Source organism: Poromitra crassiceps, assembly GCF_964638095.1.
Source record: "Poromitra crassiceps genome assembly, chromosome: 2".
NCBI lineage: Eukaryota > Metazoa > Chordata > Actinopteri > Beryciformes > Melamphaidae > Poromitra > Poromitra crassiceps.
Window position 1 is genome coordinate 95,668,044 of NC_139624.1, and position 144,179 is coordinate 95,812,222.

The 144,179-nt window shown below is 43.6% G+C and overlaps 4 protein-coding genes across 4 annotated transcripts in view; 2 read left to right on the forward strand and 2 right to left on the reverse strand.

Moving 5' to 3' along the window:
- phyh (phytanoyl-CoA 2-hydroxylase) overlaps positions 1-9,342 on the forward strand; it is a 26,912-nt gene extending 17,570 nt beyond the window's left edge. The window contains exons 6-9 of the mRNA XM_083652462.1: positions 641-822; positions 1,985-2,134; positions 2,357-2,491; positions 6,590-9,342. Of these exons, the coding sequence (XP_083508588.1) occupies positions 641-822; positions 1,985-2,134; positions 2,357-2,491; positions 6,590-6,643 (521 nt within the window). The 3' untranslated portion in view covers positions 6,644-9,342. The remainder of the gene's footprint in view (positions 1-640; positions 823-1,984; positions 2,135-2,356; positions 2,492-6,589) is intronic.
- A 12,641-nt stretch (positions 9,343-21,983) lies between these two features.
- On the forward strand, positions 21,984-41,496 carry ucmaa (upper zone of growth plate and cartilage matrix associated a). The gene is made up of 5 exons (XM_083656894.1): positions 21,984-22,102; positions 25,032-25,097; positions 25,412-25,507; positions 39,208-39,306; positions 40,104-41,496. Exons 1-5 carry the CDS (start codon positions 22,045-22,047, stop codon positions 40,190-40,192), a joined length of 408 nt encoding a protein of 135 aa, XP_083513020.1. The 5' UTR covers positions 21,984-22,044; the 3' UTR covers positions 40,193-41,496.
- Positions 41,497-43,860: 2,364 nt separating this feature from the next.
- On the reverse strand, positions 43,861-88,354 carry mcm10 (minichromosome maintenance 10 replication initiation factor). Its single transcript, XM_083631857.1, has 18 exons — positions 88,226-88,354; positions 75,877-75,923; positions 73,870-74,166; positions 69,945-70,373; positions 69,136-69,288; positions 67,676-67,865; positions 64,169-64,334; positions 63,335-63,502; positions 59,168-59,284; positions 55,590-55,789; positions 53,281-53,375; positions 51,389-51,502; positions 48,134-48,649; positions 47,141-47,271; positions 44,479-44,592; positions 44,207-44,352; positions 44,064-44,106; positions 43,861-43,956 (listed from the first exon to the last, which is right to left on the reverse strand). Exons 2-18 carry the CDS (start codon positions 75,881-75,883, stop codon positions 43,873-43,875), a joined length of 2,970 nt encoding a protein of 989 aa, XP_083487983.1. The 5' UTR covers positions 75,884-75,923; positions 88,226-88,354; the 3' UTR covers positions 43,861-43,872.
- Positions 88,355-90,007: 1,653 nt separating this feature from the next.
- On the reverse strand, positions 90,008-116,287 carry LOC310770848 (DNA (cytosine-5)-methyltransferase 3B-like; the record flags this gene model as incomplete). The annotated part of the gene is made up of 28 exons (XM_083631858.1): positions 90,008-90,234; positions 90,630-90,748; positions 91,568-91,637; positions 91,747-91,832; positions 95,083-95,231; positions 95,363-95,453; positions 96,733-96,878; positions 97,760-97,844; positions 98,125-98,308; positions 98,527-98,639; positions 98,849-98,928; positions 99,055-99,099; positions 99,210-99,323; positions 99,528-99,580; positions 100,363-100,408; positions 100,519-100,632; positions 101,515-101,559; positions 101,670-101,783; positions 102,365-102,506; positions 104,854-104,961; positions 105,101-105,250; positions 108,419-108,474; positions 109,013-109,072; positions 109,373-109,643; positions 114,907-114,969; positions 115,229-115,314; positions 115,467-115,754; positions 116,227-116,287. The coding sequence occupies 28 exons, from the start codon at positions 116,285-116,287 to the stop codon at positions 90,093-90,095; spliced, it is 3,081 nt and encodes a 1,026-aa protein (XP_083487984.1). The 3' UTR covers positions 90,008-90,092.
- Positions 116,288-144,179: the final 27,892 nt, after the last annotated feature.

Sequence of the window (144,179 nt, forward strand, 5' to 3'; positions counted from 1 at the left end):
ATTTAATTGTCTCTTCAGACCAAAGTTCCAGTTTGAATCACTTGAGCGTTGACTTGCTGCATGAAGAGGACTTGACACGTTTTCTAAAGTCTTGTCTTGAGATCTTAGTTAGCCCTGTTCCAAACCGTTCCCTATTACAGAAATAGTGGACTATACTGTATAGTGTGTTCGCCACCATTTTTTTTTACTAGTCTCCGAATTCTCAATTGTTAATTTATTAGCTATGCAGTCCACTATAAAATACCCACAATGCACTTTCAATGCAATTTCTAGTCAACAGTGAATGCACCCTACATTTTCTCCCATATACCACAATGCAATGCTGTAACACGGCTCTTGTGTTTGTGTAAATGACTTAGATTGAAAGTGATGAGATTTGTTCCAGCAGACGACTGAATTTAAATCCTGTTTTCTGATTTTATATGGAACTAGCAATCTCACGCGCTCAATTCCTAGGCTCGCCCTGCAGCTCGCCCGTTGGGTTCGGGTTAGGGTTAGTGCAACCTATGAGTGGAATCTGGATCACAACGTGGATCAGCGACGTCAGTCCGATATCTGATAAGTGAAGTACGTCTGTATCGGCACCCAATATATCCACATACAACACCTGTAATGATGGGATGTGTTCTGTGGTCGTCAGGTAAGCAGACGTCTCGTCACCCGCTGCACCAGGATCTGCACTACTTCCCGTTTCGGCCCGCGGACCGGATCATCTGTGCCTGGACCGCCATGGAGAGGGTCACCAGGCAGAACGGCTGCCTGGTGGTGCTGCCCGGGTCACACACACACACACTGCACCAGCACGACTACCCCGCCTGGGAGGTACACACACACACACACACACACACACACACACACACTGCACCAGCACCAGCACGACTACCCCGCCTGGGAGGTACACACGCACACACACACACACACACACACACACACTGCACCAGCATGACTACCCTGCCTGGGAGGTACACACGCACACACACACACACACACACACACACACACTGCACCAGCATGACTACCCTGCCTGGGAGGTACACACGCACGCACACACACACACACACACACACACACACACACACTGCACCAGCATGACTACCCCGCCTGGGAGGTACACACACACACACACACACACACACACACACACACACACACATATACACACACACACACACATAGACATATACACATACACATACACACACACATAGACATACACACACACATTCACTCATACACATATTATGTTTATGATTTCTTTATTTGATTAAATTCAGTCCCTCCAGGAAGTTGCGATTTTGCGATCGCAATAATTAATGCTAAAAACTGCATTGCATCTTTTTTTGAGAAAAGTAGTAGTAGTTAGAAAGAAAATCAGATCCCCCCATCTTGCAATTTTTTCCAGTTCCCACAATTTTCCCGCAAAAAAAATGAAAATAAATAACATCGCAAATCGCATTACAATTTTCAAGAAAAGCTGCTACAAAACCAGAAAAAAAATCCTGGAGGGACAGATTAAATGTCTCAGACTTCAAAGTTTGAGACTAGTTTGGAAACAGTCAAGACATCAAGGGGCGTATCTCACTCAATCTTTGGAGGATTTTGATATCAGCAGAACGCTGCTTACATTCTCCTCTTTCCAACAGTCAATTCAACTCAAAATGTTTTGAGGAGTCAATGTGACTGGAAATGATAGAGCAGGTCACAGTTATATATAGGGTTAGGGTATATCTACTACAAACATACAGATATACACACTGACACACACTCGGAATCAAATACACACATAAACATATACATGAATATAGACGCAAAAAGTACACGCAAAAAAGATACATAATTAGCATGTACAATCACAAATATGGTGCTCCGACACACACTCTCCCTCCCCCTATGTGTGTGTCTGTGTCTGTCTGTCTGTCTGTCTGTGTGTGTGTGTGTGTGTGTGTGTGTGTGTGTGTGTGTGTGTGTGTGCATGTGCGCGCAGGGTGGGGTGAACAAGATGTACCACGGTATTCAGGACTATGACGCGCAGCACCCGCGGGTGCACCTGGAGATGGAGCCGGGCGACACCGTGTTCTTTCACCCACTGCTGATCCACGGCTCCGGGGCCAACCACACGCCGGGCTTCAGGAAGGTACACACACACACACACACACACACACACACACACACACTCTCTCTCTCACACATACACACACACACACTCTCACACACACACACACACACACACACACACACATGCACACACAACAAAGTTCATAAAATCTATCAAATCCCAATCCTACTGTTTATCTGCCTTCCTGTGTGTGTGTGTGTGTGTGTGTGTGTGTGTGTGTGTGTGTGTGTGTGTGTGCAGGCCATCTCCTGTCACTACGCCAGCTGTGATTGTTATTACATCGATGTGAAGGGGACGTCTCAGGAGAAAATCGAGCAGGAAGTGAAGGAGATCGCCCACAGGAAGTACGGACTGGACGACTCCATCACCTTCCAGGTCAGCTGGTCATCACACAGACTACCACAGACCACAGGGAGGGATGACGTATTTTTGTAGGCTTACCCAGAAGTTTGCATGAAATAAGGTCTGTGGTTAACACAGTTTATGAAACTGTGAAGTTTGTGTTCAGCAAGATAATCTTCACAAATGAGGAACTGTTATGAATTTTGAAGCGTAAATGCATTCGTTATTTTACGCAATTTTCAGGAAACGTCAAAGGTCATAAAAGTGGTTGTGAAGATTATCGGACGGCCCGCGTGAAATGCTATAACAGAAGTGGAGTATTGGCCAGAATGACATGAACATTTGGACACTTATTCGGCCGGTATCTTGTATGTTGCATTCAGGTGCACTGTAAAAAAAAATATATATATATATATATATGAAAGAAAGTAATGCCCTGTGCACAGCTGTGCTGCTAGTCCCGGGTGCAGCTGGAGCAGGAACAGCAGAAATAGCAGTAGTAAGGAAATCCAGCGCACACCAGGTTGTCAGAATAGACTTCTTTTATTTAAGTTGCATAGATATGGCGAACAACGCGTTTCGCTGTTGCTTCATCAGGTTCGCTTTACAAATGAATGGCACAGGGGTGGGTTTAAAAAGGCTGTACCATCAATTATCAATTATCAACAGGTGAGTAACATTACAGATCATGTGACAGCATGATTTGCAGACCATGTGACAGCAAGAGAATGCAGTTCATACATATATATAGGGAGAGTGAGATGAGGCACTATATCTCCCTGGCACGGACCCCCCCCCCATATATATAAAAAGAGTTGAGGTATTGCACTAGATGCATAAGCTGTTCTGTGGTTTCATTGTGACCATTCTGGAGCCTGTCCTAGGTAAATAAATGTGTCTGACCATGTCCTTTTGAAATTCTTCCACATATTTTTTTAAAAAAATTCTATTTTCTAATCTATGTAATTGTGACACTTGATATTGCTATATTTAACTTGATGTACTTGTCTTTTGAAACATGTATGAACTGCATTCTCTTGCTGTCACATGGTCTGCAAATCATGCTGTCACATGATCTGTAATGTATATATATATATATATATATATATTTAGAACACGGCTCTCTCGAATACTCGATTCTGATTGGTCAATCAACAATATTCACCGGTCATTATTTCTCGACAACCGACCGCTGCTCTGCCACACCTGGATTAATCAGTTGGTAAGAGCATTTTGTCCGCAGACGCTACTAATTAGGCCAACCAGTTGCAGCTGTGGTGTCTTGTGTGCCAATTAGGCTACGAATGAAACCGCTTTGTGTTGAAAACGCTATTAAAAAATCAATTTGAATAATTATTTTTGTCAGATTATTGAATGATTTAGTTGTAGGCCGTGTTCTAAGCGGGATAATGTATACTGAGCCGGTGATTACTGGAAATAATGACCTTCAGGTGAATATTAAGCCCTCCGCTGCGCGTCGGGCTAAATCATTCACCTGTCGGTCATTATTTCCACAGTAATCACCTGCTCAGTATACATTATCCCTTACATATATATATATATATATATATGTATGTATAGCAATTCCAGCCCGGGCCGCACAGGGGGCGCTCGCGGGCCGTCCCTGATATACAGTGATATATATATATATATATATATATATATTTTTTTTTTACAGTGCACCTGAATGCAACATACAAGATACCGGCCGAATAAGTGTCCAAATGTTCATGTCATTCTGGCCAATACTCCACTTCTGTTATAGCATTTCAGTCTGGAATATGGAATATCTTTCAATAATCGTTATGACTAAAAGGCTAAAAGTAATCTCATGTGTAAGAAATGACTGTTCTACATTGAAGTAGAAATTTAAATAATTAACTTGTTGGTTTTGGATTTATTTAGCTTCAAGAGTGCAGTTCGTATGACCCTCAACACAGGCTTTGAGAATCCACTTACTGATACTTATGCTTAACTTAACCCACTCATATTCTGGTTTATTTCAAGAAAAACATTTTGGCTAGTGGAAATTCTAATTGGCTGGTAACTTTAAAATCTAGCAGCCATATTGGCAGGTGGTCAAATAAGTTAATTTCAAGCCCTGCAGGGAGAGCAGGTGGTGACATAGGAGTGAGTGAGAAAAGGATCAAATATTGGTGTTTAAGACTGAATAATGACATCACAACTGTTAATTTAAAATGAGTTATTCCTCTAAATCTGGCTTCAAATGCCCCACATTTTTCGCTCCGGTGCCGTTCGGCCCCCAGCTCTCAGCAAAATCTGGCCCTCTGGTAGCGAGGACATTTTTTTGTGGCCCTCTCTATCATCTCTGCTGTATACCATCAAAATGATTAAAAAGCTGTTCAAAGGCTCCTCCAGTCAGTTTTCCTACCTGTAGAAGCGTTAGTGTTCTATGAAAACCTTCTCTTGTATAGTCACACCTCATCCGATTTGATCAAAGATCTTACATTGAGAAGAACTGAAGGCTAATCACTTGTTCTACTTCAACATCATGGCTGCAGCGCTGTTTTCAAACAAGCAGAGCAGCTTCGTCTCTTGCCTTCATTATACTCTTTGTCTGTGGCTACAACGGATGTGACCGGAAACAGTATGCGGCCATAATGTTCCCCTGTATCTCCGTAAATATGTTAATAATAAACTATTATATTATTCAAAATACATACTACAGCATGCGCTGGGACGCGTCATCAGTGATGTTAGCTGGGGTCGTAAGGTGTTTCGGGTCTCTCAACATCATACACCCTCGCCCAGTAGACCCAGCCGAGGCCGATTAAGACCCCGACCCGCGTCCCAGAAGCAGCCGCTCATGGATCAGCCTTCCTACTCTGTCTGCAACGTTGCCCGCGGAAGGGTTGATCACACCCAATCTGCGGCAATAGAGTTAGTGCTACACCGCAGCATTGAAAGACCCTTCGGTGCATGGAGGCTCAGGCCCTGTGGTTTTCCCGGCCGCGCTCCTCCTTCGTCTCACCAGAACCTCCCTGGTAAAGAAGGCAATCCTGAAAAATTAGAGTGAACACACGCACATCTCTTCTTGTAGGTGCTGAGTCCAAAGTGGTTAATTCATCAAGATTAAAAAAGTCTCGCGACACTGATTAGCTCCCAATGTTTTGTTTAATTTTGCATTTTAAAAGACAACGTTTCGAGCCGTTGCAGGCTCTTCGTCAGGTCAGGCAGCAATGGCCAAAAAAAGAAGGCAATCCTACCATGCCATCATGGCGTACCATGGGCAGAGAGGATGCCTCAAGAGGGCCTGTGCGCTGCACGTCATTCGCCTGCGACGAGCACCTCGCTCTAGCTCTAGATGTTTACACAGATTTTCGGGAGGCTAATCCGTAGCGTTTGCGGATTTCTCCCTCACGAGAGAGCCAGGCTGGGGTGCTAAACCCATCCCGTACCGGGTGCCGTCTCTCCGACCGTCAACTGTCTCTCCAGCTCATCACCAAACTATACTTGGTTGTCACCTAGTCTATTCCTAAGTGTCACTGGCCAGGGGAGCTAGAATAATACAATTCAAAATACATACTTCGGCATACGCTGGGACGCGTCATCAGTGATGTTAGCTGGGGTCGTAAGGTGTTTCGGGATTATATTATTATAATAATATAATCATATATTATTATATTGTTATCATATCAACAACCGGCCTACAGATATCAAAGCTGGTGGGCGTTATGGAAAGACCGTGATTCAAACTGGTTTAACGGTTATATCGAATTGGTCATTCAGTGACGTTTTCACTTAGCTAACGAACGTGGCTAACAGCTAGCTTATGCCAGAGGCTAACACTAGCTATTTACTGTTATATTGTACTGTATTTACTGTATCAGTCATGGCATGACGTATCACTATAGCATCCTTTTGAGTCAAACGTCATCACCCCTTTTGAGCAACATCTTTATTTATTTTTAACTTTGAGCACAAAATTTGGTTATTTGTTAAAAATAAATAAATAAATAAATAAATACTGGCGAACAGTGTGGCTAATCAAAGGACCAGGGCGAGACTCAGCAACACATGAAGCAGCGTAAAAATGACAAACTGCACTGGAGGGGTCTTCAAGTGTTTGGTTTGTGTTTTTGGTGAACTGACCCTTTACCTGTTCTGCAGGACACCTGGGCTCTGAGAGGACGCCTGGTGCAGGGAGAGAGGACCACACTGTGAAGATACAGTACACACACACACACACACACACCTGGGCTCTGAGAGGACCACACTGTGAAGATAAACACATCTCACTACACACAAACACACACTTTTACTTTTAGCCTAGTCTTGTTTATATCGCTATTTTATCACACAAGCCTCAAAGGGCTTCACGATCTTAACCAGGACACACACACACACACACACACACACACACACACACACACACACACACACACACACACACACACACACACACTCACACACACACACACACACACACACACACACACACACACACACATACATACATACATACATACATACATAGATATATACTGTACATGCATAGGCTACATGTAACCTATGTTGTGTTGACAGTCTCCACAGCAACCCATGTTACGGGCTTGGCCAGGGGTGCAGGCGGGATTCCATCCCACCAGAGCAATCTAGTAAGAGAGTGGCGTCAGCGGAGGTCCAAAAATGACTCAGTAGCCAGTGGGCAGCCAGGAAGGACGCTCACGCTACGTTTGAATGCTAAAATAAAGCTGATAATTTACAATTTGATTCTTTAAATGTCGGACCCTTTCAAAGTACATCACAAACTGACCATTTTGCTGCAACTCAACAGTGCTGCTTAATCCAGGGCCTTACTTCCTGGAACTCTTAAGAGTAAAAAATTGGTCCATTGGAGTGAATGGAGATGTCGCAACTCTTCTATTATACGGCTCTGGATCCCACAACTCGCTACTACTCAGGACTCACATTCACTCTGTTACACACACACACACTGACACACCATCTATACATCATTAACCACACAAGCACACTGGTTTAGAGTCTTCAGTCCATCTCAGCTGCCCGTGTTTGGACGGTGGAGAACACACAAAGTCACACAGGATTCGAACCCTCAACCTTCCTGCTGTGAGGTTAAGATAACAGGAGGTGAGAGGGGATAGCACTTTAGTGATGCCCTTGGGGAAATGCAGGTGTCACAGCTGGTATTAAATAGGTACTACATCAAATAGGAATAAAATACAAGTCATATACAACGACAGAGTCAGTAGAAATAAATAAAAATAATAAATACTCATTTGTAGATTGGTATATAATATCTGTGTTTTTTTTGGGGGACAGAGTCGTTTTAAAGTTGAAATGAAAAATGGCTTCTTTTGACCTCGTTAGCTGATTCTGCACGTAACAAACACCTACTTCAACAATGAACCATTGCATACAGTGTTGCCAGATGGCAGCAATTACTTGATCTCAATTCTACTAAAAGGCAGTCATATAAAATCCATGTTTTACGGTTTAGTTGTAAAGGACAATTAATTGATCGCATCACATGACCAGGAAATCTTGTCTGCACTGCACTCATAAAGTAATTCCTTGCTGTGGCAACACCATACAATAGAGGGTCAATAAAGGGCAAAACACATTTGTATCTTGTATTCTACTGGGAGGGAAACTTTCATATTTAACTGTAATCCTAACCATTAGCCTACCCTTTAAACAACAAAGCCTGCAAAAACGTGTCATCCCTGCGGTTGCCTATAGAGATAGGCAGAGGTGGGGACTCAAATCTCATGACTTGGACTTGAGTCTCAGTTTGACTAGATTGAGACTTGACTTAACTTGTGTTCTGGTGACTTGGGACTTGAGAGTTCACTTTGTGTTCTGGTGACTTGGGACTTGAGAGTTCACTTGTGTTCTGTTGACTTGGGACTTGAGAGTTCACTTTGTGTTCTGGTGACTTGGGACTTGAGAGTTCACTTTGTGTTCTGGTGACTTGGGACTTGAGAGTTCACTTTGTGTTCTGGTGACTTGAGACTTGAGAGTTCACTTTGTGTTCTGGTGACTTGGGACTTGAGAGTTCACTTTGTGTTCTGGTGACTTGGGACTTGAGAGTTCACTTTGTGTTCTGGTGACTTGGGACTTGACTTGTACTTTGATGACTTGAAAAGGTTTCTAAAGTCTTGACTTGAGATCTTGTGTTTGCATAAATGACTTTGATTGAAAGTGATGAGATTTGTTCCACAGACGACTGAATATAAGTGTTGTGAATTTGAATGGAATGATTGATTTTATTGAAACTGATTACAGAAATCAACCTCATGATTCGCTTACCAAGTTGTTATCCTGTTAAAACCATATTGCATTGAAAATTCTTCGATCTTTAGATATTAAATTGATACTGGACTCTTAGTTCTGACTCGACTTGCTGTTCTATATTTAGACTTGACATTAATGACTACATTTAAACTTGGGACTTGATTGAGATTGACTTGGTCACACCTCTGTCAATAGGTAATGTACTGACAGTCTCGCCTCTAACAGTCAGATCTATGGATAAAAATGACTAGAAAGTGGTTAGCGTTGAATGGAGAGCTGAGTACAGTTTTTTTTGTTTTGTTTTTGTAATTTTTGCTACAGCGTTGATTAGGAACTTATGGTTATCTCTGTTAACGTTAATTAACTCTGAGACATTTGTAATTCTTTCATGTGGAAATAATGTGTTCATGTTATTTTTCTACTGCTAAAATGTAACAAATGCCTCCACTGCTGAAGCATCCGACTTGCCTTACTATAAATGTATCTACATGTAAATTAGTTCTTCTGTGTTTCTGTTTGAATGGTTCTGTGATTAACAGATTTGTTGTTTTCAATGATCTTTCTATGATGGATGATGTAATAAGATAAATAATAAACTCTGAACTGACTCCTATGATAACAAGGCTTTCTTTTGATTTATTCTCAAATGTATATAGTAAATACACCTCTCACACACACACTCTCACTCACACACACACACACACACACACACACACACACACACACACACACACATATAAGTTATCAAAACTATTGGGTAAATGAGCTGCTTGTGAGTCACATGACATGTTAACGAGTCCTGGCTCTCTTCTAACGAACCAAACACAAAAATACAACGTCTCGTTCAGACCAATGAAAAATCGCAGCCTAAGAGTGACTCGAGTCACATGACTTGGACTCAAGTCACAGTTTTTAATACTTGAGACTTGACTTGGGTTCTGGTGACTTGTTGGGACTTGACTCTGACTTGTACTTTGATGACTTGAAAAGGTTTCTAAAGTCTTGACTTGAGATCTTGTGTTTGTGTGAATGACTTAGATTGAAAGTGATGAGATTTATTCCAGCAGACGACTGAATTTAAATTCTGTTTTCTGAATTTGTATGGGACGATTGAATTCATTGAAGTTGAAACTGATGATAGAAATCAAACTCATTCTTAGCAAGTTTGTATGTTGTTAAAACCATATTGCATTGCAAAGTCCTAGACATTTAGTTTAGTTTAAGAAATTAAATTGATGCTGGACTCTTGATTTGTTCTGACTTGACCTGCTGTTCTACATTTAGACTTGGGACTTGACATTAATGACTTGGACTTGACTCAGATTGAGTTTCTTGTCTGTTTCCTGGCTGCCTCTCGCCCCAGACTGGGACCCCCAAAAAAACACAGGTCCAGGAGAGCCGTGTGTGTGCGTGTACACGTGTGTGTGTGTGTGTGTGTGTGTGTGTGTGTGTGTGTGTGTGTGTGTGTGTGAAGGGTGTCTTTGTCTGAACCCGTGGGGAGCCTCTCTGCTCAGGGCAGAAACAGGAAGTTGACCCACAGGAAGTGGAAACAGGGGAGTTAGAAAACAGACGGCCTTTCTCAATCTGCCTTCTTCTCTGTGTTTGTGTCCTTGTGAAATCAGTCGCAGCCCAAATCTATCCCAACACACAAGTTCACATTCCACAAGAACGGTTCAAATCCCCGCAAGTGTTTTTGACACGCCCATTTTACCCAGGATGCATTGGTTGATAATGTGTGTTCTGTGAACTCTTAAAGCATATTTTCTTTTAATACACCCATGGTATGGACTTTGGCATTGAAAGCAGCAGAGACAAAGGCCAACAACTGAAAGAATCTGAGAATTTTTCAGGCCAGAAATCAACGGTGTAATTTTAAATATTGGCAGTTTTATGGAAATTGATGGTGATTCAAAAATTTGCTCCAACATTTTCAGAGTTGAGAAGCTCCACAAGTTGGTGTCATTCCAATCGTGGTGCATTTAGGGTCGTTGGAAAGCTCGGAATTTCTAGTTTCCCCGAGAAGCAAGCTATTGTAGACTGTGAAAAGGGTCTATTATTATAAATAGACATGGCTATGTCACATGTCACATTGTGTATAGCTGTGGCTCTCTGTGCTGCGGGTATTGTGCAATACCAGGAAGAACACATCCCAGCATTAAAACCTCTTTGGGAGCAGGGCCAGAGCTAAAACCTCTTTGGGGTCAGGGCTAAAACCTCTTTTTAAGGGGCAGGGCTAAAACCTCTTTTTAAGGGGCTAAAAACCTCTTTTTAAGGGGCAGGGCTAAAACCTCTTTTTAAGGGGCAGGGCTAAAACCTCTTTTTAAGGGGCAGGGCTAAAACCTCTTTGGGGACAGGGGCAGGGCTTAAAACCTCTTTTTAAGGGGCAGGGCTAAAACCTATTTTTAAGGGGCAGGGCTAAAACCTATTTTTAAGGGGCAGGGCTAAAACCTCTTTTTAAGGGGCAGGGCTAAAACCTCTTTTTAAGGGGCAGGGCTAAAACCTCTTTTTAAGGGGCAGGGCTAAAAACCTCTTTTTAAGGGGCAGGGCTAAAAACCTCTTTTTAAGGGGCAGGGCTAAAACCTCTTTTTAAGGGGCAGGGCTAAAAACCTCTTTTTAAGGGGCAGGGCTAAAAACCTCTTTTTAAGGGGCAGGGCTAAAAACCTCTTTTTAAGGGGCAGGGCTAAAAACCTCTTTTTAAGGGGCAGGGCTAAAAACCTCTTTTTAAGGGGCAGGGCTAAAAACCTTTTTTTAAGGGGCAGGGCTAAAAACCTCTTTTTAAGGGGCAGGGCTTAAAACCTCTTTTTAAGGGGCAGGGCTAAAAACCTCTTTTTAAGGGGCAGGGCTAAAAACCTCTTTTTAAGGGGCAGGGCTAAAAACCTCTTTAAGGGGCAGGGCTAAAACCTCTTTTTAAGGGGCAGGGCTAAAACCTCTTTTTAAGGGGCAGGGCTAAAAACCTCTTTTTAAGGGGCAGGGCTAAAACCTCTTTTTAAGGGGCAGGGCTAAAACCTCTTTTTAAGGGGCAGGGCTAAAACCTCTTTTTAAGGGGCAGGGCTAAAACCTCTTTTTAAGGGGCAGGGCTAAAACCTCTTTTTAAGGGGCAGGGCTAAAAACCTCTTTAAGGGGCAGGGCTAAAACCTCTTTTTAAGGGGCAGGGCTAAAACCTCTTTTTAAGGGGCAGGGCTAAAAACCTCTTTTTAAGGGGAAGGGCTAAAAACCTCTTTTTAAGGGGCAGGGCTAAAACCTCTTTGGGGACAGGGGCAGGGCTAAAACCTCTTTGGGGACAGGGGCAGGGCTAAAACCTCTTTGGGGACAGGGGCAGGGCTAAAACCTCTTTTTAAGGGGCAGGGCTAAAACCTCTTTTTAAGGGGCAGGGCTAAAAACCTCTTTTTAAGGGGCAGGGCTAAAACCTCTTTTTAAGGGGCAGGGCTAAAACCTCTTTTTAAGGGGCAGGGCTAAAACCTCTTTGGGGACAGGGGCAGGGCTAAAACCTCTTTTTAAGGGGCAGGGCTAAAACCTCTTTTTAAGGGGCAGGGCTTAAAACCTCTTTTTAAGGGGCAGGGCTAAAAACCTCTTTTTAAGGGGCAGGGCTAAAAACCTCTTTTTAAAGGGCAGGGCTAAAAACCTATTTTTAAGGGGCAGGGCTAAAACCTCTTTTTAAGGGGCAGGGCTAAAACCTCTTTTTAAGGGGCAGGGCTAAAACCTCTTTTTAAGGGGCAGGGCTAAAACCTCTTTTTAAGGGGCAGGGCTAAAAACCTCTTTTTAAGGGGCAGGGCTAAAACCTCTTTGGGGACAGGGGCAGGGCTAAAACCTCTTTGGGGACAGGGGCAGGGCTAAAACCTCTTTGGGGACAGGGGCAGGGCTAAAACCTCTTTTTAAGGGGCAGGGCTAAAACCTCTTTTTAAGGGGCAGGGCTAAAAACCTCTTTTTAAGGGGCAGGGCTAAAACCTCTTTTTAAGGGGCAGGGCTAAAACCTCTTTTTAAGGGGCAGGGCTAAAACCTCTTTGGGGACAGGGGCAGGGCTAAAACCTCTTTTTAAGGGGCAGGGCTAAAAACCTCTTTTTAAGGGGCAGGGCTAAAACCTCTTTTTAAGGGGCAGGGCTAAAAACCTCTTTTTAACTCATTCATGGCCAGTTTAGGACTGCCAATATTTAGCACAGGGGCAGGGCTAAAACCTCTTTTTAAGGGGCAGGGCTAAACACCTCTTTTTAAGGGGCAGGGCTAAAAACCTCTTTTTAAGGGGCAGGGCTTAAAACCTCTTTAAGGGGCAGGGCTAAAAACCTCTTTAAGGGGCAGGGCTTAAAACCTCTTTTTAAGGGGCAGGGCTAAAACCTCTTTTTAAGGGGCAGGGCTAAAACCTCTTTTTAAGGGGCAGGGCTAAAAACCTCTTTTTAACTCATTCATGGCCAGTTTAGGACTGCCAATATTTAGCACAGGCCAAAGATTTTCATAATTGTTGGTCATCTTTCAAGACCCACAGTAAATTATCTATTAGCACCAAAGTGATTTGCAATACCTCAAAATGAAGATGTACGTCTCTGGGTTCACCAGGAAAAAAAAAGTGAGCTTTTAGCATGTTCTGTACTCTACTTATAGCCATTTATATACACCCTGTTTTCACCAAAAAGGTCTCTCTGAGAAGAGAAAGAAGAAGAATTTCTAGTTTCCCCGAGAAGCAAGCTATTGTAGACTGTGAAAAGGGTCTATTATTATAAATAGACATGGCTATGTCACATGTCACATTGTGTATAGCTGTGGCTCTCTGTGCTGCGGGTATTGTGCAATACCAGGAAGAACACATCCCAGCATTAAAACCTCTTTGGGAGCAGGGCCAGAGCTAAAACCTCTTTGGGGTCAGGGCTAAAACCTCTTTTTAAGGGGCAGGGCTAAAACCTCTTTTTAAGGGGCTAAAAACCTCTTTTTAAGGGGCAGGGCTAAAACCTCTTTTTAAGGGGCAGGGCTAAAACCTCTTTTTAAGGGGCAGGGCTAAAAACCTCTTTTTAAGGGGCAGGGCTAAAAACCTCTTTTTAAGGGGCAGGGCTAAAACCTCTTTTTAAGGGGCAGGGCTAAAAACCTCTTTTTAAGGGGCAGGGCTAAAAACCTCTTTTTAAGGGGCAGGGCTAAAAACCTCTTTTTAAGGGGCAGGGCTAAAAACCTCTTTTTAAGGGGCAGGGCTAAAAACCTCTTTTTAAGGGGCAGGGCTAAAAACCTTTTTTTAAGGGGCAGGGCTAAAAACCTCTTTTTAAGGGGCAGGGCTTAAAACCTCTTTTTAAGGGGCAGGGCTAAAAACCTCTTTTTAAGGGGCAGGGCTAAAAACCTCTTTTTAAGGGGCAGGGCTAAAAACCTCTTTTTAAGGGGCAGGGCTTAAAACCTCTTTTTAAGGGGCAGGGCTAAAAACCTCTTTAAGGGGCAGGGCTTAAAACCTCTTTTTAAGGGGCAGGGCTAAAAACCTCTTTTTAAGGGGCAGGGCTTAAAACCTCTTTTTAAGGGGCAGGGCTAAAAACCTCTTTTTAAGGGGCAGGGCTAAAAACCTCTTTTTAAGGGGCAGGGCTTAAAACCTCTTTTTAAGGGGCAGGGCTAAAAACCTCTTTAAGGGGCAGGGCTTAAAACCTCTTTTTAAGGGGCAGGGCTAAAACCTCTTTTTAAGGGGCAGGGCTAAAACCTCTTTTTAAGGGGCAGGGCTAAAAACCTCTTTTTAACTCATTCATGGCCAGTTTAGGACTGCCAATATTTAGCACAGGCCAAAGATTTTGATAATTGTTGGTCATCTTTCAAGACCCACAGTAAATTATCTATTAGCACCAAAGTGATTTGCAATACCTCAAAATGAAGATGTACGTCTCTGGGTTCACCAGGAAAAAAAAAGTGAGCTTTTAGCATGTTCTGTACTCTACTTATAGCCATTTATATACACCCTGTTTTCACCAAAAAGGTCTCTCTGAGAAGAGAAATGGCAGAAAATGGCATTTTTGTAAAGCATACAATCTCAGGCAGAACTCGCTCTCAATTCTTTTATTTTGAACTGTATTGACATCAGACATGTAAATATTATTCGTTATGACACAAATGACAAAAAAATAAATATATATATATATATATATATATATATATATATATACATGAAGTGCTTTTTTTACATTCAACAATACAGTTTACTCAGTGTGAGTGAGTGTGCAGACAGACAGACAGACAGACAGACAGACACACACACACACACACAGACAGACACACACACACACACACACACACACAGAGAGAGAGAGAGTTCTGTCCACAGCTGCTGCTGGATCGCACCTCTTCCCAGGGAACACTACTGATCGCCCCGCAAATTAGCATAGGAGGGGAACACCAAACTGGTCTGAGATCAGCGTCTAGCCTCCTCTGCCTCTGCATCGTTTTCCTCCTCTCGTTCGGGCTGGGACGAATGCTGCGACACAGGAACGGGGTCGACTTGGCTTTGGGACCAGGCGCTGGAACCGGATCGATCATGTTGGTTTGACTACCGCGAACAACTCAATCCAGGTTCGCCCTGCAGCAAGGCGGCCAGCGCAGCGCGCCGAGGGGTGTTTCAATGGCGTTTCTCCTCTATGCAACAGGCAGCGTTTCTCCGTTTTCTCCTCCTCTTCCATTTCAAAACAACAGCTGCGGTATGTGTTTGATAACGTGTTGTCGGCTTTGTCTTTGAGGCTAGGGACCTGATAACATGTCACAGGCTGGGGAAGTCTTTGAACTACGCGCTGCACTAATAAAAACAAAAACACGTCAAACACGTCATTGGCGGGGAGGGCTATTTCTGATAACACGTCAAAGACGTCTTTGGCGGTGAATGAGTTAAGGGGCAGGGCTAAAAACCTCTTTTTAAGGGGCAGGGCTAAAACCTCTTTGGGGACAGGGGCAGGGCTAAAACCTCTTTGGGGACAGGGGCAGGGCTAAAACCTCTTTTTAAGGGGCAGGGCTAAAACCTCTTTGGGGACAGGGGCAGGGCTAAAACCTCTTTTTAAGGGGCATGGCTAAAACCTCTTTGGGGACAGGGGCAGGGCTAAAACCTCTTTGGGGACAGGGGCAGGGCTAAAACCTCTTTGGGGACAGGGGCAGGGCTAAAACCTCTTTTTAAGGGGCAGGGCTAAAACCTATTTGGGGACAGGGGCAGGGCTAAAACCTCTTTGGGGACAGGGGCAGGGCTAAAACCTCTTTTTAAGGGGCAGGGCTAAAACCTCTTTGGGGACAGGGGCAGGGCTAAAACCTCTTTTTAAGGGGCAGGGCTAAAACCTCTTTGGGGACAGGGGCAGGGCTAAAACCTCTTTTTAAGGGGCAGGGCTAAAACCTCTTTGGGGACAGGGGCAGGGCTAAAACCTCTTTAGGCGGGGCTAAAACCTCTTTGGGGGGCGGAGTAGGGGTGTCAAAATCAATCGTTTTTAAGGTGCATCGCGATATGGACATGTGAATCGAATTGTTGCCAGATAAATCGTTGAATTGTTTTTTGTTTAAATTGATGTTGACATTCAGATTTTAAAGCACTTTCTAAAGAGAAAGGGGAGTTGATATGTATCAACTGACTGCTTGTATTAATTGATAAAAAAAATAGCCATGTGCATCGTAGAATTCAATCGTTGACAGATGAATCGTAATAGAATCGTGAGGCCAGTGAAGATTCACAAACCTAGGGCGGAGGGGACTTAAAACCTCTGTGGGGGGCTAAAACTTGTTTGGGAGGCGGGAGCTAAAACCTCTTTGGGGGGCTCAATAAATTTCTCTATCCAGGAAAAACTCTGCATATGCTATTTACTTATGCACACACACACACGCACACGCACACACACACACACACACACACACACACACACACACACACACACACACACACACACACACACACACACACACACACACACTCACAGGTCTGACTGCAGGCACTTGCTGTAAATGTTTCCCAGACAGCAGATGAGCTGCCAGCCGTCTCAGCCCAGTTTCCACTGGCCTCTGTTCAGCAGAGCCTCTCACATGTCTCCTGTACCCCTGGATCACATGACCTCTCACATGTCTCCTGTCCCCCTGGATCACATGACATCTCACATGTCTCCTGTCCCCCTGGATCACATGACCTCTCACATGTCTCCTGTCCCCCTGGATCACATGACCTCTCACATGTCTCCTGCCCCCCTGGATCACATGACCTCTCACATGTCTCCTGTCCTCCTGGATCACATGACCTCTCACATGTCTCCTGTCCCCCTGGATCACATGACCTCTCACATGTCTCCTGTCCTCCTGGATCACATGACCTCTCACATATCTCCTGTCCTCCTGGATCACATGACCTCTCACATGTCTCCTGTCCCCCTGGATCACATGACCTCTCACATGTCTCCTGTCCTCCTGGTTCACATGACCTCTCACATATCTCCTGTCCTCCTGGATCACATGACCTCTCACATGTCTCCTGTCCCCCTGGATCACATGACCTCTCACATATCTCCTGTCCTCCTGGATCACATGACCTCTCACATGTCTCCTGTCCTCCTGTATCATATGACCTCTCACATATCTCCTGTCCCCCTGGATCACATGACATCTCACATGTCTCCTGTCCCCCTGGATCACATGACCTCTCACATATCTCCTGTCCTCCTGGATCACATGACCTCTCACATATCTCCTGTCCCCCTGGATCACATGACCTCTCACATGTCTCCTGCCCCCCTGGATCACATGACCTCTCACATGTCTCCTGTCCCCCTGGATCACATGCCATCTCACATGTCTCCTGTCCCCCTGGATCACATGACCTCTCACATGTCTCCTGTCCCCCTGGATCACATGACATCTCACATGTCTCCTGTCCCCCTGGATCACATGCCATCTCACATGTCTCCTGTCCCCCTGGATCACATGACCTCTCACATATCTCCTGTCCCCCTGGATCACATGACATCTCACATGTCTCCTGTCCCCCTGGATCACATGACATCTCAAATGTCTCCTGTCCCCCTGGATCACATGACATCTCACATGTCTCCTGTCCCCCTGGATCACATGACCTCTCACATGTCTCCTGTCCCCCTGGATCACATGACCTCTCACATGTCTCCTGTCCCCCTGGATCACATGACCTCTCACATGTCTCCTGTCCCCCTGGATCACATGACCTCTCACATGTATCCTGTCCCCCTGGATCACATGACCTCTCACATGTCTCCTGTCCCCCTTGATCACATGGCCTCTCACATGCCCCTGGGTCACATGACCTTTCACGTCTCGTGTCCCCCTGGATCACATGATGCTCTTAATGGGAAAATACACCCCAAACACACACAAAAAGCAACTATTGGTCACGCATCTTACTGCATTTCTGACTCTATTCAGTAGTTTGTTGTTTTTCTCAGCCAGAATAAAGATGGTGGCAAGTTAGGTTTCTGAAACCAATGGATACGTTCGATCTCAATGTTTGTGAACCTGAGGACTTCTGGGTGTAGAGATAAAAGCACTCTCCTACCACCACTGAGACCCGGGTTCAATTCCCGGCAGCGCTACTTCCGACTTTGTCAGACGTTCCTACAGATGCCAAGTCTGTGGGTGGGAAGCCAGTGGGGTCTGAGTCCTGGTCACTGCACTGTTTGTGCAGGGTGCCTGCTATGGGGTAGATGGGGAGGGGGGATAGCATGATCCTCCCATGTGCTATGCCCTGCCGGTGAAATCCCTCGCTGTCAGGTGAAAAGAAGCGGCTGGCACATGTATCGGAGGAAGCATGTTCTAGTCTACAACTCGTTTAAGTGCAGTCAGTTTGCGTTTGAAGTTGTCTCTGGCTGCCTGCGTGTTGGCATCTGTGTAAATGTGTGTCAGTAACGAGCAGCAGAGCAGCCTCTCTGTGTCCGCCGCAGGTCATGTTCCACAGCGCCTCTCTGAATTACAAACAGCTTTACGGAAGTCTCCATTAGCTTAGCAAAGCTTTGCACAGTTGCACAAATTCACCTCAATTTTTCACCCTCATAAATTTTTTATACGTATAAAAAAATAAAAATTATTATATGTACACTAATCCATGTACAATGTTTTGCAAAATACGAGAAATATCTGCTGCAAGTTTAAGGTTTATTTGAACATGCTTTATACTATTATCAGACCATTTACTGACCTCACTGCACAGGGTTTCTGGATAATGTAATCTAGATAATAATGTGCAGGGTAGTCCAATAGACTTCTAGAGAGTATAATACACTTCTGTAGAACTCCCACAACTTGCAGCATAGTCCAATAGACTTCTAGAGAGTATAATACACTTCTGTAGAACTCCCACAACATGCAGCACAGTCCAATAGACTTCCATAGAACTCCCACAACATGCAGGGTAGTCTAATATACCACTATGTATTAGTGGTAGTCTAATATTAATATTAGACTACTACTATAGTCTAATATAGAATTCCCCCTTCCCCTGCTCCTTCCCCACCTCCTATACTCCCCAACATTTCCCATTCCCTCCCCACCTCATCACTTTCCTGCTCTCTCCTCTCTCACATTCCCCCTGCTCTCCCTCCCTTCTCCTGCTCTCTCCTCCACTCTATCCTATATTTCTATATTTTCTATATTTCTCTATCAATTGTTCAATGTGTTATCATTATTCTGTAATTTGCTACTGTTGTGTCAGCTAGAATTAGCTAGACATATTTTCTGTGAAGCCCTCTGAGACATTCTTGTGAATTAGGGCTATACAAATAAACTTGACTTGACTAATAGACTTCTATAGAACTCCCACAACATTCAGGGTACTCCAATAGCCTACACTTCTATACAACTCCCACAACAGGCAGGGTAGTCCAATACACTTCTATAGAACTCCCACAACGTGCAGGGTAGTCCAATACACTTCTATAGATCTCCCACAACATTCAGGGTACTCCAATAGCCTACACTTCTATACAACTCCCACAACAGGCAGGGTAGTCCAATACACTTATATAGAACTCCCACAATGTGCAGGCTAGTCCAATACACTTCTATACAACTCCCACAACGTCCAGGGTAGTTCAATACACTTCTATACAACTCCCACAACGTGCAGGGTAGTTCAATACACTTCTATAGAACTCCCACAACGTGCAAGGTACTCCAATAGCCTACACTTCTATACAATTCCCACAATGTGCAGGGTAGCCCAGTATACCTCTATAGAACTCCCACAACATGCAGGGTAGTTCAATACACTTATATAGAACTCCCACAATGTGCAGGGTAGTCCAAAAGATTTCTATAGAACTCCCACAACATGCAGGGTAGTCCAATAGACTTCTTTAGAACTCCCACAACGTGCAGTGTAGTCCAATACACATCTATAGAACTCCCACAACGTGCAGGCTAGTCCAATAGACTTCTATAGGGGTGGTTGTCAGGGGTGTAGTGGTAACAGAGGTGGGTAAACTATCATAGGTGAGTAGTTTACCCACCTTGTTTCCCCTCATTGATCGATACAGTTGATCTAAAGATATGTGTGTAAACTTTACCTCATTTCAAAGAGGTGGGTAAACTGTATTGATGCTCCACTACGTCCCTGATGGGCGTATATACCTTTGCCTTCGATGCCGACAACTGGGGTTCGATCCCCGAGCGTTTTCAAAGTACATTTCAACCGTAAGTCACACATTTAACATTTTTCTTATTTAAGCCTAACCCAAACCATTTCTCTCTAACCTTAGCCAAGTGTTGTAGTTTTAGTTGCCTAACGATAACCGTAACACAAGTTGTTGGCATACGGCATCGAAAAACGAGGAAAAAGGTAGCATCCAGCAACGCCAAGGGGTCGTGAGCAAATGTCAGTATTGACGAGTTAAGTCTGCAGTAAGATCTGCTGTGCAGCTCGTTTCTCATATAACTCTTGGTTGGGAAACGTACATCTGACAGGAATGAGTATCGTTTTGTATTTTTTCCGATACGGATACTAAAACGATACTTTTAAAACAGTACCGGTGCCTAAACTGTGCCTGGTTGAACCGATACTTTTTAAAATTGAAAGCGGAAAAAACATTAAAAAGTTTATTTTTTAATTTATTGCAAACACAAAGAAATTGAACAATATATAATATAATAAATATAATTTTACAGTAAATACCAGTTACGATAATGTTAGTGAAGGTGCGTGAGGCGGTTTGAGCACAAGAGGGCAGATCAATTAGCAGCTCAGGCATGGCACCTAAATGAGGTCCCGAACTCCGTTGCAATTTCGTACCGGTTGTAAAGGAAGCACGGTTCATAGTGATACCGGGTTTCGGTACCCAATTTCCTCATCTCTGATTAGAAGATCAGGGTTCCCATGGGCCCTTGAAATCCTTGAAAGTATGTGAATTTGAAAAATAAAATGGGCGTACCTTGAAATGTGGGCATACCCTGAAATGGTCACGTGACTTCCATTTTTAAATTTTAAAGTTTGTATTTTTAACTTTGAATTTTACTTTTCAATCTTAATTTTGCTTTTTTCCAATCCAAAATGTATAATGATAAAAAGGGAATGGCTAAAATGAAAAATGGGGTCAGACTTTGATTGTTTTTGTGTTTTTCGATTCTGTTTGAAAATTGATTTTCAGCTTCAATTTCCAATTTTTTTAAACTGTTTTTCATTCTTCAATTTCTATTTTTGACCATTTTCCAAGTCTCAATTAGAAAGGAAAAAATATACTTTAGTATCCCGATCACTTTATAAGGAGCATTGATGCATACAGAGAGCTGAGAGTTTAATAGTACAGTAAATTGTGGCAGAGATTACATTATGTGGGATGAAAACATCAGAGTGTGGACACAGTGGTATTGCTTGCTGATGACGACATGATAGATTAGGATTTCTGTGTTTAATGAGATTAAATGTGTGTGTGAATGTTGAGGAGAGTACAGTGTACATCTTATGTGTCTATTTAAATGAATAACTGAAAGGGGGAATACTGAACAATTAGTGTGTAAGTCTGATCAAATGTTGAATGAACAATGTTGAAGGAGGTGTGGGAACCCTGGAAGATATTTAGGGGAATGCATCTCATCTTCAGTCATTAGAGTGAGCAGAGATGTCTTTTTTTACCTGATTTCTTTTGTTTTTCTAAGTTGTGGTCTCTCTCTCTCTCTCCTCAACCCGACCTCCTCCTCCTTCTCCCTTGGGCGATTGAAATTCCAGCTGGCCTCCCCCCTCCTCCCTGAGAGACTCTCTCTCTCTCCTCCCATTGCCTCCCTCATCTCTCTCTCTCTCTCTCTCTCTCTCTCTCTCTCTCTGGGTTCAGTTCAGTTCATGTGGTGCGGTGAGATCCAGCAGGTTCTGAGTTTTGCTCTAAAAGATGTCCTGGACCCGAGTCTTCGTCCTGGCGCTGCTCGCCACCCTCCTCATCCTCACCAGTGAGTACTTGAGCGGGGCTGAGACTGGCACGAGGGGTGGGGTATTGGTGATCAGCAGGAGGGTAGATTTGTGGTCACATAGCTTCAAGATGTGCCATTGTCCTTTTAAGATACGTTTCATTGATTAGTTGTCTAATACATTAATCGACAGCTATCTTTTTATAGTTTTTTAAGGGGGGAAAAGTCAAAATTCTCTGATTTGAGCTTCTTCTTTTTTAGGATTTTTTTTGTTTGGGGGGGGGGGGATTTTCCCTTTGATTGGTGTGGCGGTGGGCGGGTGGGTGGGGGGGACCGGGGGTTGGGTGGGGGGAGGGTTGGGGGGGATAGCATGTGATGGGGGACCGCGGGTCAGATTTGAACCCGGGTCGGCCGTGCAAAGGACTAAGCCTTTGTGGTACCAGGTGAGCCACCAGGACGCTCCTGGTTCCAGCTTCTTAAATGTGAATATTTTCTGGTTTCTTTACTCCTCCATAACAGTAAACTGAACATCTTTGGGTTGTGGACAAAATAAGACAGACAAGGGGTTTTCAAAGTCTGAGACTGTGGGCCTCCCCTTAGACAAAGCCCCCCATAATTTGATCTTATTGCCACTCAACAAATTGAGCCAAGATAGTGTGATATTGCTGTTGACATGCTTCAGACTGCACCAAATACATCAAAAGGTCTGTCTGATGGCATTTATTTGTTTCACAGTAAACTTCCCCAAAACTATCTCTTTAACCATTCACACATTTAGGCTATTCTATGTGATCTCCTTTTGATAACCAATGTGATAACTTTCATTCACGGAGTCTCCCCTGAAACTGTTTGGAGCCCCCCTGGGGGAGGCCCGCCTCCCACAATCTGACCGTATTCCTACAATCCTCATCCGCAAAAATACACCATGAAGAAATTAACAAATTTACCACGAGAGGGAGGGGGTTGTGGCCACATTTACCACTGGTACAGGGTTGTGGCACGAGGCGAAGCCGAGTGCTATAAACCCTGTACCAGTGGTAAATGTGGCCACAATCCCCGACCTCGAGTGGTAAATTTGTTTTCTACAACAGCTACCAAATAATATAAAAAATACACAATTGTAACATCCAATTCATTTATTTATAATCATTACTGGTTTCAGAATACATTTATCCTTCCGCCACAGAATATAGTTCCATACACAAGATCAATGATTGCACTAAACATTTAGTTGCCTTTGAGCCAAAAAACAACTAACCTATTCCTTAACGGGATTCACAGTTATTGATACATTGCCTGTAAAAGTACAGTTATTTAAACAGTTATCTAAAGCAGCCCGTTTTGGTGGTGGTGTGTTGATATCTGGTGACGGCAGAGGGCGTTTGTTTGTTTGACAGTCCCAGGTTCGGGGTCCGGGCGCTAGTCCGACCTCCCGCTAGTCCGACCTCCCGCTAGTCCGAACTCGTGACAACTCAAGCTCAGCCAGTTCTCTCTCCCCAATTTCACCATGTCGTTCTTTGTTCACTTCACCTTCATCTTCATCTAACCACTGCTCAAAACTCAATCCACCCAGTAAATCAAACGTTACTACGAAATCGGACATTTCCTTGTTAGAGATCGGCCATTTCCTTGTTAAAGATTTGCAGACTGACAGGCTAACAGTGGGCGGAGTCAGCACAGGGAGCGGAGTCAGCATCAGGGAGCGGAGTGATACTGCGGTTGGAGCTGAACTGTAGATTGTTGGCGTATTTACCACTGTTGCTAGCCAATCAGAATCCAGTATTCACTCATGCTGTTGTAGAATTTATATTTTAATGAAATAAATGATGCTTCGTCGGTCACGTTCTTGCCAAATTTACCAATAAGCGAAGAAATGGTGTGAATTCACAGATGTTGACGAGCTACAAAGGGACAAGAGTCATGTGGCTACCGTGACCTGGAGACGTCCTCTTGTAATAATTGTGGAGATACATTCAGGCACCTCTTTCTGCCATTTTCCCCCACGGCTTTAAAAGGAAGTGGCGTGGCGTTCCCACACAGACTGACTGTAAATATTGAAGTGATTTTAATTTAAAAAAAACTCCAGTCCTAATATTGGCTTGCAAATTATTTGTCTTCTTCTAGACATGAGATTTCTATCTTCCTCCAGTCATGAAAGCTGGAGGCAGCAGTGGGAAAGGTTTTAGTTGCAATTTTTGGCACAAACATCAAATGCCATGAGACATATCTTGATGAAAGTCTTGTCCAGAAACATCCCTAGGCAATAAAATACAGAGCAGAAGAGAAGTTTATATAGGTGATTTGGGGGATCTGGATCTTTGTGGTGTGCATGATCCATGATTGGATTGCATTTTTGGGACAAACTTGACGTTTTGCTTTGCTAAATCAGAAATTATGGAATGAAATCCTTCACGAAACGCAGAGGTTTGGGGTAATTCATTAAATGAGGTCTCTATGTATACTAGCCTATTTCTGCGTGAATTCCGAGGACGTCTGTCTGTCCTTCACGTATGTCAAGAACCGCTAATGCGATCGACTTCAAACTGGGGGAGTGCGTTTAGGCGGACCTGACCTGAGTGCAGTGCTGAATTTCGTGCAATTCGGAGATGCGCAAAGTCATAGCGCCACCTACTGGCAACACACACAAAAAATCTTGAGAACCGATCTTGACCAATCAGAATACGGCTTACAAAACTTGAGAACCATTCGTCCGATTTACTTCAAACTTGGCGGGTGCACTGCTGGGGACCCGAGGAAGTGCAGTGTTGGATTTCATGAAATTCAACTAAATGTGTGTGTGTGTGGGGGGGGGGGGGGGGGGGGGGGGGTTGCAAGTAGGGAGAGGATGGGTGAAGAGTGGGAGAGGGGAATGGGGGAGTAGGGGAAGGAGGTGAACGGGCACTGCACTAGTATGGTTAAAGACAGAACACATGTATTGAGACAGCCAATCATCTCTCCTTTCCCACTCTAGTCTCCAGTGGGGCGGAGAGCGCTGCCGTCCGAGACGCCGCCGACCCCAAAGCAGACGAGCCGAAAGGTGAGAGACCTGCTCAACGCCGTCTAATGTTTCTGTTACATGTTCCCCTTATGACCAGAGACCTTATATAGACAGACACACCCCAACGTCACTTCCTGTATCTGTGCCACTGCCACGCCCACTTAGGAGACTGGTCGTTAGCCAATGAAGTTTCATACCATTGACAGACAGCCAATCACAAGCTGATGACACCGCCCATTTAGGAGACTGGAAGAAGTACCATTTCTTATCATTGGCAGAGCATGGAGTGTGGTGTCTCTATCTATATTAAAGGTCTCTGTTATGACTCCTTCCTTCCACCATCTGACCTCTAGGGGCAGCACGGCGAGTCTTCATGCCTGAGTCGGACGCCTCCAACTTCTTCAGACGGCGCAGTCGTCGCTCGGTCCACCACCAGGCGGAGCTCCAAGGTGGGTTTGTGTCATTTAACGGCAGAGAGGCGGAGCCAACGACAGACTGTATGTTTTCACCAGTCTGCTTGTAGTAACCATAGACTGTAGCCTATACAAATATGGACGTAGCCGCGTGACGTCACCCATTGGTTTCAAACTAGAGATTGAGACCATCAACTCATTAGGAAAGTGTTTACTGAGTTCATAAATCAAGTGAATCAGCCTCTGATTGGAAGCTAAGTGAAAACATGTACAAAAATGAAAATGTATAAACTGTACCTGTAATTCTAAAAGAAAATGGACAGTCATTTATAGGTTATTATTGATTTATTTTTCTTTGTCCGGCCTAGTTGGTTGTATGAGGTACTTGCAGACAGTCAGTGTGCTACATGCAGTAGAATGCAGCCGGCACGGTCCCAGTTTGGAGAACTGGAGACCGGCTGCATCAGGCAGGTAGAGCTGTCTGCTGAGTGTGAACAGGTTCACGAGCACAAAGCTAAAAAATTTAAAATAAAAAAGCATAAAAAGCTTCCATACTGCTCACCTGGCGTAATTCAAGTCTCCACAAGCCCTGAGATGCCAAGTTGACCTCATTTACACAATTTTTTGCTGGAATCTACAGTAGCCATGTGGAGCTGGAACCTCACTTCCTTCTTCCTCTTCTCATCTTTTCAAATCAACTTGGCATCTCAGGGCTTGTGGAGACTTGGATTATGCCAGCTGAGCAGTATGGAAGCATTTTGTGGTTTTTGTTTTTCCTGTTTCTGTTTCTTTCCTTTTTTTATTTTTACGTTTTTGCTCGTGACCCTGTTCATACTCGTCAGCAGACAGCTCTACTTGCCTGATGCGGCTGTGTAGTACACTGACTATTGGTAAGTACCTCATACACTCCCACATAAAAAAACCCAACTATCCCTTAACCAATGTCACTCATGCCAAAACCTAACCAACCCAGGCTCGTGCGAGCCTGGGCTCCTGGCCAATCCTAGTGCTTGAATGCTACGCAGGGCGGGTCTTGTCGGGAAAAGCAGTGGGCTCCATAATCACGCAAAACAGACATTTGCTGCATTTTTGGCTTCAGCGCAAAAAGGATTTGTCCATCTGAGAAGAAATAGCGGGAGATGGAAGGAGGTGCTGTGTGTCATCTCTATGCTGCAGGGAGGTGTGTGTGTCATCTCTATGCTGCAGGGAGGTGTGTGTGTCATCTCTATGCTGCAGGGAGGTGTGTGTGTCATCACTATGCTGCAGGGAGGTGTGTGTGTCATCTCTATGCTGCAGGGAGGTGTGTGTGTCATCTCTATGCTGCAGGGAGGTGTGTGTGTCATCTCTATGCTGCAGGGAGGTGTGTGTGTCATCTCTATGCTGCAGGGAGGTGTGTGTGAAGTGGCTGGTCAGAGGTTGAAGGAGGTGCTGTGTGTCGTCTCTATGCTGCAGGGAGGTGTGTGTGAAGTGGCTGGTCAGAGGTTGAAGGAGGTGCTATGTGTCATCTCTATGCTGCAGGGAGGTGTGTGTGAAGTGGCTGGTCAGAGGTTGAAGGAGGTGCTATGTGTCGTCTCTATGCTGCAGGGAGGTGTGTGTGAAGTGGTTGCTCAGAGGTTGAAGGAGGTGCTATGTGTCGTCTCTATGCTGCAGGGAGGTGTGTGTGAAGTGGCTGCTCAGAGGTTGAAGGAGGTGTGTGTGTCATCTCTATGCTGCAGGGAGGTGTGTGTGAAGTGGCTGGTCAGAGGTTGAAGGAGGTGCTATGTGTCGTCTCTATGCTGCAGGGAGGTGTGTGTGAAGTGGCTGGTCAGAGGTTGAAGGAGGTGCTATGTGTCGTCTCTATGCTGCAGGGAGGTGTGTGTGAAGTGGCTGGTCAGAGGTTGAAGGAGGTGCTATGTGTCGTCTCTATGCTGCAGGGAGGTGTGTGTGAAGTGGCTGCTCAGAGGGTTGTTTATGTTGATTTATGTGTGGTGTTACGAGCTGACCGGTGGGCTGTGCTTGTGTGGTCAATGTGGCCACAATGTGGATGCTTTTAAATACTGCAGGGCCTGGCCTCCTGGAGAAGAATGCTGGTGATGTGTGGTGATGTGTGTGTGTGTGTGTGTGTGTGTGTGTGTGTGTGTGTGTGTGTGTGTGTGTGTGTGTGTGTGTGTGTGTGTGTGTGTGTGTGTGTGTGTGTGTGTGTGTGTGTGTGTGTGTGTGTGTGTGTGTGTGTGTGTGTTTTCTTGCACATCTATTTTAGGGAGGACCAATTTGAGTTTTATAACTAAGTGAGGACATTTGAGGAAAGTGAGGACATTTTGGCCGGTCCTCACTTTGTCACACACCTTCAAAGGCCTGTTTGAAGGTTGAGACTTGGTTTGAAGGGTTAGGTTAGGGTAAGTGTTAGGTTAGGGTAAGTGTTAGGGTAAGTGTTAGGTTAGGGTAAGTGTTAGGCTTAGGCATTAGTTAATGATGGTGATGGTTAAGGTTAGGGGCTAGCTAGGGAATGCATGATGTCAATGAATGTCCTCACTAAGATGTACAAACGTGTGCGTGTGTGTGTGTGTGTGTGTGTGTGTTGGTTTATTGGTTTGTAGTTGAATGAGGGCGATATGATTTGAGTTTGTGACTGAAAACTGTGAAAGTTCAGAGAGAGGGAGAGAGAAAGAGAGAAAGAGAGAGAGAAAGAGAGAAAGAGAGAAAGAGAGAGAGAGAAAGAGAGAAAGAGAGAGAGAGAGAGAGAGAAAGAGAGAAAGAGAGAGAGAGAGAGAGAAAGAGAGAGAAAGAGAGAGAGAGAAAGAGAGAAAGAGAGAAAGAGAGAGAGAGAGAGAGAGAGAGAGAGAGAGAGAGAGGAGACTGGAAACTCAACCAGGTGTTCTATACAAGAGCAGCTCTTAAATCTGATTCCGACACACACACACACACACACACACGAGTTGGAGGCGGCAGGAGTCACAGGGTAGTATGGAGCACATTTTCTCCGTACAATAATAAGCTCATTCTTCCACTGCCAAAGCATCAGCACAGGACACATCTCAAACCAAAGCATCAGCACCGGACACATCTCAAACCAAAGCATCAGCACCGGACACATCTCAAACCAAAGCATCAGCACCGGACACATCTCAAAACAAAGCATCAGCACCGGACACATCTCAAAACAAAGCATCAGCACCGGACACATCTCAAAACAAAGCATCAGCACCGGACACATCTCAAACCAAAGCATCAGCACCGGACACATCTCAAACCAAAGCATCAGCACCGGACACATCTCAAAACAAAGCATCAGCACAGGACACATCTCAAACCAAAGCATCAGCACAGGACACATCTCAAAACAAAGCATCAGCACCGGACACATCTCAAACCAAAGCATCAGCACCGGACACATCTCAAAACAAAGCATCAGCACAGGACACATCTCAAACCAAAGCATCAGCACAGGACACATCTCAAACCAAAGCATCAGCACCGGACACATCTCAAACCAAAGCTTTAGCACAGGACACATCTCAAACCAAAGCATCAGCACAGGACACATCTCAAACCAAAGCATCAGCACCGGACACATCTCAAACCAAAGCATCAGCACAGGACACATCTCAAACCAAAGCATCAGCACAGGACACATCTCAAACCAAAGCATCAGCACAGGACACATCTCAAACCAAAGCTTTAGCACCAGACACATCTCAAACCAAAGCTTTAGCACAGGACACATCTCAAACCAAAGCTTTAGCACCAGACACATCTCAAACCAAAGCATCAGCACAGGACACATCTCAAACCAAAGCTTTAGCACCAGACACATCTCAAACCAAAGCATCAGCACAGGACACATCTCAAACCAAAGCATCAGCACCGGACACATCTCAAACCAAAGCATCAGCACAGGACACATCTCAAACCAAAGCATCAGCACAGGACACATCTCAAACCAAAGCATCAGCACCGGACACATCACAAACCAAAGCTTTAGCACAGGACACATCTCAAACCAAAGCATCAGCACAGGACACATCTCAAACCAAAGCATCAGCACCGGACACATCTCAAACCAAAGCATCAGCACAGGACACATCTCAAACCAAAGCATCAGCACAGGACACATCTCAAACCAAAGCATCAGCACAGGACACATCTCAAACCAAAGCATCAGCACAGGACACATCTCAAACCAAAGCATCAGCACCGGACACATCTCAAACCAAAGCATCAGCACCGGACACATCTCAAACCAAAGCATCAGCACAGGACACATCTCAAACCAAAGCATCAGCACAGGACACATCTCAAACCAAAGCTTTAGCACAGGACACATCTCAAACCAAAGCTTTAGCACCGGACACATCTCAAACCAAAGCATCAGCACCGGACACATCTCAAACCAAAGCATCAGCACAGGACACATCTCAAACCAAAGCATCAGCACAGGACACATCTCAAACCAAAGCATCAGCACAGGACACATCTCAAACCAAAGCTTTAGCACCGGACACATCTCAAACCAAAGCATCAGCACAGGACACATCTCAAACCAAAGCATCAGCACAGGACACATCTCAAACCAAAGCATCAGCACAGGACACATCTCAAACCAAAGCTTTAGCACCGGACACATCTCAAACCAAAGCTTTAGGGCCGGACACATCTCAAACCAAAGCTTTAGCACAGGACACATCTCAAAACAAAGCTTTAGGGCCGGACACATCTCAAACCAAAGCATCAGCACAGGACACATCTCAAACCAAAGCTTTAGCACCGGACACATCTCAAACCAAAGCTTTAGGGCCGGACACATCTCAAACCAAAGCTTTAGCACAGGACACATCTCAAAACAAAGCTTTAGGGCCGGACACATCTCAAACCAAAGCATCAGCACAGGACACATCTCAAACCAAAGCATCAGCACAGGACACATCTCAAACCAAAGCATCAGCACAGGACACATCTCAAACCAAAGCTTTAGCACCGGACACATCTCAAACCAAAGCTTTAGGGCCGGACACATCTCAAACCAAAGCTTTAGCACAGGACACATCTCAAAACAAAGCTTTAGGGCCGGACACATCTCAAACCAAAGCATCAGCACAGGACACATCTCAAACCAAAGCTTTAGCACCGGACACATCTCAAACCAAAGCTTTAGGGCCGGACACATCTCAAACCAAAGCTTTAGCACAGGACACATCTCAAAACAAAGCTTTAGGGCCGGACACATCTCAAACCAAAGCATCAGCACAGGACACATCTCAAACCAAAGCATCAGCACAGGACACATCTCAAACCAAAGCATCAGCACAGGACACATCTCAAACCAAAGCTTTAGCACCGGACACATCTCAAAACAAAGCATCAGCACCGGACACATCTCAAACCAAAGCTTTAGCACCGGACACATCTCAAACCAAAGCTTTAGCGCCGGACACATCTCAAACCAAAGCATCAGCAGCACTGGATGCACCTCAAAACAAATCATCAGCACTGGACACATTCTCTTTAGAATAGGGAACTAAGTGTCAAACTACTAGTGATGAGCAAGAGCTCACTTTAGAATGGGGGAAAACTGAATGAAGAGCCTAGTAGTGGTAGAATATGATCATGCAGAATAAGGCATTAATAAGTGCTTTATAATGAGTCATAAACAGCCAATATGCTACTAATATGCATGCTAATAAGGAACTAGTTACTGGTTAAAGGGATACACCAACATTTTGGGAGTTTACGCCATTTGTCAATTGAGTACACAAGTCACAGCATGTACATGTGAGTGTTTGTGACGCTGTTGCAATGTGTACTTTAAGCGACTGAACGAGAGTAGGCAGCTGCACCGGTCACATCATTGTAGCACTAGTTACAGTAAGTAGCAGCGATGGCTGTACCACTCTGTGTAGGGCACGCAGATTGAAAATAAAACCATGTGCATTCTAGTTTTGATATAGACAATATAACAAATGGCCTAAAGTCCCAAAATGTTGGCGTATCCCTTTAATATGTGTTCCTTAATATAAAGGAGCACAGCTCATTCAGAATGCTGCTGCTAGAGTTCTAACGAAGACTAAGAAAGCTGATCATCTCACTCCAGTTCTTAAGTCCTTACACTGGTTGCCAGTGTGTCATAGAATAGATTTTAAAATACTGTTATTAGTCTATAAATCACTTAATGGCCTAGGCCCAAAATACATCGCTGAATTGCTCCCACGCTACGAACCGTCTAGACCTCTTAGTCTTAGGTCAGCATGGTCCAGCTTATTAACTGTCCCTAGGATCAAATTAAATCATGGGAAGGCCGCATTTACCCACTATGCTTCTGCTAGCTGGAACAAATTGCCTGAAGACCTCAGATCTGCCCCAACTTTACTTACTTTTAAAAATAGACTGAAGACTTTTATGTTTACCGTCGCTTGGTTTTAAAACATAGATGATTGTAATTGCTGCCAAAATCTGCAGGTCTGGGGGATGGTTCCGTAATACGGATATACTCACAAGAGGGTGAGGTGATGCGTCAGGAGGGACGCACGCGTAAGGGGAGCTTACTTGAGCCGTACTCGTTTTAAGCAAGGTTTAGAGAAAAAAAACGACCTGTTTGTCGACGGGCAACAGATGACGCAAGGTACAAGCGGGGGTATGCTTGGCGTCCAAACTGCAGTATAGAGGAAAAGAGGACACCGTACCCAGACCTGAGTTTTATGTGTGTGTAGTCATGTTTCTTATATAGTCATGATGTCGAGGGACTCATTATAGATAAATTAATTTATTCTATTATGCAAAACCCAATAACCCTATAAGTTTTTTGCTCTTTTTGCAACTGCTGCGCCTGTTGCTTAATGCACTTTTTATACTTTTTATACTTTTTTTTAAGTTTTGTTGTGATGCTTTTAAATGTCCATTTTATTCTCTTCTTTTATTTTCCTGTCAACCATTTTATGTGAAGCACTTTGAATTGCCTCTGTGTATGAAATGTGCTATACAAATAAACTTGACTTGACTTGACCTACAGCTTTTATCACTTCCACATAGGCTTCATCTGAGCCTGAGCTGATGCAAACAGGTGTAGGACAGGTCTGTCAACAAACAATATTACAATTAACAGAGACACAGGTGAAGTCTTTCAGAAGTGTGTGCGTGGGGATGGCCAAGTCAAAAAGAGCTCAGGCACTGAGTCTGCAGGTGTAAACATTTAGGTAGGCAGGCATCATCACACTGATCTAGTTTTCATTAGGGGAATTCTTTCACTTGCAACTATCTCCACTCATAATAGCAGCTATTATGGAAAATTGTCTGTTTTCCAATGGAAAACGTGTGTGTGTGTGTGTGTGTGTGTGTGTGTGTGTGTGTGTGTGTGTGTGTGTGTGTGTGTGTGTGTGTGTGTGTGTGTGTGTGTGTGTGTGTGTGCGCGTGCGCGTGTGCGTGTGTGTGTGTGTCCCCTCCAGAGAGGGGCTGTGGTTGGCTCCACCTCGCCCGCCCGTCACAGCACCAAAGTGGGGCACAACTCTGAACAAACAGACCCACAGTCCTGGAGAAAAAAAACGTCACTTAGAAAAAGGTTGTTTATGTCACTTGCCAGCTCAGTCCGTGAGAACCAGCGGGGGCAGCCGTGTGTGTGTGTGTGTGTGTGCATGCGTGCGTGTGTGAGAGAGAGTGTGTGTGTGTGTGTGTGTGTGTGTGTGTGTGTGTGTGTGTGTGTGTGTGTGTGTGTGTGTGTGTGTGTGTGTGTGTGTGTGTGTGTGTGTTAGGGACTTTGAAGTTGTGACTCTGGTAGAGAAGTGATGTGCAGATAGGAAAATCCCTGCAGGAGCTGAGGCAGGAATGCAAGGACCAAATGACTCTTAAAGGAATATAGACCGTTTTAACTTGACAACAACAACATTCTAAATTGAACCCCAGCTCACCTCCTGTTGCAGTGTTTACTAACAGGACTGACAATTATGTGGAAACCATCTATACTGTTTGTGGGAAACTGTCCTGCTGCTCAACCTAAAGTAAAGACCTCTTCCACACCAAAATCATCCTCATGTCCCCGCTCTGATGCGTCATGCTAAGACTAAAAGGTAATTCTTACTTTGGATAATGCTTATGGCTGCTATCGCTCAACATAGTGTATGCTAAAGTGTTAGCATGGAGCTACTATCAGTCAACATAAAGTGTTAGCATGGAGATACTATCAGTCAACATAAAGGGTTAGCATGGAGCTACTTATCATCACTCAACATAGTCTATGCTAAAGCGTTAGTATGGAGCTTCTAAGCTCTTTCACACCGGCCTTGAAAGCCGAAAAATGCACGGAAAATAGGATCCGCTCCTCCGATGTGAAAGTCATGAACGCGCGTTGGTGGTAAATTGTTATACGCCTTTTGTCCCGGGAGCAAAGCTTGTCACAGCGCCGGTTTAGCAGGCAACCCGCCTCACTTGAAAGCGTCGGAGCAGCAAGGCGGAGCAGTGCGAATGCTTCACTTTCGTGTTTTCTGCACCTGCACAGCTGCACCTCCTTGGCTGGCATACATCAGCGATGTTTGGTTGTTGAATGAATTACACAAGGTGACACCATATCGATCTGCTTAGTCAGTGAATTTACTTCTATGAAATGTGTTGTATAAATAAAGTTGGCTTTCCTTGAATGCAATTAATGCAACACTACGCTGCCAGAAAGTCGGCAGATGAGCCCGCCCACCATGCGAGTGCACCTATCCTCCTGCTCAGCGGACTAGGAGAAGGAGGGAAGTCTTGTTGTTGAATGAATTCGTTCATCATACAGTAGCCAGGCTACACTAACCTATGAAAATATTAATTTGGGCTAGGAGGAGCTGGAAATCCCTCCGCTCGCCTTTCAATCCGGGAGCAGGGGATTTCACCTGAAAGTACACAGCAGCACGGGAATGTGGCCGTGCTGCTTGGCTCTGTGTGAAAGCAATTTCTGTGGCGAGGCTGCGGGCTTTGCGGGACTCCTAAAACTGCAATTTTGTGTGATCTGTGTCACTCAACATAATGTATGCTAAAACATTCGCATGGAGCTACTATCCCTCAACATAGTGTATGCTAAAGTGTTAGCATGGAGCTACTAACAGTCAACATAAAGTGTTAGCATGGAGCTACTATCAGTCAACATAAAGCGTTAGCATGGAGCTACTATCACTCAACATAATGTATGCTAAAGGGTTAGCATGGGGCTACTATCCATCAACATATTGTATGCTAAATTGCTAGCATGGAGCTACTATCAGTCAACATAAAGCATTAGCATGGAACTACTATCAGTCAACATAAAGCGTTAGCATGGAGCTACTATCAGTCAACATAATGTACGCTAAAGGGTTAGCATGGAGCTGCTATCCCTCAACATAGTGTATGCTAAAGTGCATGGAGCAACAATCCATCAGAGAGGGCTGTTTTGATCTGGTCAGAAGGTCAATCAATATGCATTAATGACATGGACCGCCAATACAAAAAAGCTAAGGAAATCAGTGTCCAGGTACAACATAACCAGATTGAAGCAGATTTGGTCAACTGCCTATTTATTTGATTGTTATTATTTTTAAGCTGCATTTGCACTCTGGCGGCCCCAAGTGGCAGCGAGTATACCTGGTTGAATTCTGGAAGGTTTGAAAACCTTCATTAACCAGAAGCCATTTATAGTGATGTCAGCAAACCAGAATTTCACTCGCAAATATGGTGAAACTGAACGGACACTCGATCCTGTCTGCTGCAGCCCCCAATGTGTGATCTAGAACCAGGGTCTGTCTGAGACTGTGGGTCATAAAAGTGATTCCCGTTTGTGAAGATGATCCTGCTGAACACAAATTCGCGCTCCCATAAACTTTTGTTAACCACAGACTTTATTTTATGCATTTAAGTGAAATCCTCATTCTAAAACCCCATTCACTTTTCCCCGTAAGCTCCAACATGCTACTTCCGGACTCATTCCTGTGGTGCTCTATAACTGACGTAATACTTTTTACTTCCATTCACTGAGCCTCCCCTGAAACTGTTTGGAGCCCGCCTGGGGACGCCCCCCTCCCACTTTGAAAACCTCTAGACTGATAAGATGGGTATAAAGCCTAGCCTAGTAGAGCTTTACTGCTGCACAACCACAGGTAACTATCTCCACCTGTACTGTTAACAAACAGATGGCACAGAAGGGCAATACAAAGGCCTCTTTCATAGGCAACTAGTTTTACATGTGAGGTGTGTGTGTGTGTGTGTGTGTGCGTGCGTGCGTGTGTGTGTGTGCGTGTGTGTGTGTGTGTGTGCGTGCGTGCGTGCGTGCGTGCGTGTGCGTGCGTGCGTGCGTGCGTGCGTGTGTAAGTGTGTGTGTGTGACCTTTTTCCCCTCAGCTAAGCTGCCTCTTTGGTAGGAAAGTGAGTTTTGGGAGTGGACGGCTGGACGCGTGCGTCTGCCTTGACTCAACGTCTTGTGATGTCATCTCATTGAGGGCCTGATTGAAAGAATAACACGGCCAAGCCAGTAATGTCTAATGTACACAGTGCTGCTCAGCCTGCACCTGCATGGGTGGCTGTGTTTTTGCACCCGGGACGGGGCAGTTTGGATGGAGGAGCGGGGGATCAGTGATGTAGTGGAGAGCAAACACCCTTTGAAGGAGTTGTATTCCAACTTTATCAACGTGCTGTTATGTTATGATGAGGTCATACTTTACCTGCCTCTCTGTGGCTTGGCTCCGGTCCGTCTGTCGGTCCACAATAGACCAAATCAGCGGGATGTTTACATTTACTTCCGGGTACCCCTGAGGTCCACACATTATAATGGCGGTGGACGGCACAAACTGACGTGTTGAAGACAAAAACAGACAAAGAAGACAAAAATGGTTCGTCCGTGTTGTGTTGTTGTTTAATATCATTCATAACAACACAGACTAGCTAATTTACCTGTTGGACCAGACTAGAGTAGACTTGAAGCTAAATTAAATTGACGTGGCGTCAGTAGCTCTGTCTGTACCAGGCTCTTTCTCGCTGAGAAGAGCCTGGTGACGCGAGGTTACTCTGTCTGTAACGTTAACGACTCTGCAAAAAAACAGCGAGTTTGACAGACAAACAAACGTTATTAGCTAGCTAACACTACATAAAACAAACACAGAAGAAAGGCTAGATACGTCGGACAAGCATGTTTACCAACCGTTTAACCATTTAAATTGAAAGTAGTCGGCCGAAAACAACGAGAGGGTTTGACAGCATTTATTTGACAACACGCACATTTAAACCTGCCGCCTTCCCCAAGTGGTACCCGGAAGTAAATTTGTTTACATGGTGACGTCACGGTGATTTGGTCTTATATGGCAGGAAGGAGTCTGGAAGACCTGGATGCTGCACTGCTAGACCATTTATGGTCTATTAGGATTGTTTGTATTACATTAATTTTAGTCTTTGTAGTCTGTACGGTATGAAATATGGCGAGGGTGTGCATGTATTTTGGAGCTTTGTCAAAAATTTGCACACTTGAGGACCTAGAGACCATTTTTGTCTGTGTGTAATTATACACACTATCATCCCTTGAGACCAAAAATAGAAACTGCAAAGAGAAGTGCTATTTTTGGGTCTTTTTTCTTTTCTTTTCTTTTTTCTTTTTTTACAAAAAGCATGCATTTTATGCATCCTGGACAGCTTGAAAATTATAGTTTTCACCAACACCCACCATGGTTTTTATGGGCATTATAATAGGATTTTTCTTTAAATTTGACAAAGCACACATTTTTTTTAATTGATCAAACTCAATGTTGTTGCATAGAAAAAAACTGCATTTCATCTTGTGGAAAATTTAAACTGAAAAAACAGCTGCATTATGTAAGCAAAGTGGCATTTTAAAGGGTTAATATTCTGAAAATGAATAAACATTGATATGATGAGATCTGAAGTGACTTAAAAGATTTAGAAAAAACATATGATAGCTAGCTAATGATAGCCCGCCCTTCGTTAATTAAGCATCATAGTGAGGCGACTTTTAGAAATGCACGAGTGTAAAGAACAAAACAATGCTGATTTATTTCTCACACTCCGGAAACTGTAAACCGTTTGGCAGACGTTCATTTAGTTTGATAGTTATTGAAAGTTGATTTGAGTCAAGCTACTGTTTCAGATGTGAGATCACGTGCAAAATAAATCTGCATTGTTTCTCATAAGTGTCTCATTGCATTGATATATATAAATTTGGTAATGTGGACTCTGTTTACATTTTTGTGCCGGCCACAGCGATGCCGTTTTATGTGCGATTGGGCTGAAACTTTCAGGGGGTGTAAAGAGCACCTGACGGTGACCTGACAGGGCCGGATTTTTTTATTAGGCGATTGGCCTAATTACCTATGTCATCAGTGATGTCATACCACATCATTGTGACATCACTGATGTCATCAGTGACACATGAGAGAGGCTGAGGGAAAAAGAGGAGAGGGAGACTGAGGGAGATGGAGAGAGACGAGAGGGAGAGAGATGAGAGGGGGAGAGAGACTGAGGAAGAGATTGCGCGCGCCAATAGGGCAGGCGAGGCCAAGCAGCAGCCGAGCTGCAGGTAGTGCAGTAGTAGTAGCAGTGGTGTTATAGTTATAGGAAATTGCATTGATTGGCCTAAAGGGGGCGCTGCAAATGTTTGTTTACTTGTTGGGTTTTGCCAAATCATGGGGGACAATCTGCAGCTGACCACCGAGTCAACAATCCTCCCCGCGGTGGGCCGCTCGGCGTGACAGAACTGACCCAACCACAGTTTCTAAACTCAGCTCTGCTGTGAACTTTTCCAAATGGCACCCATCAACCCAACTGAGCGGTGTCATTTTGACACTATTTGGGGCATCAGTCTGATGTACCTCGCTGCGGTATGTCATACAGAAATAACAGGCACGGTGGTGCAGTGGTACCGCTGTCGCCTCACAGCTAGAAGGTCCTGGGTTCGATTCTCACCTGGGACGTTGTGATCGCTGAAGGAGTGCGTACCCGTCCGCATGTCCTCGAGTGCCCACCGCCCGGGTGGGGTCGTCAAAAGGGCCTTTCTGTGTGGAGTTTGCATGTTCTCCCCGTGCCCCCTGGGGGTTTGCTTCATATAGGAACCCCACACCAAAACATGCAATATCCTGGTCGCTGATGTGGTGCCTCCTCTGGTCGTTCGGCGCACCTGTTCGGAGGGAGGGGAACTGGTTGGAATAGCGTGAACCTCCCACATGCTATGTCCTACCGGTGAAGCTTCCCCTGTCAGGTGAAAAGAAGCGGCTGGCTACTGCCCATGTCTCGGAGGAAGCATGGAGCCAGTTTCGGCTCTCCCCAGATTGGCAGAGAGTGGAGCAGCAACCAGGATAAATACATTAAAATTAGCACTAACGGGGGATAAAGAATCTGGAAAAAATAAGGCAGCTGAATGCCGTTATTGACCAATCAGAATCGATTATTCAACAAGGCCGTGTAATAATACATTATAACTGGTATTAAACTGCTGTGAGTGATTTGATCTCTTCATATATCAAGTCTCAAGTCATTCAGATTGTGACATCGAGTCTCCACCTCTGCCTATTCCTCCTGTCCATCAGTGGTTTGAATATTATGAAGACTTTCTCTCTCCCTCACTCTCTTCTATCTCTCCCTCCCTCCCTCTTATATATCTGTCCTTCTCTTCTATCTCTCTCTCCCTAACTCTCTTCTCTCTCTCCCTCTCTCCCTAACTCTCTCCCATCTCTCTCTCCCTCTCTTCTATCTCTCTCTTGCTCCCTGTCTTCTATCTCTCTCTCGCTCCCTCCCTCACTTCTCTCTCCTCTCTTTCCACAGCGGAGCAGAGGGTGAGGATGTCAGCAGATGAGCGGAGGAGGGAGTACAACGAGGAGCAGAGGGACGAGTTTGAGAACTACGTGGAGGAGGAGCGTGACGGTAAAGAAACCCCCCCCGCAGGCCCAGGCAAGGTGGCCATTTGCGGTCGACCACCGAGCCGACAACTCAGCGCTGAAACCACATTGCAAAAGTCGCCCACTCATAGCCTCATGGCCCATGTTTTGATTTTTTTTTCTTCCAGAAACTTAAATTAAAAAATATTTATTACACATCAAAATCAATCCACAGATGAAAAACAGAAACAGGACTTGATTTTTTTAATCTGCTGATGAATCCTCTGTGTCATCGAGTTAGGGGGAGAGAGAGGCGGCAGAGAGACAGATAGAGAGAGGGGGAGAGAGAGAGAGAGAGAGAGGTCAGACAGATCTGGTCCACGGGCCGGTGTGACTTGATTGGTGGGCCGGTTTTGGCCCCCGGGCCACCAGTTGAATAGGCCTGGCGTAAGGTAACTAAGCCTGCGCCACTGACAATGGAGACCGGAGTTCGATTCCCAGCTTTTCCAAAGTAATTTCAGTCAGAAGTCACATTTAACGTGTTTTGTTATTTAACCCTAACCCATCTCATAACACTAACTACCAGAACAAAAGGTGTTTTTATTTGCATGTTTTCAAATTAATGTTGGAAACGGCCATGTTTTCAATGTAACCCATATTAAAAATGTACCCCAACATATTTTTGGTTCATAAATGTTGAGATTCAGTGTATCTGTGCATGCCAACATTTTATTCTGGCGAAAGGCTTAACAGTGTTGCAGAGTTCCAGGGGGTCAGAGTTCATACGGGATTATGAAAAAAATAAATAATAATAATAAATCATCTCCATTTCTTCACCCGCAGAGCAAAATGAGCGGACGAGGGAAACGAACGAGCAGTGGCGAGAGTTCCACTACGACGGCCAGTACCCTCGCTACTACTGGTCCTACTGAGCATGCTCCAGAGCGTGGAGGGCGGGCCTACAGCGCCGGGCAGCCTGTGATTGACAGCCCCACATCGTCAGCTTTCCTTCACGCCAGAAAAGGCGATTCTTGGCGCTTTTGCGACGCTAGCTTCACTAAACTTACCAACTTACCCCCCCCCCCATGTTTATTCCTCAAGATAAAGCTTTTTGTATCAAATCAAAATAGTGCAATATATATTTCTTTACGTTCAACTGTTTTTAAAGTGCAGTTTTTGTTATGGATGCTGAGCTTTTTTGCCTTTTCATATTAAAGGCAGGCTGTGTGTGTGTTAAGCTACAGTATATATGCATGCTGCATGTTTAATCTGTACATACAAGTTCTGCAGTAACGTGCGTTCTCTTTATGGCCGGCTCGTGTACACCTGACACTAGGGATGCACAATATTGGATTTGTGCATATCGGATATGCTGACATTTTTTTTACTCTTTTGATCAATTGCCAATACTGATTATGCACATGTAATTTCAGAGAGCATCAAGTCTCCCATGTAGTGGAATTAACACATTATGCCTACTCTTACCGTGAGCCCACTGGCAGATACAGACATAAATACAATGCTTTTCAACATGTACACATTCACTGGGCAAAAATAAGAAAAATACTTCAACTTCGGTTATGTAAAACATGACATATTTTTATGCCATTATATGTTCAAATTATATGTTCAAACCAAACTGAGTATTTAGTAAAGCAACGAGCATTTACAGTAGGCATAATTAAAATGTCATTTGATCAGCCCGTCATATTGGCAGAAATGTTCGTTTTGGGCGATATTTAATTTTGAAGCCTTTATCGGCCGATACCGATGACCGTGCCAAATGCCGATATCATGGCGCATCCCTAGCTGACACTATGATACATGAGCAGCTGTTAAAGGTACAGTATACTGTGCAACCTTTTTAGGGCTCTTCACATGTAAACACTTTTTTCTTCTTCTTCACTTTACACGTTAAAGTATCTTTTTTTCTTCTTCTTCACTTTACACGTTAAAGTACATTATATATTTTTTCTTCTTCTTCACTTTGCACGTTAAAGTATATTTTAGCTGACAGAGCTCTTGATGAACATCAGTTTATAGGAGCTACAAATGACTTTTAGATGTACATGAAAGCCATAAACGCTTTGTTTACATTTGTATTGTTTGTAAACATTGGAGCAAAACAGGCTTGTGTGTTTTGAGTTATGGTGCAATAATAACAATTAAAAGAGCACATGGTTCATCGATAAGTCCTACTCATCAATAATATGACTTTAAGATGCAAAAAAAAATAAAGACGTTTGTCTACATTTGATTAGGGGCCTAAAACAGTTGCATAGTATGCAGTTAAAAATCATACACTTCCAGAGGAGGGTTTGTGTAAGAAAACTGACTCAATGTCACTTCTGTATTCAAGTGAAAAGGAGAAATAAAGAGGCGTTTCTCCTGCTTGGTATTTGGAGTATTTAAAGGAAGGCGAGGCGGGCTGACGTGGTGCGCTGGAGAAACTATCAGTCTGGAGGAGTTCCACATTCCAGAGTGGAAATATTAGACAAGACCTGGGCAGAGGAGAGGGGAAAAAGTACAACAGGATAACAGGGTTCCTACACATTTTCATTAAAAAAAAGAAAAAGTCCATACTTTTTTCCAGACCTTGATTTGTTTTGAAGATTTTGTCTGGTCTTGCCCCTGCCCTGCTAAGTAGGTCATATCACTGTATAGATGAGGATTGTTCTTCACAGCTGCAAATATCAGATCTGAATATGTGAGATGATTGGCACGGTTCCTACACGCTTTCCATTTTAAAACTCCAGATTTTTCCAGGCAGACCCTATGTTCTTGACTGGATGTGATTTTGGTGCAGACCCTATGTTCTTGACTGGATGTGATTTTGGTGCAGACCCTATGTTCTTGACTGGATGTGATTTTGGTGCTGACCCTATGTTCTTGACTGGATGTGGTTTTGGTGCAGACCCTATGTTCTTGACTGGATGTGGTTTTGTCGATAGAGGATATCATATCCCCATTTAACACAATCGGCACAATACATTTAATTCCTCTGAAATGGTGATTAAGGCCTTTTAATACTTTTTAAAGGCCTTAATTTCCCCTAAATTGATTTATCAACTTTTAATACTTTTCAAGACCCCACGGATACCCTGCTATGTTCCTAACTGGATGTGATTTTGGTGCAGGGTATTTGATGCATGCTGACAGCAGCTGGGTAATAAGAGCATCACTATCTGAACATTCTTCTGATCATCAACAAAAACTGTGGACTCAAAGTGGCTCTACAACGGAATGCTAGAATTATGTGTGTATTGGACCTGAACCACATTTTCCATACTTTTCCAGACATTTATTCAAATTCCTAAACTATTCAAGACCTGGAAATGATCAAATTAATTTTTAATACCGGTACTTTTCCAGACCTGCGTAGGAACCCTGGGATAACGAGCACAGAGAAAAACCGTCAATGTGGCATGGCAGCTCGTGCCCGCTAATCACAAAGCTTCAAATCCCAAAAAACTCTCCGTCTTCATTCCTCTTGTTTAATAAGAAGTCCAAGGCTGAGTGGATCAGCTCAGAGAGAGAGAGAGAGAGAGGGAGCATGTGGCTCCGTTCCTCCAAAAAAAACTAAAAACAAAAAACAAAAAACAAAAAAAACTCCCCAAAAAACTCAAAAAATTTAGTTTTTTTTTTCTCATACCGTATGTGACTCAGATCCCACGCCCAGAACAGTGTGAACAGCACAAATCACGTGGAATCAGATCTTTTCAATTCTGATTTGGGCCACTTTCATATGTGCTCCTAAATCAGATACAGGTCTGATTGTTTGGGAATACGACCTCAGTCTGATCAATCTGGCCACCTAGAATCTATCAGTCTGACGACTAACAAGTCTCTCGGACAGACGGCCGATATTTCTGGGTTTTCAGTGTAGACTCTACACTGAAAACCCAGAAATATCGGCCGTACACTGTAGAGCAAACGTCTGCACCAAGACTTCCGCTTCAGTCATTCTTTACAGTCCTACTATCTATGCAGCTACTGTATTTCTTTATGGAGATTAGCTGAAATCTCGTATGCAAATATGTATGTAAATAATGACCGCGGCGCACGGAAGCCAAAGTCTTGGCATGGATGTCCGCTCTACACCAGAACATCCGCAATATCAGCTGTCTGTCCCAGAGTCTATTAGAGTCAGACTATTCATATTTCCTACATTTCCAAAAATGCATTTCAAAAGAAGCGATGTGAACAGCTGTGGGTGTCATGTGACCAGAGACAGTTAGCATGTTAGATTGTGAGCAAGCGCCTGCTGCACCTGTAGATCCACACACATTCAGACCTGGAAATTAGGGAAATCGTTTTCCATACTTTCCAGACGTACTGTACATAAAGCCCTGTAGGTATTGTGAAGAGAGCCCTTACCCCTGTAGGTGTAGGTTTGAATCACTACTGTTATATCAACAGGCGACAGGGTAGCAATATTTATAGTAGTAGGACATTTATTTACATGAAATGTACATGTAACATTTTCATTAGAAGTTCCATTAAAATCACAGCTTTAAAAGCTCCATAATCAATCAAATCTAATGTCTAAATATAAAAGGATCATTCAACCAAACTTAAAGAACAAAATAAATGTTTGTGGAGGGATGTGGCTTCACTGCATGCTGTTGAGGAACTTGGGCTGCTCCTCTCCTCTCGGCTGCAGGAGCTCTCCGCCAATCTTCGGCCCCTTCTTCTCCTGAGATGAAGGAAGTCAGAGAGGCGTCAGGGATCATTTCAGACAAAACATGTCACATGTTTGATTTTGTTTTTTTTGTGAAATGGGATAAAAACGATGAGATTTACCTTGAGCATCCCGTCGCGCTCCCATTTGAACAGACCACAGTTGCTGGAAGGATAGAACGACATTAGTTATTAATGCAGGATTCAGAGAGAGAGAGAGAGAGAGAGACAGAGAGACATAGAGACTCAGAGAGAGAGAGTCTGACCTGCAGGTTTTGTTGGGCAGTCTGTCCAGGGCGATGGCTCTCTGTCCACACGGACACTTGAAGAAGCGTTTGAGAGCGTCGTGCCAGTGCAGAGCGTGGCCCTCCTCCACGCAGCGGTCCGCCGGCTTGAAATAGGTGTAACTACACTGGAAGCAAAGGAGCATGGGAAATGTAGTCTTAATGTGGAGAAACAGGAGGACTGAAACACTGCTGGAGTGAGATGGAGAAACAGAACTGAAACACTGCTGGAGTGAGACGGAGGAGGTGGGTACCTTCTTGCAGGTGACAGCTCGACACTTCATCTCCCTGATGCCCTTCATCTTCTCCTCCATCTGCTCCTTCTTCACCAGAGGGTCAAAGTAACGCTCCTGCAGCTGGTACTCCGCCTGGAGGAGAGGAGAGAGGAGACAGAGGTGAGAGTGACATTCACGTAGGGCTGCTCGATTAATCAGATTTTAATCTCAATTACAATTTTGGATTCCCACAATTATGAAAACAAGATAATCGAGATAAAACAATTATTATTATATTTATTTATCTAGAAATAATAATACTTTTATTTTAATTTATTTCCTTGTTTTTCCCTTAAATAATATTTAACTCATTGAGTGCCAATGACGACTTTAGTCGTCAATTCAAATAGTGACGTAGAGTGCCAAAGACGACTAAAGTCGTCAATTGCGTTTTTTGACGGGGGGATGTCGATCTAAGCCTCTTACATCGCCTCTTACAATATGGGAGCTATTGAATGTGTCTAACCTATTTTACAGAACCCTTAGGTGGCAACAGTGCTCTCCAGATAACAGAAAGGCAAGGAAAAAACAAAGAAGAAGTTGTTGGGGAAACGGAAATCGCATCGCATCCGTATGCATCGATATGCATGAAGCATAACGTTACTGTAGCTGTGCCTGCAGCAGCCAATCTGCTGCCACAATTGAGCCGCTCCTTGTCCGTTGCGACAGCACATCCGCATGATCAGCCGTGGAGTTGTTATTATTCTCAACTGGAAGCATGGTTGCCGGTGACAAACACACGCGGAACGCTGTAAAAAAGCTGGATGTCGCGCACCCTTCACTGTGCACAGCAAACTCAGCAGAGAGCCACCAGAGACACTCCCATACGGAGGAGGAGTGTGCAGTTGAGGCGGGGGGGGGGGGGGGCACGCAGAGCAGCACACAACACCCAGACAGACCCAGACAGCAGGACAGGATTGGCAAACGCAAGCCAGAATATCCGATGCCCACCAGCAGTAAATCAAGACCAGCAAGAAGCTGCAACCAGCAGCGCACGCAGGGGCCAGCGCTGCTGGTTGCAGCTAACAAATATTATTCTGCCAAACAAAATTCCCTGGCCTTCACTGTTTTATTGAAGGAAATTATTTTTGAGGTGTGACTACATTAGAAAATATTAGCTTCAGAGTCAGTGATGTGCTTGAAATGTTTAATTTCACAAAAGGCTCATTATCTCAGCTTCTAGAAAAAAATTGCTGTTTTTGGTTAAATCAAGCTATCTTCTCCGGCTCATAACTAAAGAACGGAAAATGGGATCAATAAACTTTTTTTTGCAGATGATAGAAGAGAGTCTCATCGTTCTTTGTGCGTGTTCAGTGTTTACATAGTAATATCACACAATATTCTGTGGGCCTCGAGAAATCACTGAAAACGCTCTGAAACTCTGGCACTGGGAGCGTCCGTTCTCCAAAAGTGGCTGGCACTCAATGAGTTAAAGTTAAAAGACATCCAGTATTAACACATTCACTGCCAGCTGTTTTTTTTTTTTACTGTAGGTAGGTTCTGCCAGAGGGGTTTTTTGAGGATTCTGGCTCATCTTTCAAGACCTGAGGATTCTTTTCTGCTAAGATTTTGTGAACACAAAATATCTAAAAAGAACTACGGTAATAGAATGTGTGCTTTCTCTGTCTAAAAGAGTTAGTTTGTAGAGTTAGTAGTTATGTAGGCATTAGCACTTGAATACAGCATGGTTTCAGCGTCTGAAAATTTATTCTGAGATAAATGGCTTTTTGTGAAATTTGATAGAACAGTCACTTTAACCATTCATTTTTGGCATCAGTAAGACGTCAGACATCTAAACAATAGTTTTGAACAGTAATTTCCTCCATAACAGCAGGAAACACCCCTCTCCTTCAAACTCCTCCCTCCGTGTGTGTTCTTCTTGGCTGCAGCGGGCGTGTCACAAGCTCGTTTCTGTTGCTCCTGTAACCTCGCGTCACCAGGCTCACTGCTTTGCTGCTACTGTGCCTGTCTGCTGGCGGCCGCTGTGCAAGTCTGGATATGGGCTCGCTCGTTTCTTGGAGTTTCGGTTGAGAGCTTTGATGAAGCTTTTGCGATTCTGGTCATATTTATGCTGCGTGTTTCAAAGTGTGTTCCACCCGTAATCTATTATGCAAATTTGCAATCCCGCACCGCCAGCAATCAGCGCGAAAACGAAAGCGTTTTCGCCAATCCATTTTCATGAGAATGGCTTCCTCACACTGCTTTTTGCTTGCCTTCCTCTAGTCAGGAGAGCACTGTCGCCACTTAGTGGGTCGGTGGAATGGGTTGTACACGTTCGGTGGCTTCAATATTTATATAAGAGATGTAAAAGGGTTAGATGCACATCCCACGGTCAAAAAAAAAAAATTCATTTTTTTGACGTATTAATACGTCATTGGCAGTCAACCGTTGGATTTTTTTTGACGGATTAATACGTCATTGGCAGTGAACGTGTTAAAAAAGACACATTTTTGCAAATGCATGATGTTGAACGTTAAATAATCGTGATCTCAATATCAGTCAAAATAATCGTGATTGTGATTTTTGCCATAATCGAGCAGCCCTACATTCACGTCACACAGACCAAAGCGGAGCACAGGAGTCACTTTAACAGAGCAGGGCAGTATATGGGTCAGTGATGTTCTGGTGCCTTGTGTCTTACCGCCTGCAGCGCGGCTCCATGGCGAGACTTGGCGTTGAGGATCTTCTGGAACTCCTCTGACTGAATGTATTCCAGTCGCTCTCGCCTCCTCTTCTGGGCCGGCTCCTCCTCCTCCAGCCCGCCAGACTCACCTGCACAAAGGGTCAGCTGATCATGAATAATGATAAACTCATTTGATATATACCTTTAAGAAAACCAGAGCTCAGGAAATGACATACAAGAACAGTAAAGTATATGGGGAAAGGAGATGAAAACTGGGAACTTATGTGCTGTTTTACAGCCGCGACGGTGTAGACTACGGCTAGCCTATGACAAATGCTGCATTCACGTGCTGCTTGGATTGCCCCATTTAGAGTTGGAGGTTGTTCTTGCGACTTTGGTGTTCATGAGCTTTTAAGTGGTAATGTGGAAACAACATGGACGCTACAAAGATGTGTTGTATTTTAATGCTCAGAGCGTTTAAACAACATCTTGAAGCTGCTTCCAGTTTTTGTGTGACAATGAAGAATAAGGAAAATGGTCGGTACTCGTACACGTACTCTCACTGCCAGAAGGGGGAGACAAGGTTCTGCACTACAAAAGTGATGCACTAGACTAGAGCTTTAAATGTGATCAGTAAAATCTTTGCATCGATCCTGAATCTGATCAGTCAGCAGTTTAGTGGTGATGAAACAGGGGATATTTGGTTTGGAGCTGCTGCGTTCTGAACCAGCTAGAGACATCAGACCGAGTTCAAAGGTTAAAAAACTCCAGACCTACCTTTTTAGTCTAGCTTTTACAGTATTTAATTGGAACATTTTATATTGATATTGATTTAGTCATCTAAAGTTTTTACCAGTATATTGTTATTATCTCATTTTATTTGTTTTAATCTCATCTCTGGCATGGTCGGATTTTTTTTTCTTCTTCTTCACAAAGTCAGGCTGTGTGTGTGTGTGTGTGTGTGTGTGTGTGTGTGTGCATGCGTGTGTGTGTGTGTGTGTGTGTGTGTACCATCCGGCGAGGTGAGGCCCTTCTCCACCCGGGCGTTGATCTCACTGCTGTTACTCCTCTTCCTCTTGACGGCGTTGGGGTCTTCCTTCTCAAGCCCCGCCCCTTTGGCCCGCAGCTTCCTGAGAGCGGCCAGCTTGGCGGCTGATTGGCTGGGAGTGGCGGCCGGCGGGCTGTGGTCAAAGAACACGATGTCTTCCCCCTCGGAGAAGCCCCGCCCCAGGGTGGGGGCCGCGGGGCTCCGGGAGACCTCGGAGGGAGCTTTAGGGGACAGCAGCAGCTCCCCGCCCCGCCTCGGGGGGGAAGGGCCCCCCACTCCGGGTTTGACCACACCCCCTCTGGGTTTGACCACGCCCCCACCGGGTCTGGGCCCGACCCCGCTCTGCAGCACCCTCGTCTGGAGCTCCTCGGCCCGGCGCCGCCGCATCTGCAGGAGTTCCTGCTGCTTCTGTTTCTGCTGCTTCAGCAGCTCAGAGGCTGAGATGGACTGAACCGCAGCACCGGCCGTGCCCTTGGGGCCTGGAGAAAGGAGGTATTTGACTTTAGTATAACACAGGTTTCCAGCAGCCATACCCCGATTGTAAATGCATGCTTAAGTGAATGAGTGGCAGTGAAATGTCAAGTGGCTTGTTGTATTATTAAGTAATTTCTTTACCTTAAAATAACAGCTTTTTAATCACTTTTATTATTTGAGATTGTACAGTGACGTCTAAGGGGACATTCACACCAAAAGCGTTTTTTTCAGTCAGAACGCTATGAAAATCATGTACAGAGCGCTTCCATTGTGCACAAAACACAGCGCACGGAGCGTTTTTTTGTACTTTTGTTTCCCCCTGTAGTCACGTGCAGCACAGATCAGAACACAACGACCACACGGACGGTAGCCAGCTGGTTTTGTCTGTTTGATGTTGTTCACTGTCAACATGAAAGACAGATTATTGCCAATTCTGGCAGCAGCGGAGGTCGAGAATCCCTCGGGAGGAGAAAAGGTAGGAGGAGTGAAAAAGACGAGCAGCGTGCTTTTCCGCTTTAAAACGCCCACAGCGCTCCTCAAAAAACAACAGACGCCACCAGCGCTGAAACGCCAGGTGCGTTCATTAAAAGAGGAGCACGTCTAGCGTGTCCTTACATAGAGAATGAACTGCAGAAAGACGCTGGCAGCTCCAAAAACACTTTTGGTCTGAATGTCCCCTAGGGAGGATGCCATTCCCACACAGCCCTCTGAATGCCTGTTCCACTGTGCCTTTTTTCTGTCCGTGTCCCTCACAGCATCTTGATAGTGTCAAGTAGCCTGGAACTTTTAAGTCCATTTCCTGCACAGCGCCTTCAAATGAAAAGCTTTCACTGACAAACTAACGTGGATGCTTTTATTGTGAAGTACGTGTTAAGGAAGTGAAACGTGTTTCGCTTGCTAGCTTGAATAGTGGCACGATTTTATTTATTTATTTAACATTTATTTATACAGGTGAATCACCTTGAGACCTGGATCTCATTTTCAAGTGCGACCTGTTCAAGCAGCATCCAGACAGAAAGTTACAGTAACAAAAGTTGACAGACAGTATGACAACAGTATACAGTACCAGTACAGACAATAAATAAAATAACCTAAAAAAATGGCTAACAGAGACACACTAGATAAAAAAGGGGATGTTAAAAGGAGATGGTCAGTTGTTAAAACAAGAGCTATTGAAATCCCCCCCCCCCCCCCCCCCCAAAATCCCATTGCTATATACCCCTTCCACATACTGTATTAATGCAATGTGGTCTCCAACCTGCACCATGCTCTTTAAGTCATGGTTAGGCTTTTAATATTTAGCCTCATTAAAGCCACTAGTTTGAGCGTTTGATTGTTATCTTGTTATTTTTAAGCTTCTTCTTCTGTAGAAGAAGAATGTGATGAAGGTCGTTGGACAGACGTTGTCAGACATCACCTGTGTACTTAGCGTGTGTCAGACTTCACCTGTGGGCTTAGCGTGTGTCAGACATCACCTGTGTGCTTAGCGTGTGTCAGACTTCACCTGTGGGCTTAGCGTGTGTCAGACATCACCTGTGTGCTTAGCGTATGTCAGACTTCACCTGTGGGCTTAGCGTGTGTCAGACATCACCTGTGTGCTTAGCGTGTGTCAGACATCACCTGTGTGCTTAGCGTGTGTCAGACTTCACCTGTGGGCTTAGCGTGTGTCAGACATCACCTGTGTACTTAGCGTGTGTCAGACGTCACCTGTGTACTTAGCGTGTGTCAGACATCACCTGTGTGCTTAGCGTGTGTCAGACATCACCTGTGTGCTTAGCGTGTGTCAGACGTCACCTGTGTGCTTAGCGTGTGTCAGACATCACCTGTGTGCTTAGCGTGTGTCAGACATCACCTGTGTGCTTAGCGTGTGTCAGATGTCACCTGTGTACTTAGCGTGTGTCAGACATCACCTGTGTGCTTAGCGTGTGTCAGATGTCACCTGTGTACTTAGCGTGTGTCAGACATCACCTGTGTGCTTAGCGTGTGTCAGATGTCACCTGTGTGCTTAGCGTGTGTCAGACATCACCTGTGTGCTTAGCGTGTGTCAGACATCACCTGTGTGGTGTCAGACATCACCTGTGTACTTAGCGTGTGTCAGACATCACCTGTGTGCTTAGCGTGTGTCAGACATCACCTGTGTACTTAGCGTGTGTCAGACATCACCTGTGTGCTTAGCGTGTGTCAGACGTCAACTGTGTACTTAGCGTGTGTCAGACATCACCTGTGTGCTTAGCGTGTGTCAGACGTCACCTGTGTACTTAGCGTGTGTCAGACATCACCTGTGTACTTAGCGTGTGTCAGACGTCACCTGTGTACTTAGCGTGTGTCAGACGTCACCTGTGTGCTTAGCGTGTGTCAGACGTCACCTGTGTGCTTAGCGTGTGTCAGACGTCACCTGTGTGCTTAGCGTGTGTCAGACATCACCTGTGTGCTTAGCGTGTGTCAGACATCACCTGTGTGCTTAGCGTATGTCAGACATCACCTGTGTACTTAGCATGTGTCAGACATCACCTGTGTGCTTAGCGTGTGTCAGACGTCACCTGTGTGCTTAGCGTGTGTCAGACGTCACCTGTGTGCTTAGCGTGTGTCAGACATCACCTGTGTGCTTAGCGTGTGTCAGACATCACCTGTGTGCTTAGCGTGTGTCAGACATCACCTGTGTGCTTAGCGTGTGTCAGACATCACCTGTGGGCTTGGCGTGTGTCAGACATCACCTGTGTGCTTAGCGTGTGTCAGATGTTCACCTGTGGGCTTGGCGTGTATCAGATGCTTCTTCAGCTGCAGCGCTCCGGGCGTAGGCAGTGACATCAGACCCTTGAAGTCGTCTGAACAGCCGGAAACCTCACCGGACTGCATGGCTACACACACACACACACACACACACACACACACACACACACACACACACACACACACACACACACACACACACACAGACACACAAGAATAAACTCAGGGAAAGAGAACTTGTTCCTACTTTAAAAACCTCCACAGATGAAAAATGAAGCCAACGCGAAGTGCCTTAACCTCCTTAGCCTCAAGTGGCCTTTTGAGGAACTGCACTGCAGTTTTTGGCATTCCCACATTTGCTTCATGGTTCCGGAAGAGTCACTTGTGCATTCTTTCTCTCCGTGGCATTTTGAAAAATCTACTACTGTAATCTACTGTAATCTACTGTAATCTACTGTAAACTGGTTTAAGCCTGGAAGCAAGCCAAACAGCCAGGCAGCTACAGAATCATGACCATCAAACATTTGATTCAGAGCAACAAGAAAAAAGCACATTGAAAAACGTAAAAAGGTACAAGAGTGTGAACATATTATATTTTAAGAGTGAAAGATCCATTCCAGCATTTCCGGCCAACCAGATTAGCGGATCCTTATACAATTCTTACAGATTAGCGGATGATTGAGCGATAGCCAATGGGAGAAGACTCTGAGCGGCAGTGGGCGGGAGCAGCGGTCTTGAAAGTATTAGCTCAATGGCTAACGTTATCGTATAATAGCCGCATTTCCTTGCAGGTAACTCCGGGCAACGGATTTCAAAACGGGTGCCGGCTCTGAACGCAGCGTGACTCGTAATGGTTAACGTAACCTTCAGTCACTCAGTGGTGGTTTGAGCCCTTTACTCAGCAAGCTGTGACATGTTCGTAGCCTAGCCAGAGTTATTCCACTAGCGCAGTGGCTAACCACCTAGCCCACCAATCACAGACGACCATACAGCGAGCTTCACCAATCAAAGATGTCCATATTACACTCTGGAATTGTGGGTACTGGGTAGTGTAGTACGAATAAACAAGGATGATATCATACAGATTTCTGGCTTCTATACTTAAGCAATATAGCATGAGAGCAAGTGTGTTGTGGCGAATATATCCCGCTGATAAGCTGTTATCCCACGAGGCCGAGTGGGATAACAGCTTATCAGCGGGATATATTCCACAACACCACGCAGCTTTTATAAAACGGTTTCCAAGTATAATAATATAATAATAATAATACTATAAGTCCGACTGCCATGGTATTCTGATAGAGTCAGTTGAAACACTACTGTAAGGCGGGACCGCAAGAACGTGCGGGTGATTTGATTGGATCGTTCTGGAGACTGAAGTTGACATTGGCCAATCCTGGCGCTTGCTGAGAAGCTGAGAGCTTTCTGGAAACCCCGACAGGCAGATTCACAAGGATCTGACAGCTGTCTCCGCCATTTGTTTTTTTTGAGGTAACCAAAGGCTTTTAGTAAGAGAGTTGCCATGGCAACCAATAACCCATGGCCATGGGTTATTGGAGTGGGTTACTGGATTTATACAATGGCTGTGAACCAATCAGATTGCTTGATTTGAGAGAGCCGTTTTATAAAGGAACATATACCATCGTTTCACCACCAGCTCGCCGTAATAATTAAAATCTCATTGCAGGATATGAACGAGGAAATACTCTTCCGGAACAGAGGTGTCACGTGACTGTTGAACACTATACACATGAGCAGGGTCTAGTCAGTGTTGGGCAGTGTGTGTGTATGTTTCTGTGTGTGTATGTGTGTGTGTGTGTGTGTGTGTGTGTGTGTGTGTATGTTTCTGTGTGTGTATGTGTGTGTGTGTGTGTGTGTGTGTGTGTGTCATTCTCTCTTTGCTCACCCAGTCTCCTGGCCTGGCTGGCGATCTGAGCAGAACCTTTCACAAACAGTGAGTCCAGAGTGCGCTGGCCGGGTTTGGTGGGTTTGGAGGCGGAGCTGAAACAGATAATCAGTCAAGTATAAAACAAGCTCAAATTCTGTCCAATCCCACGGCGCGTACGTGGATTTGTAAGCCGCAGCTAGCTAAAAACGACTTTAACAGACATCGGAAAAAGTGCAAATACAAACAAAAATCTTGACCAAGAAGATGAGATGTATTTCCAAAAAAACTAAGCATTTTTCCTCAGATGTTGTTGTCATCAGTTATCAATAGGGCTGGGTATTGGTTCAAATTTCAAGAATAGATTCGATTCCGATTCACAAGGTTCCGAATCAATTAATCCCGATTCGATTCGATTCGATTAATTTCAATATCGATTTGTTTAGTGATACTAAAACATGTTTTTGAGCTGTAACCTGAATTACATGACTGTCCAGTTATGTAACACAGGGGTTCCCAACCTTTTTTGCGCCAAGTAGATACATGGGGAAAAAAAGTTGCGGACCGGTTATCAATTTTAATGGTTTTAGTTACACATATATTTACTCACCAGGTGGTGACAAAGGGTAAATAACAGCCTTTTCATCTGTCAATAAAGACACTTTCACAATCATGCACAGTGATTTGATTTCAGCCTATATAATTTCTAAAAGTTGATATTAATGACAAACATTTCCATTTATGTCGCCTACAGTATTTATGTTTTTGTTTCAACTACAAACATAAATAAACGTCAACTTGAAACTATGTTTCAACTACCACACACAGCCTATAATATTATAGCCTATGTTTATAAAAAATAAAAATAAATAAAAATCGATATCTGGACATATGAATCGATATCAAAGGATTAAAATAAAAATCGATTTAAAATCGGAGAATCGATTTTTTTAACCCAGCCCTAGTTATCAAATACAGTACAAGTTCTTTCTTAAGATGGGAACAGGAGTTATGGGAGTTGTATGACATTTCGCAACTAAAAAGGGAAGATTCATAGTTAAAGTTACAATTTTCTCAATAAGAAAACATTCACTTATTTTTATTATACTGTTGACTGAACAGACATGATTTGAAGAAGATGATTTTCTCCAAGTAAAACGTGATGAAGTTTGTAACACACATTGTTTGAGCCATTTAGTTTTGTTAGGAGTAATGTACGGTAGTCTCGCTGGCCAGCCTCGCCTCCCTTCCGTGAGAGTCGTCTGGCTGCACGGAAACAGGCTACTGCAGTGATACTCAACTTGTGGCCCACGATAGGGTGCAGAGTGGCCCCCTGACCATTTTCTAATTCACAATGAAAACTAATGTTCAATAAAGTTTGGCTGAGCTCCAGATAAATTGTCAAATATTGCTGCCTGCTTGCCGCCCAGGCACTTATATGTACTTAACTAAGTTAACCTAGCTAACCATCTATCCTGTGTGCCCAAAATTGTCAGACCAAACTGCCTGGCACCCCAAAAACCTACAAACCACTACAGAAAAGATTATATTAATGTTTGTTTATTAACTGGCCCCTGGGCTCCTGTCATTTTGCAAAAGTGGCCCCCGGACAAAGTAAGTTGAGTATCCCTGGGAAACAGGCTACTGGGATAAGCCCTCCCCTGCTCTACAGCTGCTCCCATTGGAGCAACTGTTTCAGTGTCAGCCGGAGTAATGTAAACACGTAATCTATTATTTGTTTTCTGCTATTTTGGATTGTTTACATCTATTTATATGTGTATGCTACCTTGATTTTTCACTGGTACGTTTTTGTTTTACCTGAAAATTACCTCAAATTTACCTAAAATTACATTACATTGTTTCTGAGTTACATTTTTTGAAGTTTTCAATAAATACATATTTTTGCCAACATAACTGGACTCATTGGATTCCTTTTGGATATGTGCGTATCAAGGTTATACAGAGTCCCACAAATGATGGAAAAGAAAAAGCAAAAATTTGCTTTTTTGTTTTTCATTTAGTTTAGTTTCGATTTTATTTTATTTTTTATTAGAGCTGAACAATATGAACTTCTCCAATTTTCAAATCGCTTTGGTCTTGCTTAGGGCCTTGCTCAACGGCACCTCAGTGCTGGTAATGAGGGATGGGCAGCCGCTGCCTTTTCACTTTCCCCAGCCAGATTTATCCTGCCGGTCCCGGGGATTGAACCGACAACCTTCCAGTCACAAGCTCGCTTCTCTAACCGTTGGGCCACCACTGCCCCAAATAAATAAATAAAACCAAACCAAAATCAATCAATCAATAAATCAATAAATGTGTGGATGACTCACAGAGAGGAGACACAGGCAGCGGAGGAGACTCCTCCGTAGTAGAAGCCATCCTGACAGAGGCGCTCCTTCAGGTTGGCGTTGCCCCGCCCCTTGGCCCGGCCCGGGACCTTCCCCGAGTACGACGACTGAAGCTCCGCCCGCTTAGCGCTCAGCTTCTTATACTGAGCCTTCACGTGGTACTGACAGAACTGACACTCATACTGAGAGAGAGAGAGAGAGCAGAGTGATACTGACAGAACTGACACTCATACTGAGGGACAGGGACACAGAGAGGTACAGAGTGATAATAGCCGTGTTTCCATTACCCTCAGAAATGCGCAAAATCTAAATATCGCAATAGAAATTGGGTAATGGAAACACATAAATTTCGAACGCAAAAAGTTTTTGCGCTCTCATGAGGTGGTTTTTCAGACGTGTCGATATAGCAGTTTATCGCAAAAGTGTAATGGAAACACTATTTCCGCATTTGCACGTCATGTGACCCAACTTCTCCTTTGGAAAAGCAGCGGAAAATGAGGGAGAAACGGTTCGATAAGCCGTGGCAAAACCTCCGCAGCAAGTGGAAAACTTTGAAGCAACGCTACCTAGCAGAAAGACGAGTGTTGTGCAAAAGCAGAGCCGGGGTAAATAGATCATGTTTAAAGACAGAAATCGGTCCATGGTGACAGCAGGCTGCCTGTGTGCACACATTTGAGCGGCGAGATGAGTGGATGAAAAGCACACACCGGTGCGGTGCTCCTGACTGAAGTGAATACAGTGACTGTGAGTAATACATTACACACGTTTCAGGTGCAATGTTATAATACACAACATTCTGATTATTGAACCAAATCAGCCTTTTCCCCCCTCCATCTCTAAATCGGACCAGTTGTAGGCTATTAGGTAGGGCTGCACGATTATGGCAAAAATCATAATCACGATTATTTTGATTGATATTGAGATCACGATTATTTAACACGATTACTCATTGACATTGAGAACATCATGAATTTATTGAACATTTACACTGCCTTTTTATTTAACATTGGATGTCTTTGGATTTTAGATATAATTGAAAATAAATAAGTGAAAATAAATAATAAAAGTGCAAAGATTTAGAAATAAAATAAAAACTAAAATAAATATACAGTATAGGCCTACTATGTTGCAGTGAACTGCCACAACCAACTGCAACTATTAATCTACATTCAATATGTTGGTAAACATCTGAACTAGTAGTCCTTAAACCTCAAAACTAACCAAATGAGAACGCTAGTAACGTTCGTTTACATTACATTAAATTACTCATTTGGCAGATGCTTTTATCCAAAGCGACTTACGTCGTTTAGGTTCATAATAGGCTATTGTTAATGTTTATCTGTGAGCTCGTTAGCTGTTGAATATGCGTTCGCATTGTAACGAGTGTCCTGAATCGATGACTGTATGCGGTGGCAGGAGTAACTAGATGGGGCTTTGTATTTTTGTTCGTTTAGCGTTTATTGCTTGGTCATAGACCACTTTGTGAGTGGATTTCAAGTGATTAAAGAAAGAGCGAGAGGTTGTGTTGCGAGGTGCTGCCACGACCGCGCGTATCTTGCACTGTTTGTTCCAAGTCTGTGGCTGTGATTGACAGGTGGGTCAAAACTCGCATCGCAATTCCGTGCTGTATATTCACATCGCTCTTGATGTGCAAGGACCTTTAAACTCGGCGAAACCATAGTGTTTCCAACCTACATACGTTGTTTTACCTCTCTTCTCGACCAGCGGCTCTCTTTCTGTGACTTCTCTCATCTTATTCTTGTGCTACCACGGAAATAAGCGGGGAGGAGAACGTGCAGTGGCTCTCTGTTCACATGACAGTCATTCCCAACTCGAGCGGTGTGTGTGTGTTTGGGGCTTTGGGGGAGGGGCCGAGCACACCGCTGCAAAGGAAGGGGTGCGCTCGATTTACAACACAAGACAGAACGAGAGTGACAAGAGCCGCAAAATCGTTGTATGTCGATTATCTTGTTTTCATAATCGTGGACAGCCCAAATCGTAATCATGATTAAAATTCGATTAATCGCCCAGCCCTACTATTAGGCTACCTTTTTTCCTCTGTCTGTCGCGCTCGCATTCACCGCAGCCAGCAACATTTTGCGACTCATTTTCTTTTGAATTGATAATCAGGCTCGTTTATATGCGTTGTAACTTCATGTTGTGATTTGCATTGACCATTGGTTAGATTTGAGCATGCAGGGGACGGGATCATATGGTCATATGGGGCAGATCCCCGTGCGTAATCACTGTGGCAGCTGCTGGTAATGGGGAATCGCGTTCAGGTGTGCGCGCCGTCAGACCAAACTCAACTTCAATGGAAACGCCTACAAGTCGCAATTGTACATTGTCGAAGTTGTAGAAATATCGCAATTATTTTGTGAAAAACTGTAATGGAAACACAGCTACTGACAGAACTGACACTCATACTGAGGGACAGGGACACAGAGAGGTACAGAGTGATACTGACAGAACTGACACTCATACTGAGGGACAGGGACACAGAGAGGTACAGAGTGATACTGACAGAACTGACACTCATACTGAGGGACAGGGACACAGAGAGGTACAGAGTGAGATATAAGAGAGAGCATGAAATGTTCCCCTAGACTCCGCCCCCGGCTCCAGAAGGAAGTGAGAGAGCGAGGTCGACAATGCATGGGAGAGAGAGAGACGGCTCAAAGCCGGTGAAACCGTGGTAGATTGTAGGGTGAATCAAAGAGAGGAAATCTCTGCACAACCGTGTACGTCAGGTGCGTCGGAAAAGGCAGGATCAAATGAAAAAAAGAGGACTCCCGCACACTGACTCCCACTTCAAGGCTTTTAATAATGCTGCAACGTTTCGGTCACAAGACCTTCATCTGGCATATGGTATGGCAGAACACTGGAACCTATTTATAGGAACCAGGACAAAAACAATTATCCAATGGGAGCAAAGGCAATCATGTCAAGACCCATGGAGTAAATCAGTGCAAATAAATGCAGGTGTGACACACTTTTCAGTAGAAGGTCATGATCCCCACCCCTAGGTGGCGAGGCAACCCTTTCAATACCACAGAAGCGTAGGGAAGAAATATCATGTTTGGTAGAAGGTCATGATCCCCACCCCTTTTCTACTGAAAAGAAGAGAAGCTTTTTGGATTTTTCATTTACAAACCCTAGCGCCAAAAGGCCTAAATGATGAACTCCTTCTAAATGTCATGCTTTGAGTTATATAATTATTATTATTGTTTCATATAGCCTACCTTTTTTCTATTTATTCCAGGGTCTGTTGTAGACTATCCCTTTAATACTGTATCTGTAATTGTGTCACACCTGCATTTATTTGCACTGATTTACTCCATGGGTCTTGACATGATTGCCTTTGCTCCCATTGGATAATTGTTTTTGTCCTGGTTCCTATAAATAGGTTCCAGTGTTCTGCCATACCATATGCCAGATGAAGGTCTTGTGACCGAAACGTTGCAGCATTATTAAAAGCCTTGAAGTGGGAGTCAGTGTGCGGGAGTCCTCTTTTTTTCATTAGATTGTAGGGTGAGACATGCACACACACACACACGCACCATGTTGACGATCTGAGAGCAGGGGTCTCCGTTCTTCTTCATGGCCTTGCAGGTACCGTAGTCCTGAGCTTCACCCATCAGCAGAACCTTCTGAGGATGATCTACTGACAGGCTGACCTACAGACCAACACAACACTGTCTGTTAACTAGAGCCCCACCGATATATCGCTCGGCCGATATGTTGGCTGATATTGCCGATATTTATTTTGTATTTTTTAAGTTATAGACAGCACGTTGTGTATATTTGATCCTTTTTCTTGACTCAGGTTATATATATTTGTTCTATTTGTGTTTTTGTATTTCTATTTATTTATAATTATTAATTTTCCAGTGAAGTTTACTGTTTCATTGCATTGATGTCATTTTGGACAATAAAGTAAATTGTTAAACTGTAAAATATCCTGCCTACATTACATATCTCAAGTCACATCAAGTCATATCTTTGTCAAGTGTTTGATATTTGAGAGATCATGTGTATATAATATAGAACAGGGGTGGTCAAACTACGGCCCGCGGGCCAACTGCGGCCCGCTGCCCGTTTTTAAGTGGCCCGCCATGAATTTAGAAAAAAAAAAAAATTGTAAAAAAAAAAAAAAAAAAAAATGCTAAAAACGTTTTTCCGTTTTTCTGTTTCAAAGTTTAAAACGGAAAACGAAAACGAAAACAGGGGAAAAAACGGAAAAACAAAAACATTAAGAAAAAGAAACTGAAAAACAAAAACAAAAAAACGGATTCCCCCCATTTCGTTTTTTCAATTTAAAACCATTGAAAATGGGTTATACTTGGACAGCCTGACCTGGTCTATTTATTAAAAAAAAAAAAAAAATGAATTAATGTTTAATACTAATGTTATGTTAAATTATCTCTGTCTTAACCTGTTGGCACAGGAAAATAAAATTTGATAACATAGGCTACAGAAATACCCATTGTAATAGGTGAGCGCATCAATAAACTATGGCCCCTATCGTTGCATCGGCGCAGTTTCTAGGCCGAGCGGCAGGCGCAGATCAAAGCAGTGGGCGTGGACAGGCGCACTTGATATCGTCGTGCTGGCGCTAGATGCAGCCCAAAGCATTACAACCACGCCTTTTAGGCGTAAAATTATGCACCGTCATGTAGGGCATTCACGACTAGTGAATTTTACTAGTCGACTAGTCGTCCCTAAAGGTAGTCGACTAGTCGACTAACCGTTTTTAATTTATTTTTAATAAATTTTTTTTTTTTTTTTTTTTATCTTTAAGAAAGAACATGAGGTATTTACACGACATACATGGACTATCATATCCCATATCCCCCACAAAGAACATCAAAACACAACAAAACAAAACAAGAAAACTGCATAAGATACACAATAATCCAAGAACAAACAAGACTATTGGACAAACAACCAAACAAAAACAATGCATTCAGCTCCTATCCTGATAAGCCTAATGACACTGGGGTAAAAAGTTCTTAAACTCAAACTCTGTATGTGGTTGCCATATTTTGGGGATGTCTAAGAATCTGATTCTTGTAGTAAATTTCTTGTAGTAAATGTTATCCAACGTATGGTAGCTTGAGAGTTCATTCCACCAGTGAACTACAGCTGGGGGATTGGATGCTTTCCAATTTAAAGCTATGCATTTCCTAGCTGCCAACAGGGCAAGATCTATGTATTTACTTTGAATGCATTGTTTTTGTTTGGTTGTTTGTCCAATAGTCTTGTTTGTTCTTGGATTATTGTGTATTTTATGCAGTTTTCTTGTTTTGTTTTGTTGTGTTTTGATGTTCTTTGTGGGGGATATGGGATATGATAGTCCATGTATGTTCTTTCTTAAAGATATAAAAAAAAAAAAAAAATTTTTTTTTTTTTTTTTTTTTTTTTTTGCTAAAACGACTAGTCGACTACTAAGCACAGTGTCGACTAGTGGTTTTACTAGTCGACTAGTCGACTAGTCTGTGAATGCCCTACCGTCATGCTCATTGGATAAGTGCAATAAACGAATGGCACGCTTGCCTTTTTAGCTCCAATTCCACTGGTCCCGCAAAACCAGACGAAACCCAAGCCTCTGATCCCCCCCCCCCCCCCCACCTCCCTTCATCCCGTCTGTCTCCATATATCGGCTATTATTCCATATTATGATGCTTCTCAAACCAATCTAACTGCAGTTTAAATAGCCTACTGCAAGCATGTAAATACGCTACACTATAGCAAGATCAAAGTGAAAATAATGTTCTATGCATCAGCTAGAAAAATATAGCCTATTAGATTGGTGAAAGTTTGTCCAGAAAGATATCATTTTCTCTCGCCTGCTGCAGGAAGGATGATGCACATAAATATACCCTACATTATGTCAAGTCATTGCATAAATGTGTTTTTATTGTAAAACTAAATGTGAAATAGGGCCAAGTTATTGGAGGGACATCACAGTATAGCAGATGCCATTAGAAGCGCGTTCCGAAGCGCGTTCCGCTGTTACTTCTCTAAATCACGTTAACTCGACAAGGGGTATATATAGGCCCAGGAGGACATATATGTTTCACATAGGGTGGTGTTTTCATTTCGATGTTTTATTTGGTCCAATATTGAAATGTTGACAATGGCAGGCTGTGTTACCATTACACATTAATTTAGAACTACCTTTTATATCTATTTTGGCTCATTTGGTGGCTATTTAGTAGGGGTGTCACAATATATCGTCCCACGAAATTTCGCGATAGTAAAACGTCACGATATGTATCGTTGAGATGAAATCTCATATCGTGAAAAAAAAAAAAAAAAAAATTTTTTTTTTTTTTTTTTCAAAAATAGACAAAGAAACGTCTTTGTTTGTTGAAGTTCAATGTCTGGAAAGTAGTTCAGTTGAACAAGTCTCTGAAGAGACACATGAGAAGTTATACAGGAGAGAAACCATTCAATTGAGTTTCTGGCAAAACTGTTTACTTGACAGGAAAAACTGAAGATGCATAAAAAATAGACTAAGAAAAGTCTTGTTGTTTGAGTTTGAAGAAAAACTGAAGATGCATAATGAGAATTTATACTGCTGAGAAACCTTTTAGTTCAAAGTAAATCTAAGTGACGGTGTAACTCATTCTATTTCAAGATAAGCCTTATCTCCAATCTCATGTTTTTTCTAGTTGTTATTGTAATAACAATTTCCCACAACAGCATGTTTTGTATTTGTGCATTTCAAATAAAATACTACTTTTCCAGTCATATATTGTCATTATTCAAGTTTAAAAAAATATTGTTAAAATCGTATCGTATCGTATCGTTATCGTGAACCCAGTATCGTGATACGTATCGTATCGTGAACTGAGTGTATCGTGACACCCCTACTATTTAGTAGCGAAATGAAGAAACACAATGCATGCTGGGAACTCAGAGAGAGAGAGAGAGAAGGGTGACAGAGAAGAAGCAGTGAAGGCAGAGAATAGGCCTGCTTTTCAAAAGCGCAAAGCGCTAAATGTAGGCCAGGTCCCAAGATATCACTAGGCTGGTATTTAGCGCCGACACGCCCACTTTGGGACTGCGCCACGCCCATTCGGCCTAAAGCGCATTTGGCAGCCTAAAGCCTATTGCTATCTTGCCGAAACAGGCGCAAGGCACGTTTTTTTGCGGTTAAGGCCCGTAATAGCGCCGATGGCCTGTGGGAGAATAGAGCCCTATGTGTCATATATTTATTTAGGCAGAAATTAAATTATTGATGGCACAAGGGTTTTCTGGTCCAATGTTTTTGCCGCCAAAACTGATGCGCTTTATATTGTTTGGCCCGCGACTCCTTATATTTTTCTGTATGCGGCCCACAACCAAAAAAGTTTGGCCACCCCTGAGAATATCGGCCGTTATATCGATATCGGAATTTGTTTACTCCCTAATATCGGTATCGGTCCCAAAAATCAACTGAGTCGCTGGAACATGTCCTTTGATGTACTGACCCAGTGGTCATTAAAAGAAGAAGAAAAATAGATTTTGAGTGCTAGAAACTAGCAAAGATAACACTTGCTCTTGCACTGGGCTCTTGCACTGGACTTAAGAGATGCCCCTCTCTCTATTCTTCAGGTTCTTTCCAAAAACCAAAGATGTATATGGTGCAGCTCTAGACTAGTCTTAAACTAGACTCTTAAACTAGCTTTACAACGGTTTCATGTCCGTCAGCCCCCCCAGCCGCCCCGCACGGCGCTCACCCCGTCGTAGCCGTCTTTCTGCTTCATGGGGTTTGGGTTGAGCAGGCCCAGCACGCTGCCTGGCTCTGTCTTCCACAGCTCCTTGTGGACATCTCCAAACAGCAGCAGAGACACATACACCTCCAGGTTGTGGAGGTCGTTCAGCTTCCACACGCTGAACGTCTTCCCCTGCAGAGAGGACGAGGCCGAGGTCAGGGACAGCTTCACAACATGCAGTGTTTCCCCTACATGCATTCAATATGGCCGCCGCTGCCGCCCAATTACACTGTCATTTTTCTTTATTTTTTTAGGGCTGTACCCAAATATTTGGATATTGGTTCGTTGGGTAGGTATTCAGTTTCCAAATTTGGTATTCGGATAGTCTAAAATATATATACGTATATATAAAAAGAAATGGCTGCAGGATTAAATGTAGACTCAGAGGAGAAATGTTATAATGCAAGTACTGAGAAATTACAATAATAAAGAAATATTATAAATTAAATATACAACTAATTTGTTTGCTGGCCCATTGCAAAAAAAAGCCTATATAGTTTGATTTTCAATGTATTTGTTCAGGATATTTCTTTATTATTCATTCAACGTTAGTCTGAATTGCTGCTACTTGCAGCAAAGTAATCAAGTAGTCATTTGAATTTCTTAAATTTGAAGCACCACAAATCAAAAGAATAAGACAGCAGTGGAAACAGGACTTGAGAACTCCTGCAGTGAAGAAAGGGAACATAGGTAGCATCAGATAATGTACTTATAATAAGGGTAATTATAATGCTGATTGGTCACAGTGTTTGTGGGCGTGTGATTGGTCACAGTGTTTGTGGCCGTGTGGTGACCTACGCTGCTGCTGCTCTGGGGCGTGGCTTTGCTGACGAGCACGGCGAACGTCACCCAGTCGCTCTCCTCAAGCTTCTCTCGCGCCATCAGCTCCGGCAGCCGCGACAGGCAGATCAGCCGCCGATCAGCCATCTTGCGGTCCATCTCAGTGGAGGAAACCCGCGGCTTCCTGGAACACAAGAGTCCAGATTCAACTTTTTAATTTATGCAATCAATCTAGCGTTGATGTTCTACCACCATCTCTCATCATCATCATCATCATCATCCTTCAGCCACATGAATGAACGGGATTTCTACTACAAAATTTGGAAAGTTCATAGAAAATAGAAATATAGAATTTTGAATTGATAATTTAATTATCGCTTATATTTTTGACATTGTGAGAGAGAGCAGAAGTAGCTGAAGGGTTTGATGTATAAGTAGCTGAAGGGTTTGATGTATAATAGATATATTATATATCATAATATATGAAGTGTAGAAGTTGTGTGAACTGTGGCAGTTTTAAAATGTGTGTATTTATGAAAAGTACAGCCTGTAGAGCAGGGGTGCCCACACTTTTTCAGCTTGGGAGCTACTTTTAAAATGACCAAGTCAAAGTGATCTACCAAACATATTTATTTATATATATATACACTGAGTATACAGTGGAAAACAGTGGAACAGTGGAAAAACAGTGGAAACAGTGGAAAAACAGTGGAAAACCAGTGGAAAACCAGTGGAAAACCAGTATTTTTTTTCCCCCCCCTCAATGCCATGCGATCGACCACACTACCTTCGCGATCGACGTATTGGGCACCCCTGCTGTAGAGTCTGGTAGAGTTAATTGTGACATCACGCACTCTAGGCTGGCTCCAGAGGATCCCATTGGTTGGCTATGGTTTGAACAGTGCAGGGAGGCTGGAGCAATGGCCAATCAGGGACAGGGTCCATCTGACCTCACCTAGACTGTTTGTTCCTGAAAATTTTACATTTTCATTTTTTGACATTTCCATAAATTACAAACTCTCCCCTATACACAGCGTAACTTTTTGAATGATGAGATCGCTCTGTCAGATCACAAGTTATTAGTATTTTGATCTGTTAAGTAAAATGAAAGCAAAATGGGTTTAAACGTTCCATTTTCTACAGTGGCATTCCACCATAACCATGAAAATAAACACTTCCCCTTTGGTTTTATGAAAATGATTATTCAACAGGATGTACTACAGAGATGTTATTTTTCCTACTTCTCTATCTCTGAATATTGACCTGACCACTAGGCTGCATACTGACACTAAGGCAAACTCCTCATATGTAATCTTGCATACTGTGGTAATAAAAGTGTTTCTGATTCTGGTCAAAATCTCAACATTCCTGCAAAGCTCGTTTTCAACCTACTTTGGCTCATGGCCAACAATGTGTAGCAGCGACATGTGAAGGTCCTCCCAGACCACCACAGATATATGGAAAAGCATAGAGCAGGGGTGCTCAAAGTCTGAGACTGTGGGCCTCCCCTCAGACACCCCCCACCCCGCCCCCCCAGGTAACTTAGTTTCTTTAGTTAGTTTCTCTCAATTCCTTATGGGATCATGATTTGTTTGAGCCTATAAACACTCAACAAATTGAGCCAAGATAGGCTGATATTACTGTCTGACATACAGACTACACCAACTACATACAAAGGTTGGTCTGGAGGCAATTCTTTCTGCAATTCATTCTCTAGGTAAGGGCGCGCTAAACGTGCTCCTCATTTAATGACGTCTTTTGTTTTTGGAGGAGCGCTCTGGGCGTTTTTAAGCTGAAAAAAGTTGAACATTTGGAGGAAAAGCGCACTGCTCGTCTTTTCACTCCTCCTACATTTTCTCTTCCCAGAGGGATCCTCAACCTCCGCTGCTGCCAGAATTAGCAATAATCTGGCTTTCATGTTGACCGTGAACAACAACATCAAACAGAAACTAGAACGACCGCAACGCGGACTTATGCCTCCGCCATTAGTTCATTCTTGAGTCCAAGTGGATGTTGGAGCCAAATTGGAAGAAATTGCATCAAGGCGTTTCTTTGCAGAATTGGATATTTGAGCCAAATGTGAAGAAATTTAGTCAATGTGTTACTGAGATATGGCGTTACCGAGCTTGAAAATGGCATTTGTTAGGTCACTGTGACCTTGACCTTTGACCTTTGATAACCAAAATGGAATCAGTTCATCCTTGAGCCTAAGTGAATGTTTAAGGCGAATCTGATGAAATTCTGTCCAGGCGTTCCTCAGATATCGCGTTAACAAGCTTGAAAATGGCGTTTGAGAGGTCACAGTGACCTTGACCTTTGACCTTTGACCACCAAAATCTAATCAGATCATCCTTGAGCCTAATTGAATGTTTAAGGCGAATGTGATGAAATTCCGTCCAGGCGTTCCTCAGATATCGCGTTAACAAGCTTGAAAATGGCGTTGGAGAGGTCACAGTGACCTTGACCTTTGACCTTTGACCACCAAAATCTAATCAGATCATCCTTGAGCCTAAGTGAATGTTTAAGGCGAATCTGATGAAATTCCGTCCAGGCGTTCCTCAGATATCGCGTTAACAAGCTTGAAAATGGCGTTCGAGAGGTCACAGTGACCTTGACCTTTGACCACCAAAATCTAATCAGATCATCGTTGAGCCTAAGTGAATGTTTAAGGCGAATCTGAAGAAATTCCGTCAAGGCGTTCCTCAGATATCGCGTTAACAAGCTTGAAAATGGCGTTCGAGAGGTCACAGTGACCTTGACCTTTGACCTTTGACCACCAAAATCTAATCAGATCATCGTTGAGCCTAAGTGAATGTTTAAGGCGAATCTGAAGAAATTCCGTCAAGGCGTTCCTCAGATATCGCGTTAACAAGCTTGAAAATGGCGTTCGAGAGGTCACAGTGACTTTGACCTTTGACCACCAAAATCTAATCAGATCATCCTTGAGCCTAAGTGAATGTTTAAGGCGAATCTGATGAAATTCCGTCAAGGCGTTCCTCAGATATCGCGTTAACAAACATCCGTACGGACGTACGTACGGACGGCCGGCCGTACGGACGGACAACCCGGATCCATAATGCCTTCGGCCTGGCTTCGCCGGCGGAGGCATAAAAACTAGCTGGCTACCGTCCTTGTGGTCGTTGTGTTCTGATCTGTGCTGCACGCGACTGCAGGGGGAAACAAAACGGAGCACAATAAAACCCTCGTGCGCTGTGTTTTGTGCACAATGGAAGCGCTCTCGACATGATTTTCATAGCGTTCTGACTGAAAAAAACGCTTTTGGTGTGAATGTCCCGTAAAACAGTCAAATTCCACACTGCTACTGTATCTCTAAACTATCTCTTTAACCAAATCACACACATTTAGGCTATTCTATGTGATCTCCTTTTGATAACTAATGAAATAACTAATGTCATAATTTTCACTTCCATTCACTGAGCCTCCCCTGAAACTGGGAGGCCCACCTCCCACTTTGAAAACATCTGACATACAGGAGTAAGGTTTCCTTTAAGGTAGTGTGGTGACCTGAGCCGCAGGCCGGAGTATTTCTCCACAGCTACGTCTTTGGGGAGAGCAGGCAGAGAAGGAGGAGGAAGCTTGGTCTGTCTGCTCTGGGAGGCAGGAGGCGAGCGAGGCGGGTCGGCGGCCTTGCTGGTGCTTTCTATTGGCTGGAACGAGCTGCCCATCTTTATCTCCACCAATGGGCCTCTGTCTTCTGAGGAGAAAACCAGTAATGCAAATACAGTTTGTTAAAGGTGCGTGTCACATTTTAACATCAACTAGAACAGTTTGTTAAAGGTGCGTGTCGCATTTTAACATCAACTAGAAATATCGCGCCTGTCGCCAGTCTGGACTTCCACCCATCGACAGCGATTTCCAGAAATCACAAAGTGCACGCGCCAATCAGGGACCTGCCTCGTAGTTGAAAACGTAACCGGCCAATCAGGGAAGCCGCTGGGAAAACAGCATGATAGCTCCCGAAGCAACGAGTGGTAAGGTTAACGTTAGTAGAGTAAGCACAGCCGTAAGAGCAGTTAGAGTTTCTTGGGGAAAAAATATTTTTGCCGTTCTTCAGAGTGGATTTGGTGACGCTGATTGGTTGAAGGAGTTGTCTGTCAAGGCAAGTAGCGTCACTTCCATCCACTGAAATCAGTGTGAACAGCTGGAAGTCCAGACTGATACACAGAGGCCATTTACACCTGGCACTAACATGCGTTTTCTGTGATCAGATTGCAATCAGATAGTGCTTGACCACTTGAAAGTACAGGTGTAAACACCCCCAAGACACAGTGAAGACGGATTGCGATCTGATCGGCCAAACCACCTCCAGCAACTGTATGCAGATTAATGAGAGGACACCCGTTTTGGCTGATCAGATTGCCATCAGATTGCAATCCGATCACCCAAAACACATGCTAACGCCAGGTGTAAATGAAATCAGGCTAATGTGGTCAAGCACTATCTGATTGCAATCTGATCACAGAAAATGCATGTTAGTGCCAGGTGTAAATGGCCTCATAGAGTGAAACAGTTACCTGGTGAGCTGCTGGGCCTGGCTTGGTTACCTGGTGAGCTGCTGGGCCTGGCTTGGTTACCTGGTGAGCTGCTGGGCCTGGCTTGGTTACCTGGTGAGCTGCTGGGCCTGGCTTGGTTACCTGGTGAGCTGCTGGGCCTGGCTTGGTTACCTGGTGAGGTGCTGGGCCTGGCTTGGTTACCTGGTGAGGTGCTGGGCCTGGCTTGGTTACCTGGTGAGGTGCTGGGCCTGGCTTGGTTACCTGGTGAGGTGCTGGGCATGGCTTGGTTACCTGGTGAGGTGCTGGGCATGGCTTGGTTACCTGGTGAGGTGCTGGGCCTGGCTTGGTTACCTGGTGAGGTGCTGGGCCTGGCTTGGTTACCTGGTGAGGTGCTGGGCATGGCTTGGTTACCTGGTGAGCTGCTGGGCGTGGCCTGGTTACCTGGTGAGGTGCTGGGCCTGGCTTGGTTACCTGGTGAGGTGCTGGGCATGGCTTGGTGAGCCGTCCTGGGTTTGCGTTTGAAAGAGTCGGCGTTGTTGAGCTGGGAAGAAAAGTCAGACGACTCCTGGAGCTTCAGCTTCTCTCCAGGTTTCTCTCCAACTGCAGCGGGTGAAGACTTGACTGCTGCAACACCAGACACACAAGACACAAGTTCAACCCACTCTGCTGGACTGCTCCAGCTACGGTGGCCTGTGGGGGACATGAGCCTCTGTCTGCTTTGTTGTTCTTCAGCCAAGCAGTGTTGGGGAGTCACGGAATACATGTATTTAAAGTACAAAATATGAGTACCGGTAACTGTATTCCATTACAGTTACAGATTCAATGTGTGGTATTCTGAATACAGTTACTGTCTTTAAAAAGAGATTACAAGTAATTACTTTTTGTTTTATTTGCTCTAAAATTAATATGGAGGCACACATTTCCCATAAACAGATTTTAAAAATGTGAAACAATTTGTGCACGTGCCACACACAGCCTGGAATCCATCCCTGTAAGTGTTAACTCCATGCAGGGTGACGCAGACAAATGAGCTCAGCAAGACCATTTTGAAGTATTCCAAAAGTAATGCAAAGAATATGTTACTTGAGTAATCTAATGGAATACGTTACAGAGATTACATTTTAGGGCCTGTGTTCAGTATTCTGTAGTTGAAGCACTTTCAGTGACCCATGTCTATTTTCAAAAACTTGTTTTTATTTTTCAAATTCACAAACGTTCAAGGATTTCAAGGAGGGAACCCTGAATGACTGAATGAGGCAGCAGCAGTCTGGCAGACCTACCTGTCGGTGGTGTGGTCTTGCGTGTGGGGGTGGCTGTCTTGCTGTGGCTGGGCCTGGGCGGAGCCTGTCGGGGGGGCGTGGCTCTAGCGGCGGCCGGAGGCCCTGGCGTCCTGACGGGGGGCGTGGCTCTAGCGGCGGCCGGGGGCCCTGGCGTCCTGCCAGGGGGCGTGGCTTTAGCGGCAGCCGGGGTCCCTGGCGTCCTGCCAGGGGGCGTGGCTTTAGCGGCAGCCGGGGGCCCTGGCGTCCTGCCAGGGGGCGTGGCTCTAGCGGCAGCCGGGGTCCCTGGCGTCCTGCCAGGGGGCGTGGCTTTAGCGGCGGCCGGGGGCCCCGCCCTCCTGACGGCGGTGGAAGCAGAAGCGGAGCCCCTCTGACTGGCCTCCAGCTGCTGCTGCAAACGATGCATCTGCTCCTGCATGCGCCGCAGCTCCTCTGACAGAGCACACAGCACAACGCTCACTCAGTCAAGGATTTAGAGATGCATTAATACCTCTTACCAGAAACAGACCAGAACATATTGATCTGATAGGGTTTGACGATCAATACCAAAACCAATGCCTGATTATTTGACCAGCTGATGAGATTTCTGGCTTTTTAAAACGCACTTTCAAGCCTGCACAACTCCCCGCCCACTGGAGTTTAATTCCAGAGTTAATTAATAATTTAATAATTAATTCCAGAGTTATTTGTTTGTGTCTCATATTTTTTGTTCTGATCAATGTTAATGAGCACCAACCACACCAAGACAAATTCCGACTAGTATGTGAAAACATACCTTGGCTAATAAAAGAATTCTGATTCTGAATCTGATTTCAAAACACTTTAAAGCAGTGCTGGTTCTCAAACCTTTTCACATCAAGGACCCCTAAACTGACACAAATTAGACCACGTTTACATGCACTTAAGAAAAATCTAATTATTGCATTAGTCCGCCTTAAGCCGGACTTTTGAAATGCATGTAAACATGTTATCTCGACTGAAATCAAAGTTATAAAAGTCAGACTAACACACCCAGATAATGTGATTGGAAGTCGATTTACTCCTGCATGTATACAGGCCAGTCGGACTGGACCTGGACGAGGCGATCAGCGCATGGCATGCACTGACGCTGTTTGACCCGGAAGTCGAACAGCGTGTAAAACTGTTACGTTAGCGGCCAGGGAGCGATTAGCTAAAGCTAAATGTGAAGTTCGTTGATGTAGAGCTAAATCTAAAAAAATATATTTTTAATGGAATATCTTAGTTTCAACTAGGCCTGCACGATATGAGGAAAATCTGCGATGTGCGATAACATTGTTCAATATAGCGATGACGATACGACTTAATAAACAAATATTAAAGTATGCTTTAATAATGCTAACATAGACATAGACCCCAAACATAGCCTATGCCCACTGAATAAAGAAATGAAATACACACTGACTCTAGCTGCGTGTTTGGGCTTTGGCAGAGGGGCGGAGCGCACTGTTGTCAGGGAAAGGTGTACGCTGGATTTACAACACAAGACAAAATGATCAGATGCTGAGTGTGAATGCATGACGCATGTAAATAAAACCACTTTTGTTATTCATTGCGTTTCAGGCAGTCTTTGCCATGTGTTTATTGCGCATGTTCATATTGTGAATGCGATGACGATGAAAATACGATTAATTGTGCAGCCCTAGTTTCAACTGTATTGAGCTCACATGGGGCAGGTTTGTGTTACATGACCATCCCTGCGTTTGAACGGTTTATTCGCGCTCTCTCTCTCCACATAAACTCAACCTCACTCGACCACATAAACACAGAACACAGCAAAACAATGTCCTATCACTAAAATACACACAGGGCGCAGCGTCTCTCAACATAAACACACTGCCACACTATTATATGGGCCAGAAGTGATCGTTTTGAGGGGAAACGTTTGTATAATTATATCATCTTTTTTAATGAAATAGCTGCATTATTAAGAGACCAGTTGTTAGAATTGGCCGAGCCTGCGGGAAAAGAGTGCATATCACCACCTATCGTAGCGGAGGCAACATGATTCCATCAAAAAAATAGATTTCCCACCCGTGGATGTATACTTGGACAAGACAGTAGTCTGAGTAAATAGCCTAATCAAGCTATAACCATAGCTCCACTTAACTCGCATGTAAACGTACTGTGTGTGTTACTTAGGCATGGAATTATAGTGAAAATAAATGATCTCCCTTTTTGCATTCAATAACTCTGTACTGTAACATTTCTCAAGTCATTGTTATAATACCCATGTTTCTAGAATAAGTCAGTCATTTCTATAATAATTGCAGTAATAATTCTGTGAGGATAATAATAGTAATCACTAATATTGCCCCCTCAAAGCAACCATGGTGTGTGTGTGTGTGTGTGTGTGTGTGTGTGTGTGCGTGCGCGCACGTGTGTGTGTGTGTGTGTGCGTGCGCGTGCGTGTGTGTGTGTGTGTGCTTGCCCGTCTCTCTCCCTCTCTGTTCAGATTGTAAAAGTTCAGACACAACTAAGAGGCTGGACAGCCAATACCATCATCAATCAGCAGAACATTAGGGAGGCTTATGACAACTTCACATGTTTGTTAAAAAAGCAAATCATTAATGTTTTTCACCTCATTCTTATTGGAAAGTCTAGTTATTTCTTTGGAGGCTCCAAATGCTCTTATTTCACTCATGGCCTTTGTGCCCTAAAACAATGTGTGACACACCAAAGGATAGATATTATTATATATATATATATATATATATATATATATATATATATATATATATATATATAATATATATATACGGTATATATAATATATATATTATATTATATTGGCTTTGCCCCTAAAATGATGAAATTAGAAGCCTGCAGACTCAGACTCAGGTAATGGGGACTCGACGCGGACTCTTATTTGGTGACTTGGACTTGGACTGGAACACTAGGGACTTGGACTCGGAGATATAGTGACTTGACTACAACACTGCATGAGGGTGAGGTGAGTAGATGGTGACAGAATTTTCATTTGGGTGAACTGTTTCTTTAAAGTCGAACTGAACCCGTTCGGAGCCCAAGTGGCGCGTGGGTCAGAGTCCGTTTCAGACTAAAAACAGAACTTGTCTGAGATGACAGGTTGAGAGGCGGGTCATAGTAGCATGTTGATGATTTTATTTGACAATTCTGGGGACTGGATTGGGCTTTGGCCAATCCTGCCGTGTTCTGCCCCCAAATCGAGTGGGATTCAGCGTGTTGTGGCCATGTGGTTCTCCTCGGGAAGAGCCTGGTGACGCGAGTAGAGCCGCAGCAGGCAGCCAGCTGCCTTTTGTGTGGTGCGGAGCGAAGAGTGCAGCCCGTCGGCCTGGAATCTCCGAGGGGCCGGGGTCTGAATTCAGCCTCAACAACATTAACTCACGTTATCCTGGAATGCGAGTTTAAGAGCCAGTTATATTTCTTTGCATTCTTAGACATTACCGTTTGCTTTTTTTTCGTATGTTACCTACAATTGGCCAAGTTAGTAGTTAGTTTATGGGCTAGAAAGTCTGCCAGATTACAGGCACTAGTCGCCATTTTCTCCTTGATTTGGAAGAGAAAATTATCCTGAAATGAAGATTTGATTGACAGCTGCCATGTTGTGATATGATTGGTTGAAATGGGGTAGAAATTTGATAGTACTAGCCGGTGGCGTCAGCAAACTGTAGATTACTGTTATGAATGAAATCTTGAAAAATGAACTTTTGATGTGAAAAAGTGTGAAAAACTAAATAAATTCGATTTTTGTGATTTTGTTTGGCATACATTATTAAATAGGTGCACTGCATACCCAGGTATTTGAAGTAAAAGAAAAGAAAAGAAAAGTCATTTTTGGGTTCAGCTCGACTTTAAGCCTGGAAATGGACATGAGGAGAGTAGTGTCTAGGCTCAGTAGGCTGGTTGTAGGTGAACTTAAGGGACACACCTTGTAGATCCTCCTGGTTGTTGTTCAGACTGGGGCAGGTGGCTGCTTCTCCTCCAACATCTCTCTCTTCTTCTTCCAGGTCTTCCACATCGCCAAAGAGGTCAGAGGCGTCGACCTCCCTCTCCTCCTCTCCCTCTCTGTACTCTTCCTCATCGTCGTCATCAAACAGGCCGTCCAAGTCGTCCGCTTCCTCGTCCTGCCCGCCCCGCCTCTCTGCCCCGCCCTCAGACTCTGCCTCCTCGGCCACGCCCTCAGACTCCGCCAGCAGCGCCGTCAAAATGTCCAGATCATCCTCACCTGGACGGATAAAACACTGAGTTTAGGGATGCACCGATATGAACATTTTGGCAGATACCGAGCCGTGTGTGTGTGTGTGTGTGTGTGTGTGTGTGTGTGTGCACGCGCACACGTGCATCCGTGATATTAATTGGAGATTAACTATTTGAAATTGTCATATCACGATTATAGTGACCAAAATAATTATCACGGTTATCAGTATTATCAGTATTGTTCAAATGTGCTGAAAATGTTCAATACGCTCAAGGAAATCATTTCACCAAGTTTTATATTGAAAACTCACTGAAATCACTTTTCCAAGGCTGCACATCTGGGAGACTGTTGCCAACTTTGCTTGATGATGGACAGTATGTACCATGTTTTTCAAAGCACTGTAATCATGGTACCACGGTTTTAATGAGAATGAAAAGTTGAAACCGTATAGTTATTGTCAGGAATTTTATCACGGGTATCATTAAAACCGCTTATCGTTTTATCCCTAATCTTAATATTGCTGTTATGGCCGATAACCGTTATTTACTGATGTCGACATGATCTTTCTATGATAATCCAATTTTGTACATAGTGAAATCAAGTGAAATGCATGTAAACACTGCGAATTTGGAAAAAACGAATGTCTTTCTTTATTTCTAAAACATGTGGAAAAACCCATAAATCATAGATTTACCGCATTGTTTCCTCTCAATATGAACATTTTAGCCGATACCGATAAACGATGTTATCCTTGCTGTTATTTTGCTCATCAGGCCGATACTGATATATTAAAAAAACAACTAACATCGGCCAATACCGATATGATTGCTGATCTATCAGGCATCTCTAACTGAGTTATAGGGACGGGCATTTTAAGTAAGTATTGGAGTACTCTCTATTGAACGAGTACTCGTGTACTTGTTTATTTAACGTCACTAATAATAATAATAGCGTCCTTTTTGCATAATAATACGGGTGGTCCGTGTGCGAGGGCAAACAAGCGGATCCAAAGGTTGGCTACGTTATGCTATCGTAGGCTATTAGGCCTGTAAGAATATCTATTACTATAGTAATGATATCAGTGTTTCCCCTACCATTCTACAGCGCCCCCGCCAGCCCAGATTTTTTTTGGGGAAAAAAATAATGATTTCCCCCTGCGTTGTTAAAGTGCGAGCACGGTGGCGCAGTGGTAGCGCTGTCGCCTCACAGCTAGAAGGTCCTGGGTTCGATTCCCAGGTGGGCTATCTCATCGAAAGGGCCTTTCTGTGTGGAGTTTGCATGTTCTCCCCGTGCTCCTCCATATATAACCCCCCACTAAAAACATGCAGAAGATGGTCGTCTGACCAGCGGCGGTTGGAAGAAGTTGGTCCCTGGGCGCTTCACTGCAGCTGCCCACCGCTCCTGGCCTGAACCATGGAGGACGAGCCAGGATGGGTCAAACGCGGAGGACAAATTTCACGGCACCTTCAAAGCGTGTGTGTGTGTGTGTGTGTGTGTGTGTACTGGCTGCCGTGCACGTGTGTGTGTGTGCCAAATGGTATTTGTAACAGAATAAAGACGGGGTTTGTCCGTCCGGTTTAATCTTAGTACTCGAATAGTAGAAACGTTGCTGAATAGTAACGTTATGGACGAGTACTCGAGTACCTAAGTACTCCCCCCATCCATACTGAGTTACTGTATGTCTCTAACTTTAGATAGAACCTTTCTCTCATGTCCTTTATGTTTTGTGATACTTACTCTCCATTCTCAAAACGCTGAAGATGATGCAGATCTCAGATCAGCTGCTGAAGAAAGAAAGGAACATTAAGAACATTATCATGAGGGAGCCTGCAGGTTCCAGCAAGCTACATTTAAGACTATTTATTATTAAAACATTGTAATGCCAGTTAGTTTGAATGAAATACAAGATGTTATTTTCTTGACGTTCCAGAACTTTGAATTGGATTAAAATCTATAGAATTTAATCCTCAACATAGAATTTATACCTCAGACAAAATGGTGGGTCTAAAGCAGTGATAGGCAACCTTGCCCAATGTCTTACAATGTTGCCACATTGGAAATAAAAATATCTTTGCAAGAGCCACAACTCCCTTTCCTCCCTTTATTTTTTAAAGATTTTTATTTATTTATTTATTTTAAGTAGGACTTTAAAAAAAAGCTACAACTATACCCACAAATGTGCCGCATGTGGCTCTAGAGGGGTTGAGTATCACTGGTCTGGTCAAGTGTTATTTTACCCATGGACGTAGCGGGGGGGGGGGGGGGGGGGGGGGGGTGCGAGCACAGAGGCATTGTCCCCCCCACTTTTTAAGAAGGCAGTATTGGACTCCTGCACTTTTTGAAGTCCAAAAACGTTATAGAATATTATTAAAACTGAAACCGGGCAGGCACTAGGACCATGCGGGCGCCCAAGCTTCCAGCAGCAGGGCAAGTATACTGAGTGACACTGGGCCGGCCCAGAGCCGTATAATAGAAGAGTTCCGACATCTCCATTCACTCCAATGGACCAGTTTTTTTCCAGGAAGTAGAAAGTGGAACTCTTGAGTAAAAAAAGCAGCACTGTTGAGTTGCAGCAAAATAGACAGTTTGTGTTGTACTTTGAAAGGGTTTTTCATCCCTTGAAATGAATCAAATTGTACATTATCGGCTTTATTTTAGCATGCAAAAGTAGCGCGAGACCCATTCCTGGCTGTTCATTGGCTAATGAGTCTCGCATTTTGGTCCTCCGCTGACGCCACTCTCTTACTAGAGGACACTAGGCCGGCCCAATCACATCTCTTACTAGGTCCAGCCCTTCCCCTCTGTGTGTGGGCTGACTTAAACCTTGCGTCGTCACCAGGCTCTCTCAAAGGAGAGAGCGCCTGGTATCCATTACAGACAGGAAGACCATATAATGGCGATGCCATTATTTGGTTTTAGTTGTTTGTTTTGTATCTTTTTGGGTAGCTAGATACTCACGTCGCCCATGTTTTCTGAACAGAACGTAAGGATTGCTGCACTTTGGTTCCCAGCGGATGGTGGTGTGTTCCGCCCATAGCCAGATGACACGGAACAAGGTTTTTGGCCCCAGACTAGGGCTGGCCCAATCACATCTCTTACTCTGTGCCCAGCCCTCCCCCTCTGAGTCTGGGCTCGCCCAATCACATCTCTTACTCTGTGCCCAGCCCTCCCCCTCTGTGTCTGGGCTCGCCCAATCACATCTCTTACTCTGTGCCCAGCCCTCCCCCTCTGTGTCTGGGCTCGCCCAATCACATCTCTTACTCTGTGCCCAGCCCTCCCCCTCTGTGTCTGGGCTCGCCCAATCACATCTCTTAAGGCGCTGACAAGGTTCTGCGCAACCTCGACTTGGAGCCTTGCCGCCGACGAGCGGCGACAGCGAGACTGTGCATACTCGAACGTACCTCGTCCAAAACACGTCCAAAACTTTATCGTGTCGTTTACCAAGAACTTGTAATCATGTCGGTGGGGGGACATTTTATTGTCCCTCCATTTTAAAACTCATTCTGGTGAGCCTGCATAAGGCTTTGCTAGATGAGGGACAAGCATGTTAAATGAGGAAATGGCATTTCCTCATTCCTCACAACAAGGAGTTGACGCCGCGGAGTCACATTTTGCGAGGAGCTGCACTCCCCCTCCGCTGAGCTGCGCCGATAGGACGCCCAGCTGCGGCGACCCCCTCGGCGCAGTCAGCGCCGGCGATTTCGCTCGAGCATAATTTGCGCTTTACTCTGCCCAGCCCTCCCCCTCTGAGTCTGGGCTGGCCCAATCACATCTCTTACTCTGCCCAGCCCCCCCCTCTGTGACTGGGCTGGCCCAATCACATCTTACTCTGCCCAGCCCCCCCCCTCAGTGTCTAGGCTGGCCCAATCACATCTCTTACTCTGGCCAGCCCTCCCCCTCAGTGTCTAGGCTGGCCCAATCACATCTCTTACTCTGCCCAGCCATCCCCCTCAGTGTCTAGGCTGGCCCAATCACATCTCTTACTCTGCCCAGCCCTCCCCCTCAGTGTCTAGGCTGGCCCAATCACATCTCTTACTCTGCCCAGCCATCCCCCTCAGTGTCTAGGCTGGCCCAATCACATCTCTTACTCTGCCCAGCCCTCCCCCTCAGTGTCTAGGCTGGCCCAATCACATCTCTTACTCTGCCCAGCCCTCCCCCTCAGTGTCTAGGCTGGCCCAATCACATCTCTTACTCTGCCCAGCCCTCCCCCTCAGTGTCTAGGCTGGCCCAATCACATCTCTTACTCTGCCCAGCCCTCCCCCCCAGTGTCTAGGCTGGCCCAATCACATCTCTTACTCTGCCCAGCCCTCCCCCTCAGTGTCTAGGCTGGCCCAATCACATCTCTTACTCTGCCCAGCCCTCCCCCTCAGTGTCTAGGCTGGCCCAGAGAGAGCGGTGTCAGCGGAGGTCCAAAATGTGTGACCAAAATGTGTGACCAATGAACAGCCAATGAACAGCCAGGAAGGAGGCTCCTGCTATGTTTTGAATGCTAAAATAAAGCTGATAATATACAATTTGATTCTTTAAACATCGGACCCTTTCAAAGTACATCACAATCTGTCCATTTTGCTGCAACTCAACAACGCTGCTTAATCCAGAGCTTTACTTCCGGGAACTCTTGAAAGTAAACAAGGCTAGGTCGGAAACCTAGCATATGGCCAGTAGGGATGGGCATTTCTAGCAAAAACACTATTCGAAATTCGCTGGCCAAATTCGAATTTAATTCGAATTTCGAAAAAAAAAAAAAAAATGTAAAAAAAAAAAAAAAAACTTTTTTTTTTTTTTTTTTTACATTTTTAATTTTTTTTACATTGACATTTTCGAAAATAAAAAACAGTTTTGACAATCATGAGTGGTTGTGGTTCATTAAATATTTAGTAGGCTCAGGTCTGATTGCCAAAGGGGTGCCAAAGTCACCCCCTCTCCCTCTTCATGGGATTTCATCCGCCATTCATTTTTCCATAAACCTTGCTTAAAATGATTATAGCGATTTGACTATACTTAGAATCAGGGGAGACAATGCAACATTTCACTCAAAAAAAAAAAAAAATTTTTTTTTTTTTTTTTTCGAATTTCGAATTTCAATAATAAAAGTCGACCTTGATAATAACAACGATTATTCGAAAATTCGAAATTCGATGCCCATCCCTAATGGCCAGCGCGATAAAGCCTTCACGGGCATCGGCACTCAAATCGGCACGCAAATTGGACTGGACAAAGCCAGATATAGGGCCCGCTTGCGCTGGCCAAAAACTGGTCCATTGGAGTGAATGGAGATGTCACAACTCTTCTGAGCTGGCCCAATCACATCTCTTATTCGGCCCCACAACCCTCCCCTCGGCCCTCTCACAGACCAATTGCATGCGTTAAAATCATCACACGTGACATTTGATGTTACTCAGCCAATCAAATAGTGCCTCGATGTTGTGGCCGCTGCTGCCACAGGCAGACACACACGACTGCTCGGCTTTCTTCAGAGGTGCAAGGCACTCTGGGTAGTATGGTTAGATTTAGTAGCTCCCCACACGGAGCGGAGGAGAGCTGAGAAGAGACACTCACTCACTCCAGTCGAGTGGGAGGAACGAGAGAAGTAATAGAGAGAATACATTTCACATGGCGGCTCTAAAAAGAGGAAAATAGACCGTCCGCGCGAAAACAACACTTTTAATCCACAGTGGACAGACTGTTAGATCATAGATGTTCATTGTAGGGTTAGCACGATGGACGATGGCATCGACCATCGTGATTGGCCGACCCCCCATCGACCTCTGAGCCTTCTACATCGGATCATTGTGATTAATTATCTGTTCGAATTAAATTTGTGCTGTTTTAATAATAAAAAATACCAAGTCCACCTACCGTGACGCGTGGGGGACGCGCCGGCGGCATTAAACGAGCGCCCCCAGTTCAGGCTCAGAGAAGCCTCCCCTCCCCCTCCTCCGCTCTTAATGTCGCCGGGGCGTTCCCCGCGCGTGATTTCTAACCCCACAAGGATAAGCAATAACCACGCCCTGTGGCGCCTGGATTGGCCAGGAGCAACACTGGAGGGCACGCAGCCCAGCGATTTCATGAACCAACTGAATAGCTCTTGAGAACGACAGCGATTTCGAGAGCGGACATTGAGAGCGGACATTGAAATGAATTATGGTCACCTACCTTCCTTAGCATAGTAATAATAATAATAAGCTTAATCTACACAATGTACACAATCTACAAAAACATGCAATAATATAAACGGTGTTGTGTTCATGTTCATAGCTCATATAATATAATGTATCATATCGTTAATTTCAAGCTTAATTCTTACCCAGAGAAAAGGTACAGCACTGAAAATGTAACAAGCAATAGTTTTTTAAACATCTTTATTTTAAAAGATGAAAAACCCCAGGTGCTTTAGTCCCAAGCTTCAATGCTCCTGGCCAATCCCAGCGCCACAGGGCGTGGTTATTGCTTATCCTATGTGGGGTTAAATCACGCGTCCCCCGCGGATGAGAAGTCAGTTCTTGTGTTGGGAACACTTTTAAGACAAAGAAGAAACTTCACGTTCTTTCCTGTTTTCAACCCAAAGTGAGTACAAGTCTTCAACTGTGAATTTAACTCGCCTGTTTCCAAAGTGAAAGTTGAAGTCGCTCACAGCAGCAGCCTGTCGTTTACCTCAACGCGAGACTGATCAGTCATTCAGACTGATCGCGTTGAGGTTACAGCAGCAGCAGCTGTGTTTCTCTCTCAACTCTCCTCTCCTCTCTTCAAATCGCTCTCATTAGGTTCAAAAGCCCACGCGAATCTAACGTTATATCAGCCAGTAATTCAGTCAGTTTACTACCAGCTAGTTAAATTCAACACGCACACGTTGTTGGTGAGGACCTGTAATGTTAACGTTTTGTTATTTGCGCCGTTCAAATTGTTGGTAGTGAGAGCCACTGCTTCATTCAGTCACCTGGCTCTGTGCTGTTAGCACAGAGGCTAATAGTAGCCTATCGAAGCCCGCTGGTCTCCGTGAAGAGCTCAGCTGTCCAGTTGTAATGAACGCATTGCAATGAATGGCATTACCGCACCGCAGCGACTTAATAAATGATTAATTATTCCCCCCACCCCTGCCAATGACGATGCCATCGTGGATCACGATGGTTCACTGTGGAATAATCACGATGGATAATTTACTGACATCACACAACCCTACTGCACATATGATAATAGGCAGCACAGCCTTTTTTAACTACGCTCCAAAGCTCTGGAATACCAGACCTCAACCCATTCGAGCTCGGTGAACATTTTTAAACTTATTTATTTAACCTGGAATGCTACGCTACAGTAAGTAGCTAGCAGATCTGAAAAGTGCGTAAATCCACAGTGGACAGACTGTTAGATGTTCATTGTCCTCACCAGTTCCACCACGCAGTTCAAACAAAACCAGCATGTCTCATTGTGATTCAACTTGAGATAGTCTGGCAACCGAGACTACATTGTGATGCATGATGCAGTGTAGGAAGCGCCACATGTTTTGAGCAACAAACACACACACTCAAATCCAAACTGCACATTCACTGCTGGACAACATGATTGATTGATTGATGATAGATAGATAGATAGATAGATAGTAAAGAAGGAGAAAAGAAGGTGTTAATGTGTTGAGATTGTTTTTGGCTGAGACTTAAAATGTCAAATGGAGTAAGGGGGAAACTATTTTTTTTTTAAATTAAAGCACTTTATTTTGAGATGCAGATTTTTCCAAAGCTCCTGTATGTTATTTTTAAACGCAGCCCTTATTACTTACTTGAAATGAAAAAATAACAGGTTTGTTCTCTAAATTAATTTGCATTGTCGATATAGTCTTTTTTATATGAATAACATTTTGGCTGAAGCAAGATTTAGCTATTTTTCAAGAAAAATCTGGCCTGGGGATGTTGTGGGCCTGTACAAAATGCACTTTTGAAATCAGAGCGACATCCTTGATTTTACTTAAATTGACACCTCCTTTTTATTATTATTACCACCAGTATTATAGTAATTGTATGTATTGTAAGTAAACAAAAAGTAATACATGATCTGATAGTCTTTTTAATTGAAAGTAACACTAAGAAGCCACAACAGTTCTAAGAGCTCTGGAAATTAAAACCTGACTGTAGATGATTTGATAATCGCATGTCATATTTGTCTACTATGAGCCGCCGTAGTATTTACATGCTAAGCCAATCAGCGTGCCTCTAGTCCTGTTTAGGTCTGGGTACCGGTAGCGGGTAGCCAGTCTGTTATCACATGCCAATGTGTCTGTACGCAGCTCTTGATATTAAAACCAGTAATCGGTTCACAGTGTGATCATTGACTCACACACAACACAAAGTAGAAGACTTTACATGGTGTCAGAATAGGTACGAACTCATCGCCTGTGTGAGTATTTTTTTCGCCTGACAACCTGTTTCTTTTGCCGGGGAGAGACGAGACGATAGTCGGACAACATGGCGGACGGCTTTCGCAGACCGGACCCCGTTGTTTTTGATGAAAACGTTGCAGAAAGCTGGCGAAACTTCGAGAGGGAGTATGATATTTTTGTTGCAGCAGCACATTATGATAAGCCTGCGAAAACAAAGGCTTATATACTCCTTAACCTCGCTGGACCAGAAGCAATTGAGCGGGAGTGCTCATTTGTTTATGCAGCGGAGGTGCGTGCACCCGGGGAAGGCGGAGCAGTACTTGCCCGTGCGGAGTCCAGGGAGGACCCGGAGTGTTTGAAGAGGAAGTTTCGAGAGATCTGCAATCCCCAAAGCAACAGGACAATGGAAAGACACAAATTCCACTCGAGAAACCAGAAGCAAGGTGAGAGTATCGAGTCATTTTTCAGTGATTTGAAGATGAAAGCAAAAAGTTGCCACTTTGGAGATTTGACTGACGAGCTAATCTGTGACCGGATTGTGTGTGGCATTATTAGTGACTCTTTAAGAAAATCTCTGCTGAGAGATAGTGAACTAACACTTGCCAAGGCAATCTCACTCTGTCGAATCCATGAGATGACAGAAGAAAATAGCAAGACGCTAGCCACACAAGCCACCAGTGTCGATGCAGTGAGGCCATTTCAAGGCAGAAAGTACCAGTCAAAACCACAGCCATTCTCCCAGGCCATCACAAGATGCAACAACTGTGGAGGTAGTCATGCTGCTAAGCGGGAAAAGTGTCCAGCTTTCGGACAACAGTGTCATAATTGCAACAAGCTAAACCACTACAAGAGCTGCTGCAAGTCTAAACCACGCAGCCAAAGCAGCACAAACAGAAAGCCTTACAGACAGTCTGTGCATGAAGTGACAGTGGAGCAGCCCACATATGAAGATGAAACGTTTTATGTGGACGGTGTCGAGGCCGATGACTGTGTTGACTGTGTCAATTCATATGCAAATGAGAAGGACGAAGGATTCGTCACAATACACATAAATGGCAGGTCAACAGAAATGAAAGTCGACACAGGAGCAAAATGCAACGTTATGTCACAAGAGACGTTCAGACATGTGGCTGACGGCGAGCAGCTTGTAAAGCAGAGCAAAGCTACAAACCTTGTTGCTTATGGTGGAACCAGAATTGAAACAAACGGCATGGTTGCACTGTCATGCTGCTTAAAGGAGCAACACCACTCATTGCCTTTCTTCATAGTGGACAGAGAGGTGCAACCACTGCTAGGTTTTCGTGCGTGCATGGACATGGGAATTGTCAAATTAAGCCCTGATGTTCATCAAGTCACCATGGAGAGCAACACAGACTTCAACACACAGATTCTTACGCAATATCAAGATCTGTTCAACAATGAGCTTGGAGAACTTCCACTCACCTACTCCATGAAGGTGGACGCCGACATACAGCCTGTGGTCCGGCCAGCCCACCGCATCCCTGTCGCGATGCAGGAGAGAGTGAAAGCTGAACTGGAACGGATGCAGAACATAGGTGTCATAACACCAGTCAGCGAGCCCACTGACTGGGTCTCCTCCATGGTCGCGGCACACAAGAAAGACAAGCAAGAAATCCGGCTGTGTATCAACCCAAAGGACCTTAACACAGCACTGAAAAGGCCCCACTACCCCATGCGTAGTGTTGAACAGGTAGCAGCTCAAATGCCGGGGGCTACAGTGTTCTCAGTTCTGGACGCTAAGAACTCATTCTGGCAGATACGTCTCGACAAGAAATCTTCAATGATGACGACATTCAGCACCCAATTCGGGCGCTACAGATTTCTGCGGATGCCCTTCGGAATTAATTCAGCAAGTGAAGTGTTTCAACGCACTATGGAACAGCTGTTCGCCGGCTATCCCTGCTCAGTCATCGTCGATGACATCCTCATCGGAGGCCGGGGAGTAGCTGAGCACGATGCTAACTTAAAGAGAGTGCTTGGACGGGTGAGAGAGGTCAACCTCAAGCTAAATCCAGACAAGTGTAAATTTCGCCTGGACCAAGTAGGATATGTAGGCCATATCTTCACAAGCAAAGGCCTGAAAGCGGACCCCTCCAAGACCGCAGCGATCACCGACATGCCAGTCCCCACAGACGTTGCTTCGCTACAGCGTTTTCTTGGTATGGTCAATTACCTTGCGAAATACATTCCGAACCTCAGTGACATCGCGACGCCGCTGAGGAAACTGACCCACAAAGAGACTGCATGGTGCTGGTACCAGCAGCATCAAGACGCATTTGACCGCCTCAAGTCGTGCCTGGCTGGCGCACCCGTATTAGCATTCTACGACGTCAAGGAGCCAGTAACGCTCACCTGTGACGCGTCATGCTATGGACTCGGAGCCGCGTGCATGCAAAACGGCAGACCGGTGGCGTTCGCGTCACGCACCCTCACGGACACGGAGACACGATATGCACAGATCGAAAGAGAACTCCTGGCTGTCGTGTTTGCCTGTACAAAGTTCAGAGACTACATATATGGAAAGCCCACGCTCGTGGAGACCGACCACCAGCCTCTGGTGACTATCCTCAAGAAGCCCATCCACACCGCCCCTGCCCGTCTCCAGAGAATGTTGCTACAGCTGCAACGCTATGACATCAGCTTAGTGTACAAAAAGGGCAAATTAATGTACCTGGCGGACACTCTTTCAAGGGCTCCAAACACAAAAGACTCCCAAAGCCCTGCTGAAAGCAATGCGTTTGAAGTCATGTCAGTGAGCTACATCTCCACAGCCCGCCTGGAGGAACTCAGAACGCATACAGCAGAGGATGAAATACTGCAGGCTCTCAGTGCAGTAATCCAGCGAGGGTGGCCCACCAAAATAAGCCACCTCCAGCCTGCTCTCATGCCTTTCTTCCCCTACAGAGACGAACTCATAGTAGAGGACGGCATCATTATGAAAGGCCACAAGACAATCATCCCCCAGTCTCTGCACAAAGAGTACATCAACATTGTGCACAAAGGGCACCCAGGTGCTGAAGCAACTAAGCGCAGAGCGAGAAGCATCATCTTCTGGCCAAACATGTCAGATGACATCACTGAGGAGTTGCTCTCGTGCACAACATGCAACAGCACCAGGCCCCATCAACAAAAGGAACCTCTCCGACTTCACCCTGTTCCAGACCTCCCATGGTCCACAGTGGCCACAGACATTTTTGAATGGCACGGCAAGTACTACCAGGTGCTTGTGGATTCATATTCGGGATGGTTCGAAATCGACCTTCTCCGTGACATAAAATCGTCAACAGTGATCTCCAAGCTAAAGAGACACTTTTCAGTCCATGGCACGCCGCACACTCTCTTCTCTGACAATGGTAGGCAGTACACCAGTCAGCATTTCAAGGACTTTGCCAAACAATGGGATTTCGTGCATACCACCAGCAGCCCTGAATATCCCCAATCAAACGGGCTTGCAGAGAGAGCGGTGCGCAGTGCCAAGCAGCTGATGGAGAAGTCACACAGGGATGGAAGCGATGTTTTCCTCAACCTTCTCAACCTCAGAAATGTTCCCCGTGATTCAACACTGGGCTCCCCAGCTGAACGTCTGATGTCACGACAGACACGCGCAGCCATTCCAGTAAGCACCAAACTACTGGAACCAACCCCAAAATGTGCCCAGCAAGTCAACGCCCAACTCCTTAACAAAAGACTCACTCTCAAGCGCTACTATGACAAGTCGAGCCGCCCACTACAGCCTTTATCAGAGGGACAAGTGGTGCGTCTGCAGACTCCAAACGGATACGACAAAGTAGGGACTGTACAGGAAAAGAGCACGGAGCCACGCTCCTACATCATCCAGTGCAATGGAAGGACATACAGGAGGAACCGACGCCACATCCTTCGCGTTGGAGAGCCGCCACCACCGCTCCAAGCAGAGGACCCGGACTCCCTGGTCACCAGCCCCTCCACTATGGACTGTACCCCCCCCACACCCCACAGTCCTGAGCCGAACGCCATACGACCACAGGGCGCTTCCCCTCTTCGCCCTGTGCCACGCTTGAGCACTGGGAACAGTGATAAACAGTACACAACACGTTCAGGTCGCACCTGCAGACCAAACCCGAAATATACGCAGTGAAAAAAAAAAAAAAAAAAAAAGTAATACACTGCTAGAAAAAAAAAAAAAAAAAAAAAGAAAAGAAAAGGAAATGTTATGCAATGCCTGTTGTGAAAGAAAAAAAATATATATATAATCTGTATACTGTGGAGTATTGGATGTTGATGTTTTGAAATGTTATGCCTACTGAATATTTGCACTAAATTTCTATGCACTTATGGTGACAGTGTTATGAATAGGCACATCCGTCAAAGTGATATATTAATCCACCTTGATTTGTGTTAGCTATTAAGTCTAAGCCTAAAGTCTAATTTGGTTGTTTTTAGGGGTGTCACGATACACTCAGTTCACGATACGATACGTATCACGATACTGGGTTCACGATAACGATACGATACGATTTTAACAATATTTTTTTAAACTTGAATAATGACAATATATGACTGGAAAAGTAGTATTTTATTTGAAATGCACAAATACAAAACATGCTGTTGTGGGAAATTGTTATTACAATAACAACTAGAAAAAACATGAGATTGGAGATAAGGCTTATCTTGAAATAGAATGAGTTACACCGTCACTTAGATTTACTTTGAACTAAAAGGTTTCTCAGCAGTATAAATTCTCATTATGCATCTTCAGTTTTTCTTCAAACTCAAACAACAAGACTTTTCTTAGTCTATTTTTTACGCATCTTCAGTTTTTCCTGTCAAGTAAACAGTTTTGCCAGAAACTCAATTGAATGGTTTCTCTCCTGTATAACTTCTCATGTGTCTCTTCAGAGACTTGTTCAACTGAACTACTTTCCACACATTGAACTTCAACAAACAAAGACGTTTCTTTGTCTACTTTTGAAAAAAAAAAAAAAAAAAAAAAAAATGTTTTTTTTTTTTTTTTCACGATATGAGATTTCATCTCAACGATACATATCGTGACGTTTTACTATCGCGAAATTTCGTGGGACGATATATTGTGACACCCCTAGTTGTTTTCTAAAAGACTGTTCTGAGCTAAAGGGAAAGGATGTAGATGATTTGATAATCGCATGTCATATTTGTCTACTATGAGCCGCCGTAGTATTTACATGCTAAGCCAATCAGCGTGCCTCTAGTCCTGTTTAGGTCTGGGTACCGGTAGCGGGTAGCCAGTCTGTTATCACATGCCAATGTGTCTGTACGCAGCTCTTGATATTAAAACCAGTAATCGGTTCACAGTGTGATCATTGACTCACACACAACACAAAGTAGAAGACTTTACACTGACATTAAACTGAAATCAAGGCACCTCAATCAGGATCAACCCATGACATAAACATGGCATGCACTGAACATGTACATGTAGATGTGAGTACTGCAGTTTTAATTTAGGTAATGTCACTATTGTTAATAAAGTGTTATGATTACGTGGGCATTACACTGACTTTAATAAACGTTAATATGATTGAATCCATTTTAAAGTATTTTCAGGACCTGTAGACAGCCTTGTTTTTCTGACCTGCAACAGCATCAATACAGGAAATAATAATATATAATCTCTATTTTGACATCATGCAGAAAGAGTGAAGTAACAGCAGCACTGTCAATATGAGAAAGACTTACCCAGGCGGATCTCAGCTTTGTGTCTGCCGTTAGCTTTAACGCTATATGCTCTGATGTTACGGCCTGGTCCAGATGGTTAACAGACTGTTTATCGGCTGTTTTAACATGTAGCTACAGATATTATTACCGATATAACAGTTTATATGCCTCTGGAGTCTGGTATCTAAACTATCTATCATGAAACGCTGCTCTGAAATCTAAACTGGCGCTAAAGGAAAGGACCCCTGTGCTGTGATGTCGTTCTTACTGCCAGGTGCCCCAGGATTTGCCTGATTACAAACAAAACGTAATCGTAGCACTGATTCCTGACCCACGTCTCAAATGTAAATATTCATGTGAGAAACAGCAGCTACGATTTTTGTAACTGTGTAATTAGTATACACATCATTTCAGTTGTAATGTTTGGGTCGCTACTAGCTACAGGCGTGTCTGAAGCGGACTGTTTTGGCTGAGGGACACTTAACACAACACGGACCTAAAAAAAAAAGTGATGGAGCAGGGCTGATGCTAGAATGGGTCGGCAGGAAGCACGTAGCCCCGCCTCTGGCCCTAAGCTCAACTAATCATCATCCTTCATGCCCAAACCCAACCAATCATAACTCATAGGGTCCCTCCAGACGATCCATTCTAGCACGACCAGCAATAAACATAAGATCGCCATATGAAAAATAGATTGCAGTCAACTGAGAATAGAACAAGCAAAACATTCGTGGCTCTGTAGGCTACATAATTAAATTAAGCCTACTTACCACTTTATGTCTTAACAGCTCAACGATGCGTGGAGAAATATTATCACTATTAATCACCGCGCGCATATCATGAACGGACCCTCAAATGGAGTGAGGGTGATATTCTCCTACATGCCAGAAAAGCCTATACATAATATAGATATGGGATAAATATGGGATAGCCCCAATACTAAATATGCAGGCTATTCTTGCATCTTTCAGCTGGAACTGTGTCCTGTAGGCTGTATGCCAATATATGAGCAAAAATAGGCTAGTTTTTATCAATGATAACTATGCCCGCATCGTCTCAATTCAGTTCAGCAGTTTTATCTTTTATAGTAGGCTATTAGGCTTTATACTAGGCTATTTTATATATGAATTATTCGATCAGTGCAACCACACACATGAGTGATAGAGATCATTATTCATTGGGCATGCGTTTCTAAATCTATGGTCTAAATAGGCTTACAGATTGTGGAAATGTATAGACTGAGATTACACATTTACATTTGTTGCTGCTGTATCAGACAGAAATCGCTGATCAAAGTAAATCAAATGACTGATGTGAATACAAGCTGCTGCTTTAGACAGCCCTTCAGCAGACTATCCAACGCGGATTTTCATTCTGACATTAAATCGCGGATACATTAAATATCCGCTAAAACTCTGATCATGCACTGCGCTTCATTGAACGAGGAAATGGGTGTGGAAATGGGTGTGGGCGTGGATCAACTCAGCTGTTCATAATGTGATTGGCTAGCGCACCTCTTTCGCGTGGACGCGCGCCTGTGCACGAGCGAAAAACGTGCGCGTGCACAGGCAGATCCCAGGTCCACTTACCTAGTAGAAAACCAGCGTCGTAGTATCAGTTAACTAGATAGCTTTGATCCTGTTCAGTCAAACCAGATCAAAGGGACTTATCGCGGATCTGTTAAACTAGCTTCGTAGTACAGGGCTCTGTAGTGAACAGGGTTATCAATCATCAATGACAGCAATAACAACATAACTTATATAAAAAACACACAAAAGAGGTAGGTGTTGGTGAGAACTTGGAAAAAACATTTATGGAAAAACAATACACAGCGACTGGCATTTTTACGTCTCCTCTCCGCCACTGACACACCCCACAACTGACAATTCTATTCACATTGAAAATAATCCTTCAGCGGAGCAAAGAGGTGACGAATAACTGGAAGGCTCCAGGAACGAGCCGAGACCTTCTGCCTCTGGCTCCGACCCATGTTCTTCACATCGTTGTAGTGTTTGGGAAAACCAAAAATCCTGCACAAGGCAATCACATGGGAAACGTTAGAAGATGTAAAACCATCACATCAAGTGCATTTTGATCCAATCCAGCCCCTATATTAACAAGACATTCATATGACTGACATATATTGAAATACTGGTTGAAAGCTTGCCTGAAATTATTAAACATTCATATATTCCTCTATAGAAATGTTTCTCAGTCACGGCCCAGAAGGGGCTTGCTGGACTGTATTCATATTTTCTTCAGCAAATAATTGATCACCAATCTTAGAATGATTTGTCCAGAACTTTTTATGTTTCAAGGTCTGAGCTTTAGGAAAATGTTGTTTCTACTGTATGCACTGAACATGACATTATACTACAATGTAAACATTATTGGTATTTTATACACTTATTCCAGAAATTCTTACTCTTCCATTTCAGTACACGACAGGTAGTCCTCCTCGCCATTCCTGCTGACAGGCGTTGCCACCATCTTCCCCTGCTTTATGCAGTTGGACTTTGTTGTGAGGTTGCGGACTTGGTCAAACTGCAAGTCGAGTAGACAAATCACAATCAGATTTGTTTTTCTATCATTTGTTACTCCAGCTTTCCTGGTTGCCACGACAACAGCATCTAAAACGATGTTCACGAAGCATTCATGCTTCACGTTTGCTGTCATCTTACAAACAACAACCTTAAAGGGCCAGCTCACCCTAAAATCCAAAATACATATTTTTCCTCTCACCTGTAGTGCTATTCATCGATATCATTTTGTGTTAGTTGCCTGAGTTTTGGAGATATCAGCCCTAGAGATTTCTGCCTTCTCTCAAATACAATGGAACTGGATGGCACTCGGCTTGTGGTGGTCGAAGTGACAAAAAATACATTTGAAAAACTCTTTCCAGAAATCATGACCCCGTTACTCAAGATAATGCACAGACTTTGTTGTGAGCAGTTTCATGTAGGAACTATTTTCTTTCACAGTCTCATGTAGGAACTAGCTAGCAGCTAGCGGGTGTAGTTCGGTCAAAAGAAAATAGTTCCGCCATGAAACTGCTCATAACAAGGTCTGTGGATTATCTTGAGTAACCGGGTCATGATTTCTGGAAAGAGACATTGCTGTTGACTTTATCAAATGTATTTCTTTGGCACTTTGAGCACCACAAGCCGAGTGCCATCCAGTTCCATTGTATTGGAGAGAAGGCAGAAATTTTGCGGCCGATATCTCCAAAACTCAGGCAACTAACACAAAATTATATAGATGGATAAATAGCACTACAGGTGAGAGGGAATATATGTATTTTGGATTTTAGGGTGAGCTGTTCCTTTACGATAAGGTGAAAGTATGACAAATCGCAGCTTCTACCTTTGCCACGCCTCCGACTTCCGAGCAATCCTGGAGTTCTGATTGATCATTTAGGGACGTAGCAAGAGGCCTACAGAGACAGACAGGCATGGAAAGTTCAGTTTGAGGAAAATACATATTTTATAATATATTTTTCAGTGTGAGATGAGGCCTAACGGGGAAGAAACATGACTCTGTACCTGTTCATGCCAGGGAGGTTTCCCCAAAAGTAACCAGCTCTGTGAGCAGGACTGGCTTTTACTGCATCGATGAGTATTGGATTACACTGAAATCAGAGGTGAAGGCAAATAATCAGTAATGCTGGACATGGGCGGAGTTAATCGGGGGGCCAGGGGGGGCAGGCCCCCCCAGTAAAAAACAACAACAACAACTCACCATTGTAAATCTCCATGTCACTGTCTGGCTGAATATGATCATAAAATGTATATAAAAAAACACGATTTCAGACGGAAGCCCGTCTTTATTGCCACACGAACACACTACAACACATGCATGTGGCCACAACACACACTCATGCTGACGGTGGCCGGTGAAATATGTCCTCTGCATTTGACCCATCCAGGCTTGTCCTTTCCTCCGGGGGGCAGGCCAGGAGCAGTGGTCGCTATTTCTTTCCAGCGCCCGGGGACCATCATTGGACCATCATTGGACCAACTTCAGATGTTGTCGTCACTGGTCGGATGACGATCTTCTGCATGTTTTTAGTGGGGGGTTATGTACGGAGGAACCCCCTGGGGGGTACGGGGAGAACATGCAAACTCCACACAGAAAGGTCCTTTCGACGAGATAGCCCACCTGGGCAGTAGGCACTGAAGATATGGGGGGGGGTCACAACTCCAGCGCCCACAGCGTCCCAGGTGAGAATCGAACTCAGGACTAGGGATGCAGGGGTTAACCGGTTTGACTATTAACCGCGATTTCAAACGTCACGGTTATATAACCGCAGAGGCTCCGTAACACCGGGTGTTTTGTTGTCAAAATAAGTCCGTCAGTTTAAACTCCCATGCGGCGCAGACAGCGCTGGAACGAGAGGAACCGGCCTCTCGCTTCGTTTCCGCACGGACTATTTTAGCGGGTGCACAAAACACAGCTCTCCCACCAGTCTGCTATGCTCCCAATAGCATAGCCATGGACGTCAGCCAAACATAAACTTTTCAGAGACGTGCGCGATGCGACAGTCGCCTGACACGAACTGTGGGCTCCGTGGCCTCTTAATTTGTTTACTGAACGGCCATCGATGTAACGACGTAACGCTAGTTAGTTTTCTAACTAGCGTTAGATAACTCCCTTGCCTCCCTTGCCTACGCTAGCATTACAGCTAACGTAATGGCAGAGCCTGAGAGACCACAAGCAACTCAAAGAGATTATCTCTTCCCCCCCCGAAACATGTCTAAAGTAATCGGTATGGCAGCATTTCGGTTACAAAAAGGACACCCAGGGTGTTGTTAAAGATGACGGCTCCCCAATCTGCAAAACCTGCCGAAGTCGCAGTCGCAGCTAAGGGCTCCAACACCTCCAACCTTCTACAACACCTGCATAACGTTAGATGATTAAAAATGAATAATAATCAAACTAATAGGCATGGATGAGGATGACACAGTTGATGATAACACTCAAGTGTATCCACATTCGTTATATTTCTCATAGGAGGTCACTAAAAGTTAATCAACATTTACACTAAAAGATAAGTTAGATCTGTTTTTCCACCAGGTTTTACAAGTTCTCTACTCAGGTGATCCAAAAGAAATGTAGAAAAATAATACACCTGCCTGACTATGTTTTGTTCCAAAGAGATCTACTGTCATAAATATTACAGTCAGACTTTGTTTATTTTATTTATCATTTTGGACAAATATTTGCCTTTATTTACCTTTCAAAAGACAGCAACCTTTAAACAATGCATGGACAATACAATAAAACCTCTGTTCAAAGAATGCTCATGTGATTTTTATACGTCCATAAATAATCGTGAAACCGTGATAATCGTGGTTTTTTCTCAGACTATAATCGTACATCAAAAAAAATAATCGATGCATCCCTACTCAGGACCTTCTAGCTGTGAGGCGACAGCGCTATATCCACTTTGACAAGCATCACAGGTATCTCTTTGCTACCTACGACCTACGACCTTCAGTCGTTGGCTGATCCCACCCAAGTGCAGGACTGAACGTTACAGGAAGTCCTTCCTGTTAGCTGCCATCAGGTTGTTTAATCAACACATCAAATAATGTCTCTATATGCTGTGCATATATGCACTTCCCTGCACTTTAGATATTTGTGCAATGTACCGGGGTATGTTTTACTCTGTGTGTGTGTGTGTGTGTGTGTGTGTGTGTGTGTGTGTGTGTGTGTGTGTGTGTGTGTGTGTGTGTGTGTGTGTGTGTGCGCGCATGTGCTTGTGTGCGTGTGTTGCTGCTTATATTGTATTTTAACTTGTTGGCCAGCGGTGCCTGTTCTTTATCTAGATACTTGTAAGTCACTTTATGCACATTTTTTGCACTTTTAGTATTATCATTATTTTTCTTTTCTTAGTACTTGACAGTACTTTTTGTGTGCCTTGCTACATGTTTCAATGTCCTCATGTTTTTCCTGTTTTTGTCCCGACATGTTGAATGTAGCTGCATTACGTGACACATGAATTTCCTGCAAAGGATCAATAAAGTATCTATCTATCTATCTATCTATCTATCTATCTATCTATCTATCTATCTATCTATCTATCTATCTATCTATCTAAAGCTGTGACAGGAGGGGGGGGGGGGCTCTGACAGGCCAAAACTCATTGTCTTTCATACTAATAATATGTCTTCTTTCCAAAAAAAACCTTCAAAACCCACCTTTTCACTGTTGCTTTTGATCTATAATCTTTTTTCTCTCTCTCATCTATTTTCATATTTTCTCTCTTTATTAAAGTTGTTTTATCCTGTGTTTGTAAAGTGTCTTTGAGCACGGCCAAAAGAACAGTGAAACTCTATATAATATAAATGTACATTATGTAAATGTAGTGTACATCATTTAATTACTAAACATACAATAATGAGTATTAATGTTCTGTAATTCTACTCATATTCTAATATTTCTTATATTTCCATTCTTATACTCATTAAATAATAATTACAACAATTACCCTCTGATTAATAACACTAACAATAATAATAAAACAACAATAACAATAATAATGATGTTATTATTAGTAGTACACACTGTAGTAGTAGTAATAGTAGTAGCAGCTTATTATTATTATTATTAATAATAATAATGCTTTATTATTCAGAGACTAATTGTTGTAATTATTGTACAACAATAATTCCTCTAAATCTGGTTTCAAATGGCGAAAAAAACAGCCAAAACAGGCTAACTTTTTAAACGGCTGTGGCCGCCGGCAATTTTTTTTGGCTGTTTGACTGCAAAGTCCCCCCCCCCCCCAGTATAAAAGTCAAACTCCGCCTATGGACATGACCTACTTTCAGCCATCGGGTTGAGAGGACAGTTTGGTAATAATCACAAATAATCACCTGAAGCAATCTGCACATGTCTGCTTTGTCGTTAGCATTCAGGAAAACCACCTTCTCAAATAGCCAGAAGAAAGGACGGTCGTCGTCTCCCTTCGGCCTCATCATGGTCAACATGCGGTAAAACTCAAAAAACAGCCTTCCAGCGCCCTCTGTAGGAGGAAAGGAGGAGAGAGAGACCTTACTTTTACCTGCTTTATCCATTATTTCATCAATTACTACTAGTTTTTGAAATGTTCATCCATAAGAAAAGCCCAGAAGTTTGTAGGCTCCTCCTCCTTACCAAATAAGCCCTTTCGATGAGGATCTACCATGGACAGGTCATTGCACGGACTTCCACCAATCAGAAGGTCAAACGGACCCCATTCAGCGAGCTGCAACACATGACATCAGAGCTACAGGTGACGTCGGATGGGCTTTTTTACGTTGTGATTTAGCTGAGCAGGTGTGACAAAAAAACATTTGTTTTTTTAGCTACGAACAGCAGCTCTATAAGTCACTCTGTCAGTTAGTTGGTTGGTCAGTCGGTCGGTCAGTCGGTCAGTCCACAAAAAGGTCACCACACCTTTAGCGGGCACAATTCTCATGCTAGGAGGCAGACATTTCAGCCACTAAGCTTTTGTATACAGCGGTGGGACACTGGCTTTAAAATCAGTCAAAAAAGGGGGCGCCCCCGGTGGCTCATCTGGTAGAGCGTCCACCACCAAGGCTCAGTCCCCCACATGGCCCCGGGCTTGAATCTGACCCGTGGTCATGTGCCACATGTCATCCTCCCTCTCTCCTCCTTTTTGCTTTATCAATGTTTATCATTTATTTATCATTTAAAGGATTTTTTTTTTTTTTCTTTTACAAGCTGGACCTTATTTCCAGCTTTATTTATGCTTTATAACTCAGCCAGAAAATACATTTTTGAAATCGATGCACTATAAAGCTACGAGCAGCGGCCTGGAACAGAGTAAATAGGGGCATGTGTAATGCGCGTGTATTTACGTCCTGTAAATAGCTTATTTTCTGACACGCAGCGGCTCATATCCTTATTATATCATAGTGGGAGAAATGTGACCCGCTGTACCTCTGCCAGTCTCCAGTGCTGTTTTCCATCCAGTGACAGAGCTCCAAAAGTGGATCAAGCCACCATGACAGTCCACGCAACACCGTAGGATGGCTGATATTTATCTGATATTTATCTGATTTTCGAGAATATGAACGATGCATTTGAATTCGATGGCCGCCCACATTTATTTGAGCTGGAATAGCGTCATATGGATTCGTCATATGGAAAACAACTGAGGAGTGGGGGAACGGGAGCTTCTCTCTCTAACAATGTGACAGACAGCAAACAGAGAGAGGGTGAACACGCTGGCTGCAGCAAGGTAAATAGTGTTCATTTTCTCTTTGCCACTATGATATAATAAGGATATGAGCCGCTGCGTGTCAGAAAATAAGCTATTTACAGGCCGTAAATACAAGCATTACACATGCCCCTATTTCCTCTGTTCCAGGCTGCTGCTCGGCGAATAACACCTTTATAGTGCATCGATTTCAGAAATTCATTTTCTGGCTGAGTTATAAAGCAAATAAAGCTGGAAATAATGTCCAGGTTATAATAATAACCTGGACATTAATAATAATTCTCCTTGAAGTTGTACTCACGTGTTTCCTGGTGATGGTGCGTACGTCGTTGACGTACTCGATCTTCCCCTCGTGTTTGATCATCCCCACAGGGATTTTATCCTCCAATATCTCTGCGCCGATGTAGCGCTCGATGTTGAAGCCCAGGTCATTGAGCAGCACGTATCCTGTCAGGGCACCACAGTTACAAGCAATTCACTCATTCAAGAAATATGCATGTTTTAGACCAGTGGTTCTCAAACTTTGTGCAGGACTTTGTCAAGGACCCCTAAACTGACACACATTAAACCACGGACCCCCATTTGATAAGAATTTGTCCCAGGGTCCCCCATCTGATTAGCCTGGTATCTAGCCCCAAGAATGCCGACCACTGCAATCCATGTGTGACTGCATACCAGGCTGCCATCTGATAGGATTTGTGCTTTTACCTGTTTTATTACAGAAAGTGTATGAAATAGTCATACATTCTGTCATTGTGTTACTTATGGATGGAATTATAGTCAAAATAAAGTATTCACATGCGGCCCGCGGCCTGTGTGGCCTGCGATGGATTGCAGAAAAAAAAGAAAAGAAAAAGATTACAGTGCACCTGAACGCAACATGCAAGATACCCGCTGAATAAGTGTCCAAATGTTCATGTCATTCTGGCCAATACTCCACTTCTGTTATAGCATTTCAGTCTGGAATACGGAATATCTTTCAATAATCTATGATTTAGCTGCTAAATTGTCAAATACCGCCGTCTGCTCGCTACCCAGGCACTTATGTATGTACTTAACCTAACTAACTATCCGGTGTGCACAACATTGTCAGACTAAACTCCGGCTGACACCCCAAAAACCTACAATCCACTACAGAAAAATGTATATTGTTTGTTTATTAACTGGCTCCTGGCCTTCTATCATTTCATGAAAGTGGCCCCCGGGCAAAGCAAGTTGAGTATCCCTGCCTTAAGTGATACTGTAATGTCCATGTAAAATGTCCATGGGGTGGACCCTAGTCGTTGCAGAGCTAGACATATGCTATTTACATAACGAGACAAACCAACCTGATGCAATGCCATCAAAGAGGGACAGCACCTTCAGTGGTCTGCGCTGATGTGCAGAGATGGAGGGGTAGACTCTGTGGGGCTTCTGGGTAAAAGAAACAACCAACCGTTACTGTAATAAGTAGAATAATTTGAAAACTGATATCAAACATCAAGTCATTGACCCAGACAGTGGAAATGTACACGCAGCCTAACACACCAGCGGGTTGTGCATCCGGCTCCAAGTTAGGGTGTTGTAAAGCAGGGGTGTCAAACATACGGCCCGGGAGCCAGAACCGGCCCGCCAAAGGGTCCGATCCGGCCCACAGGAGGACTGTGAATGAGGGGAGAAAGATGCTAGGAGAGATGCAACATGTGCCACTTACAAATTCCAAGGCACTGTTGTTGGCAAAGAACTTTTGGACACTGATGCTCCAGTCGGGTCTCAGTTGAAGGTTCCCGTTGCACGTGGAGGGCTGGCAGATGTAGCAGCTCCAGGGATCAACGTCTTTCAGTTTCTCAAAGGTTCCTGGAGCCACCAGGATGTTCACACAGTCCTTACAGAAACACCTTGGGGGAAGGAGGGGGGGGCAACATCCAAGGAGATACACGTGGATGAGTAAAAAAAGAGTAGCAGAGACTGGACATACAAAGAGGGTGGTTAGTGTGGGATATGTGAAAGAAGGTGATGAACGAGGTGAGATCTTGTTGTCATTTACCATCCCTATAGTGTTTCTTATTTGTTGACTATCTAGAGAGGTGAGCGAGAGGACACCTGAGCATCTTACCTGCAGCAGCTAGCGTTGTCACAAAGAATGACATCTAAGGCCGCACAGCACACGGTACAATACGACTGGGAGCCATCTTCATCGTAGCGATAAAGCGTCTCGATGAAGTTCTCCTGCAAAACAATGAGAATGTAGTTTGACAGCATTCAGGATATAAACAGTAGCTGTGTTTCCGATTGGGCTGGCCTGCAGTAACCTGACTCTGCCAGACGGGGGCGCTGTCAGGTTAGGAATGCTGGAGTAACCTGACTCTGCCAGACGGGGGCGCTGTCAGGTTAGGAATGGAGTGAAGCAGAGCAAATTAAACTAGTGATTAGATTACCTTGCATTTCAGACAAAGACTCCCTTCAAAGAGCGGGTGGAACACCTCCGGCTCATTTGAGCCACAAGACAAGCAGAAATCTGAAATCAGAAAATATGACCTTGGAATGATGAAGAAATAACTTATATTAATATACTTAAATATTAATATTGGAGGCATTAAATCAGTAAGATAACATTTGTTTTGTATTCTCCCCCAAAACATACCTTCAATTCTTTTGCCTTTCTCAGCGACTGCTTTTATCATTGATTCTGTAAAGTAAAACATGAAAATTAGACTTGGAAATGATGATGATTATATGAATATGCAACATATGAGTCTGTAATAGTTGGTGTGTTATTTGCTGCAACACAAGTCCTACCTCTGCTGTGGGTGATGACGGCTGGCCTTACTTTAGCTTTGCGAACATATTTTCTTTTTGCTGGGGGCTGGTAGTCTGACAGGGAGTCTGACGATTCAGCATTCGCAGCACAATCTTCAAGATGGGAACAAATTAAATTGTACATATTTATTTTATGGATGAAACTCTCGTACCAACAGAAATATACAAATTACCAGACCAGGACAAATGCAGCGCCTACTTGTGAGTCCAGGTTTTTGTTGTAATCAAACATGGCTACCAGCAGTCTGTGGTATTGGCCATGAAGAGGACTGGATAGATCAGTACAGATATACATACTGTCAGGAGCTGTGAATCCATCGGGTCCTGATAGATCAGTACAGATATACATACTGTCAGGAGGTGTGAATCCATCAGGTCCTGATAGATCAGTACAGATATACATACTGTCAGGAGGTGTGAATCCATCAGGTCCTGATAGATCAGTACAGATATACTGTACATACTGTCAGGAGGTGTGAATCCATCAGGTCCTGATAGATCAGCACAGATATACATACTGTCAGGAGGTGTGAATCCATCAGGTCCTGATAGATCAGTACAGATATACATACTGTCAGGAGGTGTGAATCCATCAGGTCCTGATAGATCAGTACAGATATACATACTGTCAGGAAGTGTGAATCCATCAGGTCCTGATAGATCAGTACAGATATACTGTACATACTGTCAGGAGGTGTGAATCCATCAGGTCCTGATAGATCAGTACAGATATACTGTACATACTGGGCCCGGCGGCTCGCAAATGAAATGGAGGCAGAATCCCGACTGTAACAAAACTGCCCTCTGAACACGTGTGCATCATGTCCCATGTTGCGGTCTGAGCGAGGGGACTATTTTCTCTGCGGTTCTTAAATCATCTCCAAGGTTATAAAAACTCAATTTTGATTGGAAAACACATGAAAATATAAATGAATGGTCTTGTTTTGTTGGCAAGTGACCATGGTATAAGCGGGTTAATGCACTTGGGACTTCGCTTCTCGCGTCGTCCCTTAAAAAGTGATAACGGACATCTCGTCGTGCATTAACCCTTACTTAATATACTTCAATATTAATATTGGAGGCATTAAATCAGTAAGATAACATTTGTTTTGTATTCTCCCCCAAAACATACCTTCCATTTTTTTTGCCTTTCTCAGTGACCGCTTTTATCATTGATTCTGTAAAGTAAAACATGAAAAGAATTAGACTTGGAAATGATGATTATATGAATATGCAACATATGAGTCTGTAATAGTTGGTGTGTTATTTGCTGCAACACAAGTCCTACCTCTGCTGTGGGTGACGACGGCTGGCCTTACTTTAGCTTTGCAAACATATTTTCTTTTTGCTGGGGGCTGGTAGTCTGACAGGGAGTCTGACGATTCAGCATTCGCAGCACAATCTTCAAGATGGGAACACATGAAATTGTACATATTTATTTTATGGATGAAACTCTCGTACCAACAGAAATATACAAATGACCAGACCAGGACAAATGCAGCGCCTACTTGTGAGTCCAGGTTTTTGTTGTAATCAAACATGGCTACCAGCAGTCTGTGGTATTGGCCATGAAGAGGACTGGATAGATCAGTACAGATATACATACTGTCAGGAGGTGTGAATCCATCGGGTCCTGATAGATCAGTACAGATATACATACTGTCAGGAGGTGTGAATCCATCAGGTCCTGATAGATCAGTACAGATATACATACTGTCAGGAGGTGTGAATCCATCAGGTCCTGATAGATCAGTACAGATATACTGTACATACTGTCAGGAGGTGTGAATCCATCAGGTCCTGATAGATCAGTACAGATATACTGTACATACTGTCAGGAGGTGTGAATCCATCAGGTCCTGATAGATCAGTACAGATATACTGTACATACTGGGCCCGGCGGCTCGCAAATGAAATGGAGGCAGAATCCCGCCTGTAACAAAACTGCCCTCTGAACACGTGTGCATCATGTCCCATGTTGCGGTCTGAGCGAGGGGACTATTTTCTCTGCGGTTCTTAAATCATCTCCAAGGTTATAAAAACTCAATTTTGATTGCAAAACACATGAAAATATACCGTAAATGAATGGTCTTGTTTTGTTGGCAAGTGACCATGGTATAAGCGGGTTAATGCACTTGGGACTTCGCTTCTCGCGTCGTCCCTTAAAAAGTGATAACGGACATCTCGTCGTGCATTAAGCCTTACTTAATATACTTCAATATTAATATTGTAGGCATTAAATCAGTAAGATAACATTTGTTTTGTATTCTCCCCCAAAACATACCTTCCATTTTTTTGCCTTTCTCAGTGACCGCTTTTATCATTGATTCTGTAAAGTAAAACATGAAAAGAATTAGACTTGGAAATGATGATTATATGAATATGCAACATATGAGTCTGTAATAGTTGGTGTGTTATTTGCTGCAACACAAGTCCTACCTCTGTTGTGGGTGATGACGGCTGGCCTTACTTTAGCTTTGCGAACATATTTTCTTTTTGCTGGGGGCTGGTAGTCTGACAGGGAGTCTGACGATTCAGCATTCGCAGCACAATCTTCAAGATGGGAACAAATTCAATTGTACATATTTATTTTATGGATGAAACTCTCGTACCAACAGAAATACAAATGACCAGACCAGGACAAATGCAGCGCCTACTTGTGAGTCCAGGTTTTTGTTGTAATCAAACATGGCTACCAGCAGTCTGTGGTATTGGCCATGAAGAGGACTGGATCAGTACAGATATACATACTGTCAGGAGGTGTGAATCCATCAGGTCCTGATAGATCAGTACAGATATACATACTGTCAGGAGGTGTGAATCCATCAGGTCCTGATAGATCAGTACAGATATACTGTACATACTGTCAGGAGGTGTGAATCCATCAGGTCCTGATAGATCAGTACAGATATACATACTGTCAGGAGGTGTGAATCCATCAGGTCCTGATAGATCAGTACAGATATACATACTGTCAGGAGGTGTGAATCCATCAGGTCCTGATAGATCAGTACAGATATACATACTGTCAGGAGGTATGAATCCATCAGGTCCTGATAGATCAGTACAGATATACATACTGTCAGGAGGTGTGAATCCATCAGGTCCTGATAGATCAGTACAGATATACATACTGTCAGGAGGTGTGAATCCATCAGGTCCTGTAGGCAGGAAGCCTCCAAAAGCCCAGTCCAGCATGAGCTTCAGCTCTTCTTCTTTCTTTCCCTCCTTCTCTCCTTCCTGAGTAAAAGACTTCCCACATCGCTCACCTGCCAACTGAACATGACTCAAGTCAACATCTGGGGCGTCGCTATGAGTTTGGGGAACATGTGAGTGACACCAGGATATTTTCCATGTCTTCAAAGACAACAGTGCCAGAGAGTCACTTCACAGATCATTTGATTTCCAATTTCCATCCTTGGCTAAAACATTGTTCGTGTAAACCTTGTATAGGAAAATCAGCTGCTTTCTGATTCATCTTTGTCATTTCCCTCATCTTTCTGTCAGAGTAGTTGTTTCAAAGTTGTTAACAGTGGAATTACCCCTCCAGCTGCAACTAATACTGCCATTACATTCAGTGGTGGAAATGGATTTGCTCTGGGAACGCACTTACCCAGGGTGGGGGTCCCCGGACATTTGTCCAAAGCGACTCACAATATCACATTTTGTCAACAGTACAGAAAACAACTATGCAACACAATCAATGACATTTTGATGGACTAGAGAAGCACTTTGGAGAAAGTAGTTTTAGAAGGATTTTTTTGTTTGGAACGTTATTAGTTCAAGAAGGGCCCAGGTGTAGCCTGAAAAGTTGAGTTTTTAGTCTCTGCCGAAAGATGTTTGTTTCTGACTCTGGGAGTCACACACATTTCAACTATTCTATGTGACCTCCATTTGATAACTAATGTAATGACTGTGTGTGAATAAATATTAAGTTAAGTAACTTAACTTCCATTTACTGAGCCTCCCCTGAAACTGTTTGGAGCCCCCCTGGGGACTGGGGAGGCACGCCTCCCACAACCTCTGTAGTACACGATATAGTGCTAGTGTTGGTAGGGAGGCATATATTTAATATATATTTAAAAGAACAAAAGAAACAGACAATAGACCTGCAATTCAATCTTGCATCACATCACGGGCCCTATTCTCCCACAAGCCTTCGGCGCTAAAACGGGCCTTAAACGCAAAAAAACGTGCTTTGCGCCTGTTTTGGGACGATATCAATATGGCTTTACGCTGCCAAATGCGCTTTGGGCCGAATGGGCGTGGCGCAGTCCCAGAATGGGCCAAAGTGGGCGTGTCGGCGCTAAATACCGGCGTACTGCTATCTTCCGACCTGGCGTTAATTTAGCGCCTTGCGCCTTTGAAAAGCAGGCCTATTCAGTGGGCCAGTTGCGCGGAGCGCTCCCCTCTGGCTCTCTCCCTCCCCTCTGGCTCTCTCCTCTATCACCCTTCTCTGTGTCACTCTCTCCCTCTCTCCTCACAGTCTGACAGGCACAATACCGACTGTCTCTGACTCCCTCGCTCAGAGTCCCATAGAAAAAATAAGCTGTAACTTCACTGCAATGTGAATGTCCCAACATGCATTGTGTTTCTCCATTTTGCTACTAAATAGCAACCAAATGAGCCGAAAACCTATATTAAGGGAGGATCTAAATAATGTGTAATGGTAAGACAACCTCCAATTGTAGAACATTTCAATATTGGACCAAATAAAACATCGAAATGAAAACACCACCCTATTTGAAACATACATGTCCTACTGGGGCTATAAATATCCCTTGTCGATTTAACGTGATTTAGATAAGTGACAGCGGAACGCGCTTCGGAAGCTTCTACTGTCATCTGCTATACTGTGATGTCCACTCCAATAACTTGGCCCTACTCCACATTTAGTTTTACAATAAAAACACATTTATGCAATGACTTTACATAATGTAGGCTATATTTATGTGCATCATCCTTCCTGCAGCAGGCGAGAGAAAATTATATCTTTCTGGACAAACTTTCACCAATCTAATAGGCTATATTTTTCTAGCTGATGCGTTTAGAACATTATTTTCACTTTGATCTTGCTATAGTGTAGCGTTTTTACATGCTTGCAGTATTTCAACTGCAGTTATATTGGTTTGAGAAGCATCATAATATGGAATAATAGCCGATATATGGAGACAGACGGGATGAAGGGAGGTGGGGGGGGGGGGGGGGGGGATCAGAGGCTTGGGTTTCGTCTGGTTTTGCTGGACCACTGGAATGGAGCTTAAAAGGCAAGCATGCGATTCGTTTATTGCACTTATCCAATGAACTGACGGTGCATAATTTTACGCTTAAAAGGCGTGGTTGTAATGGTTGAGGCTGCGTCTAGCGCCAAGACCAAGATATCAAGTGCGCTGGTCCACGCCCACTGATTTGCGCTGCGCCAGGCGCTCGGCCTAGAAACAACGCCGATGCAACGATAGGGACCCACATGTACGTTGCAGAGATCGTATCGGGTATGATATGCTTCTGAGTTCTGATTGTGTGATGTTGCCTCTCACCTCAATGATCTGGTAGATGTGATTGTGTGATGTTGCCTCTCACCTCAATGATCTGGTAGATGTGATTGTGTGATGTTGCTTCTCACCTCAATGATCTGGTAGATGGCCTCCTTGTAGGTGGGCAAGCTGGCATAGGAATCCTTGCAGAAGGCCGTAGAAAAGGCAGAGAAGGACAGTAGCTCCTGTGTGTCGATCTGCAGCAGAAAACAATGAAGATAGCTTGATGAATTCAAACTAATGTCAACTCTTTCTGCAGGTCTGGCACACACACACACACACACACACACACACACACACACACACACACAGATCAAAACCATATTGATTTCTAACCTCTGAGAACATGCCGTTGCCGAACCACTCCACCCTCCTCATACCCGGCGGTGCGGACTTCGTGTTCCAGGGCATGACCATCCCCGGCCACCAGGAGGAGCCCTTCACCTTCCCCCACAGCAGCTCTCCTGTCTGAAAGGCCTTCCCATCCTGCAAAGGAGGAAGCACAGGAGTGACAAAGCAGAATAGAGAGCCGCAGTAACGAGTCCGGAAATCATCGATGCTAACAGCCCTGGTTCAACACAGTTTTTGCCTATGGGAGTTTTGAATGGGTTTTTGGCGCGATGCTTCTAATAAGCTCTCTGGGCAACGCTGGCTTAATCAAACGCGAAGGAGATGGTAGTAACATCATCTTCACACATGAAGACCACTTTTATGAGTTTTGAAGCTTTTATGTGCCGTTAAAAGGGTGGCTAGCTAGCAAACGGCTAAATGAGACTACACTTTTGAGTCGATGGGGATATATACGTCAATAACGTCACCACTTCAAAGGGCGAACACGGAAATTCTCTTTCCCTCACCTGGTTCAGCCCCGTTCAGCCCGGGGTAATCAGTGCACACATCAACAACAGTCCAGGTTGAGTGCTGACGTGATGTGGAAGCCTATGCGACAGTGTGTAGTTCAGGATTAGCTTAGCTCGAGCATTTTACTTCTAGGGCTCGCATTTACGCTTCAAATCTCATGAAAGTGGTCCTCATGTGTGAAGATTATCCGACGGAACTCTGGTTCGCGTTTGATTAATCTTGCGTTGCCCAGAGACCTTATTTGAAGCATCGCGGCAAAAACCCATTCAAAAATCCCATAGACAGAAACAGTGTTGAACCAGGAAGTTCGGGACTTCCGCATTCAGCCTACAAAAATACGTCATCCCTGCGGCTCTCTCTAGTGCCTAATACCTTTTTTTACATCAAAAGTACCAGGTATAGGCTACGCGCTTTTTTTTAAACACATCTAAGCACCATAGAGAGCTAAAGTGAACGTCACTTCCTGCTTAAGCACTGTACCAGAGAAAGCAGGTACTTTGTGGATATCACTGGGGTTTTGAAAAAGCAGGTACTTTGTGGATATCACTGGGGTTTTGAAAAAGCAGGTACTTTGTGGATATCATATCACTGGGGTTTTGAAAAAGCAGGTACTTTGTGGATATCACTGGGGTTTTGAAAAAGCAGGTACTTTGTGGATATCACTGGGGTTTTGAAAAAGCAGGTACTTTGTGAATATCACTGGGGTTTTGAAAAAGCAGGTACTTTGTGAATATCACTGGGGTGTTGAAAAAGCAGGTACTTTGTGAATATCACTGGGGTTTTGAAAAAGCAGGTACTTTGTGAATATCACTGGGGTTTTGAAAAAGCAGGTACTTTGTGGATATCATATCACTGGGGTTTTGAAAAAGCAGGTACTTTGTGAATATCACTGGGGTTTTGAAAAAGCAGGTACTTTGTGAATATCACTGGGGTTTTGAAAAAGCAGGTACTTTGTGGATATCATATCACTGGGGTTTTGAAAAAGCAGGTACTTTGTGGATATCACTGGGGTTTTGAAAAAGCAGGTACTTTGTGGATATCATATCACTGGGGTTTTGAAAAAGCAGGTACTTTGTGGATATCACTGGGGTGTTGAAAAAGCAGGTACTTTGTGGATATCATATCACTGGGGTTTTGAAAAAGCAGGTACTTTGTGGATATCACTGGGGTGTTGAAAAAGCAGGTACTTTGTGGATATCGTATCACTGGGGTTTTGAAAAAGCAGGTACTTTGTGGATATCACTGGGGTTTTGAAAAAGCAGGTACTTTGTGGATATCACTGGGGTGTTGAAAAAGCAGGTACTTTGTGGATATCACTGGGTGGCTAAGATCAATTTGCATGGCGCACAGTGCACGCTCACAACGGACAATTGTGTTCAAGCATACACCTCATCCGACTAACGTCTGGATATCTTCAGGAGATCACTGCATGTCTGCAAAGGGCTTGTGAGAATGACTACAGAATATTGTCACAGAACAAAACAGGTACTCGTATTACCTGGGAGGCGGAGACACGTTTTGCTGTCCCGGGGGCCCGCCAGTAAGAGCAGTACCCAAAAGTGGGGCTCTTACTGTAGATTACTCGTAGATTACTCCTACCTTTATCATTTTTAGACTTGCCAAAAAGCTGTTTTCAAGCAAAAAAACAAACTGTTATAAAGTCTTTAAATTTTTTTTGGATGAGAACGTAACATTCCAAACATGTGACCAGTTTATCAGAATAACGCAGATTTTGGAAAATTTTAAAACTGTACGGGATGTCCCAGGTGCCAGCACTGGCCTGAAACACTGTACGGGATGTCCCAGGTGCCAGCACTGGCCTGAAACACTGTACGGGATGTCCCAGGTGCCAGCACTGGTCTGAAACACTGTACGGGACGTCCCAGGTGTCAGCACTGGTCTGAAACACTGTACGGGACGTCCCAGGTGCCAGCACTGACCTGAAACACTGTACAGGACGTCCCAGGTGTCAGCACTGGTCTGAAACACTGTTACGGGACGTCCCAGGTGCCAGCACTGACCTGAAACACTGTACAGGACGTCCCAGGTGTCAGCACTGGTCTGAAACACTGTTACGGGACGTCCCAGGTGCCAGCACTGGCTTGAAACACTGTACAGGACGTCCCAGGTGTCAGCACTGGTCTGAAACACTGTTACGGGACGTCCCAGGTGCCAGCACTGGCTTGAAACACTGTACGGGAGTGCGGCTTCTGGCACAAGCTGCTCTCCCAGCCAGAGCCTCTCCTAATGAGAGACGTTTGTTTGTTTGAATTTTTGTCCCACTGATGATGTCACAATGTCTATGACATCATCAGTGATATCATAAGTGACATTATTATGACTAGTGCAATACCCGTCGTGCCCATTTCCTCCCTCTCTCTCTCCCCATTCACCCCCGCCCCATGGGTACATTGTTTTTGTCCCATTGATGTCACAATGTCTATGACAGCATCAGTGATGTCATCGGTCAAATCATTATTGACCAAAATCATCTTATGACATCACTGGTGATGCCATGGGAATGACACAGACATACAGACACTCCTGGGCGGTGTATGGAAGCAAGTCCACGCAGCGGGCGAGGGCTTAAAATGATTGCAACAAAAAGCAATGCTTCTGTTTTGTTTTGTTTCCATTGTCAAGTGGAGTTGAAGATATTTACAGACAAATCACAAGACTCAGTTTAAGTAAGCATAACCAAGTCATACAGAATTTAACTTTTTAACAAAGTTGCTTCTTTTCCATGTTAGTAGATATAAAAGCAGAAGACAAACAGTGAACCAAATGTATTACCTCTTTCACAAAGACGACATCCTCTCCAAATACGCTGTCATGCTCATTATTTGGCCCTTTGTAAGAAAATAGACAGAATTATGTTTTTTCCCCCCAAAGTTGAGAGCTGAGGTGATATCTGCCTTCTAACATGTTCAAATTGAACATCTGGAGCATTTCAACCCAAACAGTTTATAATGAAGATTGTGAACCTGATGTTCATTGCAAAACATTTAAAAAATAGAATTCATTATATATTCCTTAAACAATTATCTTACACAGAACATAGTGATTTTTACTTTATTTCACTTTCACTCAACTATGTACAGGTAACGTTAAACGTTGTATATCTCGTTTCATAACAAAAGTCTGTATATATTCTGGTAGTCTACAAATCTGCGTTGTTGTTATTATTATTATTAGTAGTAGTAGTAGTAATAATAATAATAATAATAATGACAACAACAATCATAATCATCTCACTAAGCAGTTAAGCACGGAGCATGCTAGAAGAGCATGCAAAGCTATACTGTATGAGTGCATGATATTTCTAGTAGTAATAATAATAATCATAATAATCATAATAATTGATATAATAATAATGAACTGACTTACCAGTTAACTTTGTAAGGTGGACTGCACATTGCTTTACTGGCTCATTAACGCAATTGAAGTCTAGAAAAAAGATAGATATAGATAAATACAATGCCAGACACTGCTGAGACAAAGCTAGTGATAATATTATGCAATGGATGTTTAGTTACCTTCTAACCATATCAAAGTGCAAAAAACAACAACACTTTTACTACTTCATAATACATGTATAATATATATGATAGATATATATCATATATATATATATATATATATATATATATATATATATATATATATATATATATATATATATATACAGTATATATAAATAATTAAATACAGTTACATGCAAATGGAAGCTTAGCATTTGTAATTGACCTGATGCTTCATGATTAGCTGTCTTCTTCCTGTCAGTGTTGAGCGGTGAGTCCTTGTTGCTGGTGCTGTGGGACAGAGCACTGTGGGACAGAGCACTGTGGGACAGAGCGCTGTGGGACAGAGCGCTGTGGGACAGAGCACTGTGGGACAGAGCACTGTGGGACAGAGCACTGTGGGACAGAGCCAGGGCGATGACCAGGGCAGACACCTCCTCGCTCTCCATCATGGCTTCACTCTCACTGAACAGCGTGGCGTCCCCGTTCTCTATGACCTGATGCAAGCAGGTTAACACAAAACACACAAACTCAAACACAAAAACACATGAACTCAAACACAAAGAGACACAAACTCAAACACAAAGAGACACAAACTCAAACACAAAGAGACAGAAACTCAAACACAAAGACACACAAACTCAAACACAAAGAGACATGAACTCAAACACAAAGAGACACAAACTCAAACACAAAGAGACACAAACTCAAACACAAAGAGACACAAACTCAAACACAAAGAGACACAAACTCAAACACAAAGAGACACAAACTCAAACACAAAGACACACAAACTCAAACACAAAGAGACACAAACTCAAACACAAAGAGACACAAACTCAAACACAAAGACACACAAACTCAAACACAAAGAGACACAAACTCAAACACAAAGAGACACAAACTCAAACACAAAGACACACAAACTCAAACACAAAGACACATGAACTCAAACACAAAGAGACACAAACTCAAACACAAAGACACACAAACTCAAACACAAAGAGACACAAACTCAAACACAAAGAGACACAAACTCAAACACAAAGACACACAAACTCAAACACAAAGAGACACAAACTCAAACATAAAGACACATGAACTCAAACACAAAGAGACACAAACTCAAACACAAAGAGACACAAACTCAAACACAAAGAGACACAAACTCAAACATAAAGACACATGAACTCAAACACAAAGAGACACAAACTCAAACACAAAGACACACAAACTCAAACACAAAGAGACACAAACTCAAACACAAAGAGACACAAACTCAAACACAAAGACACACAAACTCAAACACAAAGAGACACAAACTCAAACATAAAGACACATGAACTCAAACACAAAGAGACACAAACTCAAACACAAAGAGACACAAACTCAAACACAAAGACACATGAACTCAAACACAAAGAGACACAAACTCAAACACAAAGACACACAAACTCAAACACAAAGAGACACAAACTCAAACACAAAGAGACACAAACTCAAACACAAAGACACACAAACTCAAACACAAAGAGACACAAACTCAAACATAAAGACACATGAACTCAAACACAAAGAGACACAAACTCAAACACAAAGAGACACAAACTCAAACACAAAGAGACACAAACTCAAACACAAAGAGACACAAACTCAAACACAAAGACACACAAACTCAAACACAAAGACACATGAACTCAAACACAAAGAGACACAAACTCAAACACAAAGACACACAAACTCAAACACAAAGACACATGAACTCAAACACAAAGACACACAAACTCAAACACAAAGAGACACAAACTCAAACACAAAGACACATGAACTCAAACACAAAGAGACACAAACTCAAACACAAAGACACATGAACTCAAACACAAAGAGACACAAACTCAAACACAAAGACACATGAACTCAAACACAAAGAGACACAAACTCAAACACAAAGACACACAAACTCAAACACAAAGACACACAAACTCAAACACAAAGAGACACAAACTCAAACACAAAGACACATGAACTCAAACACAAAGAGACACAAACTCAAACACAAAGACACATGAACTCAAACACAAAGAGACACAAACTCAAACACAAAGACACACAAACTCAAACACAAAGACACACAAACTCAAACACAAAGAGACACAAACTCAAACACAAAGACACATGAACTCAAACACAAAGACACACAAACTCAAACACAAAGAGACACAAACTCAAACACAAAGACACATGAACTCAAACACAAAGAGACACAAACTCAAACACAAAGACACATGAACTCAAACACAAAGAGACACAAACTCAAACACAAAGACACATGAACTCAAACACAAAGAGACACAAACTCAAACACAAAGACACACAAACTCAAACACAAAGACACACAAACTCAAACACAAAGAGACACAAACTCAAACACAAAGACACATGAACTCAAACACAAAGAGACACAAACTCAAACACAAAGACACATGAACTCAAACACAAAGAGACACAAACTCAAACACAAAGACACACAAACTCAAACACAAAGACACATAAACTCAAACACAAAGAGACACAAACTCAAACACAAAGAGACACAAACTCAAACACAAAGAGACACAAACTCAAACACAAAGAGACACAAACTCAAACACAAAGACACACAAACTCAAACACAAAGACACATGAACTCAAACACAAAGAGACACAAACTCAAACACAAAGACACACAAACTCAAACACAAAGACACATGAACTCAAACACAAAGAGACACAAACTCAAACACAAAGACACACAAACTCAAACACAAAGACACATGAACTCAAACACAAAGAGACACAAACTCAAACACAAAGAGACACAAACTCAAACACAAAGAGACACAAACTCAAACACAAAGAGACACAAACTCAAACACAAAGACACACAAACTCAAACACAAAGACACATGAACTCAAACACAAAGAGACACAAACTCAAACACAAAGACACACAAACTCAAACACAAAGAGACACAAACTCAAACACAAAGACACATAAACTCAAACACAAAGACACACAAACTCAAACACAAAGACACATAAACTCAAACACAAAGAGACACAAACTCAAACACAAAGAGACACAAACTCAAACACAAAGAGACACAAACTCAAACACAAAGAGACACAAACTCAAACACAAAGACACATGAACTCAAACACAAAGACACACAAACTCAAACACAAAGAGACACAAACTCAAACACAAAGAGACACAAACTCAAACACAAAGAGACACAAACTCAAACACAAAGAGACACAAACTCAAACACAAAGACACATAAACTCAAACACAAAGACACACAAACTCAAACACAAAGACACACAAACTCAAACACAAAGAGACACAAACTCAAACACAAAGACACACAAACTCAAACACAAAGAGACACAAACTCAAACACAAAGACACACAAACTCAAACACAAAGACACATGAACTCAAACACAAAGAGACACAAACTCAAACACAAAGAGACACAAACTCAAACACAAAGAGACACAAACTCAAACACAAAGAGACACAAACTCAAACACAAAGACACACAAACTCAAACACAAAGACACACAAACTCAAACACAAAGACACATGAACTCAAACACAAAGAGACAAACTCAAACACAAAGAGACACAAACTCAAACACAAAGAGACACAAACTCAAACACAAAGAGACACAAACTCAAACACAAAGACACACAAACTCAAACACAAAGAGACACAAACTCAAACACAAAGAGACACAAACTCAAACACAAAGAGACACAAACTCAAACACAAAGACACACAAACTCAAACACAAAGAGACACAAACTCAAACACAAAGACACACAAACTCAAACACAAAGACACATGAACTCAAACACAAAGAGACACAAACTCAAACACAAAGACACACAAACTCAAACACAAAGAGACACAAACTCAAACACAAAGAGACACAAACTCAAACACAAAGACACATGAACTCAAACACAAAGAGACACAAACTCAAACACAAAGACACACAAACTCAAACACAAAGAGACACAAACTCAAACACAAAGACACACAAACTCAAACACAAAGACACACAAACTCAAACACAAAGACACACAAACTCAAACACAAAGACACACAAACTCAAACACAAAACACACAAACTCAAACACAAAGACACACAAACTCAAACACAAAACACACAAACTCAAACACAAAGACACACAAACTCAAACACAAAGACACATAAACTCAAACACAAAACACACAAACTCAAACACAAAGACACACAAACTCAAACACAAAGACACCTTGATATTGATAATGTAGCAATATTTGGGGGGGTTAGTATTCATGCTTTAGTTTCACAAGTTATTTCCAAACAAGACAATTTAGATAATTAGTAATGATCATCATTAGTACACAGTGATAAGTAATAGGTCATGTGGATATCATTGCTCAGAATATTGTATCACTTTACTGTAACGCAGTAGCCTGATATTCAGGAGGAGGACCCTGAAGATCATCAAAGACACAAACCATCCCCACAACAGCCTGTTCTCCCTGCTACCCTCAGGGAGAAGATACAGGGTTCCAAAAGCATGCACAAATCGCTTGAGGAACAGTTTCTTCCCGCAGGCCACGAGACTCCTTAACATATACAAATAGTGTAGTAGCTGTACTGTACCGTACTGTAGCTGCTACCATTACGTATGTCTAACGTTTAATTGTATGTTTAATAAGGAATATGCTATTTGCACCTGTATGTCAAATACGCCGAATTTAAAATGCCGAGTTTAATTGTATGTTTAATAAGGAATATGTTATTTGCACCTGTATGTCAAATACGCAGAATTTAAAATGTTTAAGCACGTCTAAAGTATGCACCCGACATGTGCACCTATGTGCAGTGAATATGCCACTGTCTCTGACTTGTCTTATCACTATACTGCCTTATTGCTTGTTGTGTCTCTTGTTGTTTTTGCACTCATATGCCCTGTTATATTTGTACTATTGCACTATGTTGTAAACGGAGTCCACAGCACAATAATTTCACACGTGATACTTGTACCATGGAGTGACAATAAAAATCTTGAATCTTGAATCTTGAGACTTCATCATCAACTCATCAACTCATTTCCTCTTCTAGTCTGAGATTGCAGTCACTTCAGAGGATTTCTATGAGGGGGCGGGGCTTCGGTCTTCCCTAACCAATCAGACCAAGGTGTCCACTGCAACCGGCAGTAGCACTGCACTGCACTATTAGTCATGCATAACAGACAGAGGCTATCTCCACTTTGGCTACTAAATTTGGCAGTTGTAAAACAATTATATCAACGAGCAACGGATGGTCAAAATGTATTTAATTGTGCAGTATTCTACCATATCTGACCTGTATGCAGAATATATATTATGTGGGGAGACATTTATTTTTTGTATCATTGTAAAGCAACAGCACAGTAAAGAGGATATTAATCTAACATGATGTCTCTAGTTCTTTATAGATCTAGCCTCTTAATTTTGCTCTCAAAGTGCACCAGATTGAAGCATTTTACTTTAAAATGGACAACATTTTCTAACTGGGGGGCACAGCCCCCCCTGGACCCCCCATGCCGCGCTAAAATGACCTCGGTATTTCTCAGACCCTGGCTATGGCCATGAGTGCACTGCATGTGTGAAAAGGGCTTTTGAGAATTACTACAGAACATTAATTTGTCACAGAATAAAACAGGTACTCATATTACCTGGGAGGCGGAGACACATTTTGCTGTCTGGGGGCTCTTACTGGATGAGGAACTCTCTTTCACCTGAAAATCAAACACATTTGATAAGTGTCCTGATCACGCTTATGATTGGTACTTTCTGGCTGTCCATCGGAGGGAGGCGGAGCTAAGGTAGTGACGTGATGCAGATGCCCTTATAGAGGCTTCCGTAGCAGAGTTAGCTGGTGGTAACATGTGGGCTCGAACCTGTGACCCCCGTGTTGGTAGGTAGGGAATCTACCACTGCACCCAGATGCCTCTCATGGCCCTGAGTCACTCTGGTAGGATACTTGAGTATACCTACCAACTCATCTTGGGACTCCAGCCCCTTTTTACTGTCCTTATCAAGACCTATAGGCGCATCCCAGGTGTCAGCACTGACCTGAAACACTGTACGGGACATCCCAGGTGTCAGCACTGACCTGAAACACTGTACGGGACATCCCAGGTGTCAGCACTGGTCTGAAACACTGTACGGGACGTCCCAGGTGTCAGCGCTGACCTGAAACACTGTACGGGACATCCCAGGTGTCAGCACTGACCTGAAACACTGTACGGGACATCCCAGGTGTCAGCACTGGTCTGAAACACTGTACGGGACGTCCCAGGTGTCAGCGCTGACCTGAAACACTGTACGGGACGTCCCAGGTGCCAGCACTGGTCTGAAACACTGTACGGGACGTCCCAGGTGTCAGCGCTGACCTGAAACACTGTACGGGACGTCCCAGGTGTCAGCACTGTTCTGAAACACTGTACGGGACATCCCAGGTGCCAGCACTGGTCTGAAACACTGTACGGGACGTCCCAGGTGTCAGCGCTGACCTGAAACACTGTACGGGACGTCCCAGGTGTCAGCACTGTTCTGAAACACTGTACGGGACATCCCAGGTGTCAGCACTGGTCTGAAACACTGTACGGGACGTCCCAGGTGTCAGCACTGACCTGAAACACTGTACGGGACGTCCCAGGTGTCAGCACTGGTCTGAAACACTGTACGGGACGTCCCAGGTGTCAGCACTGGTCTGAAACACTGTACGGGACATCCCAGGTGTCAGCACTGGTCTGAAACACTGTACGGGACGTCCCAGGTGTCAGCACTGGTCTGAAACACTGTACGGGACGTCCCAGGTGTCAGCACTGACCTGAAACACTGTACGGGACATCCCAGGTGTCAGCACTGACCTGAAACACTGTACGGGACGTCCCAGGTGTCAGCACTGGTCTGAAACACTGTACGGGACGTCCCAGGTGTCAGCACTGGTCTGAAACACTGTACTGGACGTCCCAGGTGTCAGCACTGACCTGAAACACTGTACTGGACGTCCCAGGTGTCAGCACTGGTCTGAAACACTGTACGGGACATCCCAGGTGTCAGCACTGGTCTGAAACACTGTACGGGACATCCCAGGTGTCAGCACTGGTCTGAAACACTGTACAGGACGTCCCAGGTGTCAGCACTGGTCTGAAACACTGTACGGGACGTCCCAGGTGTCAGCACTGGTCTGAAACACTGTACGGGACATCCCAGGTGTCAGCACTGACCTGAAACACTGTACAGGACGTCCCAGGTGTCAGCACTGGTCTGAAACACTGTACAGGACGTCCCAGGTGTCAGCACTGGTCTGAAACACTGTACGGGACGTCCCAGGTGTCAGCACTGACCTGAAACACTGTACGGGACGTCCCAGGTGTCAGCACTGGTCTGAAACACTGTACGGGACGTCCCAGGTGTCAGCACTGGTCTGAAACACTGTACGGGACGTCCCAGGTGTCAGCACTGGTCTGAAACACTGTACAGGACGTCCCAGGTGTCAGCACTGACCTGAAACACTGTACGGGACATCCCAGGTGCCAGCACTGACCTGAAACACTGTACGGGACATCCCAGGTGCCAGCACTGGCCTGTGGGTGTTTCCCAGTGGAAAAGTCCCACCCCCCACCTTCAAAGCATTCCAGTGCACACAGGCAAAACGCAAGCAAGAAACATGGCGGACCGTCACAAACTTATTTTGTTTGGCAAATAGCCAAATAGAGTGATGTCATCGGTGATGCGAAGTTGAGAGCAACTGTGCCCTGCGCATGCCAATAGAGCAGGTGAGGCTGAGCTGCTGCGTGAGGCCGAAGTTGAGCCGAAGTTGAGCAATTGTGCCTGAGTGACGTCACTCGACCACGCAGGCCCACGTAACATGCACACGTCACGCATGAACACATAGCAGATCTAATCCTCCTACATGAACACATAGCAGATCTAATCCTCCTACATGAACACATAGCAGATCTAATCCTCCTACATGAACACATAGCAGATCTAATCCTCCTACATGAACACATAGCAGATCTAATCCTCCTACATGAACACATAGCAGATCTAATCCTCCTACATGAACACATAGCAGATCTAATCCTCCTACACGCCAGTGGACAGTGAACACATCGTCAAGTGAAGCACAGCGCACCAAAGACAACTTCACACGTTTGTAGGAGCTGAAGTAATGGATTAACATCACAGCAAATACATTCATAGCTTTATCTTGATCTAGGCTACATGTGGAGAAAGATCTCACGGTTATATTTCCCCGTCTCTGTCACGTTCAGGCTGACATGCTGTGCGCCGTGCGCTTTCAATGTTCCAAATAGGCGACTTCCAATGTTTTTATCGGTGCGTCGTGCTCGCGGTGGAAAAAATCATAGGCTACAGCATCACGCACAGTCTCTCAGAGAGAGAGAGCACAGACACAAACTAAAGATGAGACATGGTGGAGCGAGGCACCAGTCTCTCAGAGAGAGAGCACAGACACAAACTAAAGATGAGACATGGTGGAGCGAGGCACCAGTCTCTCAGAGAGAGAGCACAGACACAAACTAAAGATGAGACATGGTGGAGCGAGGCACCAGTCTCTCAGAGAGAGCACAGACACAAACTAAAGATGAGACATGGTGGAGCGAGGCACCAGTCTCTCAGAGAGAGCACAGACACAAACTAAAGATGAGACATGGTGGAGCGAGGCACCAGTCTCTCAGAGAGAGAGCACAGACACAAACTAAAGATGAGACATGGTGGAGCGAGGCACCAGTCTCTCAGAGAGAGAGAGCACAGACACAAACTAAAGATGAGACATGGTGGAGCGAGGCACCAGTCTCTCAGAGAGAGAGCACAGACACAAACTAAAGGCCTAAACATCTTCTTCGATAAGCCGATCGCTTCATCAGTCATCACACCGAGTCCTCAGGCCAGAGTAATCTCGTCTGACATCTTCTATCACCAGACTGCAACCGGTGGTGCGTTTGGGTGTTCCTAGAATGCGGGAACTTTCAATATTAGACTGAAGGACTTTTTTGTTTTGTTTTGTTTTGTTTTGTCCCCTCCGGCGCTGCTTGCTGCGTGCAATGTGTCGTCATTATGTGGGAACTATCAGCACATTGGATTGAAGATGGATTTTTTGTTTGTTTGTCTCTCTGTGTTTCTCTGTCCTTGGCGTTGTTTGCTGCGTTCACGGTGTCTCCAGAAGGTGGGAAATTTCAGCATTATATTAAAGCAAGGTTTTTGCCTTATACTGTTTCTATAATGAGTATATTTTAATGACTGAGGAACTGAGGACCATCTTTATATTATCTCTGTGAGTTACAAGTCCTCTGTAAATTGTTTTGCTTAGCTTGTGTGAGCCTGTTGGCACTATCATAGGGCCATAAAGAAGGATTAGTTTTTTTACTTTTATATATATTAAAATTAGATACACAAGCTATATTTGATATTTTCCCCTTACCTGGAGGCTAAATTATCTTTATATATCTTCCCTACTTATTATTTTTTGGGAGGGGGGGGGGGTAAATATAAATATATATAATACATTTATGTTGGAGTGAAGCCAGGGAGGAGTGGGAACGATGTCCTGTTGTTTTTGGGAATGTTAGAGAAAGGTCTCAATTGGGGAGGCCTCTCGTTTTTGTTGGGGGTGGGTGGGTGGGAGTTTTTATTTAATGTATTTATGTTTTATGTGGGTGGTGCACATATAGTTATAGGTTATGCGGATAAGTTAACATCAAACAGTTTATTCTATGACACATAAGGCCAGAGGTAATTTACTGAATGGCACTTTAAGACTGGTTAGTTGGAATGTAAAGGGCCTGGGAAACCCTGTGAAAAAGGCAAAAGTCCTTGCACATCTTAAGTCATTACAGCCGGACATCATTCTGCTTCAAGAGACACATGCTAAACGTAATGTTCAGTCAGTGCTCCGTGCTACTTGGTTGGGTCAGGCATACCATGCTAATTTTGGAACTAAAGCTAGGGGAGTAGCAATACTATTCAGGAGAAATATCTCTTTTATTCAAGAGACAACAATAGTAGACCCTGATGGCAGATTTTTAATTGTGGCAGGTCATCTTAGCTCTACGCCTGTTACTCTGGTGAACATTTATGGTCCTAATTTTGACTGCCCAGAGTTCTTTCAAAAAGTATTTAACTCCATCCCGGATTTGGACCATACAAATGTCATAATTGCTGGTGACATGAACTGTGTTCTTGATACTACCTTGGATAGGACCTCTTCAGTCATATCACAACAGTCAAAATCCGGGCAGTTCTTAAATACTATATTGAAAAATCAGAACATCTGGAGACTACTATCTCCCGTGGGTAGAGAGTATTCATTTTTTTCTCCGGTACATATGTCATACTCTCGCATCGACTATTTCCTTCTTGACTCTAAACTCATCTCAGCAGCGACTGGCGCCACCTATCATCTTATCTTAATTTCAGACCATTGTCCAGTTTCTTTAGACTTGAAATTTGCTAACTTACATAATAGAGGACAAAAGAACTGGCGTTTTGATCCAGCGCTGCTGAAAGATGAGGCTTTTCATAAACAGATGGAGGAACATATATTGTTCTTCCTGACATCTAATGATAGAGGTGACGTGGACGATTCAATTCTGTGGGAAAGTATGAAGGCAGTTATGAGAGGGCATATAATATCCTACACGGCTGCTAAGCGCAAATTAGAGACAAAGGCCCTCAAGGATATAGTAGCTAACCTAAACCGGCTTGAACAAACATACCAATCCTCCCCCACTATGGAACTACTGGGTAAAATTACAAAATTAAAATATGACTATAATTCTTTACTAACAAAACAAGTATGCTTTCAATTGGTCAACTGTAAACAAAAGATATATGGAAGGAAAGGAGGGCTTCGGCGTTCCTTAAAGTGAAAAAATGCTTACAGAAGGTGCTCTTTGGATGTTGGGGAAGGCATAGAGTTCATCAAAAAGGTTCCAAGGCACTCTTCTTCATTAAAAAGCTTTAATATAAGGCTAGTTCTTCATAGAACAGAATAAAACAGCCAACATGTTTCAGCCATAAGGCCTTCTTCAGGGCTAGTTGCAAACAGGAAACAAGTCAGTAAAGGAAGCCTTAATAAGTTCAGCAAGCCACACCCATGGGTGTGGCCTTAATGGCAATACTTAACAGCTGTTAGCTGGAAAAAAGTACATAATATTAACCACAAGAGGTCAACATGTCACATAAATACACTTACTGACCTTTGTTCTATATACAAAGAGACTCCTAGGCTAGAAAAGTACATTCAACCACAAAACAACAAACATCTATAATCATAATACGTTGTGAGACCAATAGAATAAGAAAATACATATATAATAATCATGATGCATAACCCTTGTAAACAAAAGGGGGGGGGGGGGCTAGGGGGAAATAAAGCAGAGGAGAGGGCTACCAAATATATATATATATTATATATATTATATATATATATAATCTATTATATAAATATAATAGATTGAAAGGACAAATTCTCAAGTTTTAACTGAGATGATTAACTAATATTAGTTGACATGTTAGGGATGATAGGATACCAACCTGCTGTGGTTGTGAATATGGAGCTGTAGCGGCAGTGGCAAGTCTTTCTGTAGGCACTCCACCAGCTGAAGTCTGGATAGTGGGTAGTGTCTGTGTCTGCAGCTGTGGCTCAGCCTTGAGCCTGGTCACATATTCCTGGATTGTTGAAGCCGGCTGTAAGAGAACGGAACAGAAGCCATCAATTGATGACAGCATGCAAGACGCGAATACAAATTTTGATTATTTTTTTAATTAACAGTAAAGACTGGTCTTATCAACACAAAGTGCTTATTATAAAATTACAAATACCAGCGCGACCCGTAGATGCTTATCCTGTTGATAATTTAACTGCAGGGGAGGACTTCAGTACTACAAAGTGTGTGTTTTACCCTTAACTGAATGTGCGGACCAAATGTCTGCCACCATACTGACAGGTGTCTTTCTCACTGATCCTTCATTAGATGCATAAACAATTGGCTGTAATCAGGTGTGTTATGTCCATGTACTATTTCACCTGAACTGGCTGTGAATGCAGTGCTGGGGCTATGGTGACAGCTTTCTTCCTTGCTGCTGCAGGTTCAGATGGCGGGGCAGTTGGCTGAGGGAGACGGACAGCAGACTACAGTGGAGAAGATGAAAGACAGGAAATAGAATCACATTTAAACTTGGCCTTGACTGCTGATACCAATTTCCATGGCATTTAATTTTGAACATCCATTAGATGGTCTAGTAGCAGTTTTACAATAATCTACCATTAGTGGATTTCTCTGCAGTAAGTCTACATGTGAAACGGTTTGCTAACCTTAACTGTATGTGCAGACCAAACGACTGGCACCAGACTATGCGGTGTCTTCCTCACTGCTCCAGGTTCAGCCGGCAGGGCAGTTGGCTGAGGTAGATGCTGGGACTGGAGATGGGAGGGAGGCTGTGGACTAGTTTGAAGACTTTTGACAGCAGACTACAGTAGAGTAGAGGAAAGACAAAAAAGTAGAATCACATTTAAACTTGGCCTTGACTGCTGAATGTGCTGATACCAATTTCCATTACATTTAATTTTGAACATAGATGGTCTAGTAGCTGTTTTACAATAATCTACCATTAGTGGATTTCTCTGCAGTAAGTCTACATGTGAAACGGTTTGCTAACCTTAACTGTATCTGCAGACCAAACGACTGGCACCAGACTACGCGGTGTCTTCCTCACTGCTCCAGGTTCAGCCGGCAGGGCGGTTGGCTGAGGTAGATGCTGGGACTGGAGATGGGAGGGAGGCTGTGGACTAGGTTGAAGACTTTTGACAGCAGACTACAGTAGAGTAGATGAAAGACAAGAAGTAGGGTCACATTTAATGTTGTCCTTGACTGTTGACACCAATGTCTGTCATTTAATTTTTTACTGAGATGGACTGGTAGCTACTTCTAAAAATACAAAAACAAAACACCATTACCGCATTTCACTGTTCATTTGACACCCGAACAATTGGCTGTAACTAGAAGTGTTATTTCCATCTTCAATTTCACCTGAACTGGCTGTGGATGCAGCGCTGGAGCTCTGGTGACAGGTTTCTTCCTCACCTCTCCAGGTTCAGACGACAGGGCAGTTGGCTGAGGTAGATGCTGGGACTTTAGATTAAATGGAGGCTGAGGACTAGGTTGAATACTTTTGACAGCAGACTACAGTAGAGAAGAGGAAAGACAAGAAATAGGGTCATATTTAATGTTGACCTTGACTGTTGACACCGATTTCCTTGTCATTTAATTTTTTAACTGAGATGGTCTGGTAGCTGTTTTAGAATAAAACACCATTACCACATATCTCTATAATATTACGACTTCTGTTGTGAAACGGTTTATATATATATATATATATACGGTATATATATTAGGGCTGTCACTTTTTCCCAAAATAAAATTCGAACGAACGAATTGCCCGAAATTCGTTCGAATATATTCGAAGTTTTTTGGTTAATTAAAAAAAAAAAAAAAAAAAAAAAAAAAAAAAATCCCAGTCCAGCAGCCTGTTGCACCAGCTGAACGTAAGTTCTGTCTTAAGTTAGGGTGTAAAGTCCACACTAACTGCTACATTCAAACTAGTTAGTTTGACACTAAAGTTGTGTCTTTGTTTGGTTGCACCACGGAGACGTAAGGTACATCTTAACTAGTAGACCCTAAAGTCCATACTAACCAAAATAGTGTCGCAGACAATGACGTGTACAGTATCTGTGACCAATCAGTGAAAAGCACGGTGGAAACGGTGTTTATTTACGGTTGTTTAAGTGGAGTGAAAACAGGACATGTTGCCCACCGCAAATTAGTGCTTTCATATTTCATCAACACTAATCAAATGAGAACGTTATTGAGTAACGTTCGTTTAGGTTCATATTACTGTTAACGTTTATCTGTGAGCTCTTCATCAGTATTGTAGGCTATACCACCATCCTGCCTCACTAAATTGTTGCGGTTATTTTAATTTGTATGCAGTGCTGCAGCTTGTGGGAAACAAAAGCGTGAGTCATAAATATCAAAGGGTGTAATTTATCACGGAGAGCGCGTTGCGGACGCAAAACAACGATGCGCCACGGTGCCAAGTTGCAATCCGTGCCAACTGCTATTTTACGGAGGACTTTACACCTAGTAAGACGTAGGTGTAAATTTTAAGTTCTAACTTATGCCTACGTTGTAACTATTTCACTTGGTGCAACCCAAATATTTTTAGTAGTGCGTAAACTCGGACTTAGTGAGACTTTACGTTCAAACTAGCTTACGTTTCAACTTACGCACAGCTGGTGCAACCCACTGCAGGCCACCGGGCATCAGCCCGACGTGTTAGCTTGGACGCTCACAGTCACAACACTGCCTCACAAACTTGGCTGCATCCAACTCGAGACAACTTTTCAGACCCTGGAGACAATCTTTCTCAGAAGAGACTAACGCGACAAATCTGGAGACTTTTTCTGACATGGGATTAACATTACCAGCAAGCAGCAGTTGGTTAATTTTGGTTCATAAAAAAAAAAAAAAAAAAAAAATTCGAACATTCAAATTACATTTCGAAAACGAACCCCTTCCCCCACATTCGAAGTTGCATTCGAATTTCGAATGAAAAGTGACAGCCCTAATATATATATATATATATATATATATATATATATATATATATAGTCAGTGATATATATATATATATATATATATATATATATATATATATATAGTCAGTGACGATGGATTGTTCAAAGCTTTGTCTGAGGGGAGTCCCACCATGTCAGTTTGAAAACCCATGGATTATGTTGTTCACCAAATTACTGCTTCAATTAAGTAACATGTGAGATTAATTGGTGCAAATGGTAAAGGATGGGATGTAGTGGCAGCCAAAAAGCACCTGCAACAAATATGTGAAATAATGGCAAATCAGACTACAAAAGTGGAAAAATGTAGCGATACGCTACATACGATACGAAGAAGAGTGCCTTGGAACCTTTTTGATGAACTGTAAACAAAAGATATTTGAAGTAGGTGATAAACCACATAAACTATTAGCCAGACTATTGAGACAATCACAGGCCTCACAAGCCATACTTACAGTTAAGAATAAAGGTGGAGAGTTGGTTACCGACCCTCGGGAAATAAATAAATGTTTTGAAGACTTCTATGCTGAACTTTACAGCTCCAAAAGCTCTGCCAGTCAGACTACAATAGACCAGTTCTTAGAAGAAAGTGAACTGACCAAATTAGATGAGGGGGCAATAGAAGAGTTGGAAGCAGATTTTACAATGGAAGAGGTTAAGATGGCGATACAGCAGTTTCCCTGGCCCTGATGGTTTCGGGGCGGAATTTTATAAAACATATAGTACGTTATTGGGTCCCCTTATTCTTCGTATGTTAAATCACTCTAGAGATGTGGGCACTTTACCAAGTTCACTTTACCATGGCAAAATTTCTGTAATACTTAAAAAGGATCGCGATCCTACATTAGTCTCCTCATATAGACCTATCTCTCTCCTTCCAGTTGAAACAAAACTATTGAGTAAAATACTTTCAAATCGTCTCAAAGGTCACATTGCTAAAATTATACACTCAGATCAGACTGGGTTTATTCCCAATCGACATATATACTTTAACATGAGAAGACTTTTCAATATTATGTATAGTCCCGCCCGTAGTACAGAAGATTCCGTTGTGATCTCTCTTGATGCCGAAAAGGCTTTCGATCAAATGGAATGGCCCTATATGATGTCCGTTCTAGCTAAATTTGGTTTCGGGGATTCTTTTAGTAAGTGGATAAAGATAATCTATAAAGAGCCCACAGCCTCCGTGATTACCAATCAAAACATCTCTAATTCCTTTCGGCTATATAGAGCAGTGTTTCCCAACCGGGGGTACGCGGACCCCTAGGGGTACGCGAGCACATTGCAGGGGGTACGCGGAAAGATTGAGGATTAATACGATTTTGCGGCTCTTGTCACTCTCGTTCTGTCTTGTGTTGTAAATCGAGCGCACCCTTTCCTTTGCAGCGGTGTGCTCGGCCCCTCCCCCAAAGCCCAAAACACACACACTGTGTGCTCGAGTTGGGAATGACTGTCATGTGAACAGAGAGCCACTGCACTTCTCCTCCCCGCTTATTTCCGTAGTAGCACAAGAATAAGATGAGAGAAGTCACAGAAAGAGAGCCACTGGTCGAGAGGAGAGGTAAAACAACGTATGTGGGGTGGAAACATGGTTTCGCCGAGTTTAAAGGTCCACACATCAAGAGCGATGCGAATATACAGCACGGAATTGCGATGCGAGTTTTGACCCACCTGTCAATCACAGCCACAGACTTGGAACAAACAGTGCAAGATATGCGCGCCGCGGTCGTGGCACCACTCCGCAACACAACCTATCACTTGAAATCCACTCACAAAGTGGTCTATGACCAAGCAATAAACGCCAAACGAACAAAAATACAAAGCCCCATCTAGTTACTGCCACCGCATACAGTCATCGATTCAGGACACTCTTTACAATGCGACCGCATATTCAACAGCTAACGAGCTCACAGATAAACATTAACAATAGCCTATTATGAACCTAAACGACGTAAGTCGCTTTGGATAAAAGCATCTGCCAAATGAGTAATTTAATGTAATGTAAACAAACGTTACTAGTGTTCTCATTTGGTTCGTTTTGAGGTTTAAGGACTACTAGTTCATGTTTACCAACATATTGAATGTAGATTAATAGTTGCAGTTGGTTGTGGCAGTTCACTGCAACATAGTAGGCCTATACTGTATATTTATTTTAGTTTTTATTTTATTTCTAAATCTTTGCACTTTTATTTATTTTCACTTATTTATTTTCAATTATATCTAAAATCCAAAGACATCCAATGTTAAATAAAAAGGCAGTGTAAATGTTCAATAAATTCATGATGTTCTCAATGTCAATGAGTAATCGTGTTAAATAATCGTGATCTCAATATCAATCAAAATAATCGTGATTATGATTTTTGCCATAATCGAGCAGCCCTAACATGTCCTCTGATCGTGGGCTGAAGATGGCACATGCTGAAAAGTCATTGACAGAGTTTTGGTGTGATGTTGAAAAGGAATATCCTGAGCTGGGGAAATGTGCACTGAATGAACTTTTGCCTTTTGGATCTACTTATATGTGTGAGGTGACCTTTTCAGCTCTGACCCACATCAAAAACAAGCAGAGGAACAGACTGAATGTGGAGAACAGTCTGGTAACAGCTGTTGCCACACTGCCACCAGAACTATCAAAGCTTATGAAAGACAAACAAGCTCAGGTGTCTCATTAAAGCTGCCAAATAACTGAATCATAAGAGTTTTGTCATTCAAATGATTTTAGTTTAATATTCAGTTGTCTTCATTCTTGGCAGTGTTTTGCTGTGAGGTTGAAAGGGAATATCCTGAACTGGGAAATGTGCACTGGACTTTTGCCTTTTGGATCTAATATGTGTGCTATTTTTGTGTGATGTGCACTGATTTGAACTTTTGCTTTTTGGATCTACTTATCTTATGTGTGATATTTTGCCTGGTAACAGCTGTCCCCAGAACTGTCAAAGCTTATGAAAGACAAACTAGCTCAGGTGTCTTTTTAAAGGTGCCAAGTGACTATAAAAATAGTTGAAACTGTTACTGTGTGAGTCTGAATATATCTATCTCTATATAGGCTATATATAATATTTTGTTAATTCTCAATAAGTGTATAGCTATTTGTATTTAAGGGGAGTCATTCAAAACGATTTTAATTTTATATTGTTTTAATTTAATAATCAGTTGTGTTGGATAGTAAAAGTTGAATGAGATTAATGGAACAAATTTGAGAGAATCATCAACACGCTGTCAGGGGGTACACTTAGCATGGCAAAACAGCTCAAGGGGTACACGGCACAAAAAAGGTTGGGAACCACTGATAGAGGGACACGCCAAGGGGATCCAATTTCGCCGTTTATTTTCGCTTTAGCGCTAGAACCCCTGGCCTCACGTATATGGTTAAGTCCTGAAATACACCCAATAATATGTCAGGGTACCTCTCATAAGGTCTCGGCCTACGCCGACGATGTTATTTTATTCATTTCTGACCCCAAAGCTTCTATTGCCCCCTTGCTGGAGCTAATAAACACATTTGGCTCATTCTCGGGCTATAGGATAAACTGGACAAAGAGTGACCTAATGCCTTTGTCACAATTGGTAGATAAGGCATTCCTGAAGACTACCCCCTTCAAGATTGTCTTAGAATCGAGCACGTGCAGCGCGCGAGATTTCTAGTTTAAAAAAGGTGCAATTTAGGATTTTGAATGAAGATTAAAATGATTGCAACAAAAAGCAATGCTTCTGTTTAGTTTTGATTTGTTTTCGTTGTCAAGTGGAGTTGAAGATATTTACAGTCAAATGATCCAGTCAGATCGGGTGCGCGATCAGACTTGGAGATATTAGGTGCAGTTATTAAGTAAGCATAACCAAGTCATACAGAATTTAACTTTTTAACAAAGTTGCTTCTTTTCCATGTTAGTAGATATAAAAGCAGAAGAAAACAGTGAACCAAATGTATTACCTCTTTCACAAAGACGCCATCCTCTCCAAATACGCTGTCATGCTCATTATTTGGCCCTTTGTAAGAAAATAGACAGAATTTTTTTCCCCCCAAAGTTGAGAGCTGAGGTGATATCTGCCTTCTAACATGTTCAAACTGAACATCTGGAGCATTTCAACCCAAAACAGTTTATAATGAAGATTGTGAACCTGGGGCCTGTACTACGAATGTTGACTCAACGGGTCAGGCCCACACTACATCTCTGAAATGCTTCTACACTATGAACCATCCAGATCCCTGAGATCTTCAGGCACTGGTCTACTAATTGTCCCGAGGACCAAATCAAAACATGGTGAAGCCGCGTTCTCCCACTATGCCTCTCATAACTGGAACAAACTCCCTGAACACATTAGATCTGCCCCTACTCTGCCTATTTTTAAATCCAAGCTAAAGACCTTTATGTTTACTCTTGCTTTTAACTGCTACTAAACTACTGCCTCTCTCGGCCTGTAATTTTTAATTTTTTTTCCTGTACATTTCCAACAAATGGACTGTACATGTAATAACAATACTGAAGAATGCCTTGTAACTTATTTAAAACAGAAATAATGTTTCATGTTTGTTAATTTGAGTATATATTTTAACTAAAACTGTCGGCTGTGTTTTTTATGTGTTTTTTTATATGTGCATTGCTTTGCTGCTTGTTTTTTCGATTATTTTTTTGTAAAGCACCTTGAATTGCCTTTGTGTATGAAAGGTGCTATATAAATAAAATTTGACTTGACTTGACTAAAATTTGACTTGACTTGACTATAAGAAGATCCAGGATCTGTCCCTTGATCTGGTTTGTCTAAACCAGATCAGCTCGATTGTAGTTAACTTGTACTACGAACGTCGATTGGCACTCGTTAACTCGAACCAGGTTTTTCTAATCAAGCTCACAGCTCGTGCACATGAAAATGCCCGTGCACTGGAGCTCGTGCCCGCAAAAGAGGCGTATGGACTGCGTAATATGGACTGCTCCAACTCTGACAGCGCCAGACACGCCTATTTCCTCATTGAATGAAACCGCAAATACAAATCTGCGTTGGATATTATTACTGTTCCCGAATGACTGTCTAAAGTGACCACTTTTATCCACACCAGTAATTTCTTTGAAGAGCGGTTTCGTAGGCTATCTACAGCTCTCTATCTACAGTCTTTTGTGGAAGCAATGTGTAATCTATCTCAGTCCAAAATCCGTATGTATAGACCATTTAGGCTCAATGAATAATAATGATCTCATGATGTGTTTAGTCGCACTGTGCGACTAAACACATCATGAGATCATTATTATTTGATTGAATAATTCCTATAGGCTAATCAATGAAAAAAAACACGATTTCAGACGGACAAGCCCGTCTTTATTGTCACACGGTTACACATCAACACATGCACGGAGGGCCACAAACACACACATGCTGACGGTGGCCGGTGAAATTTGTCCTCTGCATTTAACCCATCCTGGCTTTGTCCTTTCCTCCGGGGGGCAGGCCAGGAGCAGTGGTCGCTTTCTCGTACAGCGCCCGGGGACCGACTTCGGATGTTGTCGTCACTGGTCGGATGACGATGACGATCTGATCTTCTGCATGTTTTTAATGGGGGGGGTAATATACGGAGGAACCCCCCTGGGGGAGCACGGGGAGAACATGCAAACTCCACACAGACAGAAAGGCCCTTGCGACGAGATACCCCACCTGGGCAGTAGGCACTGAAGATATGGGGGGAACACAACCACAGCGCCCGCAGTGTCCCAGGCGAGAATCGAACTCAGGACCTTCTGACTGCGAGGCGACATCTCTACCACCGAGCCACCGTGCCCGTGTAATGATCCACCGTGTAATGATAATAAAATAAAAAAATGCTTCTGAACTGAATCGACACGGTACGTGCGGGCATAGATTTCATTTATAAAAAATAGCCTATTTTGTGGTCACATAGGCTATTGTCAGCAGAGTCGCATATCTCCATATTTCATATAATGATGCTGGAAATATGAAGTTCAATCACATCATACAGGCCAAAAGCAACACAGTTGCAGCTGCAAAATGCAGGAGTAGCCTAGATATGAATCATCTTAATATGATTAATCATCATGATGATGATATGTGCAGGTGATCCCATATTAAATTGCTTAGATGTAGTAGGCTATTCCAGCATGTAGGCTATGACCATTTCAATTCCAACCCAACGTCAGTCTCAGCTCCGTTGCGCACACGGCACCGTGCGCTTTGGAGACATTTATGTAACCTTTTTATGCCGGTTTAGTGATATTTCTCCACTCACTATTCAGCTGCAATCGATCAGCGGGGTCAAACAATGTATCTAGGCTACTTGAGAGCACTAAAATGAATATATAAAAACATATTCCAAAGTGGTAAGTAGGGCTTAATTAAATTATTCGTCCTTGATTAATTCAACATTACAATTCGTGCTCCTTCCTAGATGGGAAACTTGTCCAGAAAGGGGTTGGCCATTTTTCCAAACTGCTGATTCGATTGGTTCGTGGGCGGTGTATTTAAGGTCTAATCTTATCCTTGCAACTTAACCTGCTGCGGACCAGGTTAAGTGTGAAGCATAAGTTGCTATGGAAATATATGTCGGTAAGAAGTTAACTTGCTTTGTAGTACGGCTAAACCAGGTTTAAACCTGAAGTTACCTCGCTAAACCACTAATCTTGCTTTGTAGTACAGGCCCCTGATGTTCATTGCAAAACATTTTAAAAACATTTCATTATAATGTATATTGAATCCTTAAACAACTATCATATAATCCATATGTGAGTTTTACTTTATTTTAATTTCACTCAACTATGTACAGGTAAAGTTAAGTACTTTAACATTGTATATCTCGTTTCATAATAAAAGTCTGTATATATTCTGGTAGTCTACAAGTCTGCGTTGTTATTATTATTAGTAGTAGTAGTAGTAATGATAATGAACTGACTTACCAGTTAACTTTGTAAGGTGGACTGCACATTGCTTCACTGGCTCATTAATGCAATTGAAGTCTAGAAAAAAGATAGATATAGATAAATACAATGCCAGACACTGCTGAGACAAAGCTATTGATAATATTATGCAATGGAGGTTTAGTTACCTTCTAACCATATCAAAGTGCAATGCTAAACACTTTTACTACTTTATAATATATAATGATATATACCGTAAATTCCGGACTATAAGCCGCGGCTTTTTTCCCGTTTTTTGGCCTTTTTTGCCCCCTGCGGCTTATATAACGGTGCGTCTTATCTATGGATTTTTTCCAAAAAAAAAAAAAAATCTCTCTTTTTTAGCACTCTTTCTAACTATAAATCCACTTCTGTTTTAATTTCCTCTCTTGCCCTCTTTTAACAACATAACATAACATAACACAACACAGGTAAGCAGAAAGAAAAAGACGAAGCAATCACGCCATGAATGAGGAAATGACTCACCTGCTGGAGGCTGGAGATACACGCTTGGGCTAAACTTTTACTCCGTGAAACACTATCGATTAAGTCCGACATCGCTCAGAGGTTTTGAGCAGCTTGAAAACAAGTTTGAAAACGTGCAGAAGTCCATCCACTCACTCACTAAAGAAACTAAGGCAACCGTGAACAGAGTTTATAATGCGGAAAAGCGCATCCGCGCACTGGAGGACAAAAACAACACAGTGAGTCCGAAAATGGATAAAATGCAAAATCGAAACCCTGCACACGCAGGTTGATGACTTAATCAGCAGGAGTAAAAGAAATAACATTCGCCTGATCAATGTAAAAGAGGAGCTGAGATTGGTGACATGGACGCTTTTGTGGCAAAATCCTGTGTTACATCCTGGACCTGAAGGAAGGCGAGAAACCACCAGAGGTGGACAGGGCACACCGGGCGCCTCGGCCACGTCCAGACCCCGGCCTGCCACCGAGGGCCATCTTCATCTGCCTACTCCGCTGGCCCGACCGTCAACTCATCCTCCAGGCTGCGGGGAAGAAGCCCCTCAGGACCTCTCCGCGTTGGTGCAACAGAAACGCGCAACATACAACAGCATCATCGAGTCAATGGATATCGCTTTGGCGTACTGTACCCAGCGAGACTCGTCATAACCAGACCGGACTATCTTTAGCACTCTTTCTAACTATAAATCCACTTCTGTTTTAATTTCCTCTCTTGCCCTCTTTTCACCACACCGCGGACACTGTGTGCCCAGCGGCGGAACAAGAGCTCAAAGTGAAACTGCCGAATATCTTTTGAGTTGGACTGGTCAATAGTACTGTGAGTAACTAAAATAAAAAAATAAAAAACGGAATTCTCTCTTCTTTAGCACTCTTTCTAACTATAAATCCACTTCTGTTTTAATTTCCTCTCTTGCCCTCTTTTCACCACACCGCGGACACTGTGTGCACTGTAAAAAAAACAAAAAATACCACAATGTGTGATTTTGTCTGGGGATTAGTGACCTGACTTTTGTTTTGTTGAAATGTTAATAAATGGGAGCTTCCCCAAACAGCCATCTGTTTCCCGACAATCCCCTCTGTGCACGAAGCCTTACATATGGTAATTAAACATCAAAACACCCGCGGCTTATAGACCGGTGCGGCTTATAGAAGAAAAAAATAGTCACCTTTGAAGGTGCGGCTTATAGACCGGTGCGTCTTATAGTCCGGAATTTACGGTAGATATGATATAAATTATTATATCGTAATAATCATTATCATCATCTAACGATAAATGGAATATAGAATAGATTATTAAATACAGTTACATGCAAATGGAAGCTAATAAAAGTCTGTATCTGACCTCTCTGGACTTTCCTACAGCTGTGCAACAGTCTCTGACACTGAGGACAACTGTTGCCAAAAAACTCATTCTGAAGGAATGGAAGCCCCCCTCTTCACCACAGCTCTGTTATAAGGATGGAGATTATGGAGAGACTCAGATCACTAAGAACCAACTCACTTAAGGCTGCTTTAAGGCTGCTTTATGCTCACCATGCCGTGAAGGGCGCGGGGGTGGAGCGAGGGCCGGGCGCGTCAAATGACGTAAATTTGTTGGGCGTGGTTATTCGCTACCTCCGTAGGTCGCCCGAGGTGTGCCTGATTTTTTTTCCTCACAGCGCGACCTCCGGACGGCTTCTCTCCAAACATGGTCGCTTTCAAGCCACTGAGCCCTGAACACTGGGCTGTGTTTTCCCCACATTTCTTGACCCATGTGGTAGGCTATAAACTTTGATTTGCAACTGTTTATTTTTAGTCATTTCACCAAGTAAACGTGTGTTGAGAGCATGATTGAGAGAGATTCAAAGCAGCACAGAGTAGGCAATCAGGGCTGAGAACTAAAACGGCTTTCAGTAAAAACAAGTTTGGTGATTCATTCATGTGCTGATGTACGGTCGTTTGAGAGTGAAAGCGCACTCAGTACTGCACATAATAGCGTTTCATTGCGACTTTTCACGGGCTGTTCTCACTATTACCATTGTACAATACATGCTGATCACTTGGCTGATCACTTCTGAGTATAATAGCATCTGCCCCAGCGCGAGGTCCGCACGGTGACTCGCGGAGCTCCACCCCCACGGAGCTTGCTCGAGTATAATGAGCCCTTTAAGAAGTTTCTAACGATTTGGGACCTGTTTCTGGCCTACCACGATGAGGTTAGGGGCGGCGAGTGATTTGCCCGCCTGGCTCCTCACAGACCCCTTGCGTGGGACCCCATACACAACATTTCCTACATAAGCACCCCACGTGGCTGGTAGCACCACATTGTAATACTGAGTAGTGAGTATTGATATTATGTATGTTTTTCTTTCTTTTCCTTCATGTGTCTGAGCCTGTTTGTTTTGTTCCTGTACTCTTCTAAATAAGAATTTAAATTAAATATAAAAAATGTCTGTATATATTCTGGTAGTCTACAAATCTGCGTTATTATTATTAGTAGTAGTAGTAATAATAATAACAATAAAAAGAATAATGGCCAACAATCATAATAATCTCACTAAGCAGTTAAGCGCATGCTAGAAGAGCACGCAAAGCTATAAATGATAATTATATTTCTAGTAGTAGTAGTAGTAGTAGTAGTAATAATAATAATAATAATTATCATTGATATTGTCATAATGAACTGACTTACCAGTTAACCTTGTAAGGCGGACTGCACATTGCTTCACTGTCCCATTGACGCAATTGAAGTCTAGAAAAAAGATAGATACATAATATAGATAAATACAATGCCAGACACTGCCAAGACAAAACTAATCAATACCTATCTAAAACATCTAGAGGAGTGATAACATTATGCAATGGAGGTGTAGTTACCTTTGAACCATATCAAAGTGCAAATAAAACATGTCAAATCCATGCTAAACACTTTTACTACTTTATAATATATATGATATATAGATATGATATAGCCTATATATATTATTATACCCTAATAATCATTATCATCTAACGATAAATGGAATATAGAATAGATTATTAAATAGTTACATGAGTCCTTGTTGCTGGCACTGTGGGACAGAGCGCTGTGGGACAGAGCACTGTGGGACAGAGCACTGTGGGACAGAGCACTGTGGGACAGAGCGCTGTGGGACAGAGCACTGTGGGACAGAGCCAGGGCGATGACCAGGGCAGACACCTCCTCGCTCTCCATCATGGCTTCACTCTCACTGAACAGCGTGGCGTCCCCGTTCTCTATGACCTGATGCAAGCAGGTTAACACAAAACACACAAACTCAAACACACATTGCATTTACACTTGTGTTCAATGTGTACACAATGCATCCCTGACCACCTCCGGAGGTGGTTTGGCTGATCCGATTGCAATCCTTCTTCAATGTGTTTTGGGGCCATTCACATATTTTCAGAGTAAAGTTGACACAAGATGGTGAGACGTAGGACTGGCCGATATATTTTAGAAAAAAACACCTTGATATTGATAATGTAACAATATTTGGGGGGTTAGTTAGGCTATATATGCTTTCATAAGTTATTTCCAAACAAGAAAATGTAGATAATTAGTAATGATCATCATTAGTACACAGCGATGAGTAATAGGTAATGTGGATATTAGGGGTGTCACGATACACTCAGTTCACGATACGATACACGATATTGGGTTCACGATAACGATACGATACTTTTTTTGCGATCGATTTGTAAGTTGAGGGGGCATCCTCCACGCTAATTTGAGTAATTTCACCATTTTCATCCTCCGTGTCTTTAACGTCCCTCGTCTGTTCAAACAAAGCAATGAAAAGGAGAGCGAGCATGCAATCAGATGCAGATCAGTGCCACCATGTTCAGCTTATTTTTCTCGCGATATGAGATTTCATCTCAACGATGCATATTGTCACGTTTTGATATTGCGATATATTGTGGGACGATATATTGTGACATCCCTAGTGGATATCATTGTTCAGAAAATGTACTGTAACACAGCCTTTAAGACCGGGAAGACATAACATTTAAGTTATTTCACAATACTAAACAAGAGCTCAAAGTGAAACTGCCGAATATCTTTTGAGTTGGACTGGTCAATAGTACTGTGAGTAACTAAAATAAAAAAATAAAAAACGGAATTCTCTCTTCTTTAGCACTCTTTCTAACTATAAATCCACTTCTGTTTTAATTTCCTCTCTTGCCCTCTTTTCACCACACCGCGGACACTGTGTGCACTGTAAAAAAAACAAAAAATACCACAATGTGTGATTTTGTCTGGGGATTAGTGACCTGACTTTTGTTTTGTTGAAATGTTAATAAATGGGAGCTTCCCCAAACAGCCATCTGTTTCCCGACAATCCCCTCTGTGCACGAAGCCTTAAGCTTCTGGCATACTCTTCGCGCACGCGCTGGAGGCGGGGCTCAGAGGAGGGCGCGCGCACTCTGCGCGGGCCAAAACAGAACATACTCAGTGCACAGCTCCAGGCTCCAGGCAGTCTGAATGAAATTGAATGTAACGTTCCCAATTCTATGTATTAAATTATAAAAAACGACCCCTCCACATTTGGGAAGGCTAAGCCACACAACTAGTTCGTTATAATCGAACAGCATGCTTTGAAGGCGACTTTACGACGGTGAGGACTCAATCACAGCAGATATCCGCTGATAGCCTACCACGGAGATCTCACAGGCACAGGCAGCAAAACCGACGCGCTGATAGAAAAATCTCCATGGACGCGCAGCGCTGCGCTCAGGCCTCGCCCCCCGACACGCCCCGTGCGATGTCGTCATAATCGCCGTGCGCCCTATGCGCTTGGCTGGGCGCGAAGAGTATGCCAGAAGCTTAACATATGGTAATTAAACATCAAAACACCCGCGGCTTATAGACCGGTGCGGCTTATAGAAGAAAAAAATAGTCACCTTTGAAGGTGCGGCTTATAGACCGGTGCGTCTTATAGTCCGGAATTTACGGTAGATATGATATAAATTATTATATCGTAATAATCATTATCATCATCTAACGATAAATGGAATATAGAATAGATTATTAAATACAGTTACATGCAAATGGAAGCTAATAAAAGTCTGTATCTGACCTCTCTGGACTTTCCTACAGCTGTGCAACAGTCTCTGACACTGAGGACAACTGTTGCCAAAAAACTCATTCTGAAGGAATGGAAGCCCCCCTCTTCACCACAGCTCTGTTATAAGGATGGAGATTATGGAGAGACTCAGATCACTAAGAACCAACTCACTTAAGGCTGCTTTAAGGCTGCTTTATGCTCACCATGCCGTGAAGGGCGCGGGGGTGGAGCGAGGGCCGGGCGCGTCAAATGACGTAAATTTGTTGGGCGTGGTTATTCGCTACCTCCGTAGGTCGCCCGAGGTGTGCCTGATTTTTTTTCCTCACAGCGCGACCTCCGGACGGCTTCTCTCCAAACATGGTCGCTTTCAAGCCACTGAGCCCTGAACACTGGGCTGTGTTTTCCCCACATTTCTTGACCCATGTGGTAGGCTATAAACTTTGATTTGCAACTGTTTATTTTTAGTCATTTCACCAAGTAAACGTGTGTTGAGAGCATGATTGAGAGAGATTCAAAGCAGCACAGAGTAGGCAATCAGGGCTGAGAACTAAAACGGCTTTCAGTAAAAACAAGTTTGGTGATTCATTCATGTGCTGATGTACGGTCGTTTGAGAGTGAAAGCGCACTCAGTACTGCACATAATAGCGTTTCATTGCGACTTTTCACGGGCTGTTCTCACTATTACCATTGTACAATACATGCTGATCACTTGGCTGATCACTTCTGAGTATAATAGCATCTGCCCCAGCGCGAGGTCCGCACGGTGACTCGCGGAGCTCCACCCCCACGGAGCTTGCTCGAGTATAATGAGCCCTTTAAGAAGTTTCTAACGATTTGGGACCTGTTTCTGGCCTACCACGATGAGGTTAGGGGCGGCGAGTGATTTGCCCGCCTGGCTCCTCACAGACCCCTTGCGTGGGACCCCATACACAACATTTCCTACATAAGCACCCCACGTGGCTGGTAGCACCACATTGTAATACTGAGTAGTGAGTATTGATATTATGTATGTTTTTCTTTCTTTTCCTTCATGTGTCTGAGCCTGTTTGTTTTGTTCCTGTACTCTTCTAAATAAGAATTTAAATTAAATATAAAAAATGTCTGTATATATTCTGGTAGTCTACAAATCTGCGTTATTATTATTAGTAGTAGTAGTAATAATAATAACAATAAAAAGAATAATGGCCAACAATCATAATAATCTCACTAAGCAGTTAAGCGCATGCTAGAAGAGCACGCAAAGCTATAAATGATAATTATATTTCTAGTAGTAGTAGTAGTAGTAGTAGTAATAATAATAATAATAATTATCATTGATATTGTCATAATGAACTGACTTACCAGTTAACCTTGTAAGGCGGACTGCACATTGCTTCACTGTCCCATTGACGCAATTGAAGTCTAGAAAAAAGATAGATACATAATATAGATAAATACAATGCCAGACACTGCCAAGACAAAACTAATCAATACCTATCTAAAACATCTAGAGGAGTGATAACATTATGCAATGGAGGTGTAGTTACCTTTGAACCATATCAAAGTGCAAATAAAACATGTCAAATCCATGCTAAACACTTTTACTACTTTATAATATATATGATATATAGATATGATATAGCCTATATATATTATTATACCCTAATAATCATTATCATCTAACGATAAATGGAATATAGAATAGATTATTAAATAGTTACATGAGTCCTTGTTGCTGGCACTGTGGGACAGAGCGCTGTGGGACAGAGCACTGTGGGACAGAGCACTGTGGGACAGAGCACTGTGGGACAGAGCGCTGTGGGACAGAGCACTGTGGGACAGAGCCAGGGCGATGACCAGGGCAGACACCTCCTCGCTCTCCATCATGGCTTCACTCTCACTGAACAGCGTGGCGTCCCCGTTCTCTATGACCTGATGCAAGCAGGTTAACACAAAACACACAAACTCAAACACACATTGCATTTACACTTGTGTTCAATGTGTACACAATGCATCCCTGACCACCTCCGGAGGTGGTTTGGCTGATCCGATTGCAATCCTTCTTCAATGTGTTTTGGGGCCATTCACATATTTTCAGAGTAAAGTTGACACAAGATGGTGAGACGTAGGACTGGCCGATATATTTTAGAAAAAAACACCTTGATATTGATAATGTAACAATATTTGGGGGGTTAGTTAGGCTATATATGCTTTCATAAGTTATTTCCAAACAAGAAAATGTAGATAATTAGTAATGATCATCATTAGTACACAGCGATGAGTAATAGGTAATGTGGATATTAGGGGTGTCACGATACACTCAGTTCACGATACGATACACGATATTGGGTTCACGATAACGATACGATACTTTTTTTGCGATCGATTTGTAAGTTGAGGGGGCATCCTCCACGCTAATTTGAGTAATTTCACCATTTTCATCCTCCGTGTCTTTAACGTCCCTCGTCTGTTCAAACAAAGCAATGAAAAGGAGAGCGAGCATGCAATCAGATGCAGATCAGTGCCACCATGTTCAGCTTATTTTTCTCGCGATATGAGATTTCATCTCAACGATGCATATTGTCACGTTTTGATATTGCGATATATTGTGGGACGATATATTGTGACATCCCTAGTGGATATCATTGTTCAGAAAATGTAGTGTAACACAGCCTTTAAGACCGGGAAGACATAACATTTAAGTTATTTCACAATACTACAATAACCAAAATCCCAGATAATAGCTAGTCTCAGATACGATATCGATGTTATAGAATAGATGACCAGTCCTCTAGTGATGCGGCTCGATTTACACACCTGAGTAAAAACCCACTGGAGGCTCAGCAAGCTGCCCTGCAGGAAGGAATCACGTGTGCGAGATGCTGTCATTCAAAATGTCTGATCCTCTGAAGAATCACAATTGATATACCGGTAGTCACCTCTAGATAAAGGGGGCTGTAAAGTACACACACACAGACACACACACACACACACACACACACACACACACAGCTTTTTAAACCTGTCTGCCTAATACAGTGATACTCAACCCAAGGCAATCTTTAGCCAATTGGGTATTGTGGCTCTTTGTAAGTCCTACCTAAAATAAATCAATAAATAAACAAACAAATAAATAAAATGGAGGAAAGGGATTTTTTTTTTTTTAATTGTGGCTCTTTCAAATATATGTTTTCCAATGTGGCTCCTGAGTAGGGCAAGGTTGTGTGTCAGCATGCCACTGGTCTAGCCTACATCCAATGGTGTGTGTGTGTGTGTGTGTGTGTGTGTGTGTGTGTGTGTGTGTGTGTGTGTGCGTGCGTGCGTGTGTTGCTCCGACGCAATAAATTGGATACGAGAGAATTTGGGATTGAGTGTAATAACGGAGATGAATAGAGCAGTCGGTAGAGAGAGGTGGGTGGGGGGTGGGGGGGTCAGACTGCAGAGTAGGCTACTCACTAGTCTATAGGCCTAATCAATAAACAAAGGAGATCATCTAGCCCCATCGTCCTCAGTTATAACAAGGCTATAATAGGCTACTCTAATCATTCTGCACAGATGATTCAGACTTACTTGGAGAGACTTTGCGTTTCCAAAGTTGTCCTTGCGCAGGAGTTGGAGACTGGATTGGAGCACAGAGAAACCCTGGTCAGAGGCCTATAGTCCCACTCCTCCTGGAGGTCTACTGTCCTGGAATCTCTACAGAAAAAGTTTGGGGATCGATCACATGGGCCGCGGTCTGAGGAGGCAGGGCAACTGTAAATAACAATAGCGCATGTGATGACGTCACAGCGGCCCACCCATTGTAGTAGCTTCAGGTGGGGGGTTTAGAGGCTTTGTTTGCTTTGAATGCGTTGAAGGTGTGAATCTCTGGGGCCTGTAGACCTACTACGAATGCGGGGGAAATGGGCTTGGGGGGGGGGGGGGGGGACATAATTTGGGCTGGTTTTCCACGAGTTCCGCGGTTCTTTTTTAAATAGCCTATTATTAGATTAGAAATTGAAGTTTGACTGATCCATGTAGCCTAAAGTATCATATGCCCTAGACACAGTTTCACTGATCCATGTAGCCTATAAAGGCCTAGACAGACCATCACACTGCATAGTTCTAGTTACATCATGTGTGTCTTCAAATTACCAGAGTGACCAATTAAATTGTTTCTCTCCTATCATGTGTGACTTCAAGTGTCCTTTACGACAAAAAGCTTTACCACAGACTGAGCAATTAAATTGTTTCTCACCAGTGTGGACTATCATGTGTCTTTTCAAGGTTCCTTTATGACCAAAACTTTTACCACAAACTAAGCAACTCAAGTGTTTCTTCCCAAGAACACCTTCATCTGTTTAGATGAACTGGTGGCTAGAGGTTCTGCCTCTGCCTCTCTGTTCTCCTCAGTTTGGCTTTGATGAAGCTGTGAGGACTGAGGTTTCTCTTCCTCATCTTCACTCTTCACAGGGACAGTGAATGGTAACTTGCTGATATCAGCCTCCTCCAGCCCTTGAAACGGCTCTCCCTCCTGACTGATCCAGAGTTCCCCCTGTTCCTCTTTAATGTGTGGGGACTCTGGGTCCTCCTGGTCCAGACTGGGGCTCCACTGCTGCTCAGCGGGAACCTCTTGTTTACCGACCAACAGCTGCTGGAGGTCTGGAGGTAAGGCTTCTCTGTGTACCGCACAGCATCCATTTCCAGGAGATGGCGCTGTGATGTAGCTAATCAAGAAAGATGCATTATAAATGGGTTTTCAGGAGATGTGTGATGTAGCTAGCTAGGTTCTAAACAGGTTCTAAACGAGACAGAATGTTACAGTTGTTTTCCTTTCCTGATGCACTATAAATGTTTAAAATGCAATGGTGTAGCTAAGAGAGGTCAGAATTGACCAAATTATATTTCAAATAGCTGACATGTGTTGTAGAATACTTAGATTTGTTTCAAATGTGTTTACTTTTGGGGCTTTAACACAGCTTTTGTTGCACAGAAATGAAGCACTTTTAAATGAAAATTAAGCTACTTTTGCAATGTAGTGAAATAAAAGTTTTGAAATTGTGGTGGCGCGTTGTGTCAAGTGTACATATAATGGGATTAATAAATGGGGGAACGGTCCGGCCCCCCCGGCCCCTTAGGTTTCTGACAATGTGGCCCCCTGAACAATTTAGTTGAATAGCCCTGCTGTAGGCTATAGCGTTTTACCAGTTAGTAGGCCTATAGATATATGTCTATGGGTTTGGTCTGTAACTGGTAAAAGTTGACAGTTGTCTGGCCTAAAAGTGTACAAAATGTATAGGCTACTATGACATTCCTGTATTATCTCTACAGTACTTACTACATATAAATCACGTAGGCCTATACTACTGTTAAACAGATTAATATGCCTTAAAGGAACACTCCGCCCATTTTCAACCAGCTTTGTATCATTAGAACATCAGTAGTATATCAGAAAACTGTAAACGGTTTTGTACAAAATCCCCCCACCAGCTCAGCCTCACCCAATCAGCTACACCTGGGGCCCTGATTGGGCCGCACCTGGGCTCAATAAAGGACGGCTGATTGGGTGAGGCTCAGTGTGCTCCAGACAGCAATGGAGGAGGCTGTTTGTTCTTCCCTTGGTGTTGCCATGCGCAGATGCATCATTGCCAGTAAGTTTGTTATAGTTAGTGTTATTCCTTTGTATATTGATTTATTATATTACTTTACAGTTGAATTGTTTTCCCTTGTTTGATTGAATCCTTTGTTACATCGTTTGTCTTTTAGGTTAAATCATCTGTATCATCTGCATGTTACATCAATCTACACCTGTCTGATGGTTATCCACCCACCAAGGAATGTCTAAATAAAACCCTTGGTATATGTTCCTCTGGTCCTCCTCATTCTCACCGATGCCCCACTTGCTGAGGCTACACCTTTAACCAACACCACTAGCAGTTTCTACATGGTCCTTCGAACCCGGATTGGCCTCAGCAAGTGGGAATGGACCAGAGGAACCAGCAACCAGCAGAGGGACCAAGGTGGGCACCTGGATACCATCAACAATATGGATATTATCCAGCCTTTTACTCTACTTCAGTAGCACAAACTTTCCAACCCCATCCCCCAACACAATATTATTGCCATGTGGTCGGGCATACACCTGGGAGACAGCCTAGCCAACCTGCACCATATCAACTTAGTGAGCACCATAGACACCTGTTGATGCAGGTTAGCAGGAGGCTTGACACGATGGAGCAGAGTGTGTACCGAAGAGGAGCGGCCCCTGCACCTCCTCTGCCTCAGGTGCTCCCTGCACCTCCTCTGCCTCAGGTGCTCCCTGCACCTCCTCCGCCTCAGGTGCTCCCTGCACCTCCTCCGCCTCAGGTGCTCCCTGCACCTCCTCCGCCTCAGGTGTTCCAGGCGCCTCCTCTGCCTCAAGTGCTCCCTGCACCTCCTCAGCATCAGGTGTTCCAGGCACCTCCTCCTCAGACCCGCACCGCCAGTCCCGGTGCCCCCCGCACCGCCAGCCCTGGTGGCCCCCCTGGCACCAGTCCCGGTGCCCCCTGCACCGGTGGCCCCCCTGCCTCCAGTCCCAGTGCCCCCCGCACTGCCAGTTCCGGTGCCCCCCGCACCGCCAGTCCCGGTGGCCCCCCTGGCTCAGGTCCCAGTGCCCCCCGCACTGCCAGTTCCGGTGCCCCCTGCACCGCCAGTCCCGGTGCCCCCCGCACCGCCAGTCCCGGTGGGCCCCCTGGCTCCAGTCTCAGTGCCCCCCGCACTGCCAGTTCCGGTGCCCCCCGCACCGCCAGTCCCGGTGGCCCCCCTGGCTCCAGTCCCAGTGCCCCCCGCACTGCCAGTTCCGGTGCCCCCCGCACCGCCAGTCCTGGTGCCCCCCGCACCGCCAGCCCTGGTGGCCCCCCTGGCACCAGTCCCGGTGCCCCCTGCACCGGTGGCCCCCCCGGCTCTAGCCCCAGTGCCCCCTAGACCTCCTGTTCGGGTGGCCCCCGCACCTCCATCTGCTCCCTTGGCACCCATCCCTCGGCGCCGACCTACCGTGGCACCATTCCACCACAAGCATCCAGGTCGTCCTCCGGAAGGGTGCTGCTACCTGTGTCATCAGCGTCTGGGCCATCGTCCAGGGTTGCACCACCCTTCTGACCTTCCCCCTGGACGCCCTCCGGACCCGTGGTGCCCTTCAGCCATCCTGCCTGACCTGGAGCCTGTGAACCCAAAATGGGCGGCGGGACGCCCATCTCCCTTGGGTGATGTATGGCAGCCTTTCCTCCTACAGCTAACCCTGGATTTTCTGGACCCTGACCTGAGTTTATTTATCAAATATAATGCTATATTTGAGGGGCGGCTGTACAAAATCCCCCCACCAGCTCAGCCTCACCTGATCAGTCACACCTGGGGCCCTGATTGGGCCACACCTGGGCTCAATAAAGGACGGCTGATCGGGTGAGGCTCAGTAGGCTCCAGACAGCAGTGGAGGAGGCTGCTTTGTTCTTCCCTTGATGGTCACCAATGTGCAGATGCATCATTGCCAGTAAGTCTTGTTATAGTTAGTTATTTCCTTTGTATATTTGAATTAGATGTATTATTACTTTACAGTTGAATGTTTTCCCTTGTTTGTTTGAAACCTTTGTTAATACCTTTTTGTGTTTAGGTAAAATCATCTGTTATCAATCTACACCTGTCTGATGGTTATCCACCCACCAAGGAATGTCTAAATAAAACCCTTGGCATTTGGTTCCTCTGAGTCCTCATTCTCACCGATGCCCCACTTGCTGAGGCTACACCTTTAACCAACACCACTAGCAGTTTCTACAGTAACGTTATGAACGAGTACTCCAGTACCTAAATACTCCCCCCGTCCCTACTGAGTTACTGTA

Excerpts from the sequence above, each read along its gene's own strand:
- mcm10 (XM_083631857.1), bottom strand. Across the intron at positions 47,272-48,133 it reads GGGCCTCACCTCGCCGGATG|GTGAGTCTGGCGGGCTGGAG; the intron begins GTACACACACAC and ends CCCTTTGTGCAG. Across the intron at positions 43,957-44,063 it reads AGCGCGACGGGATGCTCAAG|GAGAAGAAGGGGCCGAAGAT; the intron begins GTAAATCTCATC and ends CCTTCATCTCAG.
- ucmaa (XM_083656894.1), top strand. The coding sequence starts at position 22,045 with ATGTCCTGGACCCGAGTCTTCGTCCTGGCGCTGCTCGCCACCCTCCTC. Across the intron at positions 25,508-39,207 it reads CCACCAGGCGGAGCTCCAAG|CGGAGCAGAGGGTGAGGATG; the intron begins GTGGGTTTGTGT and ends CTCTTTCCACAG. Across the intron at positions 39,307-40,103 it reads CGTGGAGGAGGAGCGTGACG|AGCAAAATGAGCGGACGAGG; the intron begins GTAAAGAAACCC and ends CTTCACCCGCAG.